The sequence below is a fragment of the Rousettus aegyptiacus genome, unplaced genomic scaffold (genome assembly GCF_014176215.1).
Source record: "Rousettus aegyptiacus isolate mRouAeg1 unplaced genomic scaffold, mRouAeg1.p scaffold_m13_p_12, whole genome shotgun sequence".
In the NCBI taxonomy this organism is placed as follows: domain Eukaryota; kingdom Metazoa; phylum Chordata; class Mammalia; order Chiroptera; family Pteropodidae; genus Rousettus; species Rousettus aegyptiacus.
In genome coordinates this window covers 37,402,314-37,546,492 of record NW_023416287.1, presented here as the reverse complement: position 1 = coordinate 37,546,492, position 144,179 = coordinate 37,402,314, and the positions used below count along the sequence as shown (strand labels likewise).

At 36.0% G+C, this 144,179-nt stretch overlaps 2 protein-coding genes and 2 pseudogenes across 3 annotated transcripts; 2 read left to right on the top strand and 2 right to left on the bottom strand.

The window, feature by feature from the left end:
- Positions 1–1,264: 1,264 nt before the first annotated feature.
- On the bottom strand, positions 1,265–1,993 carry LOC107516380 (annotated as a pseudogene).
- A 57,383-nt stretch (positions 1,994–59,376) lies between these two features.
- On the top strand, positions 59,377–61,389 carry NKX2-4 (NK2 homeobox 4). The gene is made up of 2 exons (XM_016126355.2): positions 59,377–59,948; positions 60,209–61,389. The coding sequence occupies exons 1-2, from the start codon at positions 59,498–59,500 to the stop codon at positions 60,829–60,831; spliced, it is 1,074 nt and encodes a 357-aa protein (XP_015981841.2). The 5' UTR covers positions 59,377–59,497; the 3' UTR covers positions 60,832–61,389.
- Positions 61,390–67,112: 5,723 nt separating this feature from the next.
- XRN2 (5'-3' exoribonuclease 2) lies at positions 67,113–143,086 on the bottom strand. Of its 2 annotated transcripts, XM_016126368.2 has the most exons (30): positions 142,903–143,086; positions 136,128–136,255; positions 135,935–136,046; positions 134,040–134,151; positions 132,475–132,533; positions 132,309–132,398; positions 131,484–131,556; positions 131,294–131,344; positions 130,657–130,814; positions 129,581–129,655; positions 129,361–129,494; positions 129,204–129,261; positions 129,013–129,120; positions 124,422–124,466; positions 122,797–122,928; positions 119,217–119,335; positions 117,024–117,159; positions 115,639–115,746; positions 115,463–115,552; positions 114,729–114,801; positions 113,062–113,145; positions 111,956–112,053; positions 111,249–111,328; positions 109,971–110,027; positions 100,038–100,106; positions 99,811–99,942; positions 97,500–97,627; positions 74,997–75,060; positions 70,174–70,312; positions 67,113–67,659 (listed from the first exon to the last, which is right to left on the bottom strand). In XM_016126368.2, exons 1-30 carry the CDS (start codon positions 142,975–142,977, stop codon positions 67,594–67,596), a joined length of 2,853 nt encoding a protein of 950 aa, XP_015981854.1. In that variant the 5' UTR covers positions 142,978–143,086; the 3' UTR covers positions 67,113–67,593. The 2 variants fall into 2 exon arrangements, with proteins under 2 accessions (XP_015981854.1, XP_015981856.1); XM_016126370.2 differs by lacking the exon at positions 129,013–129,120.
- On the top strand, positions 127,896–128,014 carry LOC118610401 (annotated as a pseudogene).
- Positions 143,087–144,179: the final 1,093 nt, after the last annotated feature.

Sequence of the window (144,179 nt, the reverse complement as noted above, 5' to 3'; positions counted from 1 at the left end):
ACATTGTATTATATGTTTGTTATTGCTATGTTGTTTCAGTAATTTTCCAAAATGATTGTGTTTCAGAGTGATTCATCGTCCCTGGAATTTGTGCTTCAGACTGGTGATTTCTTCATCTCATTCTTGAGAACTGCAGGTGCACATATTTGTTAATAATGAATACACGAATGCCACCAATGGATTCTTTATAGAATAGTTGAATTTATTACATCCTAAAATGAAAAAAAAATGTCTTCTCAAACAACTCTTTTAACTCTAGAAAATATGATAATGGTTCTTTATATCAGAAAACGTTCATTATATTCACTTAGAAGAAACTGCCTTCCAAATGCAGAACACTTAGCTAAACCTGAGGCAAGATTTGTAAAAATTACACAATCAACATGGCATATAAGATAGTTTTTGATTAAAAGTGTTTATAAATTTACACAACTCAATATATATGGAGCTTAATTGTAACAGAAAAATTTTCCTATGTGTTTTTTCATCTGTACTTGAATTTTCTACATAGAATATCAGCAATTGCAACTCTTTCTTGATTAAATATTTTATTGTGGTCAGTGATGTTATAAGGTTTTCAACAGTTTGCTTAAGTCCACTTCAGACACACCTCAATCAACGTCTGTATCAACTCTCTCCTTTTCCCTGAAAAAAGTGTTTTCTGAAGGATGCTCACAAGACCTTGATCACATCTCTGCTTCAGAGAAGGCTGAACATCAAGTCACTTGACCTAAGCTCAGGAGAGATGGGCACTTCATGATGGGGAGGAGTCTAATGACATATTTTTTTTTATTATTCAAAAGACTAAGCAATTCTTTTAAACAATTTCAAAGAGGCCAAGCCACACAGAACTTCTTGTGAAAGCCAAATTGATAGGCAGCTCTTCAATCAGATTGAAATTCAAAATTGTCTTTCATCATTTGCCATATTGATCAATCCCATTTCGAATATCTGTTACTAGTTTTTTGAATTTCACCTTGATAAAACTTTTTCCATTAGCATTTTTTTTCTTTTACTCCATCTTCGGCCTACAGCCTACAGCCCCTCTCTAGAATCTTTTTTTCCTAGTTAATAGCAGAATTTTGGTGATTTTTTTTGGCTAATAGATTGTTTTAATTCTCTTACTATGTGAAATTCTAGTTTTTTATTTGTAGGTGAAGGAAAGTGTAACTTCAGTAGACTGCAATGCAGAAATCTGTCATATAAACTAGTTTCTATTTAGTCAGTCAACTGTTTATAGCTGTCTCAATTGGTATAGATGCATTTACAGAACTGGTTGTCCTTGAGCCTTCTTTGCAAGCAGCTTTAGATCAGTAATGCACTTGGCAATTGTCTCCTTTTCCTACTGTGTAGAGATGCTTTGAGCCACATGCTTCTCCAACCAGCTTATCACATGCTCTTGCTTGTTTCGATGCATCATATTCTGCACAGAGGTGTGAAAATCGAGATGATTCTTTACCTCGTAGTCTACTCTGTATAGCTGTTCCCAGTAAGTAACCTCGAAGGCCATAGCCATTTTATTCCTCTGAAAATCAAAAACATAATGGCACTTTTGAACTAGTGCCTGCTGTGACTTCTCCAGATCAATTGCATTTTGGATGTTTGATAGAAGCCTGTTTCACCTCTTTTAGCTGGCCAATATTTTGCTCTTTGAGTTTATCAGCAAATTCTCCAGTAAAGACATTATATTTTTTAATTACATAGACAGTCATCCCTATCGTTGATATGGCAGAGATGGTCTCTGAAGTAATCACATGTATTTGTTTAGATAGAAAATATAAGATAAGTGAGTTCCAAGCACATAGGGTCCTCTTACACTGGTTTTAGGAGAAAAGAACTGGAAGAATTCCTCAGGGGTCAGCCCATGATGAACTTTTCCTCCACTTTCTGGAAGAAGTAGTATAGGGACAAGATTTGGCATCCCAGTGTGAAATAGTCTTATTGCTTGCAATAACTCTGGACCAAGAAGAGCTGTGTCCAAGTCTTTCCACATCCTTTTTAAAAACCTTCTTTATCCACACTGATATGAATGATGAATGAATGAATAAATGAATGAATAATGGAGTTTTCTTTCTTATAGAAATAAATCAACTAATAAATGCAGGAGGAACAAAATTTTTTAGAAAAAAACCACCACATATTGTAAACATAATAATAATTGATTCAGGCAAAAATCGCTGATGCAAACTAAAATTAGTAGGTTATTATCTAATGAGGACAGGATATTTACATAGTCTCAAAATATCTCCCCATAAATAGAAAGAAAATTGCTACTTTTACAGTGGAGAAAAATGGTATACACCGTCTCAACAAGTACCTAAGTTCATATCCCCAATAAGAAAGCAAAACATTATGTACCTCCTGATAAGATGTCCTGAGAAGGACATAACATCACTTCTGAGGTTTTCTTGAAAAAAAAAAATTAGTAACCATGATCAAATTTTGAAGAATTATCAAACTCATGTTGAGGGACATTCTACAAAATAATCAGTCTGTACTCCTCAGAAAATGTCAATGTCACAAAATACAAAGAAAAGGTTAGGAATTGTTCCAGATTCAAGGGCATGAAAGAGACATGACAACTAAATGAACTATATAATCCTTATGTGGATCCAGAATGGGAAAAAAATACCTATTATGGGCATTTATAGGTTAATTACTGAAATTTGAACAGGGAATATACTTAGATAATGGTATTATATCCATATGAAATTTCTCAGTCTAATTAATAACTGTACTGATGTTATGGAAAATAGCGGCCTTGTTCTTATGAAATACACACTAAAATACCTAGATGTAAAGGTGCCATGAAGTCTGCAACTCAAATTACTGAAAGAGAAAGAGAGGAAGGGAGGGAGGGAAGGGAGGAAGGGAGGAAGGAAGGAAGGAAGGAAGGAAGGAAGGAAGGAAGGAAGGAAGGAAGGAAGGAAGGAAGGAAGGAGACAAAATTTAACAAATAGTAAATGGTGAATCTAGGGATATGGAAGCTCTCTGTATTCTTTTTGCAACAACCTTTTTGCAAGTTTGAAATTATATCTAAATTAAAAGTCACCAAACATTCCTTAGACTTAGGCTTCACCTAAAGCTAACAATTTGTTTCTCTCTTCTCTCGGTTTTTAATTTTTATTTTTCAATTGGAGTTGACATTCAATATTATTTTTACATTAGTTTCAGGTTACAGAAAAATTGTTAAACATTTAAAGAATTTACATAGTGATCCTGCCAATTAGCCTAGTACCCAACTGGCATTCAAATAGTTATTAAAATTTTATTGACTATATTCCCCAAGCTGTATTTCACATCCTTGTGACTATTTTGTAACAACCAATTTGTACTTCTTAATCCCTTCATCATTTTCACCCAACCCTCAACTCTCCCCCACTTCATCTGGCAATCACTAGTTTGTTCTCTGTATCTATGAGTCTGTTTTCATTTTGTTAGTTCATTTATTTTGTTCCTTAGATTCCACACATAAGTGAAATCATATGGTATCTGTCTTTCTCTGTCTGACTTATTTCACTTAGCATAATACCCTCCAGGTCTATTTATGTTGTGGCAAATGATAAGATTTCATTTTTTATGGCTTAGTAATATTCCATTGTATATATGTACCACTTTATCCATTCTGAGTTTATTATTATATATAGTGTAAGAAAGTGGTCCAGTTTCATTTATTTGCATGCATCCGTCCCATTTTCTCAACACCATTTATTGAAGAGATTGTCTTTACCCCATTGTATGTTCTTGCACACTTTGTCGTAGATTAAATGACCATAAAGGACAGGTTTGTTTCTGAACTCTCTATTCTGTTCCATTGAGCTATGTATCTGTTTTTATGCCAGTTTTTATGCTGTTTTTATTACTATAACCTTGTAGTATAGTTTGATATCAGGTAGGATGATACTTCCAACTTTGTTCTTTTTTTTTTTTCTCAAGATTGCCATAGCTATTTGGGAACTTTTATGCTTCCACATATATTTTAGGAATATTTGTTCTAGTTCTCTGAAAAATGCCATTGGTATTTTGATAGGGATTGCATTGAATCTATAGATTGCTTTGGATAGTATGGACATTTTAATGTTATTCTTCCTATCCATTAACACGACATATATTTCCATTTATTTGTACCCTTGGTTAAATTTATTCCTAAGTATTTTATTTTTTCGATGCAATTATAAATGAAATTGTTTTTTAATTTCTATTTCTGATAGTTCATTATTGGTGTATAACAAAATGATTATTCATTTTGTATCCTGCTCCTTTACTGAATTCATTTATCAGTTCTAACATTTTTTTGGTTGACTCTTTAGGGTTCTCTATATATAGTATCATGTCATCTGCAAATAATGACAGTTTTGCTTCTTTCTTTTCAGTTGGCTACCTTTTATTTCTTTTCCTTGTCTGATTTCTGTGGCTAGAATGTCCACTACTATGCTGAATAAAAGTGGCGAAAGTGGACATCCTTGTCTTGTTCCTGATCTTAAGAAAAACGCTTTTAGCTTTTCCCCATTGAGGATGATGTTAGCTATAGGTTTTTCGTAAACGGCTTTTATTATGTTAAGGTATGTTCCATCTAGTCTCACTTTACTGAAAGTTTTTATCATAAATTGATGCTGGATTTTGTCAAATGCATTTTCTGCATCTACTTATATGATCTATAATTTTTATCTTTCAATTTATTAATGTGGTATATACATTAGTTGATTTGCAGATATTGAACTAACCTTGAATCCAGGAATAAATCCAAATTGATCATGATGTGTGATCTTTTGTAATGCTAAAGATCATACTGAAAGTAATGCTATTTTCAGTTTGCTAATATTTCGTTGGGGATTTTTGCATCAATATTCATCAGGGATATTGGTCTATAATTTTTTTTTGTACTGTCTTTGTCTGGTTTGGGAATTAGGATAATGGTGGCCTCGTAAAATGAGTTAGAAAGCCTTCTCTCCTCTTGAACTTTTTTTAGAATAGTTCGAGAAGCATAGGTGCTAATTCTTCGAATTTCACTTGTGAAGCCATCTGCTTTAGGACTTTTGTTTGTTGGGAGTTTTTTGATTATGGATTAGATTTCATTAGCAGCAATCTGTTCAGATTTTCTGTTTCTGCTTGACTCAGACTTGGGAGATTTCTAGGAATGTATCCTTTTCTTCCAGATTATCCAATTTGTTGGCATACACTTGCTCATAGTATTTTTTTTTTATAACCTTTTGTATTTCTGTGGAGTCATTTGTCACTTCTCCCCTTTGTTTCTGATTTTTTTTTTATTTGAGTCTCTCCTCTTTTTATTCTTGATGAGTCTGGTTAAAGGTTTATCAATTCTGTTTAACTTTTCAAAGAACCAGCTCTTAATTTCATCAATTTTTGTTTTGTTTTTCTAGACTCTATTTCATTTATTTCAGCTCATTCTTTTATTATTCCCTCCTTCTGTTCCCTTTGGGCTTTGTTTGCTGTTCTTTTCCTAGTTTCCCGAAGTGTGAGGTTAGATAGTTTATTTGAGAAATTTCTTGTTTCCTGAGGTAAGCCTGTATTGCTGTGAATTTCCCTCTTAGGACTGCTTTTGCTGTGTCATAGGTTTGGGTTTGTTGTGTTTTCATTTTCATTTGTCTTAAGATATCTTTATATTTCTTCTTTGATCTTATTGTTAGCCCAATGTTAATAATTTAATAGGAGCATGTTATGTAGCTTCAACGTGTTTGTGTATTTTTTTTTGTGATTGATTTCTAGTTTTATACCATTGTTTTAGGGAAGATGGTTGATATGATTTCAGTCTTGTTAAATTTACTGAGATTTATTTTGTGGCCCAACATGTAGTCTGTTGTGGAAAATGTTTCATGTGCACTTGAGAAGAATGTATTTCTTCTGCAGCTTTGGGCTAAAATGCTCTCTTAAAATATTAATTAAATCCATCTGGTCTAGTGTGTCATTGAAAGTCACTGTTTCCTTATTGACTTTCTGTCTGAAATATCTGTCCATTGGTGTCAATGGGGTGTTAAAGTCTCCAATTATGAATATAATACCGTCAGTCTCTCCTTTATATTGGTCAATATTTGCTTTATATATTTAGTTGCTCTTATGTTAGGTTAATAAAGATTTACTAGGGTTATACCCTCTTGCTGGATTGATTCCTTTAGCATTGTGGAATGTCCTTCTTTGTCCCTTAGTACAGCCTTCATTTTAAAGTCTATTTTGTCTGATATAAGTATTGGTACCCCAGCTTTTTTATTTCCATTTTCATTAAATATCTATGTTCATCCTTTTACTTTTAGTCTGTGCTTGTCCTTTTATCTGAGGTGGTTCTCTTGTAGACAGCATATATGGGTTTTGTTTTCTTATCCATGTAGCTACTCTATGTATTTTGATCGAAGCTTTTAATCCATTTACATTTAAAGTGATTGTTGATAAGTATATAGGTGTTGCCATTTTACTATTCTTATTTATGTTTTATTTTTCTTCCGCTTCTTCTTAAAGAAGTCCCTTCAACATTTCTTGTAATACTGGCTTGGTGGTAGTGAATTCCTTTAGGTTTTTCCTGTCTAGGAAGCTTTTTATCTCACTTAAAATTTTAATTGATAGCTTTGCTGGGTAGAGTAGTCTTGGTTGTAGATCCTTGCTTTTCATCACTTTGAATTTTCTGTCCCATTTCCTTCTGGCTTGCAAAGTTTCTTTTGAGAAATCAGCTGACAGTCCCATGGGAATACCCTTGTATATAACTAACTGCCTTTCTCTCGCTGCTTTTAGGATTCCCTCTTTGACTTTACAATTTAGCATTTTAGTTATGATGTGTCATGTTGTGGGCCTTTTTGCTTTCACCTTGTTTGGGACTCTGTGGTTCATGGGCTTATATGTCTATTTCTCCCACCAGGTTAGGGATGTTTTCCATCATTATTTCCTCATATACATCTTCAATCCCTTGCTTCTCTTTTTTACCTTCTGACACGCCTATGATGCGAATATTGTTAAGCTTGGTGCTATCCCAGAACTCCCTTAAACTATTCTTGTTTTGTTTTGTTTCGTTTGCACTGTTCTGATTGTATTCTTCATGAGATATTGTATTCTTCATTTCTCACTCATTGTTTTGTATAGTTTCTATGTCCTTTTTTATGCTTACTGTCTCTTTGTTGAAGCACTCACTGAGATCATCTATCCTTCCCCTAAGCTCATTGGTCATCCTTATCACCAGTGTTTTGAACTCTGTATCTGGTATATTGCTTGCCTCAATTTTATTTAGTTCTTTTTCTGGAGTAACTTCCTATTCTTTCACTTGGGACATATTTGTTCATTTGTTTGTTTCCATTTTGACTGCCTCTCTGTATTTATTTCTATGTATTAGGTAGATCTGCTACATCAGTCTCAGCTTGGTGACCTTATGTAGTAGGTGTCCTGTGTGGCCTAATGGTACAGTCTCCCTGACAATCTGCTTCAGGTGCTCCAGGAGTGTCCCTTGTGTGGGTTTTGTGTGCCCTCCTGTTGTAGTTAAGCTCTGATTACTGTTGGCACATCAGTGGGTGGGATTGACTCTCAGGCCGATGTGCTATGAACATTGACCATGCCCACAGTATATAAACAGTTTGTGGGGGCTTACCCTATAGGTTGGGATTCACCCCAGTGGTCTCTTGTGCCTTTTGGGACCATGGGTGTGCCACTTGTGGGGCTAACAAGGTGGAACTCTGATGAGGTCTAAAGCCAGCATCCAGGTGTATTGGTTCTGGAGCCCATTGGGAGTGCTTCCTCTTCAGGCAAAGGTCAGCTACTGCGTGTGATTGGCCCGCGGCTAACTGGTCAGAGCTACAAATCTATCTATGGTTGGTTGCTTTCTGTGTTGGACCTTGAAGTACATGAGAGAGGCCTTGCAGTGAACCAAGGCTGACTGCCACCAGTACTAAGCTTGGGGAGCTCAGCAAAAGGCCCAGGGCACCCCCAGGCCTGAGGCTGCCTGCCAGCTGTCCATAAGTTTAAGCAGCTGAAAGAACCTCAGTCAGTACACGACTTGGAAGAAGCAGGATTCCAGAGAGTCACTAGAGTAGGGAAAGTGGGTTTCTCAGGTTAGTGCAGATTCAGATTTGTTGCCAGTGATGAGCCTATGGTCACTCACGAAAGTCTCAGATCACACCAGGTGCTGCCCACCTTGAGAATGCAGACCCTCAAGATTTGTTCAAGAAATACTGCAGTTCAGGCCTGGTGTGGTTGCTCACCCCCAAAAGTATCTCCAGAGGTGTGCAAGCTGAGGCTTGTTGATTGCTGCAGAAGGAGACCCATGCCAAGAGCATGAGCCAGGGCTTTAAAATTGCCACCTGCAATTCTCAATTTGGGGGGGCAGGGTCTGCAAGTCGCCTGGTGATATCCTTCAACAGGCCAATTCAGATTCAGGTGTGGTTATGTGGGCGGAGAACTAAACACAGGGAAGATAGTGCCTGCCTGTAGGCTGCATAGGAGGATGACTCAACAAATAGACAATGGCAGCTGCCCCTCCAGCCCTTGCCCTGAAGCCATACAACTCAATCTTTCCCATGGCACATCCAAAGCAGCTGTCCCTCTGCTAGAGCCCACGGTGAGTACCTACAAGTGAGTGAGTCTCTGCACAAGCCCATTAAGAGGGTGTCTGCATTTCTAGTTGCCTTCCATCTCCCCAGTAATTTTCACAGTCATATTTTTGTGGGGATTTCTCTTTCCAGCATTGGAATTCTGGGCCAAGGAACACTAGCATGGGGCTTGGGCCGCTCATTCTTCCGGGGAGATCTCCATAGCTAAGATAGCCCTCCTGATGCTCAACTACCACACATGGATATAGGACCAATTCATTTCATGTCTCTGCGCTTCTTACCAGTCTCATTGTGGTCTCTTCTTTATATCCTTAGATATAGGACTTCTGTTCAGCTAGTCTTCAGATGGTTCTTTAGGTTGACTATTCCAAAATTCAGTTGTAATTTTAATGTGGTTTTGGGAAGAGGCATACATAGCCTTTGCTTACTCTGCCATCTTGACCAGAACTCCTATAGCCTCATTATTTTACTAACTGACTGCACTTACTCATTTTGTGTTCAAATAACTTCCAATTCTAATTACATTTTTAAAAAATTTCTCCTCTATCTTGAGTTCCTTTGAGCTTTAAAAATTGCCAACTGTCTTATAAAATCTTAAATTTCTGTGTATGCCAAAATACAACTCTCTATTATTCTTACTGTACTTTTCTCACTTTTCCTATTATGTTCATGGACTCCTCATCAGGTGGTTGTCCTCCAAGATATCTTCACTTTCTTCTCTTTCTATTTACCATTCCCTCTTTAGGCACCTCATTCATTCTCACTGCTTTCTCTCAAGCAGCTAAGCTCAGCCCTGGCTGTCTCTCAAATTCCAGAACAACATTATCAGCAGCCTAATTGTTAGCTTCTTGTGGATGTTTCCAATTTTATCAAAATTAAATTTATCATCTCTCTCCCTTTAAATCTTTCCCTGTAGTCAATATTTCAATCACTAAAATCCATAACCACTCAGTTCAGTTTGGAATTGTAAGACTGCTTTAACTCATCTGTTTCCCTTCCTCACTCTGCCACCTTATCTTCTCTCCTCCATTCTTGGCCTTCAACAGGGGCTGGGCCTGCCTGCCTACTAGAAACCTGCGAGTGGCTGGTATTAATGACACTATCCAAACTCTTACTAAATGGTGGCCCAAATTCTAGGATGAAATTCAAAGCCTTTCCCAATTCATAGGCAACCTGTCTTCTGGGTTCACCCTCTACCATTTCTGCAGCACTCATGACTGAGCTACACTCAGCTTCTCTTAGCAAACAGGCACATCATGCTATCCCATTCCTTTGCCCCTCTTCACATGCTGATCTCTCTTCTTACCTGAGCCTCCACCTGATGATCCTATTAATCTCTCAGGGCCAGAATTAAATATTATTCCATTATAAAACCTTTCCTTATCCCTACTGCCAGATTTAATTGAACAAGATTTAATTCTCTGAGCTCCCTTAGCACTTGATTTAAATTCCTTTTTTAGTGCTCTCTTCAAATTAAACTGTAGCCTAGTTAGTGGTATATATACCTGTCCTTCAACGTTTTAAGCTTCTAGAAGGCAGGGCTATGTACGATTCACTTTTGATTTCCCGCACCTCCCAAGTAGTTTCCCAACAAATGTTTAAATGAACTTTCATTTCTCGATGCTGCAATTTTGCTAGCTGCCTGAGACATTTCTAACAAAGTCTGTTGCTCTTATTCTGAAGACTTTTTTTTTTTTTTTGGTAGCCCAATCACAGCTCTTCACGTCTTTCTCTACTGCTTTATTTTGACTCTGCACATAACATCTTGGCTTCTACTTTGGTTCTTACCTCTGCCCTTTCCTGTCCTGCCCTGCCTTGCTCTGCTCTGAGTCCCGGTAAGGCATCCTGCTCTATCCTGATGTCCATCTTTCACTTTCCTTCCCTCTTCCAGAGGTGAGATTAGGCCTTGACTTGAAAGGATGGGAAGAGCATCTAGAAAGTTGAGACCTAGAGAGGTAAACAGACTTGTCTAAGGCCATCCAGGCAGTGACAGCAGACTTTTGAATCCACTTCTTTTTCCACTTTACATTACCTCTGCAAAGAGAGGTTTACATATCATCACTCAAGGTTATAAAACAGTCTCCCTATAAAAACTCATTTCACAACCTTAGCTTATCTTATTTAGTACCAGGCTGAACATATTAGATTTCTCTATGTTTGCTAAGTGGGTTTTCATGTATTGTAAATAATGCAGAAGGATAATGTCTCACATACAGGAACTGACTAACACTGGTCCTTATTTTTCTAGATAATTGTGAAATAAATAACTACCTGGGAAAACATCAGATGTACTTTTCTATACCATATTGTCTTTAATAACATTGGATGTGATTAACGTAGGAAAAAAACAAAGCTGAAATGAAAAAAATAAAGACAGTTACTTACATTCTGCTTTGTTTGTGTCCTCAAAGAAGATAATGTGGCACAATTTCAATGATTGTCACAAAATTGGTAGTTCTCAGCAGCACCTATGATTCTCCATTGATCGGATTGTTCCTGGAATTCATTATAAAAGAAAGATAAGAATAATTTTCCTGAGACTATTGTCAAGCATCTGATTTATATAAGCAACTACCATATTCAGGTGTTTTGTTAGCAGAAAATCACAACAAACTAAAAACTGAAAGCAATGATTAGAAAGAAATCCATAAAACATGACATTCAAACTTCCTTGTATGTGTCTGATTTGTTCTATCTTTTTTAGAATTCAAAAATCATAAAAGGCAGAAACTATTTATTTTTAGATTCACTTTTACTTAATAGTACCTTCCTGAAGCTTATGCAAATGCTTTTTCTACTTCTTATATCTGGCATGTATTAAATGTTTTACTTAAAAAAAAAAATGAATCTTCTAAACAATACATGAAACATTTTTGAAATAAAATGTCTTTTCCAGCACTTAAAAAAAGCATATTTAGTTACAAACAGATGTTTAATGATACCTAATATGAATTAATTATATGACCATATATATGATGATTTGTCGATGATTTGTCTCTTTCACTCAGCAGTAAGTGTCACTAAGCAAGATGTTTTGGTTTGGATTTTTCCAAAAGCAGAACCTGAAACAAGGATTTCAGTGCAAATGGTTTATTGAAAGGTTGATCCCAGGAAGCACCATCAGGAGTACAGAACTGAGCAGAGAAAAGAAGAAAGTCAATAAAGGGTGCATTATTGAGCAGATCACCACCACATGTCATTGGGCTCAACCCCGCTGGGACTTCTGGGATACTATGTAGAACATGCCTCAGAGTTATCCTACCTTGGAGATTTATATATCAACCAATCCCCATATGGCATAACTAGAGTGCTGCTAGGGTGGGGAAGCATTAACTGCTCAGTATTTCTGTCCTGAAGCTAAATAAAACCTTCAGAAAAAAAAGTCAAGATGCTGGTGGTTGGAAGCCATAGGGTCAACATACACAGGGATGATGAGTGCAAAGGAGATATGGGCAGGACACCAACAGTTTCTGCTATACTTTATTTCCATTTTAAAAATTTCTATTGCAAACCCAGTAGAAATTATACCATGTTAGTAGATGTTCACTGTGAAAGGAAGGAGGAAGGATGGAAGGAAGGAAGAAATTGCCCTTCTAAATCCAAATCTAATCTAAGCATAACACTAAAACTGACTAGTTGATGGATATGCTGGGTTTTGATGTGCTGGGTTTTGATATGTCCATGTATTCTATTTTATATATTAATATTGCTTACTGTACATCACAGCCTCCTAAAATCCTTTGAGGAAGTAAGAAATGAATTTGAAAGTTAAATATAAGCTAACCAGTTGAAGAAAACAACATAAGGAAAGGGTATGCAGCACCATTTGTAACAGCAAAAGACTGGAAATAATCTAAATTTCCATCAATAGGAGACAAGTCGAATAAATACATCCATGCAATGGAATATTATGCAGTTGTAAAAAAGAATGGAAAATATATCTATATCTCTATAGAGTGACTTATAGGATATACTTTTAAGTAAAAAAAAAGCAAAGTAAAAATAAATGATATATATTATATATTGTGTAAATAAAATATAATATTATATAGTATATATACGCATTGACTGAATAGTTCTTATTTTATGGAATTATTGCTTACTTTTATGTCTGGTAATAGTCACAGCTTTGTAGCACAGAAACCCAAGAGTGGGAACCAGTGCCAGGGTAGGAAAACCTGAAATATAACTGAAGAATTGCTGAATGCTCAGTGCAAACAACTCCAAGGAACCCAGTTATAGGGGGAGGGGCACAATATTGTGAGAGTTACCACTAGCAGTTTCAACCAGAATCCCACAGGAAATAACAAAGAAAAATTCCCCTCCTGCTCTGGCAGGAGGAGGGGGAAAGGAACTATTTTTGAAATATGCCAGAGTACCATATTCTTTCTGACAGGGCCTGCCCGCAGCAGAAACTAGTTAACCAGAACCTGATCTGCTGGGGTATTATCAGAGCCTAAGTGAACTGGGGATCAGAAATACCCAACTCTAGCTGTCTCTAGCCATCCTGTTCCAACTAAGGGAGGAGAAAAAACTGAAAAACACTTGCGAAGTTCAGAGACAAGGGGCATGAGCTCAATAAAAGAAAGCTTCTCCCCGCGCCCCCACAAACACACCTCACAACCACATTATTAAAGACCTTTTTACAGCAATTCCTTTTACCTGGTACTTCATATCTGGCTATAAAAAAAAAAAAACACACAAGGCATGCCAAAAGACAAAAAAAAAAAAAAAAAAACACAATTTGAAGAGAAAGCAAGCACCAGAAGCAGATATGGCAAGGATACCAGAATGATCAGACTGGGAATCTAAAACAACTATGATTAAGGCACTAATGAATAAAGTAGACAGCATGCAAGAACAGTGGGCAATATAAGTAGAGAGATAGAAAGCCTAAGAAAGAACCAAAAATAAATGCTAGAGATAAAAAAAAAAAAAACCCTGTAACAGAAATAAAGAATGCCTTAATGAAGTGATTAATAGACTGGACATGACTGAAGAAAGAATTTCTGATCTAGAGAAATGTCAGTAGAATACTAAGAAAAAAAAGTGAAGAGAACAAAGACTGAAAGAAAAACAAAATAAAATATTCAAGGACTGTGGGACAACTACATATGTGTAATGAGAATACAAGAAGAAAAAGAGAAAGGAATAGAACAAATACTTGAAACAATAATGACCAAGAATTTTCCCAAATTAATGTCATATTGAACAACAAATCCCAGAAGCTCAGAGAAACCAAGCAGAATAAATGACAAAAAAAAAAATCATACCTCTGCATATTATACTCAAACTGCAGAAAATCAAAGATAAAGAAAAAATCCTAAAAGGAACCAGAGGAAATAAAAACACCTTACCTACAGAGAAACAAAGATAAATATATTTGACTTCTCCTCAGAAACCATACGAGCAAAAAGAAAGTGAAGTGAAATGTTTAGTGTTGAGAGAAAAAAAAAAATACTAACCTAGAATTCTGTACACTGAAAAATTATCTTTCGAATGTGAAGAAAAAACAAAGACTTTCTCAGACAAACAAAAATGGAGGAAATTTGTTGCCAGTAGACCTGCCTTGCAAGAAATATTAAAAGAAATTTCTTAGAGAACAGGAAAATAATATAGGTCAGAAATTAATATCTACAGGAAAAAGGAAGAGCACTGAGGCACAAATAAGTGAAGATAAAATAAAATTTTGGCTTCTGGGGAAAATGGCATAGATGATAGAGGCTTTGTTCATCCCTCTTGCAATCAAATCAAAGCTGTGACAGAACACAGAGCAAACAGCAAGAAAAGTCACCTGAGATCTACACAAACAGAAGCACTACAACTAGGGAGAGAAATAATTAACCAACCTGCAATGGTAAAAGGTAGGAGGGGGCAAAGAGGTGAGGCTGCTTGGTCCCCAGTGGCTAAGTGGGACAGAGGCCATGGTGGGGGCAACTAGCAGCAGCAGATGCCTCTTAAAGGGGGCCGTGTCCATAATCAGACTTTCTCATTGACAGACCTGCACTCTCTGAGCACCAGCACCAGGTAGACTGCACAAGGAAACCAGGGACTTATAGGGGGACACTGAGTTGTCAGAGTAAGGGCTAGAGGTGAGGCTCTCACCAATGCAGAAGTGCTGGAAGTATCAACTGTTCCTCTGTTGAGCCCTACCCACTGCCCAGTGTGTGTGGATGCAGCCCCGCCATAACTGAGATGTCATCTAACTGTTTAACAGAGGTCGCTCCATCCAGAGGATTCCCTGAAACTCTGCCCCTCTCAATTCGTGGCCCTACCTAAGCCACATCCAAGTGTGTCCTCTGTGAGATTGGTGCTCCTTGCTGAGCAGCACCAAGACTCACACTGGCGGCAAGTAGCCTTGGATTCTGGCATGGTTTTGTGAGGCAACTATAAGCATAGCATCTGTGAATTGCTTGCTGAATCTTCACAGGTGGCCCAGAGGGGCACAGCCTGAGCCTAACATTGGTCTGCAGCTAAACCCCTCTCAGGACTGTGCCACTGGATGTCTACTACACAAAGCTGCATTAATTAGACTGAGAGGCTTAGGAGCTTTGCTTAGTACATAGAAACAGACATAGAAAAGCAGCCAAAATGCAAAGACAAAGAAGCAGAAAGCCTATGAGAGAACAGAACAGAGATCCAGAAATAACGGAGTCAAGCAATTTAACAAGCAGAGTTCAAAACACTGGTTATAAAGATGCTCAATGAACTTAAGGGAAGCATAGATGAATTCAGTGAGAACTTTAACAAAGAGATAGAAAACAAAATGGAAATGGAAATTATAAGAGAGAACCAGTCAGAAATGAAAAGCAATTTATTTGAGATGAAAAGTATATTATACAGAATCAATAGAGTGGATAAAGAAAAGGATAGAACCACTGATATAGAGGATGGGGAAGCCAAGGACACTCAATCAGATTAGCAAGAAAAAAGAAGCCAACACTATAATAATAATTTAAGGAGCCCATGGGACATTATTAAATGTAAAAATATCCATGTCATACATTTACCTGAATGAAAACAAGAAGTTGAAGAGCTATTTGAAGAAATAATGATGGAAAACTTCCCTAATCTGATAAAGGAAATAAGACATACAATCCCAGAAAGGTCAGAGAGTCCCAAAAAAGATGAACCCAAAGAGGCCCACACCAAGACACATTATAATTAAAATGCCAAAGATTAAATATAAAGAGAGACTCTTAAAAGCAGCAAGAAAAAACCAGTTAGTTACCCATAAGACTGGCAGCTGATTTCTCAAAAGAAACTATGCAAGACAGAAGGGCTTGGCACAAAATATTCAAAATATTCCTGTAGACCCAGAATCTACAACCAAGGATATTTTGTCCAGCAGAGTTATCATTTAGAGTTAAAGGACAGATAAAGAGCTTACCAGACAAAAATAAACTAAAGCAATTTATCAACACTAAGCCAGTATTACAAGAATTGTTGAAAGGATTCTTTTAAGAAGAAAAACATATACCAAAAGCATTAGTAAAGAATGGTAATAACTACATATTTATCAAGAAGTACTTCAAATGGAAAAGAATTAATGATCCAGCCAAAAGATAAGGTGGCTGAATGTATAAGAAAACAAGACCCCTACATATGCCGCCTTCAAGAGACTCACTTCAGATTAAAAGACAGAGAGAGACTAAAAGGAGGGGATGGAAAAAGATATTGCCTGAATGGATCTGGAAGGTCTTGCGCTGAATTAAATGAGCCAGATAGAGAAAGACAAATGTTGCATGATTTCACGTACATGTGGAATCTAAAGAACAAAATAAACAACAACAACAACAAATGGGAATAAACTCATAAATACAAAGACTATTTTGAGGGCTACTATATGGGAGTTGAGTTGGGGGTGGATGGCAAAAACAGACAAAAGGATTAAGAAGTACAAATGGATAGTTACAAAATAGGGATATACGAAGAGTAGCATCAGAAAAATAGTTAATAGTGTAATGAACATGTAAGGGGAAAGAGGAATACTAGATTTAGTGGGATGATCACTTTGTGAGTTATACAGCTCTCTAATCACTATGGTGTATAAAATAAAGCTATTATTATATGCTAACTATAATTTTAAAAACTTTAAATTGAATTGTACAATACAAATATCAGCTACTAATTGTCTATTATATTTCGATAATGCTGGAAAAAATCAAAAAACAAAATTAAATTAAAATTTCCTATTCTTAATTAAGCTAACATATAACAGTTTGTTTGGAATAATAATGGCAACAATTTATTTGATTATATGTATATGCTTTTGTATGTTTACATATTAGTAAATAAATGACAGAAGTGATACAAGTAAAGGAAGCAAGCAATTAGGTTTATTTTGTTATTGTAATGTACTCAGATGACCTGTGAATTGATATACTGTTATTTGAAAGTGGACTTGAATTAGTTGTAAGCATACATTGCAATCTCTGAAACAACTAATAAAAATTTACCAAAAAAAAAAAAAATTGGTATAATTGATATGCTAAGAAAGGTGAGAAAACAGAATCATATAAAATACTCAGTAAAAACCATGAAAGGCAGAAAAATAAAAATAGGAAAAAAGAACAAGGGCAATAAATAGAAAACAGTAAAAAATGTTGTAGATATTAATCCAACTATATCAATAATCACTTTGAATGTCGATGGTCTAAATGAACTAATTAAAAGATATTGCCAGAGTAGATTAAAAACACACCCAACTACCTGAGTTTCTATAAAAAAAAATTAAATATAAAGACATATAGATTAGTAAAAATAAGAAAATTAAATAATTAAATTGAATTAGTTAAAAAAGTAAATAAATGGTGAAAAATATACCATGGTAATATCAATTAAAAGAAAGCAGAAGTAGAGAGATTAATTTCAGACAGAGCACATTTCAAAGAAAGGAAACTTATCAGGGATTAAGAAGAGAATTACCTAATGATAAAAGAGTCAATGCTCCAAAAAGACATTACAATTCTTAACATGTATGCAACAACAGAACTTCAAATTATATGAGGCAAAACCTGATAAAACTGCAAGGAGAAATAGATGAATGCACTACCGTAGTTGAAGACTTCAACACCCTTATTTTAGAAACAGATCCAGCAGGCAGAAAACCAGTAAGGACATAGTTGAACTTAACAACATGATCAATCAACTGGATGTAATTGACATCCATAGACTTTATCCAACGACAGCAAAATAAAGGTTTTTCTCAAGTTCACTTTGAAACATTTACCAAGACAAACCACATTCTGGGCTTTTATATAAGACACTCCATAACAAATTTAAAAGATTAAAAATCATATAATGTCTGCTCTCAAACCACAGTGCAATTAAAATAAAAATCAATAACAGAAAGATCACCAAAAAAAAAAAAATCCCCAAATACCTGGAGATTAAACAACATACTTCTAAATAAAACATGGGTAAAGAAGAAATATCAAGAGTAATTTAAAAATATTTTGAACAAAATGAGAATGAAAACTTATCAAAATTTGTGAGATGCAGGGAAAGCTGTGCTTACAGGGTAATTTATAGCATTGAATGCATATATTAGAAAAGAAGAAAGATCTAAAATACATAAGTTTTTACCTTAGAAAACTAGAAAAAGGAAAGCAAATTAAATTCAAACTAAGCAGGAAAATAAAGAAATCAAAAGAATTAGGGCAGACATCAGTGAAATTGAAAACAGAAAATCAATAGAGAAAATCAACAAAACCAAAAGATGGTTCTCTGAAAAGATCAATGAAATTGATAAGCCTCTAGCCAGGCTAACTAAGAAGAAAAGAGGGAGAACACAAATTACTAATATCAGAAATGAAAGAGGGGACATCACTACAGATTCCATGGAAATTAAAAGAATAATAAAAGAATACTATAAACAACTCTTAATGCCACATGTTTGATAACCTATATGAAATGGACCAATTTGACCATCTGCCAAAAGCCACACAGGAAGAAACACATTATCTGAATAAGCCTATATATATTAAAGAAAATGAATCAATAATTAATAACATTCTAAAGCAGAAAGCACTGGGCCCAGATAGGTTCACTGGTGAATTATACCAAACATTTAAGGAAGAAATTACACCAATTCTCTATAATCTCTTTCAGAGGATAGAAGCAGTGAGAATAATTTCTAATTCAACCCACAAGACCATCATTACCCTAATACCAAACAAAGATATTACAAGATAAGAAAACTACAGATTAATATCTCTCATGAATGTGGAAGCAAAAATCCTCAACAAAATATTAGAAAATCAAATCCAAGAGTATAAAAAGAATTATACAACATGACCTAGTGGTTTCTATCCCAGGTGTGCAAGGCTGGTTCAAATTCGAAAATCAACTAATGTTTGATTACATCACATCACCAGACTAAGAAAAGAAAAATCACATGATTATTTCAACATATAACAAAAAAGAATCTGACAAAATTGAATAATTACTCAAGATAAAAAGCTTTCAGTAAATGAGAAATGTGGGAATTTTCTCAACTTGATAAAGACTATCTACAAAAAACCTACAGCAAGCATACTTAATGACAAGAAACTCAAAACCTTTCCCACTAAGATCAGACACAAGGCAAGAATGCCCCTTCTCACCAGTCTTGTTCAATATCATGCTGTAAGTCCTTGCTAATGCAATAAAGCAAAAAAAAAAAAAAGAAAAAGAAAAAGAAAAAGAAAATAGGCAAAGACCTATAGTAGCCAACACAATATAAAAGAACAAAGTTGGAAGACTGATGATACCCAACTTTGTTGAACTTAACAACATGAAAAAAATAATTGATAAGCTGGACTTTATTAAAATCAAAAAGTTATGCTTGCAAAAGCCAATGCCAAGAGAATTGGAAGACAGGGTATAAAATGGGAGAAAATATTTGCAAAAGATGTATCTGATAGAAACTACTATCCAAATTATACAAATAACTCTTACAACTAAAAAATATGAAAACAAACAACCCAATTAACAAATAGGCCAAAGACCTTAACACATACCTCACCAAAGAAGATATATGAATGGCAAGTAAGCATACAAAAAGATGTTCCATATCATATGTCATTAGGGAACTTCAAATCAAAACAATGATGAGATATGCACCTATGAGAATAACCAAAACCCAAGGCACTGAAAACATCAAATGCTAATGAGGAAGTGGAGCAACAACAACAAAAAATCTCATACATTGCTGGTGGGAATGTAAAATGGTACAACCACTTTTAAAGACAGTTTGGTGGTTTCTCCCAAAACTAAACATACTCTTATCATAAGATCATGCCCCTTGGTATTTACTCAAAGTAGTTATGTTTACACAAAAACCTTTACATGGATGTTTATAGAAACTTCATTATTGCCAAAACTTGGAAGCAACCAAGTTGTCCTTTGGTAGGTGAACAACCAAGATGTCCTTTGGTAGGTGAACTGTGGTATATCCTGACAGAGGACTATTACTCAGGGCTAAAAAGAAATGAGCTGAGTTATTTAAAAAAGAATGGAGGAAACTTAAGTGCATATTACTAAGTAAATGAAATCAATCTGAAAAGTCCACATATTGTATTATTTCAATTATATGATGTTCTTTAAAAGGCATAACTATAGAAATGGAGACAATAAAAAAGATCAGTGGTTGTCAGAGATGGGGGTAGGGGAAGATGGATAGGGGGAGCACAGAGGATTTTTAGGACAGTGAAAATGTTGTGAATGGATATATGTCATTTTACATTTGTCCAACCTCACAGAATGTACAACACCAAGAATGAATCCTAAAATAAACTATGGACTTTACGTGATCGTGATGTCAGTGCAGGTTCATCTTGGGTAAAAATGTACCATTCTGGTAAATTATGATGGAGGGGGCACTATGCATGTGTGGGGGCAGAAGATTTATGGGAAATTTCTGTATCTACCTCTCAATTTTGTTGTAAACCTCACAAAACTTCACTAAAAAAGTAAAGACATAATTTAAAGAAAAATAACAGAATTTACTATCTTCTCTAGCATTCAGGAAACATCTTCAAAATTTGATCAAATATTAGGTTACAGAAAACACATAAGGACATTACAAGCGTAGTCTTTGATGATGTTGCACTAAAATAATTAATCATAAAAGTTACAAAATAAGACAATAACTAGTTGGTAAAATTTTAAAACAGAATCTATAATAACAAAGCTAAGCTCAAGTGATAAATCAAAAAAAAAAAGTTACTATACCTATCAAACAAAAGGTGTTCATAAATCTCACTTTCACACACAAACATCAGACCAGATAGCCCTTCTGTGACTTTTTAGCCCTTCTAGATTAACCTGATTTTACCTTTAAATAGAAACATTAGAATGAAAGGGCGAGGAAAAGAGGGCATAAGGAGTGTAATTTTCTATGCACCTCAGCCCTAGCCCAATAGAAACATTCGTTTTGAAACTTAAGAGACATGTGAAACAAGGTGTTCCAAAGCATGCGGAAGGACCACGATAGAGTCAGATCTATCTTTTCAGGAAAGAGATCAATACCAGAATTTTTCTCTATATGATTTAGCACCACACTCTCACAAAAGCCATCTTTCAACTTCAGTGTGAAACAATACACAATGGGTCCCAAAACACGGAAATAATCATTCAGAAAAAAAAAAAACACAATTAAAAGTAAACAATTTCAAAAATACCCTTTAGATTAAATGAAAGGCTAAGCAGAGCTTAGAGGAAAACCACTGTGAAGGTGTTGCATATATTGGGGTTGAAGGTCTTTTATATTTTAGATTATTTATTTATTTATTTATTTATTTAAATTAGTTTCATGTATATAGTACATTGGTTAGACATCTATATAGTTCATAAAATGGTCCCTCCAATGGCTCTCTCCCTCCCCTGGCCCTCCTCTTAGCCATCATATTAATGCTAACTGCATTCCCTCTGCTGTGCTCCCCATCCCTTTGACCAACTATTAATTACTAATTTGTACTTCTTTAACCCTTCATCCCGCTCTCTCAGCCCCTCAACCCCCATCCCCTCTGTTCCTCACCAAATTGTCAACGATATTTGTCAGTCTGTTTTTGATAAGTTTGTTCTTTTTATTTCTTAGATTCCACATATAAGTGAAATCATATGGTATTTATCTTTCTCTGTCTGACTTATTTCACTCAGCATAATAACCTCTAGATTCATCTATGTCATTGCAAATGGTAGGATTTCACTTTTTTAATGGCTGAGTAATATTCCATTGTATGGATGAATCATAATTTCTTTATCCAAATATCTGTTGATGAGCATTTAGGTTGCTTCCATATCTTGGCTATTGTAAATTGTGCTGCCATGAATACTGGAGTCCATAGATCTTTATGAATTATTGTATTGGTTTTCTTTGAATAAATACCCAGAAGTGCAATTGCAGGGTCGAAAGGTATACCCATTTTTAATTTTCTTGAGAAACCTCCAGACAATTTTCCATAGTGGTTGTACCAATTTGCAATCTTACCAACAGAGTATGCGGGTTCCCTTTTCTCTGCATCCTCGTCAATACTTGTTTTTTGATTTATTGATGATAGTCATTCTGACAGGTGTGAGGTGATATCTCATTGTGGTTTTAATTTGCATTTCTCTGATGGTTAGTGACCTTGAGCATCTTTTCATATGTCTATTTGCCATCTGTATTTCCTCTTTGGAGAAGTATCTTTTCAGGTCTTCTGCCCATTTTTTAATTGAATTGTTTGTATTTTTGTTGTTGAGTTGTATGAGTTCTTTATATATTTTGGATATTAACCTCTTATCAGATGTATCATAAGCAAATATCTTCTCTCTATCAGTTGGTTGTCTTTTTGTTTCATTGATGGTTTCCTTTGCTGTACAAAAGCTTTTTATTTTGATGTAGTTGCATTTGTCTATTTTTTCTTTTGTTTCCCTTGCCCAAGGAGATATAGCCAAAAAGAAATTACTGTTAGTAATATCAGAGAGTTTACCGCCTATGTTTTCTTCTAGAAGTTTTATGGTTTCTGATCTTACATTTAAGTTTTAAATCCATTTTGAGTCTATTCTTGTATATGGTATAAGAATGAGGTCCAGTTTATTTCTTTTTTCTTTTCTTTTCTTTTTTTTTTTTTTGCATGTATCTGTCCAATTTTCCCAGCACTCTTTATTGAAGAGACAATCTTTACTCCATTGTATATTCTTGCCTCCTTTGTCATATATTAAATGAGCATATAGTCATGGATTTATTTCTGGGCTTTCTATTCTGTTCCATTGATCAATGTAACTGTTTTTATGCCAATACCATACTATTTTGATTACTGTAGCCTTATAGTATAGTTTGAAATCAGATAGTGTGATACCTCCAACTTTGTTCTTTCTCAAAGTTGTTGTGGCTATTTAAGGTCTTCCATGGCTCTATATAAATTTTAGGATTATTTGTTCTAGCTCTTAGAAAAATGCCATTGGTATTTTGATAGGGATTGCATGGAATCTATAGATTGCATTTTAACGATGTTGATTCTTCCTACCCATGAACACGGTACATGCTTTCATTTATTTGTTTCTATGATTTCTTTTTTCAATGACATAATTTTCTAAAAACAATTCTTTTACCTTCTTGGTTCATTTGATTCCCAGGTATTTTATTGTTTTCGATGCAATTGTAAATGGGATTGTTTTCTTAATTTCTCTTTCTGAAAGTTCGTCATTGGTGTATAAAAATGCCAGTGACTTCTGAATATGTATTTCATAACCTGCTACTTTACTGAATTTATTGACCAGTTCTAACAGCTTTTTGGTGGAATCTTTAGTATCATGTCATCAGTAAATAATGAGAGTGTTACTTCTTCCCTTCCAATTCGGATGCCTTTTATTTCTCTTTCTTGTCTTATTGGTGTGGCCAAGACTTCCAATAGAATGTTGAAGAGGAGTAGTGAAAGTGGGTATCTTTGTCTTGTTCCTGATCTTAAGGAAATTTTTTTTATCCTTTCCCCATTGAGTATGATGTTAGTTGTAGGTTTGTCATATATGGCCTTTATCATGTTGAGGTATGTTCCCTCTATTCCCACTTTGCTGTGAGATTTTATCATAAATGGATGCTGGATTTCGTTGAATGCTTTTCTGCATCTATTGATATGATCATATGGTTTTTTTATCTTTTGATGTGTTAATGTGGTGTATCACTTTAATTGATTTGCAGATATTGAACCAAACTTGCATCCCAGGAATGAATCCAACTTGTGCGTGGTGTATGATATTTGTAATGTATTGCTAAATTCAGTTTGCTAATATCTTATTGAGGATTTTTGCATTGACGTTCATGACAGATATTGACCTATAGCTTGTTTTTGTTTTTGTTTTGTTTTGTTTGTAATGTCTTTGTCTAGTTTTGGAATCAAGGAAATGGTGGCTTCATAAAAGGAGATAGGGAGCTTTCCCTCTTCTTGAATTTTTTAGAATAGTTTGAAAAAATAGGTGATAATTCTTCTTTGAATGTTTGGTAAAATTCACCTATGAAGACATCTGGTCCCAGACTTTTGTTTTTGGGGGAGGTTTTTGATTACTGATTCTATTTCATTGGTTGTAATTGGTTGGTTCCAATTTTCTGTTTCTTTTTGATTCAGCCTTGGGAGATTGTATGTTTCTAGAAATGTGTCCAATCTGTTGGCATATAATTTCTCATAGTATTTTCTTATCATCATTATATTTCTGTGGAGTCGGTTACTTCTCCTCTTTCATTTCTGATTTTATTTATTTGAGTCTTCTCTCTTTTTTCCTTGATGAGTCTGGCTAAGGGTCTGCCAATTTTGTTTATCCTTTCAAAGAATTAGTTCTTGGTTTCATTAATCTTTTGTATTGTTTTTCCAGACTCTATTTCGTTTATTTCCATTCTGATCTTTATTATTTCCTTCCTTCCATTTACTTTGGGCTTTGTTTGCTGTTTTTTTTTCTAGTGCTTTCAATTGTAAGGTTAGATTGTTTATTTGGGCTTTTTTTGTTTGTTTCTTGAGGTAGACCTGTGTTGCTATGGATTTCCCTCTTAGGACTGCTTTCATTGTATCTCATAAATTTTGAGTGATTGTGTTTTCATTTTCATCTGTCTCTAGGAATCTTTTGATTTCTTCATTGACTTCATTGATAACCCATTCATTGTTTAGTAGCATGTTATTTGGCCTCCATGTGCTTGTGTATTTTATCTCATGATTGATTTCTAGTTTCATACCATTGTGGTCAGAGAAGACAGCTAATATGATTTCAAACTTCTTAAATTTATTGAGACTTGTTTTGTGTCCTAACGGGTGGTCTATCCTCGAAAATGTTCCATGTGCACGTGAGAAGAATGTATATTTTGTTGCTTTCGGAAAAAATGCTCTGAAGATGTCTATTAAGTTTATCTGGTCTAGTGTGTCTTTTAGGCTCATTATTTCCTTGTTGATTCTTTGCCTGGAATATCTGTCCATTGGTGTCAATGGGGTGTTAAAGTCTCCTACTATGAGTGTATTACTATTGATCTCTCCTTTTATGTCAGTCAATAATTGCTTTATGTATGTAGGTGCTCCTCTGTTTGGTGTGTATATGTTTACTAGGGATATGTCCTCTTGATTTATCAATCCCTTTATCATTATGCAATGCCTTTTTTTTTTGTCTCTTATTATAGCCTTTGTTTTAAAGTCTATTTTATCTGATGTAAGTATTGTGACCCCAGTTTTTTCGTTTTGTTTTGTTTTCATTTTAGGTTGCTTGCCTCTCCTTCATTTAACTTATTTTCTGGAGTTTTCTCCTGTTGTTTTATTTGTGGCATGTTTCTTGGTTTTCTCATTTTATTAACCTTTCTGTGTTCATTTCTATGTGTCAGAAATATTTGTTTTGTCTCTTGACTTTAGCCAGGTGGCCTAATGTAAAAGGTGTCCTGTGTGGCCCACTGGCACACTCTACCTGATTCCTGAACTTGATCTTTGGGCTCTGTATGTGATCTTTGTGTGGGTTGTGCGTGATCTTCTATTGTCACCAAGACTTTATTATTGTTAGTAGGTCAGTGAATGAGATAAACACTCAGGCTTACTAATTGTAGGAATTGGCTGTACCCACAGGGTAAGAGTTGTTGTGTTGAGGCTGACCCCACGGAGTAGGATTTGCCCTAGCAGGCTTGTGTATTTGTTGCAACCACCTTTTGTGTGTATCACTAATGGGACTAGTCAGGAGTTGCTCCATTGTGGTCTGGTGTCAACTTTCAGATATGTTGTTTTTGCATCCCTTTTGGAGGGGCTCCCCCACAGGCCAAGGTCAGCTGCTGCTTTTGATTGCTCAGGGCTACCCAGTGAGAACTACACAGCGATCCACGGATAGTTGTTGCCTATGTTGGATCTATAAGTAAGTGGAAGAGACAATGTTATAGGCAGTGGTCAGTTATTTCCCCATCCCTGACCTATGGCAGTTTAGCAGAAGGACCAGTGTTCCCCATACAAGTTTCCACTTATAGCAAAATCGGCCGCTACCTACCTGTCAGTTGCCTGTAAGTCTCTGAAACTGGATGAGCCTCTGGGTGATATGCATGTCGGGTGGCTCAGGGACCCTGGGAGTCTCCCCGGTCTATTGAGTAAATTTCCCCCTGCCATTGCAGTGTCAGTTTATGTGCCAAAGCTGTCTCTGTGTCTCCCCATACAAGTTTCCACTTATAGCAAATTCAGCTGCTACCTACCTTGGGCCTGAATGTGCCACCCTAGGGAAGGAGCAGCTGCCTATCAACATGCAGTAGGTACTTTGTATATTGGATGAGGCAGGAGCTCAGAGAGTCAAGGGCTGTCAGGCCAATACAGACCCCTGTAATCCCCTCAAGAGATATTACAGCTTGTATAAGCAGCAGTGGTCTGTCCACAACTGTTTTCCTTGAAATATGCTCACCGTGCTAGCCAGGGTCTGTTGCCTGCACTAACTGCCCAACCCAGAGCCAAGCAGGGCACAAGAGGCTGCTTGTCAATGGGTGCAGGCACTTTGTGGCTTGGGTGAAGGGGGATCTCAGGGAGACAAGGTCTGTCTGGCCAATACAGCTTCCGTTTTGCTGCAACTTCTGTGCCTGGGCATTCCCAGCTGCAGTCTAAGACAGTCCTACAGCCCCCAGTACTCCCTGGACACAATATTGCAACTCTTGCAGGCAGCAGAGGTCTGCCTGCCGCTGATGATTTCCATGCAGTGCCCACTCAGTGCTAGCCAAAGCTTGTTGCCTGTGTGGATTGGGAGTTCATGGGAGGGGAGAGGCTAGGATGTGGCAGTTCACTGACAATGGGCTGCCTGGGACAATTTGTGGGTAGGGTGGGGCAGGGTCTCAGAGAGACAATAGCAGTCAGATCAATATAACCTCAGTCTTGTGGCAACTTTGATAACTGTTCAAGAGTTCCCGTGTAAGTCCCAGATCACAGCAAGACCAGCTGCTGTCTGGGACTGGCCCACAGGACCCTAATATCCACCCATGTTCATGTGGGCAGCAGTGATCTGCTTGACCCTATCTCAGAAATGCAACTGACCATGCCGGTCTTGGCTGGAAATGGAAATGTGGCTCATAGTACTGGCCACTGCTGGGAATGCTTGGACCTGACTCAGAGCAGGGCTAGGCAGCCATCCAGAAACAAATGCCCTGGGCAATCTGCAGGTTGGGCAGAGCAGGCTGATACCCTCTTCTGACCAGTGCTTCCTAATGGGTCTCTGGGAGAGGTCTGCACAGTCAAGCTGGCGTGGTCTATAGATTACCCTGTAGGGGGGCCGGACTAAGGCACAATGGTAGCTGCCCTTCCAGCCCACATTCTGGCACTAGGTAAAGCAGACTTTCTCAGAATGAATCCCATGCAAGCCTCTGACCCACCGCCTGTGTCCTGGGTGAGTGTCCACAGGTGTGCATGGGTCTTTCAAACAGATATCTAGGGATTCAGCCTTCTTTCATCTCACCCAGATGGCCAGAATCCACCCCCACCGCCTAGTTTCTACAGTTAGAGTTATTGGGATCACCTCTTCCTTGGGCTGGGACCCTGGGCTGGGAAGCCTCCAGATGAGACCAGGAACCCCTTCTTCAGGAGAGCCTCTGCAGCTTCACTCTCCCTCCCGGTGATCCTTCACCACCCGCGGGTGCAGATCCAGTCCCATTTGAGATTTTGCCCCTCCTACTGACTTCATTGTGGCTCCTTTGTATTATCAGATATAGGTGTTATCAGATTATTCATTTTTAAATTATCAGTTGTATTAGGGTTCTCCAGAGAAACAGAACCAATAGGATATATATATGATAGACAGATATACATGTAGAAGATATTTATGTGTGTATATATATATATATACACACACATATATGGATAGATGACAGATTAGATATAGATAGTTGAGAGAGAGAGAGAGAGAGAGAGAGAGAAGTCTAAGGAACTGGCTCACAAGACTGAGGAAACCTGGGAAGTCTGAAATCTTTAGAGCAGGCTGCAAGCTGGAGACCCAGAGAAGAGTTGATATTGTAGTCTTGAATCTGCAAGTAGTCTGGAGGCAGAATTCTCTCTCCTTCTGGAGACTTCAGTCTTTACTCTTAAGGCCTCCAATTGATTAGATGAGTCCCACCCACAATATGGAAGGTAAATGCTTAACTCAAAGTCTATTGTTTTAAATGTTAATCACATCTAAAAATACCTTTCAGCAACACCTTGACTAGTGTTTGACCAAACAATGAGCACAATAGTCTAGCCAAATAGACATGTAAAATTAACTATCACACCAGTAGAGTTTTAGAATTCTTAATATGGATTCTACATACATAGAAATATCATGCTACTCCTAATTCTAGCCTCTCCAAATACTTTACAGTTCCACAGATCACAAGCTGGAATATGATTCACTGACAAGCGGAATATGTAATTATTCACTAATTGTTCAGCAGCCTCTGAACAAGTCTCCATGGTTTATTCAGATCTCTTAAAAGAATAGGAATGTTTTGAGGTCACCTGCCCTGGGCAGGTGATAGGCTGAGCGGGTGTCCTTGGATGTGCTACATAGGTCCTGGATGGGATCGTCCTGGACACCTCCCTGGCACTGCCCGCTGGGCCCGAGGGGCCGAAGCTGGCCCCCCTCAGGCCCAAGTCCCATCCCATGTTCTCTGGACCCTCCTGCAGCCCCGGTGGCGGGCCTGAGTGGACCTCACAGTATGGAGATGCTCCAGGAACTTCTGGGAATGGAGTAATTTTTCAGAAATGTGCAGTGGTGTCTGGGCAGAGCACAGCTTAGACGGCTCAGGTGTATCTGCTGGTGAACAACATCCAGACGTCGGAGGCAGCCAAACTCTCAGACGCGTTCTTGCTGGATAACGTCGCTGGCCTCACCGTCAGGGCATCGCCTGGAAACAAGACTTCGGCAGGATTCCAGGCTTCAGAAAGAAGTTCCTGCAAGCCGGAGATGGTTTCTCAGTCAGTTACACAGCCCTACTCGAGTCCAGAGACATTGGAAGTGGAGAGACCCTGCTGCTTCCTACCCTGCTCACCTTTCGGAGTTCATCATTGTTACCTTGATTTCTGTCTTGTCACTGCCCAGCGAGGGAGGTTATTTTACTTGTTACTCTTGTCAGGCACCTGTCTGTCTGTCATATCGATGCCGCCCCTTCCCCCACCCCAGTAACCCTCAACATCCTCACTAGAATGTCAACTCCATGAGACCAGGGACCTCATCGGTCCTATTCCCAGTTGTCTTCCCGGTGCCCAAAACAGACCCTTGCACATAGTAGGCACTCAGTCACCATTCATTGAATAAATGAACAAACCAATGGGAGGGGGGAAAAAAGAACATTTTCATAGTGAATGATTTCACATTGTCATTCTACCTAATGAATTTAGGCATAAATAAGAACATTAAATAGTAATGTTGGAGGATAATCATGTTGTATTAATGTTTAACATTTTAGACAACTTTTCTTAGAAGCTATTTCTGATAACATGATTATATTTTTATAGCATTATTTTGACATCAAATTAGTAGTACACTTATTTTTATAGGGAACAATATAGTTATCTTTCAATAATTAATGTATACATATGTTGAATATAACACTTTTTACATTTACCAAATATGTCTAATATAGAAATCCCTCAACTCCATGAACTTTATTTAAGTGTGAAATTCCTGTTAACCTCTCAGAAATCTCTGGTTTGAAATTTTAACAAGAAGAAAAATAGAATTAAAAAGGTTTATGTAGTAAAAAGCACTTGAGTAATATCTTGAAAAAAGAAAGCAAACTACTTGTACATACAATATAAACCTATGGAAGAAGAATGAATCAAAGTATTAAAAAAGACATATCACAATACAAAAGGGTAGATTAGACCTCTCTAAAAACAAATAACTACAAATGGAATTTATGACTCAGGAGCCTGGTGTATGATAACTTTTATAGAACACAAAATTTAATCGCATAGCATAGCATTAAGTGGTGAAAAATAAGTAGTGAAAAAATAAGTCATGTTTGATTTTTTCAGTTTTTCCAACCAATCACTCAAGCCTTTAAAATTAGTATTGACCATGAAGACCAAGTTCTCTTAGAACTAAATATGTTCACAAAGATATATGTAATTAATCTAAGTCGAAGAACCCACTGAAATCAAATGGCCATTTATACTCTCAACAAAAGCAGAGTTATCTAAAAACTAACTGTTCCACTATGTCAGTTTGTACTCTTGAAAGTGGTTACAGAAAATCTGGAAAGCGAGCAGTCAAGGGCAGTAACTGCTGCCTAAAGAGAGAGAATAAAATTACAGACGATGATGGAATTTCAGAAGGAAACAAGAAAATCATTTATTGACAAACAGAATTTTCATAAAAGAAAATAGTCACAGTTTACCTAAGCTTTGATACTCAGTATTCTAGAAATGTCAGCACTGCTGACATTTGATTCATAGAACATTAGTAACTAACTCACCATGTAATGGAAAAACTCAGGACTGAGATGTTATTGTTGGTAGAGGATAAGGTCATACATGGCAATGTGGCTGCAGAAGCCATTTAATATCTATCTCAAAATAAATGTCTGGGCTATCAAGGAGCCTCAGGTTAGGTGTGTTCAACACTCACATCAAATATTTTTATTTTTATAGGATGTTTGGTTGGTTGTCTCTAGCTATTAGCAGCAGCCTAAACACCTTTGGGTATAAACGAGCATATTGGGGGAGTGAATACTACAATATCATGGGTGCTCCCACCTTTCAACACTTCCAGGACCCTGAGGATATGCAAATATGACTGTTCAATGATTGACAGTTATAATAAGGAATCTGACAGCTATCACCTGGTAAGCCATATCCTTCCCTCTGTCCCTGTTCTCCACATCTGGGTAGGTTGATAAGGAAGTCTGGGTGTACCTTCCTCTGACACCAGAGGAAGATTCAAGCTAGGTAAGAATGTGCCCACACACAGGAACCCTCGCCCAAGATGCAACCTAGGCACAATAAAAATTCATCTTTTTCTTACTCTCTCAAGCCACTTAGAACTTCCTTGGATGCCTGCTCTGCTCTCCCCAGAGACTTCTAGTATGTACATAATTATTCTTTTCATACTCTCTTGGTGTGTATGTGGTATCATCAATCTCAACACCTGAAAAAAATTTTTAGAGGGTGTCCAAAGTGTTTCGTAGAGTGGCTACAGCAGTAATTAATAACATATTTCTTACTCAGCCTTCTTTCTCCTTACACAGAAAACTCTAGGTCAACTGGTTAGTGGCCTAAAAATTATAAAGCTGGTATATATTTGGTCAAGGTTGGAAACAAAAGATTTATTCAACTTAATAACAACTGAATCATACATTCTACATTTCATTGACATATGAAATATTTGTGGCAATTGTATAAACAACAGTGTAGACACAACTAACATTATCAGACTGGGCTCTTGGTTCTACTCAACTTGTATGGTACTCATAAAATTCTTTTTCACCAGAGCCATCAAGAAATGATTTCGTATTACCTTTCTCCATTCAGCATGAAAGTCATCCTACAATATTCCTTCTCTTAACAAAATAGATTCTCCATGCTTAGGAGATTCGAAACAATCATTAGAAGCAATAAATATTTTTAAATATTTTCATAATCTTTGAATGGGAAAAGAGTGAAAAACCAGAAGCCACGAAGAAAAATACCAACACATTTGACTACATAAAAATTTTAAAGTCCATTTGGCAAAAGATGCTAGAATCAAAATTTAAAAAACAGAGGGAAATATCTGCAATATACACATAAGACAAAGAGTTAATATCTTTACTATATAAAGAACTCTTATCAATCAATGTGGAAAATATGAACACTACACTAGAAAAAAGATACAAACAAGCAATTTATAGAAAAATCAAGATGGCTATTAAGCATATGAAATCATACTCAACCCCACTAATAATCAAAGAAATACAAATTTAAACAATAAAATATTGTTTCCCTTAATATGGGTATGTCTGAGATAGATGGAAAAAAAACCAATGCTAGTGAAAGTGTAGGGAAAAGGTGATCCTTACATACTGCTGGTGGGATCATAAATAGTGCTGCTTTCCTAAAGGACAGTGTGTATCAAAATATAAACTCCATAGATTCTAATTCTAAAGATACATCCTAAGTAAATTATTGTTCAGGTGGACAAAGATGTACAAATACAGATGTTCATGGGACTGTTCAAAATATCTGAAAACTGGAGCAACATGAATATTAATAAGGATCTGATGAAGTAAACCATGTTATAACTATACAATGGAATTTCATGCAGCTGAGAACATGGAAAATTCCATCTACAGAGGAGAAAATAAAGAAGACAGTCTGTGTACATCACCCCATTTATATTTTTTTAAATGTATAAAATAATCTAGAAAACTACATATCAAATTTTTAAATAGCTGACTCTGGGAGTCACACCTTAGAAAAGAGAGCAAAGGGAGGCATGACCAAAGAGATTATTTGCACAAGTGCCTCCACAAAAGACTGAAATTTGGAAAGGAAAATGGAGTGATAAAATCTGCAGGTAAAAACAGCTTCTCCTATGGTCCCACCTGGATGCTGCTTCAATGGTTGGGTCATTATGGGTACCAGAGATGTCCTCCAATTATAGTCCCTATAAATAAGATACTATGAGAATAATGAGGGTGGGTGGCTCAATCAGTAGGTTTAGAATACATTATCATGTAGCACCACCAAGCTACATGAAAGGGCTGTAATGCCCTTAAGAAAAGGAAGATGAAAGGATTCATTGTAACTCTGGAGAAGGTTGGGTTGGGATGGGAAGTGTTGCAAAGTGCTGAGGAACTCTGTAACCCCTGAAGCCTGGCTTAATGAGTTTTCCTCTGACCTAGGCAAAGGGGATGGTAAGGAGAACTACTCACTTTATTGGAGAGGGAGGAAAATGACATCAAGAAGGGGCTATAACTTGCCTTCTGGGAGCTGTCAAAGCATGTTGGGGCAGAGGCACTTCAGAGGCACACTCTGCAAGCCGTCAATTGGAAAAGAGGGAGCCAGGGCTTTGGAAAGCAGAAAACACTACCATGTAGTAAAGGCAACCTAGTGCAACCTTTAGTAGATGCAGTGAATGTCCCTATCTGTAGGCTCAGCTGCAACTTTCTGGAATCTGGTGTTCAGTCATGTGCATGGTAAAAAGTGAGAGGTAGCTGTTGTCTCTGAGTGATGATGCTCATATAGTGAACATTTCTAAGGCTACAAAAAGCCAACCCAGTTGTAGTTAGAGAAAAAATATATATCACTGGGGAAGAGAACAGAACTGATCAAGGTTCTCTGGGTCACAGTAAAAAAAAAACTTCCCCTCTCATTCCTGTCCTTCCACAACCATGGCTGTCCCCAGTAGTAAGTGACTGACTTAGAAGTGAATACCTTGGAGGTGTAGGGCCTAGAGGTGTAGGGAGGAGCACAGTTTTTAGTGGTTGGTGCTCCATCCCCTGCCACAACCCCACCAATAGAGACAAAATATACCTACAGCTAAATTTTGCCTTGGAGATAGAACACTTTAGAAATAGAACATCTAGTGGAATACGGCTCTTCCAAAGGAACAAAAGAAATCTTGTGTTGGATGTACGCAATGGAGAAGCTGAGGTTCCCCCAGTCTTGATGTATACTCTGCAATTCAAACTCAGGCCAACCAGGATGAACTTAGACAAAAACAAAGAGATTTTTACTAGGAGTTAAGGGAAGGAAATACCTCAACTTTCTTAGTAATGTTTTATTCAAGTAATTTTAATATTGAAACAGATTTTCTAGAAAATAGAAAATAATTATGGAACCAGAGACAACCAGGATGGCATAAATGGTCTTATCATGATATCTGAAATTTTTTCACATGACAGGTTTAAAACTGTTAACATTTTCTTTTCATTATACTGGCAACATAATTAGTTTCAGAATATAAGTAGCAAAGGTGTTGATCCAAATGTAATCTCTATTTTATCTCTGAAATATAAATGTAATGAATTACAGTTGCCTAAGACATTTTTAAATGTAAAAAAAATGTTACATACACACATAAAATTTGTGAGAATTATAGACATATGTATCAATGAAATAGGAGAGCTTAGAAATTTTAGATATACACATATACACATATATGGTGAATTGATTTCCCATAAAAACAAAAAGATAATTCAATAATTGGTTCTAGAATAAATGGATATTCGTTTGCAAATGGAATGAGGGAGGCCAGTAGGGGAGGGAGAGAGACAGAGAAAGAGAGGAGAAGGAGGAGGGGTGGGGGGGAGAGAAAAGGAAGACATGAAGGGAGAGGGATGAAGGGAGAGAGAAGTAGGAAAAGGAATTTTAAAAAGGTAAAATAGAATTAGAAAGTAAAATAACTAAATCCTTATTTTCTCACATCCTCACAAAATTTGAATGAAAGTGGATCATAGACTTAAAAGTAAAATCCAAAACTTTAAAAGGCACAATTGAATATTTTAGATTAATGAAAATATTCCATATTTTGATTTTGGTAGTGGTTACATTACAGTATGCATTTCTCAAAGCTCACAGAACTGAATGATAAAAAGGGTGAACTTTAATGCATGTAAATTATACCTTAATTTAAATTTTTAAAAAATGAATGTTAAGAAAGGATCACTTTACATAAAACCTATCAACTCTGCCACTAACCATCATATGTGACTTGGGCAAAAAACTAAATTTTCTGAGTTCAGGTCTTTAATAAGTATATTGAAGTCAGTATAAGTGGTTCCTGGGACACATATAAATAAATTCATAGAGATGGGGGAAAATGTCATAGATGATAGAAGCTTTGTTCATCCCTTTAGCGACCTAATCAAAGTAGTGACAGAAACACAAAGCAAACAGCAAGGAAAGTCACCTGGAACTTAGAGAAACAGAAGCACTGCAACTAGAGAGAGAAATAATTAATCAACCTGCAACAGTAGAAGGTAGGAGGGGGTGAAAATGAGAAGCTGCCCTGTCTGGAGTGACTGAGTGTGACAAAGGCTGTGGGCAGCAGCTGGCAGCTGCAGCTGCCTCTTAAAGGGGCCTTTGCAGTGATAAACCTGCTTACTCTGAGCACCAGCACCAGGTCGGCTGCATGGAGGGGTGGGGATTATGGATTATGGGGTTGTCAGAGTTAAGGCCAAAGGCTAGGCTCCCTTCAGGGCAGAAGTGCCAGAGGTATCCACTATTCCTCTGTAGAGCCTTGCCCTCCTCCGAGTCTCCAGATACAGTGCCCTCATAGCTGAGATGTTATCGAACTGGATAACAGAGGTTGCTTGGCCCAGAGGATTTCCTGAAACTCTGCCTCCCCCATCTCATGGCCCCACCCAAGCCACATCCAGTTGTATCCTCAGCGAGTTCTGCCTGTGCCACTTGCTGAGCAGAACCAAGATTCACACTGGTGGCAGCTGGCCTCAGTTTCTAGCATGGCTTCTTGAAGCAATTATGAGCAGAGCATCTGTGGATTGTTTTCTGAATCTTAACAGGTGGTTGTGGAGGGGACATACAATGGGCCTAAAGTTGCCCTGCAGCTGAAACCCTCTCCGGACTACGCCACTGGACACCTACTACACAAAGCCATATTAATAAGATCAAGAGATTTAGGAGCTTTGCTTAGTACATAGAAACAGACATAGAAAAGCAGCCAAAATGCAAAGACAAAGAAGCAGAAACCATACGAGGGAACAAAACAGAGATCCAGGAATAATGGAGTCAAGCAATCTAATAGATGCAGTATTCAAAACACTGGTTATAAAGATGCCCAATGAACTTACGGTAACTGTAGATTAATTCAGTGAGAACTTTAACAAAGAGATAAAAAAACATAAAAAATGGAAATGGAAATTATAAAAGGGAACCAGTCAAAATGAAGAACACATTATCTGAGGTGAAGAGTATATTAGGGGGAATCAACAGAGTGAATAAAGAAGATGATCGAAGCACAGATACAGAGGGTGGGGAAGCCAAGGACACGCAATTAGATTGGCAAGAAAAAAGAAGCCAAGACTATAGTAATAATTTAAGGAGCCTATGGAACACAATTAAATGTAAAAATATCCATGTCATAGGGATACCTGAAAGAAAACAAGAAGATGAAGAGCTATTTGAAGAAATAATCATGGAAAACTTCCCTAATCTGGTGAAGGAAATGGACATACAATCCCAGGAAGCTCAGAGAGTCCCAAAAAAGATGCACCTAAAGAGGCCCACACCAAGACACATCATAATTAAAATGCCAAAGGTTACATACAAAGAGAGAATCTTAAAAGCAGCAAGAGAAAAGCAAGGGAGCACCCATGAGACTTGCAGCTGATTTCTTAAAAGAAACTATACAGGAAAGAAGGACCTGGCACAAAATATTCAATGTGATGAAGACCCATGATCTACAATCAAGAATTCTTTATCCAGCAAAGCTATCATTTAGAGTCAAAGGACAGATAAAGAACTTCCAGACAAAAATAAGCTAAAGGAATTTATCAACACCAAGCCAGTATTACAGGAAATGTTGGAGGGACTTCTTTAAGAAGAAAAAACATGTATCAAAAATATGAATAAAGAATGGTAATAACTATGTATTTATCAACAAGTACTTCAAATGGAAAAGAATTAAGTGATCCAACCAAAATACAGGGTGGTTGAATAGATAAGAAAACAAGACCATTGCATAAGCTGCCTACAAGAGACTCACTTCAGATTAAAAGACATACACAGACTAAAGGAAAGAAGATGGAAAAAGGTATTACCTTGATGGACCTAGAAGGTATTGAGCTGAATGAAATAAGTCAGATAGAGAAAGACAAATATTGCATGATTTCATGTACACGTGGAATCAAAAAATAAAATAAACAACAACAATGAGAATAAACTCATACAGAGAATATTTTGAGGGCTACTATATGAGAGGGGGATTGGGGAGATGGCAAAAACAGACAAAGGGATTAAGTACGAATAGATAGTTACAAAATAGACATGGAGGTATAAAGTGTAGCATAAGGAAAATAGTTAATAAAGTTGAAATAAATATGTAAGGGTAAGAGGAGTACTATATTTAGTGGGGTGATCACTTTGTGAGTTATATAGATCTCTAATTATTATGCTGTACAACTGAAATTATTATTTTGCCAACTATAATTGAAAGAAACTCATTGAATTGTACAACTATAATTGAAAGAAACTCATTGAATTCAAACTCATTGAATGTTAGTACGAGCAATTTATTGTCTATTATATTTCAATAAAGCCAAGAAAAAATAAATAAATTCATAAATACATCTTGAGTGCATCAGAGAAGGAAAAAAAACCAATAAATTATGTGGAGTTCAGAAATCATGAATTATAAAATGCAGTAACATTATTTCAAAATATTTCTTATCTCTTGAAAATAACTTTTTACAATAGTTGGTTGATTTTTTAACCCTTGGGAACGTAAATGTTTCTTCAAAATAAAACGGTAAGATAGAAAACAACCAACCAAGGTCTTTCCTTATTTTATCATTAGCAATAAAGACTTTAGTGTAAAAGCAATACAAAGTAGCCATACCACACACAAGCTTTATATTTTCACCAAGCTTGCTATATAGAGCAGTTTATATTTAGGAGATAAATCCTAAAACATCTTGAGCCAATCTCTTCCCTGCACACAAGTTCCTGCAGAAAGAGGAAGTCAGTTCACGGGAGCTTTGTGCACAAGGCAAGTTCTCTTTTCTGCCTCACACACACACTTGTGAGCAACTGTCACAATGGCCCATCATTACACATACATGAAAATTTGCCCACTGGGGTCTCATTTAGGTGCATGGCTATGGGGTGGGCTGGGCTGGTAACTCACACACAATCAGCTTCAGAGAAGCTCTGTGCCTAATACTTAGCTGCAAACCTGCAACGGGGTTCAAGACATCAGTTTCCTCAAGGACCTCATTAAGTATAATGGATTTAAACTCTATTTAGACAAAAGTTTGGAAGAGCAGTGGACTTTTTCTTCTTTAGGAGATTTAAAGGGCACATTGTCAGAAAATCAAAAACTTTCCACATTGGAAGTTAGATAGTGCCACCTCTCAGTCAAAGATAGCTTATTCTTTACCATAAGTACCCAAGAAGTTGTCACTTAGCTTCTTTCATATACTCACCTAGGGGAGTAGGGAAAACTTAGTGGCATTCCCAAGTCAATTCACAATTAGAAATGGATTTTTAAATTCATAAACCATCACCTTTATGTCCAACACTGTTGAATAATTTTGCTAGATTTTTAATGAATTAAAATCTTAAGATCTACCTATATACATGAAATTTCTAATAGATCTTTAGATGCCATCAAGAACATATCTAATCTCTCTTCACATTACAACTTTCTAAGTATTTAAAGATGGCCTTAATTTTCCATTTAAGTGTTTTTATATAAGCTGGCAATTCCAAAAACAAAAGAAAAATGAAGTTCTTTTTTATCTTTAAATTTTTATTATTATTTTTTGACTTGAATACTTTTCTCTTTTTAAAATGTATTTATTTTAATTAGTTTCAAGTATACAATTTATTGGTTTGACATTGGTTAGTTCATAAAATGATCCCCCCAATTGCTCCTTCCCTCCCCTGACCCTTCCTCTAGTCAACCGATAAATGCTAACTGCATTCCCTATGCCATGCTTCCTATCCCCGTGACCATCCACCAGCTACTAATTTGTACTTTTTTAATCCTTCAGTCCATTCTCCCAGCCCCAACACCCTCTTCCCTCTGTCAGTCACCAAATTTTCCATTGTATTTGTGAGTCTGTTTTTGATTAGTTTATTCTTTTTATTCCTTAGATTCTGCATAAAAGTGAAATCATATAGTGTTTATCTTTCTTTGTCTGACTTAAATACCTTCTAGGTCCATCAAAGCAATACCTTTTTCCATCCCCTTCCTTTTAATCTCTGTATATCTTTCAATCTGAAGTAAGTATCTTGTAGGCAGCATGTAGGGGTCTTGTGTTCTTATCCATTCATTCACTCTATCTTTTAGTTGGAGCACTTAATTCTTTTCCATTTGAGGTACCTATTGGTAGGAATGTAGTTGTTACCATTCTTTATTCCCGTTCTTGATATAGGTTTTTTTCTTCTTAAAAAAATCCCTCCATTTTCTGTAATACTGGCTTGGTGTTGATAAATTCCTTTAGATTATTTTTGTCTGGGAAGCTCTTTATCTGTCCTTTGACTCTAAATGATAGCTTTGCTGGATAAAGTATTCTTGGTTGTAGATCACGTCTTCATCACGTTGAATATTTTGTGCAAAGCCATTCTGTCCTGCATAGTTTTTTTTTGAGAAATCAGCTGCCGGTCTTATGGGTGTTCCCTTATAGGTAACTATTTGCTTTTCTCTTGCCGCTTTTAAGATTCTTTGTATTAATCTTTGGCATTTTAATTATGATGTGTCTTGGTGTGGGCCTCTTTGGGTTCATTTCTTGGGGGACTCTGAGCTCCTGGGATTGTATGTCCATTTCCTTCACCAGTTTAGGGAAGTTTTCCATCATTATTTCTTCAAATAGGTCTTCAACATCTTGTTTTCCTTCAGGTATGCTGATGAAATAGATATTTTGACCTTTAATAGTGTCCCATATGATCCTTAAATTATTTTTATAGTCTTGGCATTTTTTTTTTTTTTTGCCATTCTGATTGAGTGTCCTTAGCTTTTCCATCCTCTAGATAGGTCATTTGATCCTCTTCTTTATTCACTTTGTTTATTCCTATGTTTATTCCATTTAATATACTTCTCATCTCAGATGTGTTCTTCATTTCAAACTGGTTCTCTTTTATAATTTCCATTTCCATTTTTATTTTTTTATCTCTTTGTTGAAGTTTTCACTCAATTTATCTACAGTTTCTTTACGTTCATTGAGCATCTTTATAACCAGTGTTTTATACTCTGTATCGGTTAGATTGCTTGACTCCATTATTCCTGGATCTCTATTCTGTTCTCTCTTATGGTTTCTGCTTCATTGTCTTCTTATTTTGGCAGGCTTTTATATATCTGTTTCTATGTACTAAGCAAAGCTCCTAAGCCTCCCGGTCTTATTAGTGTGGATTTGTAAAATAGGTGTCCAGTGGCGCAGTCCTGAGAGGGGTTCAGCTGCAGGCCAAACTTAGCTCTCCGGGGCCACTCATTAAGATTCAGCAAGCAATCCACAGATGCTGTGCTTAAGTTGCCTCAAAAGGTCACCAGAAACCCATGGCAGCTGTCTCTAGTGTGAGTCTAGGTGGTCCTCAGCACCACCTGACTCGTTGAGGATACACCTGGATGTGGCTTGGGCTTGGCCACAAGTTAGGGGAAGCAGAGTTTCAGAGAATCCCCTGGGCAGAGCAACCTCTGTTATCCAGTTTGTTGACGTCTTGGCTATGGTGACACTGTGTCCACTTACTGGGAGGGGTGAGGGCTCAACAAGGAACAATGGATACTGCCAGCACTTCCGTAGAGAGCAAGTCTCGCCTTGGCCTTCACTCCAACAATGTCTCCCTGTAAGTCCCTGATGCCCCCTGTGCACAGCCGAATCGGCACTGGTGCTCAGAGCGAGTAGGTCCATCACTGCAAAAATCCACTCACGGACATGGCCTCTTTAAGCAGTGTCTGCTGCTACAGCAGCCTCCGTCCCACTCAGCCCCTTGAGACCAGGCAGCCCTGCGTCTTCATCCCATCCTACTTTCTGTCATTGCAGGGTGGTTTTTTGGATTTCTCCCTAGTTGTATGACTAGTTCATCTAGATCCCAGGTAATTTTTTCCTTGCTCTTTGCTCCTTGTTTCCATCACAACTTTGATTTGGTCGCCAGAGGGATGAACAGAGTTTCTATCGTCTATGTCATTTTTTTCCTCCTGCCTGATTTGCAGACTTTTTTTTTTAAAGAAAAGTCAAGTTCTTAAACAAATAGACAACATTCTGCTGTCTAACAAGCAGTTTATTTAGTAGCTACTAAGTGCTCGGCACATCTCATCGCCAACATGTAAAGAGCTTGAATGTCGTCACTCTCCTCTTTATAAGAGAAACTTTATTAGAAAACTGAGAATGCAAGGCTATCTGCCACCTTAAAATCTATCAAGATGGGAGAGCCTAGAGAGTCACAGTTGAGATGGGCCTACATGAACAGAAATGCTAGAGTCATAAACTGGTAGGGACACGTAAGTGGTAAATTGGATGACTTTCTGGAGGCTGAGGGTGTACTCACTTGAGGGCTACAGTCTTAGGGGGATTCATATGTTTGTAGGTTTACCTCCAGGAAACCCCGCCCCCACCCCAGGTTCTTATGGTAAAAAGCCAAGAAAGATCCCCTCAGGGCTCTAACAGGGGGAAGGAGAAAGAAACTTTTGTGAAGTAAACTCAGAAAATTCCTCTACAAATTTTCACTCTGCAGAGGGAAGGACTTTACCAGAGATTATCCAACCTGGGGGGAGGGCTTTTTTCTAACCCCAGCCCTCTCTAGCTTTCTTGCTTCACTAAATGGTAAGGGGGGGAACTAATAGATACTTGTGAAGGTCATATCCAGGAACACAGGTCTGCTAAAAGACTGATTTGATCATAATATTATAGAACACTTTCCTTTCCTCACACTTTATGATCACACAATCAGGGCTCTAGCATAATAACAGTGGATTACTGTGAAAAGAGCTGCAAAACGCAGTTAAGAAATAGTTCTTAGTGAAGTTCAAAAACAACAGGAGACCAAAGCAAGAACATTAGAGAAATGTGAAGCCTCTGGCACCTACAGCTATAGAAAACATTAAACACAACCCACCTCCTAGACAGATTAACACTGAAACCTCACACTAAAAGCCTATTTATCATAGTTCCTATTACCTGATGCATAATATTTGTCTTTCAACCAAAAAATATGAGGCATGTTAAAAAGCAATAAAAAGACAGTCTAAAGAGACAAAGCAAGCATCAGAACCAAACTCAGATATGGGGAAGATTTTGGAATTATCAGAAAATGATTTTAAAAAATAAAATAATGTGATTAATATGTTAAGAGCTGTAATGGGAGAAAATAAACAAGCTTGGGTACTGTAAGCACAGAGGTGGAAACTCTAAAAAAGACCCCAAAGAAAACGTAGAATGAAAGCCATGCAGTGGGCATACAGGATGTCAACAAAAACTTCTAAAATTGAAATATGAAGAGAAAAGAGAATGAAAAAGAACTGTGGGACAATTTCAAAATTGGAATGCCAAAGGGAGAAGAAAGAGAGAACAGAGGAGAAATATTTGAAGTAATAATGGCCAAAAAATGTTCCAAAATTAATGACAAACACCAAACTAAAGATCCAGGATATAGAGAACACAAGTAGTATAAAAACCTACACTTGGACATATAATATTTGGACAGTAGAAAACCAAAGACAAAGAGAAAATCTTGAAAGAAGTCAGTGGGGGTGGTTGGGGTACAAGAGGGGTTATGGGGAGAATCTTACTATAAAGGATTAGGACAAAAATTACAGCAGAAACCATGAAAGCAAGAAGAGAGTGGAATCAAGTATTTAAATGATCAGTGTTGTGATGAGTGCTATGAGAAAGAGATAACATTATCCACAGCCAAAAGTTAACTAATTGGGGAGACAAGATTCAATATCAAAAACAGATAATCCTAGCAATCACAGCCATGTTTAAAAAGTGAAAATTCCTCCCTTCACTTCCCTCTATTCCTGCTCCCTAGGGGTAAATCTTAGTAACTGTTTGATGTGACCCCTTTTAAATAATTTTCTTGATACATAAACAGATTTATGAAGTTTTTTAAATAACATCTTTATTTTTCAATTATAGTTTGCATAAATATTAGATTAATTTCATGTGTACAACATAGTGATTAGACATCAATATATCTCACAAAGTAAACACCCCAATAAATCAAGTACCCATCTGATACCATATATAGTTATTATAATAATATTGACTACATTTCTTATGCTACCGTTTATATCTCCATGCCTATTTTGTAATTATAATTTTGTACATCTTAATCCTTTCCCCATTTTTCACCAACCCTCCAACCCCCTCCCATCTGATAACTCTCAAAATGTTCTCTGTATTTATAAGTTTGTTTCCAGATTTTTTTAAATTTTGTTCTTCAGATTCTACATGTTTGTGAAATCACATGGCATTTCTTTTTCTCTGTCTGACTTACTCCACTCAGCACACTACTCTCTAAAGCCACCATGAAATATCTTTTTCTATACCTTTACTTCTAGTCTGGTGTATCTTTTAATCTGAAGTCTCTTATAGAGTCTATGTAACGGTCTTGTTTTCTTATCCATTCAGTCATACTATCTTTTGATTGGAGCATTTATTCTTTTTCATTTGAATTACTTATTGATAGATATGTAATTATTGCCATTCTTTATTCATATTTTTGTGACATATATTTTCCTCTTATTAAAGAAGTACTTCCAACATTTCCTGTAATACTGGTTTGGTGACCATAAATTCCTTTAGCTTTTTCTTGTCTGGGAAGCTCTTTATCTGTTCTTCAATTCTAAATGATAGCTTTGTTGAGTAAAGCAATCTTGGTTGTAAGCCCTGGCTTTTCAACACTTTGAAAATTTAGTGTCAAGCTCTTCTGGCCTGCAAAGTTTCTGTTAAGAAATTAGCTGACTCTCTTATAAGAGCTCCCTTGTAGGTAACTAATTGCTTTTCTCTTGCTGCTTTTAAGATTCTCTCTTTGTCTTTCTCTTTTGGGATTTTAATTATGTTGTGCCTTGGTGCGGGCCTCTTTGTTCATCTTGTTTGGGACATTCTGTGCTTCCTTGGCTTATATGTCTATTTCCTTCACCAGGTTAGGGAAGTTTTCAGTCATTATTTCTTGAAATACATTTTCAATTCCTTGCTCTCTATCTCTCTCTCTTTTTTCTGGTACCCCTATTATGCAAACATTGTCGCATTTGATGTTGTCACAGAGGCCCCTTAAACCATTCTCTTTTGGGGGGGATTCTTTTTTCGTGTTGCTGTTCTAATTGAGTATCCTCTGATACCCCATCCTCTAAATCTCTGATTTGATCCTCTGCTTCATCCAATCTGTTGATTCCCTCTAATGACTCTTCATCTCAGATATTGTATTCTTTATTTCTGACTGGTTCCCTTTTATATTTTCCATCTCCATTTTTATGTTTGCTATCTCTTTGTTAAAGTTCTCACTGAGTTCATCTACTCTTCCTCTAAGTTTATTGAGCATCCTTATAACCAGTGTTTGGAACTCTGCATCTGGTAGATTGCTTGTCTCCTCTTTCTTTTTCTGGAGCTTTATTCTGTTCTTTAATGTGGAGCATGTATTTTTGTCTCCCCATTTTGGCTGCTTCCATGTGTCTGTTTCTATGTATTAGGTAGGGCTCCTAAGTCTCCTGAACTTAGTAGATGTCTTTATGTATTAGGTGTCCTGTAGATGGAGCCCAGTGGCACAGTATCCCCTGGTCAACTGAGTGAGATGTTCATGGTGTGTCTCTTGTGTGGGTTGTGTGTGCCCTCTTGATGTAGATGAGCCTTGGTTGCTGTTTGCACATCAGTGGGAGGGATTGATCTTTGAGCTGATTTGTTGTAAGGATTGGCCAGTGAGGAGCTGACCCTACAGAGAAGGATAGGATTCACTTTAGCAGGGCTCTGGTGCCTGCCCAGTCTGCCCTTCCGTAGTGTCCTCCTCAGATGCAGCCTTGGGTGGTGCTCTGGTTCTGTTGCTAGTCAAAGTAGGTCATTGGGTCTTGCAGCCTAAAGGCCTCCTGGGATGGGTCCTGCTTCAGGCCAAGTTCAGCTGCAGCCTATGCACTTCCGGGCCTCCTGGTAAACAATCTGCAGATGGCTGCCACCCATGTTGGACTTATAAGTACCTTGAAAGGCCAAGCCAGGAACCAAGACTGGCTGTTGCTAGTGCCAGGCTTGGTATTGCTCAGCAGGAGGTATGGATCATGCTGAGGCCAGTTGCTGGTTCTTTGGGTATTGTGAGCCTTTGAGAGATTTTTAGGAAAGTCTGCACCATGAGCTAAGACAAGCCATTTGTATGGGATAAATCAATGGAGGCAGCTTGGGTGGGCCCACAAGTTGGGAGAGGTGAAGTCTTAGAGAATCCGATGGGCAGAGCAACCTGTGTTATCCAGATTGGTGGAGACTCAGATATGGCGGCTGCCTGCGTCCACATGCTGGGAGCGGGGAGGGCTCAACAAATGAATAACAGATACTGTCAGCGCTTCTGTCCTGGATAAAGCCACCCCTCCAACTCTCGCCTTGAAGTATGAGAACTTAGTGTCTCCCCACATGTTTCTGGTGCTCCTCAAGCACCTATCCTAGTACTATTGCTCAGAGCGAACAAGTCCATTGGTCAGTCCATCAGTGAGTAAGTCCAGGCATGGGCCCTTTAAGAAGGAGGTCTGCAACTGCTACATACCTCTGTCTCACTTAGCCACAATCTCTGATGGTTTTCACAGCCAGAGGGGTTGGGAGCTTCTCTTCCCGGCACTGGAAACCTGGGCTACAGAGCCCAGTGAGAAGCCAGGACCCCTTGATCCTCAGCAGGGAGAAGGAGTTCTGCAACCAAGAAAACTCTTTCAATTCTAGACTGCCACATGCTGTTATAAGACTGGCCATTTCTCATCTCTGCCCCTCCTACCAGCCTCTTCTTATTTATGTCCCCAAGTTCTGTTCAGCCAGACCTCAGGTGACTCCCAGTTATGGTTGCTTTGTAGTTTTGTTACAGTTTTGGTGTTAGCAAGACTAGGCATGCACAGCATCTAGCTTCTACACCATCTTGGCCAGTCTCGATGAAGTTTTTAAGTATATATTTAAATACATGATACTTTCTCTTTTTTTACAAAATGAGATCACATTGTGTGGTTTTGCAACTTGAAAAATCATTGATATCTGTTCATGGCCATGAATGCAGCTAAATGTAGCGCTCTCTCTCTCTCTCTCTCTCTCTCTCTCTCTCTCTCTCTCTTTTCAGTGACTACTTAGATTTTACTATTGATGACAATTCAGATTATTTATAATATTACAAATTATGCTGCTGGCAGGAATAAATAAATAAATCTATATATTCTTGTCCCAGTATTTTTGCAGGATACAGTTCTGGAGATGAATTTGATAGATCAAAGAGTGTGTACATTTAACATTTTCAGGCCAAAAAAAGCTATATTGTTTTATACTCTCATCAATGTGCCCTTGAGGTCCTATGTTCTCCAACTTTAGACAGAAAGTAAATCTTTCTGGGGTAGAGGAATAGCTTCTCACAGCTGTTTTAATTTGCAAGTTCCTAATATTAGGGGAATGAACATCTTTACAAGTGGTTATTAGCCATTTGTCTTGTTTATTCTGTGAATTGTCCACTTTGTTGGCTTATTTGTTTGAAGGGCCTTTTATAATAGCAATATTAGTCCTTTATATACATGTTCACACATTTTTCTCAGTCATGTGTCTTTTAGCCTTGTTCATGAGGCATTTTGCTTCACAAGATTTTGAATTTCAATGGACTCAACTCTATAACATTTTCATTTATTTTCTAGAACTAAGTCAGTTCCCTTCATTCTATAAATGCGGAAACCAACTCAAAGAAGTTAAGTCACTTGTCCAATTTTATACTCTTAACTAATATTAGGGCCAGCATTAGAATCTAGCTCTTTCCACATAATCCTCACCAACAATGACAAAATAACAACCAAATGAAATTGAAACATGTAATCATTTACTAGACAGAGATCAAAAGGGCTGGAGTAACTGGAAAAATATTTATGGAATAGAGAATTTAAGCTGAGGTTTGATGCTTGAATAGTATAAAAATTGTTTAGAGAAATACAGGAACAAAAGCAGAAGGTAGGACTATAGTTGGAGTGTTCATGGGATAAGATCAGCCCGACTAGGTCACAACATGTATTCTGGAAGCAGAATGGTTAGGAAATAGTCTTCCACAGAGAGAGGTTACTGAAGTCATAAAAACAATGGATTTTTTGGAATGTAAAGGAAGGGAATAGAGTTTTTCTGTGAAAGATTGGCTCTTTACTTCCCTTAACCCATGAGAGCAACAGAGATATGAGCTGGTGGTAAAGCGTCCAGTGGAATCTGGAAGAGAAGTGGCATAGCCAACTTCCTCTCTCTGCTGGATATTCAGGAAAAGTGAAGAGAGGGGAACGTTGTGGCAACAACCAGCTTGAGATCTACCAATCAAAATTTGAGACATACTGCTGATCAGAATAGCAAAAACTGAGTTTTGAATACCATTAACTGTGAGGGGCAAGAAGAGGAAGGGAAGGCATATTGAAATCACTTTATAAGCTTGAGATCAGAGGAGAAGCAGTAATAGAAACTATAGAAGAAGTTTTCCAGAAGGCAAAATGGTCAGTAGCATCACTTGTGGCACAGAAGTCAAAGAAAAGGTAATGGATGAAATATATTGGATTTGATGAGTTTTAGTGGCTATGTTTTATTTTCTCCATCCTTCCCCTCCCTCCAATTGAGAGATATTCTCTATCTACCTCTTCTCAAACACACCCATATCTTGAACCCAGTGGTGGCTCTCTATTATAGAACTGTGGCCACAGTGGATGCCTCAGTCAGTCCTTTTTAGGATTAGAGTAGAAGTTACTCTCTAAGAAGGGAACCACAGAATGAGAGACCCAAAAGCTGTTGGCCATTTCTTGCCACATAAAGGAAATTAATTTGCAGTAGAAGAAACACCGCCAACATGCAGACAAATGTCAGGAGATAGGTGTCCTGATGACATTTGAGTTTCTGGTTTCATTTTTCCCTGATACCTAGCTACATGCCTATTTTTCTCTGGTCTATAAGACAAACTCCAATATCACTTAAATAAATCCCCCTATCCCCACAAGCTACTTCAAGTTACATTCCTGTAATCTGCAACCAAAAATATAATACAATATAGGTTTAAATGTAAAATAGTGGCTTAAATTTCTACATAAGGCTGTATATATAACTTATTAATAGGACTAAAATTTCTAAAGGGAAATAAGAGAGAGAGAGTCATAATGATAACTCCTAGATTTCTAGACCTATCTATTCCACCTCTTGAATATCTCTCATATCTGTCCTCCATTTCTATGGCTGCCACTTTAGTTCAAACCCTCATTCTTGCTTGTATTTGTATAATGGCCTCCTAATTGGGTGCTTTGCCACCACTATTAGTATTCCTGAATTCATTCTCTATACTGATGCTAGTTTGCCTCTCCAAAACAAAAATTTAGTCTTGTTCTCTATGTATAAAATCCAAATCACTTAATATAGCATACAAGACTCAATGTTCTGAGTCCTGCCAAACTTTCTGGTCCCACCATCCACTAATTTCTAATTAGTATCTTATGTTCCAGTCATACGTAGCCACTTGTCATTCCCTGCACACTCCATGCTTTCTTGGGCTGGGCACATGGTAGACATTCACTAAAGGTTCATTGACTTAAATTGCTTCTATGTTTTTGAACATGCTTTTCCATCTGGAAACTATTTCCACCTTTTAACTTCCTGATCTATAAAATTCCTCCTACATATTACTTCAGCTAGGTCACCTTCCTTGATCCTCCACCATCCACTGTCTCTCCTCATACTGGGTTAGGGGCCCCTCCTTTGTACTTCCATAGCCCCTACTATAACACTTTTTAAAATAAATTGTAAATGTTGCCTCACTTATTTCCCTTTCCCCCTTCCTTTCTCCCACCATGGGGAGAAGGAGACTATTGAGGACAAAGCCTGTCCTGTCTTTTACTCTATATCTATACCTTGGCATGTGGTGGGCAGTCCACAAATTCTTACTGGGTGAGAGTTGAGTGGATAGAGCATATATTCATGTAGGTGTTCTCTCCAAGGGCTACAAGCCACTTACTCCATCTCTAGATACAGATTCCACAGTTGTTAGTTTAGCAGCCAAACAATACTGGAATTAATTTATATGCAAAATACGGAGCTAGTTATAGGGGTGTCCTTCAGTAGCATACAATATGTTAAATATTAAAGAATCCCCAAGACATAACCTTCAAGATGTTTCTATCTTAGCAGAGAATTTTCCAAAAGGGAATTATCTGCATAATAAACTTTTCTGTTTGATTGATTCCAGAATTATCCAACTGATTTTCTTCCAGAAGGAAAGAGAAAGTTACTTCCTCTATGCCCAAAGATTCATGTTTTCCCAAAAGGGAGGATAGTATTATTCAAGATTTTGGTAATAGAATGTCATGGGACAAGAGGAGATTCAGTGAAGGGGATGTGTTAGGAGATGATGAGAAGACTCAGTCCTCAAAGGAATAAATCTTTCTCTCCACAAGATCCATTACTATATTAACATTACTTCTCAGCTATCTCTTTTGATATCATGAGTCTCCAACCTCTGCAATAAAACATGGCACTTTAGGAAATACGTTGTTCTCAGAAAGAATGCAGTGAGAGAGCAAAAGAAAGGAAGCAATAAAAAAAGCAAACATTTTATGAGACAGCAATGATAGGCAACTTCATCTATTACTTAAACCTATTTAACCCTCACATTTTTAAAGATGAGAAAACAGATTCTGAAAAGTTAAATAAAATTTGCCACCAAATTTTACACTTTGGTAAGGTAGGATTCAACTGAAGTCTTAATTTTAAGTCATAATTGCTTTTTACTATGCCACATTTATCTAAAAGAAAAGTAAAAAAGATGAAAATGCAAATATATTAGAGGCCTAAGCTAAAATTTCTAGCTTGAATACTTATTTAAGTGGTTATATTTCTTGGTTAATTTTATTTTCTTTTTGTTTTTTGTTTTTTTAAACAAGCAATAGTACTTTAGTAAATAGAAGAATGTTAAAGAGATACTAAAGTATGTATGTCGAACTGAAATAGACTGGTAAAAAAAAAATTAATGATTATCTAGTGTTGGTTGAGACCTGTGGGGAGAAAAGGGTACATTATACACTCCTGACATGTAAATTGATAGTCTAATTTTAGAGGGTAATTTTGCAACCTCTATCAAAATGTATAATAAACTTATCCTTTGATCCAATTTTATTTCTACAAATCTTTTACAAAAAACAGTAATATGTGTACCAGCACATAAAAATTAGTATGTATGTTTACCTGTAGCACTGCTTATACTAGATAAAGGGAGAGAGAGAAAGAGAGAGGAAGAGAGAAAAGAAAGGGAAGGGTAAAGAAGGAAAAGGAAGAGAAGGCCTATATTCATTAATAGGGGACTGATTAAATAAGATGTAGTAAAATGGTATCATGGAATATAATGCAATCATTAGAAAGATGATGAACATCTATGCATACTTATTAGTACATTTGTATTAATAAGGATCATATGCATTGGCACTGATGTAGAAATTGATATATAGTTAAGAAAGAAAATCAGTATATGTAATAATGCCATTATATCTTTTTAAAGTGTGAATATGTGTTCTAGATAAAGAGATAGAGCTATAGAATATATCTATATATATGAACATATATAGAAAAACAGATCTGGAAAAACACAGAAAACACTTAATAGTGATTACTTCTAGAGACAGATGTGCTATTGAATATTTGTGAAGGTTGCTTTCACTTTTATTGTAGCACAGGTTGACCAACAAAGGGTCTGCAAGTAAATATTTTAGGCTTCTGAGCCATATGGTCTCTGTTGGAACTACTCAGCTCTGCCACTGAGGAAGGAGTGTGGCTATGTTCAATAAAATTTTATTTATGAACACTGAAATTTGAATTTCACATAATCTTCCCATCACAAAACATTATTCATTTGATTTTTCTCAATCACTTGAAATTGTAAAAACTTTTCTTAGCTTCCTGGGCTCTACAAAAAAAGGTGCCAGGTTCAGTTTGAACTAGAGGCTACAGTTTTCTGATCCCTGATCCAGAGCTACGCTGAAAAATTCCACAGCCATGAGCTGCACACCATCCCTAAGCACTTGAAATGTAGCTAGTCCAAATTAAGAAGTGGAGTAAGTATAAAATTACAGAGGTTGAGTACAAAAGAAAAAAGAAAGTTCCTTAATAATTTTTATGTTGGTTATATATTGAAATACTTGAATATATTGCGTTAAATAAAATATATTACAAATAAAATATATTCTTGCCTTTTTAAACTTTGTTTAATGTAGTTACTAGAAAAGTTTAAATTGTATATATGGCTCACATTGTATTTCTATTGAAAAACATTGCTCTATATACTTCCATATAATTTTGAATTGTTTTGCAATAAGCTTCTATTTATTAAAGAATTTTAATATTGAGCTAATACCAATAACGCCTATGATCTAGAAATAACAGTATTTATAATTCATTATAACCTGAGAAATTATAGTTAGTTTTCCTAAGGAAGTTATTTTACTATTGTAGTAACTATAAGAAACACCTTTTATCACTGCTCCATTAAGTCTACTTATAGCCACTTGAAACTTCCAAACTTTCTGGTGTCTTTATAAAGAAAATGTATGCAAAACAAATATCCAATTGAATAGTAAGTTTGTAAACTTTGTCTAGATAGCCATCAAAATAGTCTGAATGTAAGAATAGTCTCATTAACAATAACTACTCAAATATCACTTAAGTCCTGATCTATCAACCTTGTAGAGATGCAAGAAAGATGTACACATAAACAATTCCGAGCTTTCTTTCCCACTCCTTTTCATAATAGTTTTCACATGAATTCACTGTTAATGTTGATCACATTTTTAAGTTCTCTTCTATTGTAACTATTACATGAGATAAACACCTAAAGTTCATGAATGTACTTAATACATGAGTGAAAGATTAATAAATGTTAGTGGGTCTTAGGATTTTAGCCTTATCTTCACTTTACAAATGGGATATGTTCTAAAAAGTTCATTAGTAGATCTATTATTTAGAATCTGGCATGTATTTGCTCTAGATGATGATAGATAGATGATGGATAGATAGATAGATAGATAGATAGATAGATAGATAGATAGATAGATAGATAGATAGATAGATAGATAGTCAGATGTAAAAAGAAATATTCATATACATTCACATGCATAAACATATATATACATATGTATATATGATTTTAAATACTACATAAAGTAATACACATATATATAATTTAAAAGTACTGTTTTGAGATAAGGAAAAGAATACCAAGAATAAATTTATTTTCTCTGGTATCACTGAGGCTCCCTCCCCAATTTTCTAAAGTACTTAGGACACTCTTAAGCATAAAACAATCACTTGATAAATTCTTGGTTCATAGAATTATATATGATCATTCTAGATCTTTTCACTCCGAAGGACTTTTTTTGCATGAAAAAGAGAAAATATAAGTAGGATAATATGATACTAATATATCTTCTTTTTTTAGTTTGGCATCAAAGGACTGAACAAGGACTGAAAATTACAGTGCCATATTTAGCCTCAGCATAAGAACTTTCTAATAACTAGACTGTAGAATAATGTGGTCTTTACGAAATATTCTTTGAAATGTATGCAGTTTATTCCTGGAATATCGGAATGCTATGTACTCCCACCCCTCAGAGTTACCTTCATTGAGCTGATTAGGTGTTGAGGTCTCAAATTTTTGAGGAATGGCAACTATTATGAGCCAACTTTAGGAAATAAATTCATCTGCTATAGAACTATTAAGAAGTTTACATTTAGTGCTCACAATGAGAACCCCACCACCAACCCCATGAGAAATTTCTTTTACAATCAAATGTTAGGAAATGCTTCTTTCCCTGAGGAATCAGAGATTTTTTGCTTCCTAAAAATAAGGAAAGTGTAACTGTCTTTTTCAACTGACCATTAGGCAGCTTAGAGCCAAGTTTGAGGTTCGACTATAGGAACTTAGCAGGCCTTGTTGTCTTACTGTATTGTTGAGGTTATTCTCACCCATATCTTAACTTCCTACTCTTCTATAAAATCCTTTTTTATAAGGACCTGATTCTTACTAAGTGTTTAAAGTACACAAATACCTTTATTTATAAACTGCCGCATATACTTTTGAACCAAGGTAGAGAAAGAATAAGTGTATAATTAAGCTTTTCTTTTTGGTTTCATATAATTAACTCCTCGTAAGTCTCTACTAAAAACTATGTGAGAGATACAACTTGTTTGAACACATGAAAATGTGGCAATCTATAATGTAGAAAGCTAAGGACAATTCACGATTAGACTTTCTTGGGTATCAAAAGTATCCACCTATATTCACTTATGGCCTATGTAGTTCACTGCAACCACATATGAATACTGAATATTCAGAACATTCTCCACTTCTCTTTTTGAAACAGGTATACAATAGACACTCCGATCTGTTCATTTAAGATCCATCACCAAATAACCTCTTTATGCCACATAATTTTTTTTTCATAAGCAAAGCACTTAACACTTACTAAACCTGAGTTTTATGTGAAAATGATTTCAGAGGGCACTGGAAACCCCAGATTTCTTTTCACTTCTCCAGTGTCGTTAGTAAGCAATTCCTAAACCACCACTTCCACCACCCTTTAATCTCTGCAAATTGTTGGTAAGAGCTGCATCAAGGCAGTCTGCCATCACTTACGTCTGCAATGGTAGATCAATCATATATCCAACCATCATTGATTATCCTAAAGAAATTCTACATTTAAGAGAATCAATTGTAAACCACTATACATACCAGACTATTTATAGAAAAATAAAACTTCATATATATAATAGTTTTCAGTCAGATCTTTCAGAGTACTTTATATGTTTGTAATAGTAAGCATATAAAGTATATAAAGGACATATTACAGATTATCTAGTAAAATATTCCATTACCTAGTTACTAAAACAACTTTTGAACAACGTGCAACCTTAATATATGCTTCACAGTTCAAGATTCATCTCATTAAAAAGTGAACTTGAAACAATTGTAAATTCAATTTTAAATCTCCTTTTTTAACCACATAATTTTAAAAAAATCTTTTACTCATTCAGGTTTGCCACTTAACTTATTTTGGATATATATATGCTTTTCATTTTGTAAGAGATGATCTCCTAATGGTATATATATTTTTTCTATTAGATAATTATATATTTCTAAAGACACTTAAAACAATGATAAGCTGCTTTCATTCAAGCTGGTATTGATTTTCTCAAGCAATTTTTATTTCTCTGGCTTGGCATTTTTGGCTCAATTCTAATAGTTTGTGACACTTTTATGAGATTTCCATTATTTCTAAAAGCAAACAAAAAGAAACAGTTTGAATCACCTTTTCAGTATGACCCTTACATAATTCTCTATACACTGACAAGATCAAACTTCATTTTTAAGAACGTAGTAAGTGCTACATTTACTGACGAGTCAGATATCATTATTAGTTTACAAATTGTATATTTGAGGAGATAATTAGTAATTTTCAAGTGCATCTGAGAGATTTGTTGTGGTTTAAGACTCTTTAGGTTCTGTTTTTGTCTTTTTGTTTAAGGAAACCTTCTGAGGTAACATTTATCAGTTGAGTTCTCCTTTTGATACTCAAGGTATAAAGTAGACAAATGAAGCTTTTTAATGCAAAATGTTGAATCAATGATTAAATTGTTTATAATTTACCGAAACCGATATCAATTTATGAGGCGAACTGTTTTAAGCACAATTTGCAACCTGAAATACATATGAATATCTGTCAAATATCTCAACAACACAGAAGAATAAAGAACAAAATTGGGAAAATAATTATATTATTGTCATAGTTATTTCTTTTTAAATGTATCTAGTAAAACTTTATTAATAAATGCAACAAGTGATCTATTATTCAAAATGTCAAAAATTGGAGTTTCTCTTTCAAATAAGTAATGATTATAAATAACCTAATTACCTGACTCAGGTGTAAAGACTGATACCTCCTTGATAATTACAAATCAATTAAAGATGTAAGGTGGTACATCTTTAATGGGACGTGTAAGAGAGCAAGAGACTTTACATTTTAACTGAACCTCTCATATTTGGAAAAACTTATAAAAATATGTTTTTTTAATAAAGCTATATGCATTCACTCTAATCAAGTATGTGTAGATATGTAGTAGAACCTTTAGAATATGTAGCTTATCACACAAAATAAGAAATAGAAATATGGTTTTGCTTAAAATGTAAAGGATTCTTTTTTCCTATAAAAGAGCCATTAGTGACATTCCAAAACATGTAAAACATGTCAGAAATGTTGCTCACTGGAAATGCCATTATATTCTAAAAAGTTTAAATTTTTCTGTGTAAACAAGATATAGAAACTTGTTATTCAGGAATAAAAATAAATATTTCAATATTACCATTGTTTTCCCATGTTATGTATTTTATTACTCTAAAAAGTAATTTTAAAAACAGAAAAATTAAATTTATAGCTCAAGCTCACAATCCTAGGGTGAGAGCATTATAACATACTAGGCAATTTTCATCTTTTTACACTCCTAGTATAGCCGAATGTTATCCTCTACCATGATTATAAAAACTAGTATTACAGCTTGACCCTAGAAGAGAGGCTTCGAGTTGTTGTTTTTTATAGGAATCATTTAATTAGACCTCATTATTATGATGGCTTCAACAATGATGTTTTTAATACCTACCATTCACTCCCCCATTGTACTAATAACCATGTTAATTTAAAATAAATTAATTGGTCAAAATCCAGAAAACTATTTTCAATCTAAAATATTGGAATGTCGGGAAAGGATGACTCAAGATTTTTTAAAATAGTAGTTAAATTACAAGGACAGAATTGTACTTTGGAAGAAAAATATGAAAGAATAACTCACATAGAAGTAACAAAATCATATCAATACAAGTGTAATATTATCATAAGAATCAAAAATAATTGAAGTGAATGTTTAAAACAAAATGTCTTTAGGAAAACTAAACAGAGATGAGAACCAGATTTTAGAAACTGGTAAAATTAGCAAAAATTTTAAAAATAAACTTTCATCTCTGTGACAATTTGTTTCTTCTTTATAACCTTAAAATTTGCTACAAAACACTACTATCCTGACATATTTCTTTATTCTTTCCCAACTGCAAAGATATTTTAAAGCTATTTCCAGAAAAGGAGGATTTTATTAATCAAATTACACAACTATTTTAAACTAATCACAAATGTGTCAAGTTTCTCATTTCTAAAAGGTATGTATTTGCTTGATTATCCAGCAGAAAGTTATATTTTCGAACACAATTTCTCTTTATAAACAACTTCGTTACACATTAGAAATCTGTTTGCCACCCTAGAAAAACAACATTTCCCATTAAGTACTGGCCGGCTATGTCAGAAGATTTCTCAATATCTCTCAGGCCCCTTTCTCTGAGTTTCTGTCTCACAACAGCAAATCTCAAATCTAGGGAAGGCTTCAACTTCAAAATTTTTTGCCAAACATTTTTGGCCTTAAGGTTAACACAGAAATTTTCAACAAACCCCATATTTTTGTCAGACAGTCAAGAGATACTACTGAATCTTTTTGTCTATATCTGTCACAGTCCATTTAATTAAGTTTTCAAAGCTAAATGTGCTGTGTAAAACCACAAAAACCTAAACTATGAAAAAAGCAAGGTACCAAATCATCTAAAACATGCTACCTCTTCTGTGCAAAATGGCAGTATACTTCCAGATGTATAGCCCATCCCAGAAGAAACAAGCAATGGAATCTCTTTCCACTGTATTTCCTTGGTAGTATTTGCTTTTTTTTTTTTTTTCCCAAGTGGCAGCATTGCTTTCAAGGAAAGAAAACATTCCTTAGAAATATATCTGCTGTGAAATCCAATTTAGTCAATAATATTTAAGAATCTACTGAGTATAAATTTCCATATATAACTTAGGCATACAATAGTGTGGTGAAATGAATTTAATGAAAAGCTTTAATGGAATATCTATTGGATTATTTTAATTTTTATTTGTATATAAATGCACATATTCATCCTCCAGACTACATCTATTTTCAGAATCATCTGCACATATCCAAATAGTGTTTCCAGCATGCAAGTATATATTTTCTAGAATGAGACACAAATGATTGATAGGGAAAAATACTGAGAATTGTGGATTTTTTTTCTTTCAGAACTGCTCACCTCCAGTGAAGGAGTACTATTTAGGGTATTAAGTTCCCAAGGAGACAGAAAGTGACTCTGCAGAGGGCCTCCAGATATGATAAAGTGCTTTTTTATTCAAAGGTGAGAGCCTTCCAGATGTAAATGCACCTATAGAAAGACCCAATGCAGTTGAAAAACAAAATAAGCAACCACTTGATGTGAACTGCTATCCCGAAGTTCTAAAAAAAAAAAAAAAATACATGAGATGAAATGTATAGCCTGAAAACACAGTAAATAATAATAATAGTTGGGGGGGGGGACTAATTGTAAACATGTTTTCAATTGGATAATTAATAAACATGAAGATTATGAGAATGGATTCCATTTCTGAAATGTGTTTGAACTTGAAAAATAGTAAAGTTTGCAAATGACTTTTATATCCACAGATGTTATAACAACTATTTTAACCTACCCTGTTGTCTCTGAGGAACATTTGAAATGAAAGATTTTCTAGTATTCTTTAATTCAAACTAACACAAGTAAACAATACAATTTGAATTAAACCAAAACTTAAAAGCCAAACTATAGTTTTCAGGATTCCAGCAACCACTTAAATACATACATAAATGCCTCTTTGTGTATCACTAATTTGAAAAAAAAAAAAAGTAAGTAGGTAATTCCTGTACACGTGAGAATGAAGAACTAGCCCAAGTATCTCAAGTTCAGGAAAGATCTATAAAAGTAGCATAATGTTAAAATTATAGCAATACAGATCTTGCTAAGTCAATAACTGATATCTGCAAACAATTCATGTAAACTTGTGTTTTGTTCTTTTAGTATTTTAAAATAATACTCTACACACTTGCCTTGTTGATACTTTCTTCCCATAGGTGACCATACTAGTCCCACCCCACCCCCCACACTCCAAGGGCAGATTCTTTGCAAAAATATACTGAAACGAACAAAACAGTGATTAAAACAATGAGTAAAATCACAGAGGACATTCCAATCAAAGGGCTGATACCAAAGAGGAAAAGGAATAGGTAATACTGTCCTGCCTTCAAGACAAGTACTGTTAGGTTAAACTGAAATGGTTTGCACTCATTCTTTTCTCCTTTTTAAACAATAAAAGCTTGCTTTAGAAAGCAGTTTCTTTGTTTTTCTTCTACTGTTGCTGTCTCCAGAGAAACTTAAAAATTATATCTTTTTCTCTTTTTCATTGTTTAATTGCAAGATTGTTTAAAAATTTTGGTCAGCATGATTTACGCACTTCTTTTGTTTTATTCATTGTCGTGTTCGGCATTTGGTAGAGAGTTCACAATGTCTAAATTCTTTGCTGTGCAGGTAAATTTCCAAATCAAAGGATGATAACGTTTTTAAAAATCAGTTTATCTATGGTTTTGTATTTTTCAAGAGAAATACCATTTTCACCAGATTTCTGCATCCATTTCACAGTCCTTCCTTGAACAGGTTATATTTTTCCGAGAGCAAAAAATAAGGATCCATTTTGAACAGCTAGAAATATTTGTATTTTCCTTTTTTTTTCTTTCTCTTTGATCATGGTAGTGACAGAAGAATAATCCCTAGGTTGGCTATGGGGTCGTGGGGGAGGAAGAAGGGGAAAAAGCAAAGGGAAAGAAAGCTGTAAAGAATTTTACAGGTGCAAACTGAACATGTAACATTCTAGCAAATAAAAATTACCCTCATTCCCTTAATAACCTCCATCCCCACAGAGTAAAAACAGAATACTTACAAGTTAGCATCGTGTATTTGTGTCTCCCTGTGTGTATTTTCTATCTTCTTTGGATTTATCTACTTTGAACTAATTTGGAATACCCGTTTGGTTGGCCACAAAATGATGCTTAGGGGTCTAAAGATGCATAAATTAGAAGCCCTACAATGGCAGAGGACGGTCATTGTACCTCTTCTCTTTATGCGCTCTTATGGTGGGACCAAAGAGCCCCCCCCCCCCTTTAACACTTTAGATGATTGCGCGAGTGAAGGTCTGGTAGCTGGAGAGGACGAAGTGAGTCCTGCACTACCCCACCCCACCCAATCTAGCACCACATCTCTCCCTCACAATTATACTGGACTTTGCTACGAAGTCACTTTAGGAGAACGAGAGTCTGGATGGGGAGAAGCTCGGAGTCCCTCACTTCAAGCCTAGACGCGGGCCTTGTAGTTTCTATTTCTGGTGCTCCAGGGCTGGGGTAACTGCGGGGGACAGAGGCGGGAAGGATGGAGAAAGCAAAGGGGGGTGATCTTTTAAAGAAACATCCGACTGCCCCCTTTACCGTTTTTGCCTCCGTTATGAGGACGGGGGTGGGGGGGGGAGAAAAAGATGTCAATGACCATTGTTTGGGATGTTGCTCCGCCCCCCGAGTCTGTCGTAAACCTGGCGCCGGACTAAAATAAACCCCAGGTCCCCAGCTCCGGGGGCCCGCGGCGCCTCCGAGTCCTCCTCACAGGCGCTGTGGCCGCTGCCGAGGTGGCGCCGACGAGCGGCCGCCGCGTCCAGCCTGCGCCCGGCCCGGGCCCCCCTACCTGGCGGTCCGCCGAGCCATGTCGTTGAGCCCCAAGCACACGACGCCCTTCTCCGTGTCCGACATCCTGAGCCCCATCGAGGAGACCTACAAGAAGTTCGGCGGCGCCATGGACGGCGCGCCGCCCGGCCTGGGGGCGCCCTTGGGGGCCGCCGCCTACCGCGCGCCGCCGCCGGGCCCCGCGCCGCAGGGGGCGGCCGTGGCGGGCATGCAGCCGCCGCACGCCATGGCAGGGCACAACGCGGCGGCGGCGGCCGCGGCGGCGGCCGCGGCGGCGGCCGCGGCGGCCGCCACCTACCACATGCCGCCCGGCGTCTCGCAGTTCCCGCACAGCGCCATGGGCGGCTACTGCAACGGCGGCCTGGGCAACATGGGCGAGCTGCCCGCCTACACGGACGGCATGCGGGGCGGCGCGGCCGCCGCGGCCACCGGCTGGTACGGCGCCAACGCGGACCCGCGCTACTCCTCAAGTGAGCGGGGCCGAGAGCGCGGGACTGCGGGCAGGCGACAGCGCGGTTCTTCCCGCCCCCGCGCCGGGCGAAGGGGGTGCGGGGTCCCGTCACGAGCCGCGCGCGAGGGGGCCTGGGACCCGGCCGGGGCCTGCGGGGGGCGCGGCGCCGAGACCGGGCCGGGGTCCTGCCGGCGTCGCGGTCGCGGTCGCCGCGCTGTGAGGCGAGCGGGCTCCCGCAGGCAGGGCGTTCACCGGCTTCCCCCTTGGACCCCTCCCCAGTTTCCAGGTTCATGGGGCCGTCGGCGGGCGTGAACGTGGCCGGCATGGGGTCGCTGACGGGCATCGCGGACGCCGCCAAGTCGCTGGCGCCGTTGCACGCGGCGGCGGCGGCGGCGGCGGCGGCGCCGCGAAGAAAGCGCCGCGTGCTCTTTTCGCAAGCGCAGGTCTACGAGCTGGAGAGGCGCTTCAAGCAGCAGAAGTACTTGTCGGCGCCGGAACGCGAGCACCTGGCCAGCATGATCCACCTGACGCCCACGCAGGTCAAGATCTGGTTCCAGAACCACCGCTACAAGATGAAGCGGCAGGCCAAGGACAAGGCGGCGCAACAGCTGCAGCAGGAGGGCGGCCTGGCTCCTCCGCCGCCGCCGTCCCCGCGCCGCGTGGCGGTGCCCGTGCTGGTCAAGGACGGCAAGCCCTGCCAGAACGGCGCGGGCACGCCGACGCCCGGCCAGGCCGGGCCGCAGCCGCCGGCCCCGACGCCTGCGCCGGAGCTCGAGGAGCTGTCGCCCAGCCCGCCCGCGCTGCACGGCCCGGGGGGTGGCCTCGCGGCCCTGGACGCGGCCGCGGGGGACTACGGCGGCGGCGTGCTCGGCGCCAACCTGCTCTATGGCAGGACGTGGTGACCTCGTGGGTGCCCCGGGGCGGGGTCCTGCCTGCCGCCCCAAGGGTTTGCAAGAAACGGCGAGAACGGATGGGTGAAATGTACTCAAACCGACTCCTGTGTATACGGCGATCAAAACGAACGAACGGGTCGTAGAGAAGGGCAGGCTCGGAACCTCTTTGCTAGGGGCGAGAGACAGCAACAGCCCCAGGAACAAATACTGTAACACCACGCCCGGCTTTGAGACGGTGATTTCCTCCTTCCAGAAGTTCCGAATTACGCAGGGAAAGCTGGCCGAGTCCACATCCACCACGTTCCTAGCCAAAACTCTCAGAGTTTTAAATGTTGGAAACTTTGTTGGTGTTTGTAGCTCTGAAAATCAGTCCAGCTTTAACAATGAATCCTTTTGAGAATGGAACTTATATTGGGAGATGATTAATTTTCGAAGAGGCCCCCTTAAGTGCAATTCCATTAATGTTTGATTGAAAGTAAATTGATTTGTAGCTGAAGGTGGATCATGCACATAACAACATTACTGCAGAGGAATTATTGCCATTTAGGAGGAACGGAATCAAAACAATGAAAATACTGCTTATATAGATTGGTATAGCTTTTTAAATTTAATGCTGATTTTTAAATGTTTTGATTATTATTTGGTAAATGAGCATTTGTATATTATCTTAAAAGAGGATTCCCCCATCACAGCACCACCATGCAGTTCATCATGAGAAGTCTTGTAAACTACTTTTTAAATGGAATCTGGTCTCCCCAAATCAACCGATAAGATAAATGCACCCCATATTTCTGTAGACATGTTATTTGGTCTAAGGTATTGGCTTGTCTAATTTTGAATACCTTGATAATATACTAGAACAAGCTAGCAAAATTGCTAAAATCGACGTTAATCTATTTCAAAGCATGTCAAAAAGAAGAAAGAGAAAAAGGTGATTTATTGAATTGTAATCAGGTTGTAAAGAGTAACTGAAATATTTATAATTTTTCCATCATATTGACAACTTAATGGGGGTTGCACACCGATTTTGTTGGTGTTTTATTGTACAAATAATGTATTTACTCTTTAATATGCCGATTTATATTTCCTGTTTCAAATGGGTATTTAAACATAACTTAAAAGAAACAAGTACTTTTTTTTGTGAAAGTCAAGTGGTCGTTTATTTTCCAACTAAGATATATAGGCTTTGTTTTGGTGTGTTGTGACAACACAGCTTAGTTTACTCATGATTTAAACAACTGGTGTTGGAGTAAAAATACTAAAAGAAAGCTAAAGAACATGAACTTATAAAATTAATGGAAATTAACAACATAACATGGATAAAGTGTGATTTATAAATGATTAGTTACCAAACACCCTAAACCTCTTCTCCTTTTGAAAGTTTTAAAAGTACAGTTTGAGGCTGAAACATTTTTTATTTCACTTCATTTCGAGGGGGTGTTTTTCTGAATGTGCAAAGTGAATCCTTAGGAAGTTGTTTGAGAAATTAAATTTAACTTGTACTTTCTCTAAGCTTTTTATATAGTAAGTAATAATAAACTCCAGGTATTTTCACAGAGGAAAAAATAATGAAAAAGGGAATCAGCCTTTGTCAAGGGGCTGTGAATGCATTTTTGGAAAATGAGAACTAATTTTTTAAACATTTTGCATAAATCATTTGACCAGAAAAATTAGTAAGAAATGGTGCAATACACCTCCAGAAAATCCTCCCAGTTTGGTAATTTTATATATATATATGGAATTATCTTTCAAAATGTTAACCAAGCAGACATAACTATTACTGATGTGCCAAATTTCAAAATGCTTGTTTATATTGATTTGATTCCTTTATAGTACCAGTAGCACCAGAATTCTAAAATTTTACTTCTAGAAAACATATTCCAAAAATCCACGTGAATATAGACATTTATTATACATGTTATATGTAGAATATGTATATATTATTTTAACAACACTCAAGAGCCATAGCTTATGGACTGAGGGCTCTGAGTAACATATTTAAAGAAAATAAATCTTCATGGACAGTTTTTCTTTATAACTTATTTCCAGAACAAAGAATTCCTTAGACTAAGTGAACTCTATCAAAAAGATCAATAAGAAGAAACAGCCTTCTTTATACAATATTTTCTGAAAGTTTTTTCAGTATAGGCTTATTTTTTTCCTTTCAGCGTTATTTTAACTAGTAAAGGACCCAAGCCAGAAGTAATTGCTGCAGAAGGCTTAACATTCTACCCCTAGAAATTACTGAGTTTATGTTTGTACATCCTAAAATAAGGGTGAGGTTTGATTCTTGAAACATGAAAATAAAAAATGTTTTTACTATGGAATTCTACATTCTGATTAATGCAAAACAAGAACTTGTTTCTTTTTTTGCAATTAGTGTTTTGCAGATCTTTTGTAAAAACACAAACGGCCAGACTAGGTGAAACTCATTAACTGAAGAGGAGGATAAGTGTCTTCACAACCAAGAGAGCTGGCGCAGGGTCTGAGTGGAACAAAGCCCCCTCAAAGTTTAGCACAGGCCACAGCCAAACTCTGTTTCAGAAATGCTAACTGCAGATGTGACATTTTCCTCAATGTTTTGGGTTTTTACAACAATGTAATTTATCTTTTCCAACTGAGACACAGAAACCAAAACCCAGAATCAAAATTGCAGAGGGGAATGGCAGGGATTTTGTAATCTGTGTTGGGGTGTAAATTAAAGTGTTGCATGTGTGAGAATGTGTGCGATGTTGAATGACACAGGAAGGGTGTTCTGTATATGGAAGGCTGGGAGTATAACCCAGTTGTCTTCTATTTAAAGCTTAGAACTAAAACCTAGTGGTAAGAACAAATATTCAGACTTTTATCAACAGATGTTGTAGCCAAACTTCATTCTGATAACGACTGTTTACTTTCAATTTAAAACAAATCAGAGATTCAATCCTGTTCACTAAATACAAGCATTTTCCAAAGACTTGCTTTGTTAGCTGCATTGAATACTGATGATTTACAAAGACACTTAGAATAAATTTGTGAACCATAATCACACAAAGACCCATCGATTGCATTTTTAGATATGAATTTGTGCATAAGAAAACAATGAAATGGTGATAATATAAATTTCAGATGTAGTTCTAAGCATGAATGGAATTGCCCAACTGTTTAACATAACACTAACATGTGTGGATAAAAACTTGTATGTTAATTATTTCAGTCCAATTAAAATTTTATATGTATAGTTACTTGCCATGCCCAAACCCTATAAGACAGGGAACTAGGAAACACTTTATTAAAAAAATAAATAAATAGCCTTTTACTGCTCCTGAGAATTGATGAGCTTATGGAGAAGATTCAAAGGGAACTGTATCCATATCTGGTCAGGTACTCGTTCTCTCCAGTAAGTCTTGAGCTAACTTTGTAATTTCAAGATCATTTTTATGTTATTTTTAAGTTAAGGGGCAATGGAAGCTTCTGCGAGAGGGTTTTTGTTTGTTTCATTTGTTTTTGCTTTAAGTTTACTTGCAATTAAATGAAATGCTTTCAATTTTATTTTAAATTCCATGTAATCTCATTTCAGTAATTGACTTCTAAAAAGAGTTTAAACACTAATTTGGCTAACTCTAAGTTGTGCAAACTATTTTGCAGTAGTGAATAGCATCATTCCCATTCCACACACCCCAAACTAAAGCATGTTCTCGGCCCTCGTTCCATAAAGACGGTACTGGGAAGCAAGCAGCACAAGCATTCAACTTGACCCTGAGTGGAGGGAGAATTCGTGAGAATGGGACACTTGTTAATTTATTAGTTCGTTGACTTTTTTTCTTGGTTAGAATTAGTAGAGCAGTCGAGGAATAGTCTGGCGGGATCTCAGCCCCACGACGCCCTGAAGCGAGTTGGAAGAGGCGTCCGACAAGCGCAGTGGAGCTAGGCAACCGCTCTGCCGGCTGGGAATGGGAAATCTTAGTGTACTCTCCAGAGAACGTCTACATTTCAGATCTTTACGCATAACCAAACTCTGTTACGTTCAGACGTAGAAGTTAAAACAGCAGCCTCGGAAGGTAGAACATTTCCGTTCTTCCTTTACAGGTTCTGTGCGTTCGTGTACCGAATTGAGATGATGAAACTGGGCAGGTTTAGAAGTTGCGGCACCGCGGCAGGGGAACCGGGGAATGGTGCTGCAGGGTTCCGACTTGCACACGACCACCCCAAGAGTTCGAGATTTGAGCGTTCCTGCGCCCACCCTGCTCCACGCCGGCAGCTCTCAGGGCTCCGGGGTGGTCAAGCGGCGGGAGCTGCGGCGGGACGCGCGTGGCGCCGGACCCGCGGGGCAACGAATGCGCTAGGAGCGAGAGCCGCGGCGCAGCGTATACGCCCCACGTGAGCTGAGGGCCTAACGCTTCCGGTCCCCGCCAGGAGGGCGACTGGGCCTGCAGCCCCGGGACCTCGTCTCTGGAGTAGTATGCCTGTCCCTGCCGCGCCAGGCTTGCGACTCCCGGGCGCTGTCATCACCCACCCCCGCTGCGAAATCGCGGCGCCCGACCTCCAACGCTCCCCACAGAACACGCGAGCTCAAGACCTCCGGCCGCCCAGTCTGCTCACGACATCCGCGTCATAGCACGAAAGTTAACCTACCGGTCATTACACTCAATTTGCCTTTGTAATGCTAAATGGCAATCTAATAGTCAATCGTAGATGGCTTTGTACTTTAATGTGCATTACCTCATTTGATCTTTAAAGGAAAGACAACAGCTCATTAAGGGCCCTTAGTGCCACAATAAAGATCTACCATTTCCAGGTTCTAAGATTTTAAAGAATCTTTAATAGACCCTGAAAAACTTTGCCCCACTTAAAGATAACATAATGGAATACAGTTAATTATTTTAAATTGCCCCATAACTTTATTTACATCCGAATATGGAGGGGATATTTATAGCTTTAAATTGCATTTAAAGTTCTAAAAAGCTTTCTTTTGGCTTATTGAAATAACAGGACATTTTTCTAGTACATTCAAACATGGGGTCGAGTTGTAAAGAGATGGAGGCAGTATAAGGAGAAAAGCAAGCAAGGGTTGAAGGAATGGAGGCGACCAGGAAGTAAGGGTTCAGCTAGCTGGCAGATGTCCTTCAAAGGCACACCACCTGTTTAAGAGGGAATCCAGTCCCCTTCATTTTTTTCATCAGGCTTTTTGTTTAGGCGTCTTCAAAACACCACTTTAAACATTAATCTTCAACTTTGTTTTGAAAGGTAACATGTAATTGTGAAAAAATCCTAATCAAAACAATTATTTTAGACACACATGATAGCTTGAAACAAAACTAAAGTAAATCAGAACTAAAAATCTGAGAAAATATAGGTTCTGTAGAAGTGTGGGCTTTGGGTGCCTAGAAGCTATACATAGTAAGACATTTATATGGGCTTCTGTGGAATATGCAATATTTGATTCAAGTGGCTACACATTTTTAATATTTGGAAGATAGAGAAATTTAACAGAAGACATTATCATTTTAATGTATTATGAAGGTAATATATAATGGTTGTGTTGTTAATCCCCAGTGGAGAGACTCTTTTTCTCAATAATAAAGGATTCTGGTCTATTTACCCATCCCCAGCAACAAAATGAATAGTTTCAAAATACCTTCCTATTAAGGTTAAGGTGGTATTTTTTTTCCACATAGACGAAGATTAACAAGTGTGCCTTAGCTGAATATTAAAACAAATGTTCTAAGTCAGAAGGTCAAAGAAAAATTTTATAGTCTTGGGATAGAATGGAAAGAAGGAAACAAAGCAACAGTCTTTACATGTGTCTAAATTTGTTGGGGCAATCAAATGAAAATGCATATGAAAGTGCCATTGTGTGAACTCCAGGTATAAATTTAAGGAGATATAGTATGCTTAGTAGCAACAACAACAATAAAAATGAGTACAAATTGGAATCTATTATGAAGCAATGCAAAATATATGCTAAGGAACATAGATCATTTAGCTATGAATTGAACCTTTCACTTTCCTTAAAGATTTTTAAGTCTTTAAAGTTGGAGTCTACATGAAACTTGTAAAATGTAAATAATGTATTCTCATAAAGATTGTATAGTTGCCAAACCAGTAGCTGACAGACATACTAATAATATATGGGTTAGTTGAGTTGTTTTGTTGAGCGTATCTTTTTAACATCACTGATTTTTCTTTTGACATCAAATTATAGAAATGAATTGTTTTCTGAAAAATTGATGAAAAAAAAGCAACATGCTTGGCCAAGATTTTCAAAGTTGAAATATTGTAAATAAATAAGAACACAAGAGACCAGACTGTTAAACTTTTTTTTTTTTTTTACTAAAGTCCAGAAATTTCCATAAGACAGTACATTAGTGAAATGTTTCCAAAGAAATACTGAACAATATATACTCTGGTTGGCTGAGGGTTATAGCTCAAGAGTTCATACCTAATTCTTGTGCATTAAAAATCAGCATGGATCTTAGATGATCTAGAATACATTACGTTTTGAAATCCACAGCTGGTTTGATTTTTAACCATAATGCAAAACCAGTATTCCTATTCCATCAAAGTGATTTATAAGCAATAATAAATTCAGATCCACCATATTATGCAATACACATCTTTGGAAAGCAACATTAAACAGTGAGATCAGATTAGTAGAAATATACACAGTTAAAAGAAATACACAAAGTACTGTAGTTTTCTTAAAAAAAACTACTACTTGAGAAAAAAATCTTTCCGCAAATAGCATAAAACTGTAGAATGATGAAAGGATCTGGGAAAGCTTTACAAAACCTAATTCCAACTGTATCTTCCTGAGGGTGGTGGCAAAGGGTATTTTCTTCCTTCTCTGGGATATCCCTGGGGAAAAAAAATTCAAGAGTTTAGTTTCTGGATTAACACTCCTGCTAAGAAATTAATTTTACACCTCAATGGAAAAACACACCATCAAGAAGGTAAATACGTCTTAAAGGTGCATCACATGGAAAGCCTCTATAAATACATAGGTGCTTTTGGTCCACAGCTTTATACAAAGCTTGCTACAAAGTGGGACACTGGCACAAATGCTGTTACTGACAACTAACCAAATAAACCTTAACAGGCAATTAAGAAGTTGCTTAAAATACACACAAATGAACTATAGTTACAATGTTTTGTGTAAAAACACTTGTGGTTCTCAATATTCCCTACCACCCCTAGCAAGCCATATTGCAGTAAGGTGCTTACATCATCTTTAGACACATCACACGAGGAAAGTCAGTTTGCTTAATCGAGGTGTGAGCTTGCTGAGTCAGTTAAGGCCTGATGAGCTATTATTTTTAGATTTTTTTTTTTGTTTCGCTAAAAACACTAGAGCATTAAGTAACACACAGGTTATTACATAATCAATTACTGGTGACATTCATTACGTAACCTAGTGTGCTTACAAATAATATTTATGTACAACATAAGAGAAATTTGACACCTCTTCCATCACAATTCCCTTTCTAGGCTTCCAGGATTCTAAAATGGACCCTGCCTCAGGTTGTCTCTCAGAGTACTTCAGTAGTTTAAATCAGTGGTCCCCAACCTTTTCGGCACCAGAGACTGGTGCTCCTATGAGAATCTAATGTCTGATGATCTGAGGTGGAGCTGAGGTGGTGGTGTGAGCGTGCTGGGGAGCAGCTGCAACTATAGATGAAGCTTCACTAGCTCACCTGCTGCTCATCTCCTGCAGCGCAGCCCGGTTCCTAACAGGACATACACTGAGGTGTAGGGAGTGGGGGAGTGGAGAGGTGTGTTAGGGGACCTCTGGTTTAAATTATGATATGATTGTGTACAGGCCCTTCAAAGATACAATTTAGGCTAAGGCCTTGTTTAGTTATATAAACCACTAGAAGTATAGTGAAGTCATAATTATATTTTTAACAATGAATTGTTACAATTTAACGGTGCTTCAAAAACTGATTTCATAAAAATCAGTGGAAAAAGAGACTGAAAAAAAGAAATATATTTCCAAAAGGTCCTAGAAGAATTATAAATTTACAATTGGTTTTTATCTCCTATGAGACTAAGAATGTCACCTTTTTTAATAGCAGAGAGCTCCTTTAAAGGAAAGATCTCTGAAGGAGACAGGAAAGACAATAAACTGGGCCAGAAGTACAGATGCCCCCATCTCTGCAGCCAAACTGCAAGTGTTTTAGGGTTTTAGTTCCTAACTGGGGAAATAAGATGACTGAACTAAACATTCTCCAAGGTGTCTTCTGGTTATAAGTATGTCCTCATTTCAATAATACTCATTATTTATATTGCCTAGTATCATCGACTTTACTAGTATAAACAGTCTCAATCTATGATATGATACCTAGAGGTCTTGGGCTGACAGTATTCAAAGTAAAATTTTATGAACTGATTCTAATGAACTGTAACAAAAACTTCTCAGAAGACAAGATGATTATTTTCTTGTGAAGTGAACAGAGACTTGGATGACTAAAAAAAGTGTAAAAAATGTTTTTCTTAGCTATCAGAAGATTTTTCTTATTTTTCTTAGCTGTCAGAACAAGAGGTTATATAGCAAGTACCTGAGTTACAAAATTAATATATGAAGCACTGAAAAGGCCTGTAGGCCAACACCAGGTAAGCAATTTAAAACTACTTCACATCACTGCAGGTGCCAAACTCCATGAACACCACACACTCTGAATTCAGAATTCCAATCCTGTTCTCTGGCAAGGATTTGATTAAAGAGTATGTAAATACTGGATAGAGTGTCAAATGACTAGGGGACAAAGAGAATGAAGCAAATAAACCACAGTCTTAAATATTGCTAAAAAGGAAAGCTATAAAGAGAAAGATGAAGCTTACATCTAACTAAATCTGTCTAGGAGTTATTATACTCATTAAATATATAGGTGTTTAAATTTGGTAGAAAATTATATGGACTTTTTTTTTATGAAGGAGAGATTTCTTCCCATGAGGAGAGATACATGAATCAAGACAGGAAATGAATATAGCTAACAACTGAAAAGGTTGATTCCTGCTTTCGGCTTCTAGGAATTTATCATCTATTACCAGAGATCTCTTTTGTATTAAAGCAAAAAGCAGTATCTTTAAAGGATAAACAATTTCTTTTGGTGACTGCTAAACATCGCTAACTGCTATGATTAAAAGGGCTTTTTGTCTGGAAATTCTTCAGCATCTTCAAGATATAACCTATTTAGTGAAGCAGATACTCACCACCCTATATACATTTTTAATGAGGGACCCAAGTTCAGCTGAGCTACTCTACTAATATCTTATCCAAAAATATTTTTAAGAAAATAAGGAGTCCTGAGAGGCATGGCTAAGTACAAAGTGAGCTGTACGCTTTTCATTCCATAGCCCACATTGTATCACCTGTCTTCCTCCACGATCATCACGTCTGGGTGGATATCCGCCAGGTCCAGCTAGCATCTGGTACTGGTTTGGCTGGAACGCTGCATTTTGGGTTTGGAGCATACGGTTCCATGGCAGCAGAGGTTCGGCGACAACGCCTCTGTGGAAAAACATCATGTATGCATTAGAAGTCAGGCATGTTATATAGTCCAAAGCCTAAAACCAACAGGTCTCATCTCAATTTTAAGATAATCCAATTTTGCTGCATTTGTCATATGAGATATATAGTATCAGAGTAGCTTTTAGGTGCCGCATATCCAGTGTAGTCTAATATGTTTCATGAGGTGGCAGCATTTATTCAAAAGGATGTTTAACACTCAATTTAGAAAGGTCTGACTTTAAAAAAATATTTTGCTCATTTTCAATTGTGAAATTTCCTTTTAGTCACGTAAAGATTTGGACCCAAGATCTCCAAGTTGGCTACATTTAAGATGCTATCCAAAGAGTAAATATGTACAAGACAGGAGAATGAGGCTTTATTTTAAAAAATGTCCAGACTCATTCTTGGAGTCCATTCTTTCTAGTTAATTGCAGGTTGCAAATGAATTCTTACTGCTGAGTATTTTGAATCTAGGGTAGGGGACTTGGCTATTTTTTTTCCCCATCCATTATTCTGCTCAATATGTCAGAAGGTCTGATCGGGAGGAAACCTTTTCAAGTTCTATTGATGCAGCTTTGAATTGACCACGGTGACCTAGCAACATGAGCACTAATTGGCATGGACTGACTGGCATTTGGTGTACAGTTTACATGAGAACACAGATTCAACAGCTATTATAACCCAGTTTGCCATCCCAGATTACTAGTAAAAAGAAATGTTTTAATTGTCTTCAAGCACTTATTTTAACTTTGCAGATACAAAGCAACAGGTATGAGCTATGAAATCATAATTTAAAACTGTCACATAAACAATGTAGCAAAGACACCTAAAGGCAATCACCATTTAAGACATAAGTTTCTCCTTGAGGCATTTCTTCAACTTCAATTTTATAAAACAGTTACCACAAATAATAAACAGAAGCAAAATTCTCCAGTATATTTTAACATTAGAAGCTTTGGGGCCATTAAAGATGTTAGGAGGAATTACAATAAAACAAAGTTTGCTAAAGCACTGACTAGCTGGTATTAGCTTTTACTGTATCAGTGTATGAATTTCACTCCCTAGATCTTAGCGGGGAAAAGCCCAAAGTTGGGCTCATTGGGTAATATATTCTTCTCATAGGTATTCAAGCCTGAGTCCATCCTCTAGACACCCCCACTCTCTTCCCTTCACTTGGAGCTTGGCTTTTTTTAAAACAAAAACAAAAACAAAAAACAAAAAACAAAACCCAAAGATGATTATTTTTGTGTGATGGCTTAAAGAATAGCTCTCTGAAGAACTCTAGAAAAGCAATGTTATTCTTCACAGTTATTGTTGAAACCTGACCTCTAAAATATAATTTGCTGTTAGAGAATCAAAATAAAATAAATCTGTATTTCAGAAAGAATACATTCAGACCTCTTATTTTCCAGGTTCATTATTAGTACAAATATATTTTAGCAAGAATGTCTCATCTGTTTAGCAATGACAACTCTGTGTGCTGAGATAGGGATGGTCTCTTCTGGTTTCTCTCTGCAGGAGTGAGGGTTAAGATTTGTGCTGTACCAAAAAGACTCAACAAAACTAGGCCATTAACACAAAAACCACTGGCCAAAAATGAACTCACACATTGTATTAATAACTGTGATCAATTTTTCTTTTCAATTTTACAATAATAAAATCCACTCAACTGAGTTACAGGAAAATCTGCTGGCATAGATAATATACATTATAAATGTAATTTTACATTATTTTATGTTCTAAAAATAGGTCAGAAACAAAGCCACTGTTTAAAACACAAAGTGCTCCTTTTTGTTTGAAATGATTGCTTTAAATGTTTTCGACAAAGATAATTTTTATAAAATAATTTAAATTAAACAGAAAGAACAAAGTAAGAGGGACATGTACTTCCCCCCCCGTTCTTTATAGGCAGAAAGGCCTGAATATTCCACAACTTTATCATATTTCTATATTAATTATATTAATTTGTAAATACTTACAAAATGAAAATTGCCTTGGAAAATACATTTTAAATCTGGGATGGAAGCACCGAGGTCAATACATTTTAACTTTTTTAAATTAGCAGCTATCAACTGAGGCAACTTATTTGAGGCATTTGGCATCATGGATAGCAACAATATTAAGTTTCTAAATTACTGTTTTTGAAAGCAGCTAGCAATATGAACTACTACCAATTTGGGTCTTTAATTTATTCATATGGCAAATTAGTTTTTAAGATTTTTCAAAATTAACTGAGCTTAAGTTAAAAACTAAAGAGCCACCCTGAATATGCCAGGAAAAAGAAACCCTCAATTGGCAAGAACACAAATAATGGGGCAGAACTCAAGTGATATAGAGGATTCAAATGATGAACATCTATGCATAACATTAACACTATTAACACTAGGTTGTCTTTGTGTGGGGAAGCAAGGGGAAGGATGTTCCTGTTGTATTTTTAAGTGAAATGAATATATGAATTATAATTACTATTTCAAAATAGGAAACATTTCAAAAAACAGTACAGTTTAGAAAAAAAGAATATTCAAAATTTTCTTTTTTATGAGGTTCTCAACCAAAAATTCAAAATAGTGCAGTAGAAAAGTACTGAACTTAGAATTAACAATACCTGGTTCTAGTAGGAATTTTACTACTTACTAGTTGTGACATCTCAGCAAAGTCACAGTGACTGAGTTTATATTTTCTCCTCTATGTCTTACAAGGTCGGAATAGTTAGAATGACAAGTACTACAGAAATGAGTGATGTACTGTATTTGTTAACAGGCTAATGGAGAAATTTAGAATAGCCAGTTTAATGAATAAATCATGTATTTCTTAAATGACCATGATTTTAAGACATAAGACAGAATTTTATTATGCTCACATTGAACTTTTAAGGCATGATTTTAAGTTTCTGACTAAAACTAAACCAAAAATGTCCCACAAAACTTGTCCTTAATTGCCTGGGTTCACAAAGTCAGTCAGGATAATACCAATACTTGGCTAGGACAGAACAAAAGTCAGGACAATGGTGATGATCTTAGAAAAACTTTTAATGTGCGAAGGAAAGGAAAGCTATTGGGAAAAAATCCTTTGTAGATCCTTTACATCCTTTGAAGTCCCTATGGCTTTACCATAATGTTATTTTCCAAGTAAGTATTCTGATGAGTTTTGTTCAAGTGAAAAGCTTCTTAGTAGTAAGAATGGTACTGATAAGCTACTAAACGTCTGTGTGCCTTAGTTTCCTCATCTGTAAAAATAACATCTACTTTAAAGGTTGCTAGGAGGAATAAACAAAGTTATGTTTCTAAAAGCATGTTATACATAGTGTTGACACTCTGTAAGCAGATGATCAATGTTAGCAATTATTAATAATTAAGGAGAAAGCAACCAAGTGGGAAACCAAGTCTTAAAATCAAATTTGACAAAAGTAACGTGGACAGTTATTTAAAATATCAGCTCTAATGTGATAATACACAAATTAGAAAAAAATTACCCTTTACCCATTTAATTTCTGTTTGGAAATGGTGCTAATCTGGGGATGCTGAAGTAGTACATATGATGTGCTTTGAGCACTTATATTGAAACAAAACAAACACAGGCATTATCAGTTGTCTTAAGTTTAAAATGCAGCTTACACTAAATAGTTGATACTATTAATAAACAATTGAATAAAATAATTTCGTTTATCTTTTTGAAGAAAATAATGACGTTTTGGAGTCTCTAAAGAAAGTTTTCTTAAAATAGGAGCATCATTTAAAACCCTGTACATAACAACACTTTGTTCATTTCAAATGTGAACAGTTCAGACTGCTAAAATGCTAGAGAGGGAAACAAAACAGATTAGAACTGGAAAGGCAAAAAAGGAAACCTTACATGATGGGCTTAATTCATTTTATCACTAACTAAAGGCTGGCAAAACCAGCATAAAATGATAGATTTTAAAGCTGTCTCTTAAAAAAATCATTCTACAGATGTTAATATAATTATTCATAGCATGCCTAGCTGTCTTGTGCAGAGACCACCTGACTTAGAAGCACACAACTTATCAATGAAAGAACACATGTCAAACATCTCTTGTTATTAAACCATGTCACATCCTTCCTAGTCCGTGGTACTTATTAGACTGCAGATCCCATAATCCTCTACTGAGTCCCCTCTGCATTTAATTCAGTTCAGTCTTAAGTAGTTAAAGAAACTGTTTTCACTGGCAACTAATAACTACTGACCTACAGTGACACTGCCCTACAATAGGCTTGTCAGTCCTGAAAAAGTTGTACCAAAGAAGCTGATTAGGACTTCAAGAGGTTTGCAGCAAGAATCAATGGTTGGTCTGTACTAATGCTGTGTTGCTAGCACAGAAATGATAAAAGTGGAACACCATTAGTTATGCCTCATTAAGCTGCACAACTCTTCTAAAAAGAAATTTGTTTAGCCTTACCAAAACCTAATACAATTTTAAGCTCTCTGTGTTGCATTTTTCAGGGCACCTCAAAAGCTTCAATAAAATAAAGGCCAAGAACCAAGAAAAGCATAAGAGTATATAAACACGAGCCTTTTACTTCAAGGTGTTAACCATCTATTTTCCTAAAGAACAGGCACAAGAGAAACTGTTTAGGGGGAAGGAAGTATATTTCAAACGATGGAAAAAGCCCAAACCTCAAATGTTGATGTGGAAAAGTATTTAAAAGTGATGTTTGCTTATTACCTGTCAAATCTTTGCTGCTGGAAAAGAGGAGGAGGACCTCGCCAGGAATCCTGGGGCCTCATATCTGGAAAACAAACAAGGAAGAGTTAAACAGAGGAGTTTTTAAAAGTAGTTAATATTGAGTTACCCACATATTTTGTAATAAAAAATTTTTGAAAAAAATTGAGACAATATAAACTAAATAAACTAACATAATTACCCACAATGGAAATGTAAAAAGATACAAAAACAACAGGGTCAGTAAATTTGTTCATTTTGTTATTTTTCTTTTCGTAATAAAACACTTTTAGTAACTGTGGTCATTAAAAACACACATTTCTCTCTCTTTTGCCATGTATGTGTGTGTGTGTATATATGTATATAAAGGTATATGTATATATTTTACATTTATATTTTAAATGCTGTGTAAAAGGAAGGGATTTAGGTTTTTTTCTATCAACACAAAGTAACATATAGTAACTTTAAAAGAAACCCTGACATTTTCTCCTTAAATGTGTAAACTGGAAAAGAACACTGACTTACCTAGCTAGCATAACAAAAAGCAGAAGCACACAATCTCTCCAACACAGGCCAGGAAGATGTAGTAATAAAGGGACCATCCACTTTTTTATTGTTTTCTGATAGTCAAACCTCTTCCCTTAACACAAAACTGAAATAGCAACATCTAACTGTAAGAAACAAATAATTAAATGGCGGCTAGTCCTCTACGTAAGCAGGATTAAAGGAACAACCCACAACACCAGTCAGCAGGGGTGGTTAGGAGCTTAGTAGGTTGGTATCAATCAACCGTCAGGTCTCCAGTATTGTAGTCACCTCAGCCACCCTTCAGCAGGGTCTGTGTGTGACCTAAATAAAACAGCTGGTTCCAGGAGTTGTCTAATGAGTTCACTGTGTGAGGACAGTAACCCCCTCCAGACTAGTGAGACCCAAGAACAACAAGGCTTACCATAATGTATTCAGGCTCACATTTTAATGGAAACACAAACTAGAAACATGCTTTTCAAAATTACTCTCTTAAAGGAAAGAAGAAATGAAAGCTTATCTGGTTAGACCAAAAAAAAAAAAAAATGCAATCTGGGTTTACATTAAAAAAAAAATTGTTCTTTAAAAAGCTCCCACGAAAGAGAATATGGAACGGGTAAAGTACCTAGCTGCTCATAATTATTCCAGAGTGAAACAACTAGCTACTTCTGCCCCAGGGCTTCCTCGTACCTTGACACAGCTGACAATGCCAGGCGGAAGGAGAAGTTTCCTAAATGGACAAACTACCCCTTGGGGAAGCAGCCACGGAGAGTGGCATCTGCAGCTAGTACAGCCCGCTGCTCCTTGATCAGTGGCAGCCAAACTCATGAGATACCTCTCTTAGAAAGGTAAGGGAGGAAGCCTTCATCACAGTTATTTCTGAGAAGAATCTCGTTTTGAATTGAAAGAAAGGTGACATCTCTAATTGATCTGAATTAAGTCTCCTTTTTATCTCTTAAAAACCAAACTAGCAGCAGTCAAACTGAGGAACAATGCTGAAGAGGTTTCATGGTGGTCATTAGATATTTAAACCGGAATGGAAACTCAGGAAGCTAATCACCACAGACTCCACAGAAAACAGGGAAGAAGGATCACTATTCTAGGCCCAGAATAACTTCTGAATCACTACTACAGACTGTACACTATCAGAAAATCATAATGAGAGGAGATAAAACCAGAAATTCTTAGAAGACAGTCATCATTTCATCTGTGTGGCTTATTTCTATGAAAAAACTCAAGATACACTTACCTAACCACATTATATGATTTTCGGTAAGCTACCATTTATGAGAAAGCAATATGATAAAAAAGTGAAATTGATATTTGGGCTACTTTTCATATCACTACTTTGTTAAACTTGAAGTCCATTGGTCTATTTAAATATCAGGTTAGTGAAAATTGGTTAAAATGTTACAGAAGTATTTTGTTTTAGTGTTTTATGTATATAAAATTAGCTAATATAATAAAAGTCAAAGAAATACAATGAATTTCATTCAGACTCCTGTCTAGCTCTATACTTCACATGTCCCAGAATCACTCTGTCAGCCCTGAAACATTCTTTTATCATTAAGATTTAATTCTATGATTCTGGTTCTATAGTATCTCTTTATATGTGTTACCATTAAAGAATACATACTCCCCATGTGGAAGCACTTACAGAGGCTTCCATACAGGATCCCTAATAAATTTAAAATTGAATGAAGATAATAAAAAAAGACACATCTGCATTAAGAAAGCCTCCCTCAGTACTTATCTTAATATTTTATGAAAAACAAAAGCAGAAAAAAAAGCTTGTATATTTTCTCCTAGGAACTGTACAAGTACAGGGAATCATTAAGAATACCTATTCATTAGATTCAAATATACTACACGTTAGATTAAACATACCAATACTTCTAAGTACAATTGGAATGTAAAGTTAACTAAGTATAAATGTTTTTTTTTGGAGAGGGGGCACCTTTCAACTGTCTACCTATACACCTATAAGTACCTAGAAAAATGGTACAAGTTCCTATTCTATCACTTCTAGTATGCTAGGTACTTCCCGCTCTATTTTACTTTTACCATTTCTCACATCCAGAACAATTTTTTCACATAAACAGACTTAGTACATGTGAATACTGTAGTTCTTTGTTAAAATCTAGTCTTCTTGCAAGACTTAAAAAAAATTGTATTACATAATTATTAAAACGTCTCTTGCTTTCAATCCAAAAAAAAAAAAAATCAAAGACAAACTTCAAGGCTACCTTTAAACAAATCTCTTCATGTGGCTCTGAGCAAAACATATATAGCTCTTAAGCATTCATAAAGCAGAAATATTTCCTGGCTGATAAGTAATGAAGTAGAAGGTAAAACAAACTTATTATCATTCATTTGTATGGCTCTAACAGAAGATCCATTTGAGAGGGAGAAAAAAAATTCTGAGATAGTAAATTGCACTTCAGAAAGGTACAGGCGAGAGAGGAAAAATGAGTTAATTTTTCCTTTGGTCTTATAAACTTATCCCTTTTCTAGAGCTCTAAGGCCACACAAACCAAGGCTTCTCTAATAACGCAAGTGACAATTTACCTCATCAGTGTGGCAATCACAGAAAAGACTCCATGTTTACTGATTGCACTAATCAAAAATCATTTTTCGAATGCGGCTAACTGACAAGTTTATTGGCTGAAATGAAAAGAAGTGACATTCTGGTTCTTTGAGTTGTAGAAACAAAATGCTTTATTCACACTGAGTACTTGTTTGCACTTGACTCCAAGAAGTTATCAGTAACCGGACAATTACTCATCAGCCAAACACTGACACATCAAAGACAAATAACAGAGTTTGTAGTTTGACCAAATGTCCTTTCTTAAGTGTAATTTTGTACCATATAAAGAAAATAGCTATGATACTAAAAATATTTCAATAGATTGTTTAAATGGTTTAGATATCAATTTTACTAAAACTATTTCTGACCAAATTTTAAAATTCAAAATTCTATAAAAAGGGAGCCAGATCTTTTATCACTTGTGTAAGATTTTCATGGTATTGACTATGTGTCAAGGACTGTTTCAAGTGCTTAATAACTTAAAACTCATTTACTGTGAATATTTTATGAGATGGGTATTCTTTGTACCATTTTAAAAGTGAGAAAATGGCAGTAATGACAAGAACCTGCCTGAGATCACAAGGCTATTGAGGGGCAGGATAAGCTTTCTTAACCACTCCCCACTACATCCTTCTCCAAATTTCACATGCACTTGTGCTGTGGGTTGAGGTAACTCTTCACTCTTTCAGAAGGACCAGAGGAGAACCATTTCCTCTGGTTCAGAAGGCTCTCAACCAAAAGGCTCAAGAGCTTAGGATTTTTCAAAAAGGCAGGATTAAGGATTAGAAAACTTTCAACATTTTGAAAGTTTAGAATTAATATACACATCTAATTAAGACAGGAAGAAACAATAAACATGCTTAACACTTGCATTTTGGTAGTTAAGTATCTTGACAAATACGGAAAAATAAGAAAAGGTCTTGGTTAAAATATCTGAAATCACTGTCCTCTTTAAAAGGATAATATTATCCTAAAAGATTCAGTATTCAGAAAGTATATAAATATAAGGGATCAGATAAAAATTACAACAGGATATAGAGAAGAGAGATGGATGGATGGACTTGACAGTTATGCGGGGATTAATTCTGTTGGCACAAATATAAAATTCAGAGGTCACAAAAGACCATGAAATAAATGTGCCAGAAAATGGCACACTTAATGACAGTAAACTAAAATAAAACAGAAGGCAAATCATATGTTGAATTATGTATAAAGATTGTTGGGGAAAACATCACAAAAAATATGATTTCTTTTCTTGACAGTTGAGAGCATTTGTCTGGGCTTATTACACAACTGTGATCGTTTACTATCCAGCAATAATCATTCTACATTAGGCCAATTATTTATCTAACATATCTCTTACAAAGGTTATCAGTGAATAATTTGTGATATGACATGGCTGACTTCGAGGAGGTCTAACCTCACAACTCTAAACTTTTCTAGGTTCTCTTATAACCAACAGCAATTAAAATTCATTAACCTATCCAAATCCTTCCTGAACTTTTACATTTCTGGCATATGTGCAGATAATTCCCAATTTTCTCTATTTTCTCTCTTGAGCAAGTATTAGATCCATATTACTAACTTCTGGCAGATGACTCCAACATATTCAGCACTTCGACCTCCACAAAAATCAGACTTATATTCTTCCATATTATGTCAGCTTCCTGGATTTCCAAATTCTATTAAAGGACTAATTAACCCCCCAGGTGCCCACAGTACACTCATGATCCTCATCTTGTATCTTCTCTTTCCCTCATCACATTCAATTATATAGTCCTTCAGTTTCTCTTCTCCCATTTTCTCCCCTTTGAAACTACTTTGCCACAGATCACTTCTGACCTTCTTTATTTCTCCCTAACTAGAACCACCACCAAGTCTTTTCCACAGCCAAGAGAGTCCTGATTCTAGAAAGATGTGACTATGTAATCTTCTGCTTAAAAAGAGCTTTAAAAAGCTCTTATAAATAAAGAAGAAGACTTGCACACAAATTAATAAATTAGCTAGGGACAAAAACAGACTATGAAAGAAAACTGGTCAGTAAAAATGTGATTGAAGCAGCAATTTAAAAAAACCATAGCTTAAAACAAAGATCCATTCTTCCTTATCAAATTAGCAAAAACATTTAAAAACTGATAACCCCTGGTATTGATGGGAGTTGAGATAACAGAAATTCTCATCCGCTGTTACGTAACATGTAAACCTCTTACTTCGAGATTAATATGGTGATTTTAACCAAAAGTCCAGAAATTCAACAGACCTTCTCATCCAGCAATACCCTTTGTAGAAATTTAGTTTACAATTAAATTACGAAAAAAAATCTATTTTAAAAGATTAGAAGTGTATATATCCTTAAAAATTAAGGAATATACTCCTAAATTATCTATGAGTGTATAATTTTAAAGATAGAAATCAGAAAATATTAACTGAATGATGATAAATATAGGACACAAAACAAAAGAAATATATGACAGAGTTAAGTGATTACAGGGAAATTTATAGCACTCAAGTGCATATGTTAGATAAAAAATACTAAAAATAAATTATATGTCGCCATCTCCAGAAATTAGAAAAAGAACAGCAATTTAATTCCAAAGAAACTAGAAGAGAATAATGAAAACAAATATACAATGGGGGTGGGGGGGGCCAAAAAGCTAAAAGTTAGTTTAATAAAAAAAAAAAAGGAAAACTAAACCAATTAAAATTAAATAAGCCCTAGCAACACTAATTGAGAAGAGGAACAGAATACATTATCAATACCAGGAATTAATTTTAAAGTCTTTTAGTCATTAAAAAATATTAAGAATAATATATCATGAGACAAAGGAGGCAGGAATATACAATGGGAGAAAATGCAGTCTCTTCAATAAATGGTGCTGGGAAAGTGGGCAAATATATGCAAAAAAAATGCATCTAGACCACTTTCCTATATCATATACAAAAATAAACTCAAAATAAATTAAAAACTTAAACGTAAGAACTGAAACCATAAAACTCCTAGAAGAAAACATAGGCAATAAACTCTCTGACATCAGTCTTAGCAATATTTTTTTGGATATGTCTCCTCAGGCAAGGGAAACAAAAGAAAAAAGCAATGAAACATCATCAAACTAAGCTTTTACATAGTGAAGGAAACCATCAACAAAATGAAAAGACGACCTATTAAATGGGAGAAAATATCTTCCAATGATACATATGGTAAGAGATTAGTATCCAAAATACATAAGGAACTCACACTGGTCAACATCAAAAACACAAACTGTCCAATTAAATCATGGGCAGAAGACCTGAATAGACATTTCTCCAAAGAGGACATACAAATGGCCAACAGACACATGAAAAGGTGCTCAAAGTCATTAATCATCAGAGAAATGCAAAAGCACAATGAACTATTACCTCACACCTGTCAGAATGGCTATCATCAATAAATCAACAAAAAAACAAGTGCTGGCAAGGATATAGAGAAAATGGAACCCTTATGCATTGTTCCAAAATGGTGCAGTCATTATGGAAAATTATATGCAAGTTCCTCAAAACATTTAAAAAAGAATTACCAAATGACCCAGGAATTGCACTTCTGGGTATTTATCCAAAGAAAACTAAAACACTAATGCGAAAAGATATATACATCCCTATGTTCACTGCAACTGTACTTAAAACAACTAGGATATGAACATTACTGAAGTGTCCATAAATAAACAGTTGGATAAAATTTATGTGTGTGTGTGTGTGTGTGTATAAAATAGAATATTACTAGGCCATAAAAAATGAAATCATTCCACTTGCGACAATATGGATGGACCTAGAGGGTATTATACTAAGTGAAATAAGTCAGACAGAAAAAGAAATACCATATGATTTTACTTTTATGTGGAACTTAAAAAAAAAAAAACAAAGTAAATGAACAAACAGTACAGAAATCAACCCACAGATTAGAATTAACTAATGGTTGCCAGATGGGAGTGGGGTTGGAAGGGTGACTGAAAAAGGTGAAGGGATTAAGAAGTACAAATTGGCAGTTACAAAATAGTCAAGGGAATATGAAGTACAACATAGGGAATATAGTCGATAATATGGTTAATAACTATGTATGGTGTCAGATGGGTACTAGATCAATGGGGAGAATCACTTCATTAATTATATAAATGTCTAACAACTATGTTATTAACAATCTGAAATTAAATAAATACTGAATGTCAATTGTAATTGAAAAAAATCGAAAAAACCCAAAAAACTAATTCAAAAAGACTTATACACCCTGATGTTTGCTGTAGTATGGACGCAACCTAAGTGTCCATCAATAGATGAGTGGATAAGGAAAATATGGTACATATATACAGTGGAATATTACTCATATTACAGAATATTACTCAAAAAAAGAACAAAATCTTGCTATCTGAGACAACATGGATGGGCATAGAAGGTATTACGCTATGTGGAAAAAAAATAAACAAACAAACAAAACAGAAACAAACTTAGATACAGAGAACAAACTGATGGTTGCCAGAAGAGAGGGGGGTTGGGCAGTGGATGAAAAACGTGAAAGGGATTAAGTACAAATTGCCAGTTTTAAAAATAGTTACGGGGATGTCAAGTACAGCAATAGGGAATATAGTCAATAACACTATAATAAGTATGTATGGTGTCAGCTGCGTTTTAGACTAAACGAGGTGATCATTTCATAAGGTATATAAATATCTAATCACCATGTTGTAAACCTGAAACTAATATAATTGTATGTCAACTGTAATTGAACAATACATTTTAAAGAAATGCAAAGTAAAAATACATAAATAAAAATAAATCAAGCATCAATAAAAAGTATATCATGACCAATGTTTGGCAATATATCTGAAATTTTAGAATAGCACATTCATACAAAAAACGGGGGGCTTACCAAAACCAACACAAGAAGTAACAACAACAACAAAAAAATCAGAATAACCTGTATCTACTTGAGAATTTGAATCTATAGTTAAAAAACCTTTTCATGAAAAAATTGCTAGGCCCAAATGGCTTCACCATTGAATACTTCTAAGCATAAATACATGACAACAATCTCACAGTAACTCTTATAGAAAACAGAAATGTAGGATACACTTTCTAACTTATTTTATGAGGCCAGAATGTGTGAAAAAGGAAAGTTATAAACTGATCTCTCTCATATTACACAGATGAAAAGTACCCCACAATACACTGACACACAGAAGTTAGTGACATATAAAAAAGAATGATACATCACACTAAATTAGGATTATCCCAGTAATGTGAGGTTGGTTTAATAGTCAAAAATCAATTCATGTATTTCATAACAGAAGATAAAAAAAAAATCCATTACCATCTCAAAGGGAAAGCATTTGATAAAATTTATTATCCACTAGAGACAAATAGAAGGAAAATTTCTCAATATAATAAAGGTTGTCTACGAAAAAAACCATGACAAACATCATATTTAATGGTAAAATATTACCTATATTCCCCCTTAAGATTGAGAATAAAACAAGGATGCTCAATTATACTAGAGATCCTAGCCAGTGCAATAAAGCAAAAGACCAAAAGCCATTAAGATTATAAAATGATTAATAAAACTGTCACTGCTTGTAGATGACATGACTGAGTAGGCAAAAAAAAATCTATAAGAACATACAGACAAAATTCAGAATAAATTTAGTAAGGCTGTAGATATAGTCAATATTAAAAAATCATCTTTATTTGTATATTCAAGCAAGCAATTAGAAACAGAATTTAAAAGATAATATTACTTACAAAAACACCAAACTACATCAAATATCTAGGAATGTTTATTTTTATCCTCGCTTTTTAATTGTGATGATTTCAAGACTTACAGAAAAGCTAAAAGAAGAGCACAAAGAATTCCCGCATGCCCCTCACCCACATTCCCCAAATGTTGGCATAAACTTCTGTTCATCACATGACACCAATTACAGTGAAAAGTTAGGCTACCAAGTGGAAAAAGTATTTCCAATACAAAAAAAAAAAAAAATTTCGTAAGCAGAATGTAAAAGAACTACAAAACAAAAAGAGAAAAAACCCGAAAAATGGACAAAAGACTGAAACAGGACTCTCTCTCTGTCTCTCTCCCTCTATCCCTTCCTACCCTCCTATCCTCCCTCTCCTCTCCCTCGCTCACACACACACAAGTGGTTGATAAACATGAAAAGTGCTCAACTAAGTAATTAGATAATCGAGAAGATGCTAATCAAAACATCAGTGAGATACCATTACCCCCTAATAGAATGGATGAAAATGAAAAGACAATATCGAAAGCTGGTAAGAATGTGGAGCAACTAGAATTTTACTATACTATACTGTCATAGAAATGTATTGTTATAAGCTGAATGAAATTTGGTAATCATGCGTAGCATTCTCACAACTGTAACCTTGCAATTCTACTGCTAGGTATGTACCTATGAGAAATGTTTATACATATGCACCAAAGACACAAGAATTTCACAGCAGTACTATTCCAGGAGCCCCAAACTGAGAATCAATCCATTGGATGGATAAATGGTGACAGTCATATGATGAAATACTGTAAGCAATGAGAATGAACAAACTATTGCTGGAAGTAATGACATGGATAAACCCAAGAAACAAAATAACTGAACAAAAGAGCAAATTTTAAAGAGGGTAACAGTATAAGACTCCATTAGATAACAAAACAAAACAAAACAAAACAAAACAAAACAAAACAAAACAAAACAAAACAAAACAAAACTAAACTGTAGTACTGAAGTCAGGATAATGCTTACCCTTATTGGGCTGAGATTAGTACCTGGGAGAGGACACAACGGGGAACTTCTTGGGTATTGGTAATTTTGTATTTTTTGGAGTGGTGGTTACTTGAGTATGTTCATCTCATAAAAGCTAATCAAACTGTACAGTTATGATTTGTCATTTACATATGTTACAGTTCATTAAAAAGCATATGCAAATAATGTATAATAACTAAATTTTCCAAAATTGCATATATGAACAATAATGAAAGGAATGCTTATTTCAGGGTTCATGGAATTATAGGTGACTTTCTTTTTAAAGTTTTACTGTTATATGCCACATTTTGCTTAATTAACATGTACTACAGTTAATACACATTTTAAATGTCGCTAAAAATACGAAAAAAAATCTGCCTCCCCATGTTTATAATCTGTTCCAATATACATCCCCAGACTAATTTTCTATCAGTTAATCTAAGCTTAATACCATCTGACTACTTGCCCTGTACACCAACCTCATTTTCTCTCAGCCCAGAGCATCCTTTGTATGTTCAATTTAAATATCGCATTCTCACTGATTCTATGTTTTTACTCCTCCCACGCACACTTCAATTGAAAAGATGTTCAACATAATAAGAGTACCAACACTAATCGTCAGGCGGCTCAGTGTTTACAAGTCACCAAGCAGAGAGGGCCACTTGCTTTAAGTCAATCCCTACTTTAGCGAATATAATTCCTATTTTAATGACATAGTTAAAATAAAGAGATTCTAAATGAACTACTGTTAAAGCAGGATTCCACAGGCTAGAAGGAGACCTTGAATGGAGGAGTATTTGGATTTACATGGACCCCACACTGAGAGATTTTCTTGGAAAATCACTGGCTTTTACAGATTCTCATGAGTCTAAGATTTCCTAAAAGTTAAGAACCACCGATCTAGACAATGTTTCCTAAGGTGTGGTATGCATACCACAGGTGGTACTCAAGATTTATTTTCTGGGGGCCCATGAAACATGCGATCATGAAAATTATCTTCATAGTTATATTTATTTTTATGTATATTAGAAAACAAACAAACATCAAACTCATGTCATAGTACTGATATAACTTATTAATTTAAAACTCTAATTTAAGTTAAAAAAAACTTTAAAGGATTTAAGTAAGTAGCTATCTAGATGGTATCTAGATAAACCATGGTGACAGCGGTACTAGCTACTAGCAAACACGAGATGAAAGGAATCTGCTTAACGGAGAGCACATGCTTTCTTTCGTATTTGTTACTCAAATTGCTTTTTAGACCTCTGAAAGTTTACTCAGTGCAATAACTTCAGAAATTCCTCATAATCATCATCTAGAAAAATACTGGCTAACCTAATCCACAGAAATTTTACCTGGCTCTAGCACTCTGCATCTCAATTTTTCCTATGTGGAAGCTGTGATACCATTATAAATAGAAGTAAATGTCAAAGAGCCATAAGAAAAAAAGAACTGATAAGAATGTGTCATAAACAGCTAGCTTTAGGGATGGCTCCACAGAGTAGTGGTTAGGATGTCTGCTTTACACACAGAAGGTTTGTGCACCAGTGGAGCCATGTCCCATACCCAGTGCACACCAGGCCCCCTGGGTGCGCCAGGCCCTGGGTGTGCACTGTGAACGTGTGGGAGGAGACACCCCGCCTTCAGAGATCCAGTTCTTAAGGAGAGATGGCAACATCTGTAGGCCAGGGGTGGAAATAGGGGAAGGGGAAATTCAAAAAAACTAAAATAAATAAAAAATAAAGAGCCAGCTTTAACAATAACACAGAAATGCTTTCACCATTTACTAGTAAAATCTCAGAGCATAGATAGTTCTTTCAAAGTGATGTATGTACGATATATGAAGTACACACACACACACACACACACACACACACACACACACACAAATACTCAGAAATGTTTGCTAAACTTGGAGGAAAAGCAGATAAGTAAACTGCTCCAAGCAGTTCCTCAAGAGGCCCATTAAATTCTATGCCCCTTCTGTGCTGCACTAAATAGAATAAAACAATAGAAGGCCATAGATGTCATGATGGAGTCTAACAACGCTTCATTCGATGTCATTAAGCCAGGTTCCAGTTCAAGACTGCAGTGTAGGTCTTGCTGCTGGATTCCCCACACCTTGCAACTGTTCAAGATACAGTTCCAACCTATCTATCAAGGATGCTTTAACGTAGCTTGCCCACAGGACTCTCCACAGCCTGGGTCAACTCGAACTATAGCTCCAACTGGCCTGCCAAGGTGGTCCTGGCACAGCCCTGAGGTTTCCCTGTGGCCCATGCCCATTCCAGTTCCAACTCCAACTCCGGCTCCAGGTGCAGTTGGCCTGCCAAAGATACTCAGTATGCACAATCTACAAAGAGGAAGTTCCTATACAAGGCTAATCCTTCAAGACCAGGAGAAGTGGCTGTTTCAAGTAATTCATAGAAACAAATACAGCAAAAGGCAAAATGCAGAGACACAAAAATATGTTCCCAGCAAAAGAACAGGTAAAAATCCCAGAAAAAGAACTAAATGAAACAAAGACAAGCAATACCCAATGACAACTTTATAACAACAGTTATAACGATGCTCAATGAACTCAGGAGAAGAAAAGGTGAATTCCAGAACTTCAAAAAGAAAAGATATAAAAAGAAAAAATTAGAACTGAAGAATACAATAACTGAAATATATAAACAAACACACACAAATACAAGGAAATCAGTATCAGATAAGATGAAATAGAACAATGAGTCATAAAGCTGGAAGACAAAGTAATAGAAATCATACAATCTGAACAGCAAAAAAAAAAAAAAAAAAAAATTCAAGAAAATGAGGATAGTTTAAGGGGCCTCTGGGATAATATCAAGCAAACAAACATCATAGGGGTCCTAGAAGGAGAAGATGAAGAGAAAGGGACAGAAAACCTATTTCAAAAAATAATATCTGAAAACCTCTCTAATCTGGTGAAGAAAATAGACATTCAAGTATAGGAAGCACAGGAAGTCCCAAACAAGATAAACTCAAAAGAGGTCCACACCAAGACACATCATAATGAATATGCCAAAAGTTAAAGATAGATTTAAAAGCATCAAGAGAAAAAGAGCTAGTTACATGATGACAGGAGAAACAGGTAGCCAAGAATACTCTATCTAGTAAAGTTATCATTAAGAACTGAAGTAGGGGCAGTAGGGAGGAGTTGGCATGTGCCTTTACAATGGCCCTGACCCTGTTTGGGGAAGAAGGAAAATTGATGTGTGTTAAGTGTATCAATGTTAGATAATTCTCATAAGCACCTGGTGAAGGAAAGAGCTGGAAAGAATTTCCTTTAAAAAGAAAACCAGAGTCTGGATTTGGTGGTAACACAGCGGAGTGAGAGATGTCCCTAGATCTCTCCCCTTGAAACAACAATAAGCTGAACATCTAAAACTCAACAAAACACACCCAAACTACACACCAGCACATCTGAGCGAGGGATCTGCACATAAGAGCTACCACAGGTCAGAATCCCTGGTGTGGGACGGGGGACCGGGAGTAATAAAGAAGCTGCCTCTCACAGCTGCCCGAGCTCCTTGTAGGAGGAGGGGTAGGGGTGAAGGTGTGACAACTTTCCTGATCAGCTCTGACTGGAAGTGCCCGTGCTTGTATGCAGCTGACTGGAGGGCCCAGTCATCAGGCCAGGAAGCAGAGAAGCGGGGTGGGACCGCAGAGAAACAACAGCTGATTTTTACTGGCCTGGTGCAAAACCAACGCTGAGCCGCAGCCTCCACCCCCAACCCAGAGGGCCCCTCCCCCCATACCCTACGAGAACCATCACCGGAGACCCGAGACCCATCATCACAGAGTCCCAAGGGTATCTGACCAAATGCTACCTAAACTGCTAGGGATCCAAGAGGCTTAGATGCCAAGTACTGGAAACCAAAAGAAGAGCGCCTTCTTTGCAGCAGGCTAGAGAGACCTTTATTTAATAAATCTTCTTTCTGGAAAAACAACAGAATACACATCCATTAATGCCCAGGTAAAGAAATAGTCCATTAAACACCATGAACAACAAAGGTGACAAGGCATCTCAGAAAGACAGAAAAATCTCCAAAAAATAAGCTTACAGATGTAGAGATATGTGACTTAAATGACAGACTTCAGGATGCTGCTTCTGAAAAACTCAATGAGACCCAAAACAAATCATGTCAACAACTTCAAGAATTGAAAAAACAACTAGATGAGCAGAGCAAGGAGAGTGAAACCCTCAAGAAGAACAGAAGAGATATTCTATAGATGCAGAACACACTGTAAAAGTTGAAAAATGAAATAGCAAGCCTTGGAAATAGAGTCGACCAAATGGAGGAAAGAATCAGTGATATCAAAGACAGAAATCTAGAAATAAATCAGAAGGAAGAAGAGAGAAACCAAAAAATGAAAACTAATAGAAGAGAAACACAAGAACAAGCTGATACCATTGGGAGAGGAAACATAAGAATAATGGGCATTACCAAAGGCTAGGAAAAGGAACAGGGTTTAGAAAGCATTTTCAGACAAATAGTGGACGAGAATTTCCCAAATCTAAGGAATGAGTTGGAGCTTGGAATTCAAGAAGTCAACAGAACACCCAATTATCTCAACCCAAAAAGGCTTTCACCAAGACATACCGTATTAAAGTTAACAAAATGCACCGACAAAGATAGAGTTCTCAAGGCAGCTAGGGAGAAGAAAATGGTAATGTATAAAGGAAAACCCATTAGATTATCATTGGACTTCTTAGCACAGACCTTACAAGCCAGAAAGGAATGAAACCAAATATTTAAACTATTAAGTGAAAGGAACTAACAGCTAGAATAATGTATCTAGCTAAGCTCTCCGTCAGATATGAAGGAGAAATCAAGACCTTTCCAGACATACAAAAATTGAGGAATTCTTCACTACGAGGCCTGCACTACAGGAAATACTGAAAGGAGTTACCTCACCTAAAACAGAATAACAACAACAAAAATACATAATTAGGAGTAAAGTGACTATTAGGTAAATAGAAACGGAGGAGTGCGACCCTTATTAAAAGTAGGGCATTACAGCTTAAATGATAAGAAGTGAATTGTTATAACAAGATATTACTGAACGTTCGGCATACATAGGGACAAATTGAGACAACAATGACTGAAAAGGGGAGGATTCAAAGATCCAAATTCCCAAAGGACAAGGGAGATAAGGCACGTGCAGAAGAAAACAGACTGTACATATATAACTGTGGAAGTAGCAGTACTAATATCAGATGAAATAGACTTCAAAATAAAAATACTGAGGGACACTTCATAATGATCAAGGGAATCATGCACCAAGAAGAAATAACACTTATTAACATCTATAACACTTATTAATATCTATGTTCCCAATCAGGGAGCCCCAAAATATGCAAAGCAATCACTAACAGAAGGAGAAAACAGACCAAAACACCATCATAGTTGGGCATCTAAATATCCCACTGTCGATAAGGACAGAACATCCAAACAGAAAATCAATAAGAAAATAACATCCCTAAATGACACTTTAGTCCAACTGGACATAACTGACATTTACAGAGCCTTCCATCTCAGAACAGCTGCTGATACATTCTTCTCTAGTGCACATGGAACATTCAAGAATTGACCACATACTGGGACACAGAAATAACCTCACGAATAAATATAAGCGAGTTGAAATCATACCACCTATATTTTCATAAAGCTTTGAAACTAGAGATCAACTGCAAAAAGAAATCAGGAAGAACCACAAATTCATGGAGATTAAACAACATGCTACTGAAGAATAACTGGGTCAGAGAAGAAATAAAAAGAGAGATCGAGAAATACATAGCAAATAATAATAATGATAGTTCAACATATCAAAACTTTTGGAACACGGCAAAAGTGGTCATGAGAGGAAAGTTCATATCATTATAGGCCTACCTCCAAAAACAAGAACGAGCCCAAATAAATAACCTAATACTTCATCTTAAAAAACTAGAAAAAGAAGAACAAATGAAGCCTAAAGTCAGCAGAAGGAAAGAAATCATCAAAATTAGAGCAGAAATAAAATCGAAAAAAAAAAGAATAGGAAAAATAAATGCGACAAACCCCTGGCTAGGCTAACTAAAGAAAAAAGAAAAAGAACACAAATAAACAAAAACAGGAATGAAAGGGGGGAAATTATGACTGATATCACAGAAATACAAAAGATCATACAAGAATACTATAAAAAAGCATATAACATCAAATTTAATAACCTAGAAGAATAGAACAGTATTTAGAAAAATACAGCCTTCCTAGACTGAATAAAGTAGAAATGAAAAAATCTAAATAGACCGATCAGCAGTATGGAAACTGTAACAAAAACCTACCAAAAAGTAAAAGTCCAGCATCAGATGGCTTTACCAGTCAATTCTACTAAACATTCAAAGATTTAATACCTATTCTCCTCAAACTCTTCCAAATAATCAAAGAGGAAGCAATACTTCAGAACTCATTTTAAGAGGCCAATATTACTGATACCAAAACCTGGTAAAGATAACACACACACAAAAGAAAACTACAGGCCAATATCTCTCATGAACATAGATTTAAAAATCCTAAATAAGATACTAGTGAAGCAAATACAGCAACATATTAAAGAAGATTATATACCATGTTCAAGTGGGCTTCACCCCAGGGGCACAGAGATGGTTCAAAATACACAAATCGGTTAATGTAATGCACCACATTAAAAAATGAAAAAATAATCATATGATCATATCAATAGATGTAGAACATGCCTTCGACAAGATATAGCATCCATTTATGATCAAAATACTTAACAAAATCGGTATAGAAGGAAAGTACCTTAACATAATAAAGGCCATCTATGACAAACCCTCAGCCAATATTATACTTAAAGGTGAAAAACTAAAAATCTTCCAAGATCAGCAACAAGGCAAGGCTGCTGTCCACTATTGCCACTGCTATTCAATATAACATTGGAGGTCCTAGCAAGTACAATCAGGCAAGAGAAAGATATAAAAGGCATTCAAATAGGAAATGAAGAAGTCAAATTGTCATATTTGCAGATGACATGATTCTCTATATAGAAAACCCTAAAGACTCCACAAGAACACTACTAGAAACAATAAACAAATATAGTAAAGTCTCTGGATACAAAATCAACGTTCAAAAATCCATAGCTTTCCTGTACTCTAATAATGAAGCATTAGAAAAAGAAGTAGAAAAAAAATTCCTTTTGCAATTGTAACAAAAAGAATAAAATACCTAGGAATAAATTTAACGAAACAGGTGAAGGACTTATATAAAGAAAACTCTAAGACCCTATTAAAAGAAAGCAAAGAAGATACAAAGAAATGGAAAGATATTCCGTATTCTTGGATTGGAAGAATCAACATAGTTAAAATGACCATATTACCTAAAGCATTATATAGATTTAATGTAATCTCCATTAAATGCTATCGGCATTTTTACAGAAACAGAAGAAAAAAATCATCAGATTTGTATGGAAACACAAAAGACCCTGAATCACTCTGCCCGACTTCAAATTATACTACAGACTTCAAATTATACTACAAAGCGACAGTTATCAAAACAGCATGGTATTGGCAGCAAAACCACATGAACCAGTGGAACAGAACTGAGGGTCCAGAAGTAAACCTATATTTAAACGAGCAAATAATTTTCGACAAAAAAGCCTAAAACATACAGCGGAGAAAGGAAAGCCTGTGCTGGGAAAATTGGAAAGCCACCTGCAAAAGAATGAAACTAGGCTGTTTATCACCACACACCAAAATTAACACAAAATGGATTAAGGACCTGACTATATGACCTGAAACAACAAAATGCATAGAAGAAAACATAGGAACAATACTCAAGGACCTTGGACTTAAAGAGGATTTTATGAATTTGACCTCAAAGGCAAGAAGACTAAAAGCAAAAATAAACGAATGGGACTACATCAAACTAAAAAGCTTCTCCTTAGCAAAAAAAAATTGTCAACAATGTAAAGAGATAACCATCTCAACGGGAAAATATATTTGTGAGCAACATCTCCAATAAAGGCCTAATATCCAAAATATACAAAGAACTCATATGACTCAATAACAATAACAACAAAAAAAATGATCCAATCAAAAATGGGCAGAGGACCTAAACAGACTTCTCCCTAGAAGACATACAAATGCCCTACGAATATATGAAAAGATGCTCAACATCGCTAGCTATTAGGGAAATGCAAATCAAAACCACAATTAGATACCATCTCACACCTGTAAGAACAGCTATAATTAACAGGACGAGTAATAACAAATGTTGGAGAGGATGTGGAGAAAAAGGAACCCTCATACATTATTGGTGGGACTGCAAATTGGTACAGCCACTATGGAAAACAGTATGGAGGTTCCTCAAAAAACTAAGAATTGATCTACCAAATGATCCGGCAATCCTACTATTGGGTATTTACCCCAAAGACTTGAAAACCCATATCCGAAAAGATATTTGCACACCGATGTTCATAGCAGTGTTATTCACAGTGGCCAGGACATGGAAGCAACCGAAGTGTCCTATGATGATGATTGGCTGAAGAAGCTGTGGCACATATATACAATGGAATATTACTGAGCCATAAGAAGAGATGAAATACTGCCATTTGTGACAACATGGATAGACCTTGAGATAATCATGCTAAGTGAAATAAGCCAGACTGAAAAAGTAGAAAATCACATGCTATCACTTACAAGTGGGATATAAACCTAAAAGCAACAAATGAACAGGACAAACAAACAGAGACTCATGGAAATGGACAATGGACTAGGGTTACCAGAGGGTAGGAGGTAGGGAGGAGGAGAGAGGTAGACAGGGTAAATGGAGTTAAATGTAGGTGGACATGGGGAAGATGAAGAGGGTAAATGGGATTAAATATATGGTAGCTGAAGGAACCTGGACTTTGGGTGGTAATCACACAGTAGAATACATAGATGTCAAATTATAATATACACCTGAAAACTATATAATTGTATTAACCCATGTTACCCCAATAAACTTAATAAAAAAAAAATTAAAAAAAAAGAACTGAAGTAGAAAGTTTCCCAGACAAGCAAAAGGTAAAGTTCTCGCCAGTAAATATGCATTACAGAAATGTTAAAGAGACTGCTTTAAGCAGAAAAGGGCAAAACTAAAAATGGAAAATATAGGACCGTAAAAACAATAAAGTAATAAAAGCAAAACAGAAAAAATGATTAAGGCAAACACTTAGAAAATGTAGTGGATCAACCAATTATAAAGCTAGTACGAAGGTTAAGAGAGAAAAATAATAAGAACATGCATAACTACAGTAATAAATTAAGGGACACATATACACACACAAAAGATGTAAAAATTATGTCAAAAACAAATATGGTAAGAAGGGTGAGTAAGAAATGTAGTGCTTTTAGAACATGTTAAAACTTAAGTGACCATTAACTTAAAATAGATTGCTATAAACATATGAATCTCATAGTAACCACAACCCAAAAACCTTTTTACAGATACATAAAAAATAAAAAGTATCTCAAACAAATCACTAAGGAAAGTCATCAATGTACAAGAGAGCAAGAGAAGAAGGAACAAAGAACCACAAAACAACCAGAAAACGATAAAATGGCAACAAGTACACACCAATCTGTAATTACATTAAATGTAAGTGTATTAAATGCTCCAATAGAAGACATAGGGTGGCTGGCTAAACAAACATAAAACACAAGATCTGTGTATATGTGGCCTACAAGAGGCTCACTTGATATTGAGAGTCACACAGAGACTGAAAGTGAAAGTATAAAAAAAGAGATTTCATGCAAATGAAAAGAAAGCTGGGGTAGCAATATTTATATCAGACAAAACAGACTTTGAAACAAAGACTGTAAATAACAAGAGACAAAGAAGGGCATTATGTAGTAATAAAGGGATCGATCTAACAAGAGGATATAATACTTGCCAACATCTACACACCCAACATGGGAGCACCTAAATGCATAAAACAACTACTAGGAAACATGAAGGGAGAAAAAACGGTAATATAATAATAGGGGACTTTGAGACCCCATTTATATCAACAGATAGATCATCCAGACAGAAAATCAACAAGGAAACAGTAGCCTTGAAATTTACAGAAACGTTCTATCCCAAAACAGCAAAATACATTTTTTCAAGTACATATGAAACATTTTCCAGGATAGACCACATATTAACACACGAAGTCTCAGTAATTTTAAGACTGAAATCATATCACCCATCTTCTCGGATCACAACAGTATGAAACAGTATCAATTACAATAAGGAAAACTGGAAAAAAACACAAACAAGAAAGCTAAACAACATGCTTCTAAACAATCAACGGATTAATGAAGAAATCAAGGAGGAAATCAAAAAATACCTGACATAAATGAAAATGGAAACACAGTAATCCAAAATCTTTGGGACACAGCAAAAGCAGTTCTAAGAGGGAAATTCATAGCAATAAAAGTCTATTGCAAGAAACATGAAAAATCTTAACTAAAACAATCTAAACTTACATCTAAAGGAACTAGAAAAACAAAGCCCAAAGTGAGTAGAAAGAAGGAAATAATAAAGATCAAAGCAAAAATAAATAAAAGAGACAAAAAATAGAAAAGATCAACAAAACTAACAGCTGGTTCTTTGAAAGATAAACAACATAGATACACCTTGAGCCAGACTCATCGAGAAAAAGAGAGGGCCCAAATAAATAAAATCAGAAATGAAAGTGACAACCAAAACCACACAAAGGATTATAAAAGAATATTGAGAACAACTGTATGACAACAAATTGGACAAGCCAGAAGAAATGGATAAATTCCTGGAAACATACACTTTTCCAAGACTGAATCAAGAAGAAACAGAAAATTTGAAGACTGATTACTAATAACAAAATTCAATCAATAATCCAAAAACTCCCGAAAACAAAAGTCTAGGATCAGGTAGCTTCACAGGTGATCTGTCAAACATTTGAAGAAGATTTATCACCTACCCTTGGAAAACAGCATGGTGATTCCTTAAAAGATTAAAAATAAAGCAACTGTATACCCAGCATTTCTACTTTTGGGTATTTATCTGAAGAAAATGAAAACAATAATTTGAAAAGATGTATGTACCCGTAAGTTCATTACAGCATTGTTTATAATAGCTAAGGTATAAAAGCAACCTAGATCCATCAACAGAGGAATAAATAAAGAAGATATGATATATACTCAGCCATAAAAAAAAAAAAAATGAAATCTCGCCATTTCTAACAACATGGATGGATTCTGAGAGTATTATGCTAAGTGACATAAGTCAGACAAAGGAAGACAAACATTATATGATTTCACTTGCATGTGGAATCTAAAAAACAAGACAAATGAATAAATGAAACACAAACTCAAAGATACAGAAAACAATTTGATGGTTGCCAGAGAAGAGGGAGGTGAGAGATGGGCAGGAAAGGAGAAGGGATCAGGACATATAAACTTCCAGTTATAAAATAAGTCATAAGGATATAATATACAGCAGAGGGAAGAGAGTCTTTAAAAAATTTTTTATTATTATTTATTATTACTTATGCCTACAGCACCTGGTTGTCCTGGGTGGTCTCCCATCCAAGTACTAACCAGGCCTGACTCTTCTTAGCTTCCAAGATCAGACATCAGGCTTGTTCAGGGGGGCATGGCCCTAGACTGTGGACTGTGGCTCTACTGGGGTGTGAACCCAGGGCCTTCTGTGTATAAAGCAGATGTGCTAACCGCTACACTATGAAACCACATCCTAAAAAATTTTTTATAAAATATTTCAAACATTCAGACAAATATTGAAATCATATGACACTTATATTTAACAAATGTTAGAATTTTGCCACACTCTCTTGTCCTGTCATTCTAATGTTGCCTGGCTGGATAATAACCGGACAACCAGGAATGAAGAAGCAAGGGCTTCATGAAGAAAGTAGTTTTGAAAACCTGGCACATGACTTAGACTTTCTTGATAAATGAGCATGGCCATAGAGCTCAAAAATAACATTAAATTGGGATACAATTTAAAATTATTGTAAATCTATGAAGCCTGAAACATTCGACTATCTTCTCCCTTTTCCATAGCAATTCAAATGTTATGTAATTATTTCCATGACTAACATTTCTGAACCACTTCTGTCTATAAAACAAATCATAAGGGGTAAGGAAAAGGCCAAAGTCTTCACAGAACCACAGGTTCCTACCTAAAGCAATGCCTGGCTTCATCTTAGGTGGTACTGAGATACAATTTGTTCAAAAAAGGGATATTGCTATCTCTCAATTAAGTGGTTGTTATTCCATATTTACTGCATGTAATTTAATTGCCCCAATACAAACAGCAAGCGTTCCACATATCTTTTTGCACATGTTCACTCAAAAGATTTAAAAATGAAAATAAGAAATCCAATTCAGATATTCAATTAACTGTAGACAGTAAAAATGTCTGAAGACTGTATGAAGTAGTGTCTTATAATTCTAAATTGTTTTTAAGTCCCCTATCTCTGCACTGATACAATATAGCTGTTTAGCAATGAAGATTAGAAACCAATCTTTGTTGTAATTTATTTAGCATGTAAAATAACTAATTAGTAAAAGCTTACTTGACATGAGTTTTGGAATCTGGGCTTGTCCTCTCAACAGCGGCCTGTATAAGTTTCCCTGATAAGTCATAGGTGGTGGTGCAGCATTACTGTAAACTCCAGTTCCTGAGCCTCTCGGCATAACATGGCTGTAAAGGGAGCAATCCAAATGCCATGTAATTATTTTTCATGATTAACATTTCTGAACCACTTCTATCCACAAAACAAATTATAAAGGGTAAGGAAAATGCCAAGTTCTTCACAGAACCACATGTTCCTACCTAAAGAAATGCCTCGTTTCATCTTAGGTGGTACTGAGATACAACCAGAAAAAAAATTACATCTAGATATATCCATCACATCACAACTGACACAAATTAAACAAGCGCTAGTAGCCATCTTCTTACTACTAGATCTGATTAAGATAATGCAAATTTAAAAGATTAACAAAATTTAAATAAAACAGTACCTGATATTAATGGTGATAGCAAATGTTCATTTGTCACACCAAGATTCTTAATGGATAATCATTTAAATATATATTACTTTAAGCAAAAAAAAAAAAAAAGTACTTTTCTTTTTTTGCATTACATTTCAGTTTTTTCTATTACTGTACAGTTGTCTCTCGATATCTGTGGGGGCTTGGTTCCAGGACTATTTGGGGATATCAAAATCTGAGCAGTCCCTTAGGTAAAATGGTGTAGTATCTGCATGTAACCCATACTTGCATATAAGTTACAGCAGGGTATGTCTACACATCACTTCATTCATGTGGATTCAGTGTAGTACTCAGCACAAGTCAAATTCAAGTTTTGCTTTTTGGAACTGTCAGAGATTTTCCCCCCAATATTTTCGATCCATAGTTGGTTGAATCTGCAGATGTAAAACTTAGGGACATAGAGGGCCAACTGTCTACACTAATACTCTGTATCTTGCTATTTTCAATTTACTAAACTATATCAAACATTTCCCTATATTTTTCATAGTCTTCATAACGATAATGTGCATGGAATACTTTACCATGTTGATGTCTCATATTTTACTAAATCACTCCTCTAGTTTTAGTGGTAGTATTATAGGTAACAATGGACTAAAGATATTTGGGCATATAACTTTGTGCTCCTCTAAAATTATTTTTCAGGATATATTCCAAGAAAGAATGTGGATCAAAGTTAAAAGTATCTTCAGAAATTGGAACTCTATTTAGAGGTACTTCTATGTTGCTTTCCAAAACAGTTGAAATAATGTAAAGTTTCTTAAGAATATTTTAAATTTGCAATTTTTTTTTATTATTATTAGGAATAAAGACTTCCCAAACAACCTACCACAATAATAGATAACATTTCCATAGGGCTGAGGAACTATTCTAAGCACTTGATAAATATTAACTCACTTTATCCTCACAACAACTTCATGAGGTAGGTGAAATTATTACTCTAATTTTACACACAGGAAACAGGGGCATAGGGCAGTTTAGTAACTTGTAGAAAAATATCTAGTGGTAGAAAGGCATCTGAATCCAGACATTTAGGATACCAAGCCCATGCTCTTAACTGCTATGCCACACTGTCCTTTACAATTCACTTTATAATACATGCTGATGGCAATTCAATGCCTAAATCCCATTTTGAATCTTAAGGTTTTCCTATGAGTTGGAAATATCTATATATGAGTTATCATTATTAATTAATAAATAACTCATCCATATTTCTCCCAGCCTGTTGCTCTTTTTATCCCAGCTTTTAGTCTATTGTTCTAAAGTCCCCTCTCTATAAATAGTTCTGTGTAACCAGGAACAAGGCAATTCAATAGCTAATAAGGGCAAAGGCAAAAATCAGAAATTCATAGAAAAAGAAATACAAATTATCAACAGACAAATTAAAAGAGATTCAATCTAACTGACAGGCAAAGAAATGAAAAATTCAAGCAACAACAGAAATCACTGTTTGAATACTGGTTAAGCAAAAATCTAGGAGACTGGTGGCTCTCTGTACCAATGTACTGGCTAACACTTTAAACAGATTCTGTCACACACTAATTCGGCTAAAACTTTCTTGAGGGTAAAGAAAATGTATTCTTTTGAAATAACTGTCAGAAAGATAGCAAAATCTCCTGAGAAAATAGTGGAATTCTCAAGCAACACATAAAGCAATATGTAAAACAAAGAAACAAGTGAATTTTAAAAACTGAAAAGCAGAAAAGTCATTAAAATATCTGCAAAAAAGTTGTATTTAATATTATCTTAAATATCAATGGCATAAATACTGACTCAATACTTCGTGGATGATTCAGAAAAAGCAAAATATACAAAGGATAGAAACCTACCACTCACCCCAAAGTCCTGAATGCTGCCTGATCCAGGTGGACAGGCCGCCGGTCCCGGTTAAAGCCAAGCTGGGGCTTCCACTGCCGTCCATTGCTGGATTTTTCCCAGTCACTAGGTTTCAGTACCGGTGCTGGTTTTCTGATCATCAGAAAATAAAAGAGAAAACTGGGATGAACATTGTTCAGACAAAATAGATCTAGATAGCTTATATTTTGTAATTGCATTATTATTACCTTGCTCCTGGAAGCATTACAGCTTTAAAAATGTAATCTTCAGCAAATTGTGGGTCTTTAAAATTAATACTAGAAGAGAACAATACACAATTTAATGATTTTATTGCATTAGCCTGGCTTAACTGTCATGTAAACTGAGGTAATAATCCTGTATAACAATAAAATTCAAAAGTCTTCTCCAAAAATTATTTGTCAATAATTTTGCCAAATGTCTAAATATTCTTAACCAAACTGCCACTAATTCTTACTACATAGCCTTCATGTAACTCTGTGAGAAGAGACATGTTCTAGCTGTGGATGATCATAGAGAAACAGTAGACATTGCCTCAACACTCGAGAAATTCTAATAATATTAGAGATAGGCTGAAGAGATCTACAACAATAACAAAAAACACCTCTGATTCCATTCCAGGCCCTGGCAAAGACTCTCCCACTAGCATTTTAGGGAAGACCAGCTCTTGCTAAAATAAGGCAAAGATGCAAACAACAAAAGAAAAATTTGTAAAATCAAAAAATAAACACAAATAATCCGTAGGGAAAAAAACACTAAACTTCCCAGTTGTAAATTTGTATCCTGCTCTACTAATGTGTGTTTCTTTAACAATAAAACAAGTCACAATTTTAGAAGGCTGTACATTCATCCTTTGAGTATAATAACACGGGTCAAACTTCTTTTCTGGTGATATGTGTATGTGTCTATGTCAAAGATTGGTAGGTGTACAAGTCTTTCTTCTGACACAGCAAAGCCTCTCTGGAACTCTGGATATATGTCTGATTTATACAGAAGGATGCTTATAACATCAGTATTCATAATACGGAAAAACTATAAAACCTAAGTATATGAATAATAATGGAATGGTTAAAGAAACTACGGTTCTACATTAAATTGGAATACTCAGTTGATATTTTAAACATTTTCGTAACAGAACAATGATATAAGAAAATATATACACAACAGACGAGGCACATATTTACCCAAGGGTTATCAATGATATTCTCTGTATAATCAAACATCTCCTTTGTACTTTATGTTTTCTAAAATTCCTCCAATGAATACAAATGACAGCTGCAATCAGTTAAAAAGGGTTTAATTGGACTGTTTTGATATTTTAGAGAGCTAACTTTTTTCCTCTTCAAATAGTGCCACTTTAGATTAGGGCTCATCTGTTATTGAGAAATTTTATTGCAGCAGGATTTTACTGTATATTTTAAGTACACAAAAATAGCTTCATTTATAATAAAAATGCTATGAGTTCAAGAACATCTGAGCAACACTTCATTTACTCAATCTGTTCCTCTTACAACTCATTTTTCACTAGAAACTATTTGTACCTCACATGTTTTCTATTGAGCAAGGTGGCTTTGGCAGGGCAAATCAAGACAGGCAGTGTTAAGAGTTTAAGGGGGTGACAGAGAAAACAGAAGTTATTTGGGCTTATGAGGGCCCATACAAAGTAAAGAGAGAAAATTGGTAACAAAGCAAGACTTGCAACTAAAGTGTCTCAAAGTAGTTCTCTCTGTGTTAGCAGGGCTCTCAGCAGTTTACTAAACAAACTTTTAGAGTGCCCAGTGCATATATCAGAGATCCCCAGTCCCTGGGCTGCGGACTGGTACGGGGTCCGTGGCCTATTACAAACCGGGCCACACAGTAGGAAGTGAGTGATGGGCGAGCAGAGTGAAACTTCATCTCTGTATGTGCAGATAGATGCTCCCCAGTGCTAGCTTCTTTGTCTTGGCTCCCTCCACCTCAGATCATCAAGCATTAGGTTCTCAGAAGAGCACCAGTTCCTGATGCCAAAAAGGTTAGTGACCACTGACATACATGGTCTCATGGTGGCAATAGAGGTATAAACACATCTAGCTTGCCTCCCCTTCTAATAAAGGGCAAAGGAAATGTTTAATAACAGTTTTATAAGGAAGAAAGTGGAAAAGGCAATAACAGGCATAGAAAAGATGCTGACTCAAATCATGTGTGTGCGCATGCCTTGCACACCAAGCCTCTGTGTGGGCTAAAAGCATGTGTATATGGGCGAAGAGGGAGGGGATTATCTCACCTGGGACCAAGGAAAATATCATCCAAAAGACTGTGGTTTAAGGTGGGACAGAACTGGTTACAGGAATGCAGAAGAAATAAATGGAACAAAGACATGGAAAAGGGCCCAAGAACCAAGGAGTAGCTCAGTTTAATTGGAACAGCCTTCTTGATGGGAATATGAGAGAGAAATAAGCCTTTATAAAATGATTTGAGTGACTACATTCTCAATTCTCCCAAGGAGGATACTAGTATCACTGAATAGATATCACAGAATGATAACTACTATCATTCTAAAGGCACAGGACAGAAACCGATTCATTACATGTAACAAATGTCAGATTTAATTCTCAGGTGGTACCCCAGTTGAGAAGGGCTAGATTGGGGTACAAAAGTATGTGAAAAGAAGACAGACTGCTTGAACTGAGATAATGTTGTAAAGGGTTTGTTATGACCACAACATGAAGCCACCTCAAGTCAATAAGAGAGTAAAAGCAATCAAAGATGCAACTCAGAAAGAATCACCCAGCAGTAGTGTGTAAGGGGGAGAGGATCAAAAGGAGTCTTCAACATGTGCATGAGGTGGAAAAGCTGGGCAAACAAAAGTAATGGCAGGGCTAGAAATGGAATGAAGAACATATTCAGGTGAGGACTCAAGATAAAAATCTGCAAGTCATACACAGAAAAAGCTAAAACTAAGAAAATGAAGAAATGGCCAAAGTAGGATGCTCCAAGGGAAAAAGTGAGAATTCTGGGGTACAGAGATAATCTCTCTTGAAGGACAATGGTTATAACAAGAGATTTAATAAGAGAGCTGAAACTAATGTGTGAGAAGACAAATCCACTTATTCATCAAAAATGTACACTTTATGTCAATTATTCCTCAATAAAATTGTTTTAAAAATTCCACTATTCATGCTCATGCTCTAAAAGGAAAAAAATTTCCAAGCTAATGGGAAAATAATCTTCAAGATCTTCCTTCCTTACTCTCAGAGCCGCACTCAACAAAGTGATATATATGGTAGAAACCATTAGGAGACAGGAAAGAAGTATCCAAAAATAAGTTTGGAGGACAAGGGACACTATAATCTCAAAAATTAAAGCATTCTTTTCTGTAGATCTTTGAGAACAATTCGAGACTTACTCTCTCCTAAAATGAGTTAAGCTTTCACTGGTTGAGAGATTTTTGGTATTTTAATTTGCTCCCAAAAATATATACTAAGAACTATTATTTTCAGAAATAACAAAAGCTGAAGCACAACTCAACCGTACTTTTCCAATGTGCTAATAGAAGCCACAACTTAAACAAACCTTCTAAAAGTGAAACAGATAAACTAGACAGGAACCCATTAGGAAAATATCAAAGGGTAACTTTCATCTGGATCCAAACTTCATAAGTTTTTTCGTTTTCTTCAGATTTATATAATTCAATTTCTTTCAGGGAGAGTACTAAATACAATGGAAATAATTTTATTACAGGAAATAATTTTATTATAATAAAATATAGCAGTACAAATACTGGGAATGATAAAGGTAAAAAATTCAGATTATTCATTGACAAATTCTCACCACCAGAGAAACAAAAAGGGTTAATTGTAGAGAGTTTATCAGGGGAAAGAAAGCAGTGCACTGACAAGAAACCACCACTTTCAGGGAGGAAATGAGTTAATAGAACAGCCGATGGACTCAAAAGGCTGCCTAGCTGAGGTAAGAAAATTGTATTTTGATTTATATTAAGTTAAATGTAATTTGGTAATCGGAAGTGTTTTTAATCACTTCTTCCCGGTGGAACAGTGCTTACTTGTCCAGTATAAGCTTCTATCAGATGAGATCAGCTCTGACCCAGGAATAATACAATGGATCCCTTGACAGGCAACCTCCGTATTATTTTTTTACCTGATTGTCTTAAAAAACACACTAAGGACAAAATAAATAAAAAATTAAAACCTAAACATTGTTCAAAGTAAGGAAACTAAACAGTGCTTTTATTTGTATCATAAGTAGCACTTTAAAACTATTTGTAAGAAGACAATACTATAGCAAAGTTTCAATTAAGGAATAGAATGTACAACACTTTTTTTTGAATCAATTCACTTTAAGAATTATCCTTAGAAATGCCATTTTAAGTACTATTATTGTTTGAGAGTGCTATGACACTTGACAAAGAAAGCAGAAAACTCCAAATATCATGTCTTATTTTTATTCTACCTTACCCTGACACATTCCATAATTAATGCTAAATCAGCATACCAGTGTAAACTGTTCTTACAGTGAAAATTTCATGATTCGTATACTTGACATTTTAAAACAAAGAGTTTACAGGACTTGAGATGTCTTTTCTGACATTCTAGCAGAAGAGGTTAACTGGTTCAGTGTCTTGTTAAGTATTATAGGCAGTGAAAGTTAAACCTTTCTGAGTTTCCAGCCATTAAGCTTGTGTACTGACTGCATGTCTCCACTTCCTTTCAGGCGTTGGATTTTGACTTATCTGCTTGCCAACCACAAGTCTTACAATCACTGAAGTAATGATTACATTTTAAAAAATCCATCTTCACATATATCTATTTTTAAAAAAAATCTCCTTGAAGAGGTAAAACATTCTATCCCTTCCCTGATACACCCAAAAGTGAATACAGAAAGTTTGAGAAACACTCCTCTAAAGAAATAAGTTTGGGCTCTTAAGAGGCTTTGGTAAACACTAGTTCTAATACTACGAGCAACTGAGCTTTTACATTAAGTTTAGAACAATGTTGGGTGCTATGAGAAAAACTGACAATGCTACTGATGAAAAGAATATATGTAAAGATTATATAAATTGAGAACCAGGCAAAATGGCATAGATAGAAGAAGCTTCACTCATCCCCTCTTGCGACCACAACAAAGTTGAGACAGAAACACAGAGCAAATAGCAAGCAGAGTCGCCTGGGGGTCTAGATGAACAGAAGCACTACAACTAGGGAGAGAAATAAGAAATCATGCTAAAATGGTTGCAGGGAGGATGAGGCAAAGCCACAAGGCTGCCCAATCCCAAGCGGCTGAGTGGGACAGAGGCTATGGCAGTGGCAACCAGCAGCAGCAGACGCCTCTTAAGGGGGCAGTGTCCATCAGTGAACTTTTGCAGTGATAGACCTGCTCAAGTTGAGCACCAGCACCAGGTCAGTTGCTCGGGGGTCACCAGGGACTTACAAGGGAACACTGAGTTGTCTGAGCGAGGACCAGAGGCAAGGCTATTTCCCAGGCAGAAGTGCCAAAGGTATCCATTGTTCCTCTGTGGAGCTTTCCCCTCCTCCCAGTGAGTGGATACAGTGCTGCCATAGCTGAGACGTCCTCTAACTGGATAACAGAGGTTGTTCCACCCAGAAGATTCCCTGAAACTCTGCCTTCCCCAACTCATGACACCACCCAAGCCACATCCAGGTGTGTCGTTAGGGAGTCCTGTGCCATTTACTGAGTAGTCCCAAGACTCACACTGGTGGCAGCTGATCTTGGTTTCTGGCATGGCCCCTTGATGTAACTGTAAGCAAAGCACTGTGAATTGCTTGCTGAATCTTAACAGGTGGCCCTAAAGGGGCACAGACTGGGGCTAAATTTGGCCTGCAGCTGAAGCCCTCTCAGGACTGTGCCACTGGACACCTAATACACAAAGCTATGCTAATAAGACCAGGAGACTTGGGAGTTTTGCTTAGTACATAGAAACAGACACAGAAAGGCAGCCGAAATGGGAAGACAAAGCAGCATATGAGAGAGCATAACATAGACCAAGAAAAAATGGAGTGAAGTAATCTTAACAGATGCAGAGTTCAAAACAGTGGTCATAAATATGCTCAATGAACTTAGGGGAAGTGTAGATGAACTCGGTAAAAACTTTAACAAAGAGATTTAAAAAACACAAAAATGGAAATGAATACATTATCTGAAATGAAGAGTATAGAAGAGGGAATCAACAAAGTGGAAGAAGAAGAGGACTGAAATACCAATATAGAGAGAGAATGGGAAAGCCAACGACACCCAACCGGAAAAACAAGAAAAAAATAACCAAGAATATAATAATAATTTAAGGAGCCTATGGGACAAAATTCAGGGTATCAATATCCATGTCACAGGGGTACCTGAAGAGGGGAAACAAGAAGTTAAATATATATTTGAGGAAATAATGAATGAAACTTCCCTAACCTGGTGAAAGAAATAAGACATACAACCCCAGGAAACTTAGAGAGTCCCCCAAGAAATGAACCCAAAGAGGATCACACCAAGGTTAATGCCAAAGGTTAAATACAGAGAGAATTTTAAAAGTAACAAGAGGAAAGCAATTAGTTAACTATAAGGGAGCACCCATAAGACTGGCAGCTGATCTGATTCAAAAGAAACTATGCAGGACAGAAAGGCTTGGCACAAAATATTCAAAGTGTTGAAAATCCAGGATTTACAACCAAGAATACATTACCTGGCAAACCTATCATTTAGAGTCGAAGGACAGATTAAGAGCTTCCCAGACAAAAAAAAAAAGCTAAAGGAATTAATCAACACTTAGCCAGTATTTGAGGAAATGTTGAAGAGACTTCTTTAAGAAGAAAAACTTGTATCAAAAAACATGAATAAAGAATGGTAATAACTACATACTTATCAATAAGTAATAACTACATACCTATCAAATGGAAAAGAATTTAGTGCTGCAACCAAAAGATAGGAAAAATGAATGGATAAGAAAACAAGGCACTTATATATGGTGCCTACAAGAGACTCACTTAAGCTTAAAAGATATGGACTAAAAGGGGATAGAAAAAGATTGTTTTGATGGACCTAGAGTATTGCGCTGAATGAAGTAAGTCAGAGAAAGTCAAATACCACATGATTTCACACATATGTGGAATCTAAAGAACAAAATAAACAACAAAAACAGAAACAAACTTGTAGATACAGAGAATATTTTAAGGGCTACTAGACAGGAGGAAGTTTGAGGGGACGATGAAAAATGGCGAAGGGATTAAGAAGTACAAATGGATAGAAAATAGTCATGGAAATATGAAGTGTAGCATAAGGAACATAATAAAAAATGTTGTAAAAATATGTAAGGAGAAAGAGGGGTACTTAATTTAGTGGGGTGACCACTTCATGAGTTATATGGATCTCTAATCACTATGCTGCACAACTGAATCTAATATATTATTGTATGCCAAGTATAATTGAAAAAAAAAAAAACTCATTGAATTGTACAATGTAAATATGAGCAATTAATTGTCTATTATCCTTTAATACAACTGGGGGAAAAAGATTATAAATTATAGATTACCTTTTAGAATAGAAGAAAAGTAATGAAGGGTAGCTTACAAAGGGAAGAGCATTCCAAACAATGAATGGAAGGCACAGAAGGAACCAGCCCGGTTAAGGAGGAGGTGTTCCTGAGGAACTATGGTGATTCAGGCATAGAATTACAGCTTTTCCAAATTATGACAGGCCTTGAAAAAGCAAAGGAGTGTAATTTTACAGGCATTACAGAGTAACCAAAGATTTATGAGGGGTGGCAATGTTTAAGAAAGATAAGCCTTACATCACAGGCTAATATATTCAGTGGGAAGGATAGTGGAATAAATCATCTGGGAGATCACTACAGTAATCCAGGAGAAGAAAATACAAAACAGGCTCACTGGGAAAAGCCTGATATAAAAAAATAATTGGAAAGAAAAAAATGTTCCAGAATAACAGTGCAGACATTGGGAGTAATGTTAAGTGAGAAGCCAAAGCATATAATGGGCTCTTAAGTCTCGGCAACTGGGGAAACAAGAAGTCCAGGGACAAAAAGGAGAGATCAGCAAGAAGAACTGGTGAGGGCCATGGAACAAAGAAGTCAGCTTGGAACACTGAGTCTGAGGTAAAACAAAGGTGTGTATGTGTGTATCTACTCTAGATAAGTACAAAATCGTGCTGCCACACCAGGAAAATGACTTTCTGCAATTTAAAATCATACACAGGATTTATATATTTAAAAGTTGAGAAAGGATTACTCTAAAAATAAATACTATGTCTAAGCAAATTACAATGGTGGAGAAAGAGCAGAATTAGTTAAATTAAGGGAGACAGTTCAATAACCTCTATAATATACTTTCTCAATGCTGCAGATAAGACCTAATGGGATGGTAAGAACCAACCTAAAACTCAACTTGAGGAAATGACTTTTCAAATACGGAATAGAACAGTAAATGAATCTAAATAGAGAAAGGGAAGAAATGCTAGGAGTCAAAATAGTGAGAAAAAACTGACAACTAGCACTGCAAGCTGTATTTTCAAATTTTCATTTATAAAGCAAAAATAACACTGGATACGAAACAAGCCCTGAAGCAAACACACAAAAACTGCAGTAAACTGAATCTCGGTCTCAAAAGAAATGCTGAAAATTATCTTATAAGGTAATTAACTACAGTCTTTCATGAATCCCTAGGATATTAACTCAAGTCAATTTTATTTGGAGGTTATTTCAACATATACCTGAATGAGCACCTGGATATGAATTTTGTTTTATAAATTTAATGATCTTGTGAACACAGTTTATACCAAATAATATCAACGGCACTTTCAGGATCAGAAACATCCAACTAAAAACAGCATCATACAAAACAAAAATTTCAGGATTTATCAATTTTTTAACTCTTCCCTTGGGCAAGACTATCCTAGTTACAAAGTTAAGTAGAATGAACTATTTCTAGAGAACTGGACAGGAAGACCCTTGAAAACATGCAAAAAATTGAGGACAAGCAAACATGTGACAATCCAAAGAGAAAACTAGAGGGATTAACAGGTCTGAAGTACTGAGGCAAGCCAGCGACCTCGAAGGTTAAAACGCAGTGTCCACATGGGATCTATGGGAGCCAGACTGCTTTTGATGGGCAGAGGAGCATGGCTTACAATTTTGAAATCCACCTTTAACAAAAGAGCCCGGAGACAAAGAGCCAGGAAAAACTATGTGTAAAGATAAATAAAAGCAACTAATCTAGGAAGACTTTCCAGATTCATAATGGTTTTATTAAATAAAAGTCTTTCTAGAATGGCAGTTGCTAGCTAAAGCCATTAAAGATAGGAAAATAAACATGCTTATACTTCACAATAAGAAATCTATGTAAAATCTAAACTATTTCCTGAGAGTAAGAGCAATAATAAAAATGAGTAGCTTTTATGAAATCCTTGAAATGACTAGGGTGTGTTTGCCTTATTCTTGTCTAAAGACTGAAGAAAGGGACGACATAAACTCTGCCATGGAGATTACTAATTATATACAATAATTATAAAAATAAGTAAGTTTGATTTTTATTCTAAACAGTCATATTACATTTCACATTATTTTTACTCAATAGAAAACACAATCAACATTGAAAAAATGAGGTATAAATAAGTTTTCCAGATAGTAGAAATTAGTCCTTTAAGTTTATAATAACTGCTGATTGGAATTACCACAAATTCATTTATTTCATCTTAACCAAAATAAAGTATTCAACGGTTTTGTTTTTAAACTCTGCAGGGCCACAATTATAACTATAATTAAGATAATCTGTTAATTTATAGTGAAGCTGTATGGGCCTCTGGTATGTTGAGCTCTGTTTGCTCCCATATAGCAAATCATTCCTAGAAACTCCGATTTTCTACTGCCCACTTTCCTTAATCTGGGAAGAATCAGAGGTTGTCAAGGGAAACCAAAAAACAGAGAAGAAAGCTTGTTAAATCAGTAACCTTAACAATATACATAATTTAAAGTCAAGAGGCTCTGCTCTGAGGTATGCTACACAGCGACTTCTCCAAACTAAAAAGGATTGATGGAATAATAGCTATTTCCTTGTGAATCACAAGTTTTCTTAAACTTATTTGCAAATTCAGAGTTGTGTTCTGAATGACATGAATTTTGGAAAGCTTACCTGATCGCAGCGTTCTGTGTCAGATCTCGTAACATGGGAACAGGAGAACATACTATTCTAAAGAGAAAAAAGAGAAGCAGCATCTAGTTGTAAAGTATAACCTTTTAGCTAAGTAGAAGTAAGATGGTGCTGTTTGTTAGGCTTTAGGAAAGAGAAATCATTAAACTACACCAACTAAAACAATATAATTGTTTCTATCTTTAGGACCCTATCTCCCTTGTTTGTAATCTCATTAACAGAAAACAATTATGGGCAAAGGGCTTAAATTGGAATTTGTAAACAATACCTACAAACCAATAAGGGAGGATAGAAGGGACAAATAAATGAATAGAAACATAGAACAAGTATTTTATAAATGAAGAAAATCAAATAAATATGGCTTTATTCTCATTAGTAATCAGAGAAATGCAATTATAAACTACAATAAAGTGCCAATAAGCATCCATCAAATTGACAAAAATTAAGGTTATGACAATTCCAAGGCTTTGCAAGAACTGAGAGTAACAAGATATCTCATAAACTGCCACTGAGATTATAAAACTGTCATCACTTTTGAAAACGAGATTTTTATCTAAAAAAAAGAAGACACACATACCTAACATATGAGCAGCAATTATATTCCTAGATAGACACCCTTGAAATGCAGTTCTCAAATTCTGATCTCAGAATCCCTTTACACTCTTAAAAACTGAGAAGCCCAGAGTTTTTGTTTATGTGGATTATATCAATCAATATTTGCCTATTAAAAATTAAAACTAAGAAATTTAAAAATATTAAATATATCAGTAATAAACCCATTATCTGTTTAAATAACATTTTTTATGAAACAATTATTTTACATAGCAAAACAAAAATAAGTGAGAAGAACATTACTGTTTTACATTTTTGAAAATTTATCTTAATAGCTGGATTCTCTTATCTGCTTCTGATTCAATTTCTTGAGGTATCTCACTACATTTAGTCTCTGGAAAACTCCACCATACGGTCAAGAGAGAAAAAGAGTGACAAAAGCAAATAACATCTTAGTATTAGTATGAAAATAGTTTTAACTTTGTGTATCTTCTGAAAAAGTCTTAGGGACTCCCTAGGCTCCCTGCACAAAGTGATATAGCTATTATTATGTTATACAGCTTTGCCTTGTCTTTTTTAGTACAACAGGTTTGTTGTTGTTGTTTTGTTTTCTCACTATTACTAGAAAATAAAACATTTAGGCAACAAGGTAAAAATGCTAACTAAACTTTGTCCCAGTCACCTCAATTATTACAAATGAACACTTACTGATCTGGAAGAATGGCTTCTTCATCCAAGGAAAACTTTCCTTGAATCCCATGACATAGTTCAGGTGGTACATCCATTGGCTATGGAAAAACGTATTCCTGATTACACACCCAAAAGAATGGAAATCAGTAACTCAAACATACACTTGTACACCAATGCTCACAGTAGCATTATTCTTAATAGCCAAAGATGGAAACAACATAAGTTCTCATCAATAGATGAGTAGATAAACAAAACATAGTATGTACATACAATGGAATATTATTCAGCCATAAAAAAGTGACATTCTGACACATGCTACAATTAGATAAACCCTGAAAACATGCTAAGTGAAATGAGCCAGAAACAAAAGGACAAATATTATATGATTCCATTTATGTGAGGTATCAAAAATTCGTAAATTTATAAAGACAAAGAGTAAAAAAAAGGTTACCAGAAGCTGGGGGAGGGAAAAAAGCGAGATATTGTTTAATATTGTTTAACAGGTATAGAGTGTCTGGTTGGAAAATGAAAAAGTTCTGGAGATGAACAATGGTGATGGCTTCACAATACTGTGTATGGTCTTAATACCACAGAATTATACAATTAAAAATGGTTAAAATGGTAAATTTTTTATATTTTACCAAAATTAAAAAAATGTATTTCTGATGAGTTAACCAAATAACCATACTGTTTAAAATCACTTTATCATTGAAAAGAGACTATACCTCTGTGGAACCTGTCTGATATAGCTGTAAAATGAAGTCATGGAGTAGGTGATGTTTCCCCACAAATAAGACATCGCCTCCAAGACTGTTTCTTCTAGCTGGGGGGAAAATAAGAAAAGAATAAAGATAAAACAATTATATCTGGAAGAGCAATTTTTATGAGAATAAAATAAGCATCTAAATTTTAAAAACTTAATTATAAAGCTTACAAAAAACAACTTAAAAGTGATAGACCTGCATGTATGATGTGTCTCCGTAGAAGGAAAAAACATTTGATAACAAAGTTTCGAAGATCAATGACTATCATAAAAAAATTATCATTAAAATATACTTGAATATAGTATTATGAGACAAAGTTTCTTACTTATACAGAACTCAATTTCTTACTATAAGAAATAAATAAACATTCCTTGAGGAAACACCAATTGTATCATCTAATAACAAAGATTATTCTAAGGATGGTCAATAGAAAAATTATTTCTATAGGTTTATTATACTAGTATTGAATAAATTTTCCAACAGAGCCAAAATTTGCATTTTCCCTATACTTTTAACTGTCAGTAGTAATGACAAAATACCACTTTTTATGCAAAAGAACATTTCAAAGTTAGCACTCTGAGGACAAATGCTTATTTCAACCTAACCTTTCAAGCAAAGTTATTGTTATTTGAGGGAGACAATGGGAAGAAGGGAGAGGGAGTAAATTAATAATACCTTACCAAGGCAAAACTACTTTTATGTGTGTATGTCATGTAAGAATCAAAAAGTTTAAGGATGTTCTTGAAGTGTTGCTTTCTTATAAATTTAACTACTTTTGTATGTGTATGTCATGTAAGAATCAAAAAGTTAAAGGATGTTCTTGAAGTATTGCTTTCTTATAAATTTAACAGACATTGTAATTCAAAAATTTTCATTTAATTACTATTCAATTTATGAATAATAAGTTTTAAGAAGCAAAGATAACATTTGTTACAAAGAAGTATAATTAATGATTTATGTCCTTCATGGGAAATTTGACAAATAAAAAAAAGGTCGAAGTTTATAAGAAAATGTAAACTCTATATTACAGAGATTCAATGGTGACCAAGGGGAAGTATAATTCTTACTTTCTTCTGGGGTGAGGTCTGGGTACACCTCTTCTAGGGCAGCTCGTAGTCTTCGCTCATCCACAAATGGCAACAGAGCAACACCTGGGGAAACAAATGCACACCACACACCTTGGCTATTAGGATCACCTAAATTCCAACTTATCATTGGTCCAAATAAACATTGCTAGTAGAGTATCCCTGCTAATATCAAAACATTTTGGAAGTGAACTCTGTTTAGCCAAAATTGAAGTGTGAATACTTTCTACGTAGTAGTAGAAGAAAAATTCTGTGTTTTCCATCCTTAAAATGGCTCATATGGAAAATCACGTTTGCTGAATTGTTAACTCTCTGATGATAAAACTGTTGATTTAAATCAACAAATTGCCCCCTGGACATCGGTCTGTGTTCTGGACTTACTAGGATGCCCTTGGGCAGGCTAGTAAATCTTCCAAGTGTGTGAGATATCCTTTTTTGTTTTTCTAAGACTTGGTTTCTTCTTTTGTAAAAAGAGATCACACAACTAAAATACTCAGAAGGTCTGTTTAACTAGAATACTTGGGATGTCTTTTCCAGCTCTAAAACTGCATAGTATTCTTTTTACATTTTAAAACCTAATAATTTTTATGCAAAAAAATTTTTAGAGACTTGCTTAAATAACTGGGGGTGGGGGTAGAGAGAGAATAACAGATGTTCATTTTCAGGCTGAAAATTGTCCTTTGAGGTATGCTAGAATTAAAGTCATTGTTTTACCTGCACATACAGGCATAATTTTCAAAGAAGCACACCAGTAATATAGCATCTAGTACTAGAAAAATATACAAAATGATTAAAGCTAAATATATTCTGCTTCTATATATACTAGAATATATAGTATTTTGGCTAAATAAAAATTTTAAGTAGCAAAGAGAAATGGTAAATAGGGCTAAATTACTTTGAAACTACTGCCACTCAAAACTGTTGTATTTGTGATTATTGCCCTTACTGGTCATCTAAACCATAGGGAATAATCAAGGAAAAAGAGTGAAAGCATGATTTTAACAAATGTGCTTATTTTCCTAGAAAATCTATGGCGGAAGAAAAGGTTAAAATGATTTGCTGAAAGAAGCTATGGTGCAAAACAATCCTTGGCTTATTGAATGAGAGACTCTTTATTGTGTTTTACAATCAATCATCATCACACACTTGTCAAGTGGTAAATAGCTCCTTGAATTTAATAATAATTTTATATTGTCAATCTTACAAAATTGTAAACAGAAGGAATGAGAAAATAATAAATACACAAAGATAAACTTTAAGTAATAATTAATGTCAAGTATTTAAACTAAATTTCTAATACACTTTTCAACAGTTTCCATGGAGTAAAAGTCAGGCTCCACACAGACACTATCATGTTTCGACATCTCTCAGGATCCTAACAAGGTTTCAATGAGTGCTAGATGGAAGGAGCAAGTCTCCTCTCATGCATTAATCACAAAGGAAACAAAAGATACAATAATAAATCTATTTCAACCCAAAGTTACTATTAAAATTACTCTCAATCATTGCTAAATAGCAAATTTTCACATGTAATTCTTAAAATACTTATCTTTTACAGAAATACTTTCATCCCATAAATCATATTTGCTCACATTTTTACCAAAAAGAGAAAATCAGTTTAATGAAAAGAAATAATATTTAAATTTTACCTTGCCATGCATATTTTTTCCCATTCAAATCAATGGCAAAATCTTCAGGATAGAAGTCAATTATACTAGAATCCTATGTCAGGGAGAAAAGTAAAGATTCAAAACAGAAGTCACATGTTTCTGTTAAACATAATTTGATACAACTTTCACTCAAGTTATCAAGCCTGATGAAAAAATGAGGTTTCATTCCTTTTAAAATCTGTTATAAGGTCATTAATCCCAAGTCTAGTAAAACAAAATTAACAATTTTATTTGAAATGATGAAAAAAAAAACCCATTACTATAGAATTGTAAAGCTGACAACTGTGGGCCAAAGACAGAGAGTGAAGAGTTTATTGATTGTAATAATCTCTACTTCCTGGGTGGATCTCACTCTTTCTAGCTAGCTAGCACACAGAACAGGCTTAGACGTGATTTCAGAAAGACCAGTCTTTTGAGCTCTGACAGTCACTTCACAGGGCTGGAACAAGTTAAAATAATGACAGGTAGGCTGAGAACAAAACGACTGTCATACAAATTTCCCCAAAACACAGTTTTATTTACTAGGTAGAGTACTAATGACAAGGTAAGCAGGGTGAAAAAAGTAGTGAAAAATATACAGAAGAACTTAAATATTTTTACTTTATTTCTGAATTTCACTGTCTCAACTGAGATGCAAAAGCAACTGTGACTAATGTTAGTAAAACATATGAAAACACCCCAGTTACCAAGACACTCAAAATACTAAGACTTACAGGATCACTCATGAGCTTCCGCCATGATGGAGGTAGAAAGTTACCACTTGCAGCTGGAAAAACTCCCATCAGTTGTTCCAGTGGTTTAAACTTCAAGGAAGAAAAAAAGGCTTGAAGACACAATTTTTATCTAAGCCTGAATTCTACGAATTTTATGCTCTAATAATCAAGCTTACCGGTTTAGTGCCCTTCTCAAAATCAGAAGGCATGTCTGCAATACCTTCAAAGTCTGAAGCAAATGGTGCATAATGGAATGGATAATACCACTTCCAGGAAGCACAGCCCTATAATCATTAGAAACAACAAAAACAAAAATCTATGTTAATGACAGTTACATTACAAAAACAAACAAAAATTAGAACATTAACTTACAATACACTGTTTGTAAAATACATGACTTCTAGTATATATTCCATATATAAATTTTTTTCCAAGAAGTCCTAGGTTATTTTGATTAAATCTGAACTTTTTACTTTATATCAATAGATCCTTCATTTAAGAAATACTGCAAAGCATCTTTTATAATCAGTTAACACCAAACTTTATATTTACAGACATAAATTGGTCAAAATTTTTATCCTTAAAATGTTTGTTGACATTTTTCTTCAATTCTAGAGTTGTCATTATCAAATAAAATGAAGAGAAGTTGCAGCTGACATTTACTAAACCTACAAGTGGTAAGGGACATTACTGAAAGTGACTAAGAGTAAAACAGCCAAAAGTTTCATTTTACAATTTTCTCTTGTATTTTCATTTCAAGCAAACCCATCAGCAAGATAACAAAAGCAAGTTATACCCATAGAAAAGAGAAGTCTTCCTGATGTGTGTTTTGACTATGCCTAAGGAATTAAAATCTTGATTTTAGGAATAAAACATGAATTTAGAGTATTTTACAATTAATACCATATTGCAGGCTTAGTGTGTTACATTACTTTCTACTTACCAACAAACTTCATCTATTCCCAGATCATACCAAACTAACTTAACTTGCTCTTTGAGCACAAAATTAGGTTTATCTAAAGGTATTACATCCCCTATATGTCTACTTAATTTCTTACCAGTCTGTTATCTCAATTATCAAAGACTTTTAAGTCAGATAGAGATTACTCCAATTAAAATACACTTCATTTAACATCACTACAATACAAGGAGGAAACAGTACCATTCAAATTCCTTTCAAATTCTTACCAGCATTTTCCAGGGTTTGTCCTTCGTCTTTCAAATTCTTACCAGCATTTTCCAGGGTTTGTCCTTCGTTCGGTCACTTAGTTACTCAGTTATTTTGTTATTCCAATTAAAAAACACTAAACTTTAATCATTTGAAAGACAAAGTACACTCAACCACACTACCTGATGCTGAAATCTTTTAGCAAAACAAAAATTAGCTTTGTTTATATATTAACATCTAAGGAGCTTTACAAACAAATATCATTTAAGGTAATGAACTTCTAAATAGGAAGCATTAAGAAAGTGAATCTGGGTTTAATTTCCAAATATAGCTCAAATTACTATCTTCCTAAAATGATTAGCTAGAGATTGCAAGAAAATATTCTTTCTGTACCTGGTAATAATATCGAAGAACCCAGCAGAGCCCTTCAACGTAAGATTGTACAACTTTACGACGAAATTTCTCGTCAGCTGCATCAACATCAAATTTGTTTTTATAGTAACGTTGCTTCCAACCAGCTTCCCACAGCCTAAAAACCAGACAAAGCCAGTTTATGTTTAATAAATACACTTTCAGTAACTGTCTACTGATTTAGCACCCAAATCAATTTATATTTAATATCCAGGTGAAATGTAAATGAGTTAAACGGTAATGCTAACACAATTTCATTTAATTATTTCTAAAAAGTCCACTTTCACAGGATTTATTATCAACTTGACAGTTAAACATCATAAACCCAAACACTGATTTTAGGAAGACCATTATAAAACTACACTTAAAAGAGGAAAAAAATAACCATTTATTAAAGTAGATATAGAACACTTATTTGCTCGAATTTTCTTACTGCTTTATATGTTTTTGATTGTGGAACAATTCTTAAACTCAAATACTGAAAGTATTTATTTTATATACATCAAGTTCCTCAATTTGTTAAAATACATTTAAACTATACAAAGAAAGTCAAATTACTGTTAAAAAATGACTTGCATAAATGGTAAAAAAAAAAAAATGATTTATAAAAGAATAATCTAGGAACCACACAGAAATTTTGTGTATACCTACTCTCCATATCCTTGGGCCTTATCCCTCTTTCAGATAACAGCTGTTGGCTTAATAGAAGGACACACAGATGTATGTATGTTCTGCTAAAACTGAGAAGCAAGTCAATCAATCCACTAAATCATTACTAATCACTGAAAATACAATATGAAGAACCACATTTTCACCCAAGGTATATATTTTTTAGTACTCATTTCTCATTCTCTAAAAGATTAAACATTTTATTGAAGGAACACAAAGAAGCCAAAGAACACTACAGAATAGATCAAGAACATCAAGATGGTTATCCATTAAACAGCTATTTTCTACCAAGCACCAGATCTTACCAATTAATTGCAGTCATGTTTCAGAATAGACCACAGCAATTTTAATTCACCACACACAAGGGATTTATAAACATCGAGGAGAAAATATCAATGAAATAAATGCTTAGAGACCTCCAAACATTCCTTGATAGAAGCATTTCTACCTTGATTATCAACAGCAACAGGATTAAACAATCAAGTATTAAATAAATCAAGTTAGCTATTAAGCTGGTATTGACTATGATGGCTACGCAGTAAAACAAAAACACTCTAAGAGAAAAGTCTAGAGTTATGAAAGCAGAAAATAAAATCTCAGATGAGGTAAATGTCCAATCACAAGTCACCACAGATCTCAGAATCTGACATCAAAGAATGTTAGAAATGGAGACTATACATGACATTTGTGAAGTTTCTAATCATAAATATAAACTAAACACACCATCCACATCCTACAAAAGTAGCATGAGCTGTGGATCACTATTGTTCAACTTTGAAATATATCATTTTGCCAAATTCTTAATGAATTATAATTGAGTGTGGCCTTTTGTACTTGTAGCCCAGGCTTCAAACCTCGATTTAATTACACAAGAGGCTGTTAATCTTATTTAATATCCTCAAACTTCTGGGTAAATTAAAGAATTGAAGTTTCCTACTGTAAATATTAAATGTACAGCTAAAGGAAAACTTCTCTGCCAAGAAACATAATGCAAGATAATGCAAATGAAATGCATATGCAAGTTTGTGGTTTTTAAAAAATATACATATTTATCTCTTAACCAAAGGACTTTTGCATTATCTCATTTTGATGAATAACCTTTTCAACTGAGAAGATTAAGTAAACTATATTAAGTATCCAAGTATAAATGAACTTTCTAGGTTAAGTAGCTTGAAAATTTAATCTTGAAACAGTAGCATTCACATCACACAGTCAGAGCTAAACACCTCATGCCTAGCAGATCTAGTGCCTGGTCTCAGAGGGAAAAGTGGTTTGGAGGACAAAAACCTGCATGCATACTAATCTGGATACTTAGGTTTAACAGCTATAGCTTACATATCTCACTGGAATTTACTGACTATTCCAACCCTCCACATTAATTATCAGTGGATAAAAAGATCACAGGCAAGCATCTGAAGGCACTGCTGCTCTAAGCTAAATAACATTAATTAAATTGCATCTATTTCAGCAATTTGTTAACAAAGTGCTACCAAAAAATGGCTTCACCTGACGTTATCCTCTGGCTCAGGTTCACTGTCACTGTCTTCTGCTTTTCGCTTAATTCCTCCTAATGGAGACGGGGAGCCATCAGAAGTGAAACTCGTATTAGGAGATACTGAAGGACTCTGCAAACAATCACAACATTACAGAGGAAGGATTTAAGTATGCATTTCACATAAGAAGTTACATCCAACTGCCATTACCACCATGCTTCACAAAAACTTTTCTTAAAGCTATCAAATAGATATGGTAAATATATTTAGAAAGTACAAAGACTGATCTTGGCCTACTGCACCTACCACCCCAAAAGAGTAATATGGAGTACCAAGATTCCTATGCTTAATATAAAAAAAATTTGAATATTTTCAGGGTAAAAACTGCTTCAGAAGAAAAAAAAATTTTTAATTTTACAGACTTTTAAAATAATAGGAGGTGAATACTTTTTCCTTTGGTGGTTCCCTTGTGTTATAAATTCATGATCACTTTCCCAAAATAACAAAGTTATAAATGGAAAAACATATATAAATATAGATACACACATAAATAATGTATAAATAATATATTAAAAAGTCAGTGCTCAGAGTCGGGCCTGATTAGTACTTGGATGGGAGGCTACCTAGGAAGATGAGGTGCTGTAGGCATCAGAAATAAAAAAATAAGGGATTGTAGGTTGACAAGGTCCTTGCAATCTGTGAGGTCAACTAAAGGTTGCCTCGCCTAAAATAAAAAAAAGAAAAATTTTTAAAAAAGTCAATGCTGGTAAAAATGAAATTAAATGGTAAGTGTTCAACTTAATACAACCACTCTAGAAAGCAACAGTTTAATGAGACTCTGCTGGATAACTGTTAAATTATATTATACATATTGTTCTAAAATTCATGGAATAAATAAAAATATATTAGTCATCTTTTAAAAATGCATATTTTATTATTTCAGATTTTGATATCAGTTTGAAGTATCTTTAAATATTATCAGTATTATCTTCCCTTTGTATTTTAACTCATGAACATAGCAGCACTGTAAAGTATTTTAATATTTAATATTTAATTTCAAAAATTACAACCTTCTGTAACTTCAGTTTATGTTAAATGACCAAAAATGTAAATGGCAGAAAAGGTTTTCACAGCAAAGTTTTCTTGTTATTCACAATATATTAGATATTTCAAGTAAAGTGAATTAATTTTAAGTTGAGAGCTGAGAAGGCTCTTTTAATGATACTATAACTAAAAACCTTAGCATAAACATAGCTCATACCATAGACCAAGTAAAGTTACAACACAGTGAAATTATATTTCACAGAGCTTATGACACTTTCCTTTTTAAAATGTATATCAATTTTATTCATCATACTATATGGCCAACACTGTCAAAAAATAAAATAAATAAATATAGGAAGGCATTGTTGTACTTGGAAAATGAAATGTGGATTGTTAGCCATTCAGATCCAAGTTTGAAAAACCAAGTCCAACCTTTACTGGCTATATGGTCTTGGACAATTTATTTAACCTGTCAGCCATGACTTCACATAAGGATAATGCTCTATCTCTTTACAGGTTATTGCAAAGATTAAATAAAATGTGTGAAAGATCAATAACATACTGCCTGCCTGGTACATGGTGGTTAACCATTCGATAAATCATTATTATTATAATCCATGCAAATCAAATTATGAGAGTGACATTCCTATCCATTGTCTAAGGACACAAAAGTTGTTGTATCAAGCAAATTTTCCCAACAAGATATAAATTGTCTTCTGATAACAAAGATAATACATCTTCAAGAAAATAAAAGGTGTTTGCTCTTTAATACTAAATTTCCACTGCTCTCCTTTCTGCTGTCAGTACCAACAAAATATTCTTTCTTGAACATAGCCAATTCATACCAATTCAAATTTCTTTATAAAAAGCCGTTTTTGCAATCAAATTTTATTCAACTGAGAATGGCCACAGATATAATGAAACTATATTTCAGAATGTAACATTTAAAAATAAATATTTATGAGGAAACAAAAGCTATCTAATAGAATGTTAACAGTACTGACCATCAGTAGAAACTAGTCAACTACTGGAGATTATTACTACACTCAAACTTTAAGAAAAAATAAAACGTAACCTTAAAGGCTCCCTATAAATGAATTGATAATTTGGCTTCATGATTTCCTTAAATTTGAAACATTCTAGATGAAAACCCCTTCATGCAAAGCCTCCAACAGAAATAACTGTGTCAAGAGGAATTAGAAAGGATCAAATAAGCAACCCATTCACCAATCTCCCTACTTCTATTCCCATGGCAGACATTATTAATCAACAGTGAGTCTAGTCTTGTGGAGCCTGCATATAACAATAGAATCCCCCTCAAAGCAACACAGCTGGCAAAGTTTAAACCCACCAGCCTCCCAGGGATTAAGAGAAAAGTACAGGTATCCTATTATCGACACAGTGTTTGAGAATACCAGTCACAGTCACTCTCAGTTCTACTCTGAGGAGACTGCAGTCACCATAATCTTAAATGATGGACATCAGTTTTTTTTCCTATTCTATCCAAGGGTCGCACTGTATAATCCCTTTCACTGACCCTGCACATCTCACTCTTTTAACAGTACAAGAAAAACAAAAATCAAACAACAAAAACCACACCAGAAACCCAGGTTGCTTCTCTCAAGAGGAGCAAAATCTCAATTCACAAATTCTAAATATAAGGTCCTAAAACTTCTAGGTGTGAATTTATAATACAAATCCAATCAGTCTCCCGATATGGCAAAAACTCTGCAATATAGGATTGTCCGGTAATAGGGATTTGAGCATCAATAACATAACTATTAGAATAAATTTTAAATAACAAAAATGTTTAAAAACTTATGCAATTTCCTTGGATATATCACAGCAATAGTTTGCATAAGATACCAAACCTTACATAATATCTACCTCCCTCTACAACATTCTCTCTCAATGCCTACTAGCCCAAAATAAGCAATAACTTTTATCAGTCTGCAAATATTAGTTGATGGTCTGTTCCCTTACCCCTGCTGCTGCCCTGCCGTGTGCCCAGACTTCGAGATCTGTTGCCACTATTACAGAAAGCTGAGTTGGACAGTGAGCGTTTAGGCAGTAAAGAGTACCTGTATTTGACAGACTGAGGAATACTATTCTATAAAATGACTTTGACTGATACCTGGAAGGAAGGAGGGAAACAGGCAGCGAAACCCACCCTCTTCTTTTGCCCCAGCAAAAATGTGGATGAAAAATCCAATGAAAAATTTGGATGTCCTTCACGCTTCTAATACTATCACTACCCAGTACCTTTGGGGGAAGAGTAAAACACTGTGGCCCATTTGCATTACAGAATGACTGCAACTACTTAGCTGTCTATATTTACATGCATTTTCTTTTATATCATTCAGATATTTTTATGTTGATAAAAATGAATTTAACACAATTAAAAACATCTCAAGGCAAAAGAAATTGAAAAAAATATAACACAAAACGACTACACAAAACGACTCCAGGCTAAGTGATAAAATTCACCCACAACTACCAGTATCTGACAGTCACCACTCTTCAATGTTAAATAAAAGTGAGTCACTTACAGAATTATTCTGCATCCTCATTTCATAGGCTGCTTGTCTTGGATTACTTGCTACTTGAGAACCTGGTGAATTTCTTGAACCCAAGGCATGAGGGGTTAATATTCCACCAGGAGTGAAAGCTGGTTGATCTCTCTAACATAAATGGAAATGAATGTAGAAATTAAAATTAAATCACAACAAAGTTAAATGACAGGAAGAAAAGGGGCAATGAAATAGAGTCCCCACTGTAAGCACTTAAAAAATGTAATAGGTTTCTATGAACATTACAGGGTTGTCAACACTTTGATTTAATGATAACTTACCCTATAAACAATAGTCTGTAATATTTAATACCTCAACTCTAAAAGTACATATAACTCACTGTTCTGATATATATAGAAAATTCAAGTCCCATTAGGCTATTCTATTATGTTTACGTACCAATTTCAGAACACATTCGAGACAAAATTTTAGGCAAATAAATATAATTAGTAGGGTAAAAAATAAATCAAGAGTTTGTTTTATACTTAGGAATATGACTTTTATTTACCTTTCGCCTTGCTAAAATTTAACTCTCTCTAATTAATCAGAGCTATGAGTAAAGATATTAACAAGAGACAGTCATGACTAAATGATAAAAGTTATTTTTGAAAGATATTAACTAAAAACAATAATTATATATAAGGCAGAAAACAAATATGCTCCTCTCTAAGTGGTTTTGAACCTACCTGCAAAAATAAACAACTCTACTTTTCTCTCTTACAGGTTCCTGAATTGCTCAATTCCAATAAAATATAATAAAAGGCAGTCCCTAAACTCCATAAGTTTAAAATCTAGTAAAGAAGACAAGAAAAACAAGAACTACTAAGTTAAGCGACCATAAAGCATGCAATTAAGGAAACATATCACAGCAAGAAGCACCAGAATTAAAAGAAAGGACTCTTATTAAAAAAAAAAAAAAAAAAAAAGACTTTTGGATTAAGAGCAGAAGCAACAGGGAGGCCTTGTGGAAAAGGTAGACATAAGGGAGTCATAAAGTCAAAAACCCATTTGCAAGCACTAAGTAAATAAAGGCAATGCTCTGAGTCTGGAGGGACAGACGTGGTATGTTTAGAAGACAGTGGAAAAGCTGGGCGGCTAGATTTCGACTGGATTATAGTGCATTCTGCATACCAGACTAAAACAGAACTGGATTCTGAGGAGACTAATTACTGGTGATTTCTAAGCAGAGAAACAACAAAGTTTCGAGTGTCATGTTCTGGGAAGACTAACCTGACAAAGATGTAGACAGAATGTAGTAGCAACTTTTGAGAGGACACAAAGGGTTAACTCTTTTTATTACAAAAACAATACCTAATTAGTGCAAAAAAAAAAAAAAGTCAAAAAAAAAAAAAAAGTCAAATAGCTAAGTGCCACCAGTCACTCCTGCCCATCAAGTATATCCCTTCAGGCTCCAAAGCTGAGAAAGGACTTATTTAAAACAGACATTAGCATTCTTTCTCCAGTTAGAAGGCAGCTGAGTGAACATTATGTCTCTAACTAACTCCTACTGGGTAAGAAATAAAAAGCTATTGTCATGAACATCTTCCTCCAAAATTGTAAACTTAAATGCTATTGCCAATCTTACAAAGTTAGTTAAAACTCACCTTCATTCTCTTTCTTTTTTCTTTCTGTCGTCTTCTAAAACTGTCCTAAAAGTATAAAATCCACATATTCTGTCAAATAATTACACAAAGATGTAAGAGTTAAACATTACCAGGAATGATTCAGGAGACAATTAAAGTTTTAAAGGAAGACCCCAGAAACCTAGGTACAGAATAATTAAACTAGGCAATGGATTATATGTTTAAAGTGCTGATTATCAGACCTTTAGATGGACAGAAAGCATTTCATATTGACTTTAAAAATACAATTTAATTGTTCCTCTTAATTTTTTTCAGATAGTTTTTGATATCATTTCAGGAAACAATGCAAGTGTCATGACAACAAGCCTCTTACCTAAAAAGGGCTTGACAGTTCCTAACTCTGTAACATGTATGGCACAAGTGTGTAAAGATGGAAGTGGGCTCTATGGAAACACTACTCTCATCCCCAGGTTCCAAAAAGTCAATCTAATGAGAGGAAGAATTTCAGAAGTCTGCTTCTTATTCTGGGCTAAACTCACAGAAAAGGGTCCACTGTGCATCGATTCTTCCCCTCCACTCATTTTCAAAATGTAGATATGGTTTACATTTTGGGGTTGATTTTGCTCCTCAATAACTGTTTGGGCCATTAAAGGCCTCCTTTATCCCAGAAAGTACTCCTTCCATGCTCAAGTTTCTGTGACTATGGAGCCACTGAAATGACAGCTCAGGTGGCTGTGGCTGTGACTGGGCTGTACTCTAAAACAGGGACCAGCTGGTACTATACTGACCATCATCCTATTAGTTGCACTTCTATCTCTTCCAAGTCAGTAGAGCTAACTACAATATAATGTTGTAACCAAATTTGAAATTTGCGCTTTCTATCAGGATAGGGACTAAATGCTATATATACAGTGACTATCGTAAAACCTCCTAAGATATGAAAACCGCCAATTTCTTTAATCAAGCTTTTATCCCCACCTTTAAGGAAACTTTTCTTATCTAAGTCAACAATGACCTAAAGACTGAAATTACTCAGTTTTCAGTCTTTATCTGACCATGATCCTTCCCTTCTTGAATCATGCTCTTCATTTGACTTCCAGGACACTACACTCACCTGGTTCTCTTCTTTCACTCTTGTTGCTTGCCTCGACTCCCCAACCTCTTAATGTTGGTGTTCCTCTGGGCCCAATACTTGGACCTCTCCACTTCTCTACTCTCATAGGAGTAATCATCTAGTCTCATGGCTTTAAACACTATCTATATGCTTATAATGTCCAACCAGGATCTCTCTCCACTCAACATTTCTTAGGTGACGCAAACTTCATATATCCAAAATGGAATCCCCACCCTCAGCTTTATACCTCTCAGGACTCCTCAACACATAGCTGCTCAGACCTGTTTTCAACTGATCAGACAAAATGCCTTGAAGTCATTCTTGATACCACTCTTTCACGTCTAGCATTTAATCTATTAGCCAACCTCATTGGTTCTATCTTCAAAACATTCAGAATCCAACTACCCCAACCTCATTGGTTCTATCTTCAAAACATTCAGAATCCAACTACCCCAACCTCATTGGTTCTATCTTCAAAACATTCAGAATCCAACTACCCTTCAAAACATTCAGAATCCAATCATCTCTACTACAACTATACTGGTTCCCTTGAATTGAGCTCACTACTTCTATCTTTGCCTCCATACAGGTAGTCTCAACATGGCAGTTAGAGTCACCCATATAATGTGTCAGAGCTTGTCACTCTTATAATAATCAAAACCCTCCAGAATGAAAGCTAAAGTCCTTATAAGGTCCTAGTGATCTGGTCCTCCATCAGCTTCCTGATCCCTCCTACCACCTTCCCATTGTTGCCTCTATTGTTCTCTAAACATTCTGGGTAAGCTCCTGCCCCAGAGCCTTTGTACTGGCTATTCCCTCTGTCTGAAATACCCTTCCTGCAAACATCTGCATCATGTATTCCCTCACATCCTTTAGGTCTTTATCTAAAGTCATCTGTTGGTACAGATGACTCTCATCACCTTTTCTAGAATTACAAACTCACCATCTCCACCTTCTCAGCTATTTCCTCATCTGCTTTAATTTTCATTACGGCCCTTACCACTAATACATTATATAATTTACTTAGTTTTTGTGTTTATCATCCATCTCCCAAAGAGTATCAGCTTTGAAAGATCATGAATTTTTTGTCTGTTTTGTTTTGTTGTATTAGTAACACTCAGAATACTATCTGGTACATGATAAACAATAAATATTTTTGAATAGATGAACATTTGCAAGGTAAGAGGCAAACATCAAAGCTCATAAAATAAAAAGCATCACTTTTCTGACCTAACTGCTCAGTTTTAATATCAAATACTAATGTATTCCTTTTCTATTATCTATTCTAGTCTGTTAAATATCTACTTCTAAGGGTGTTAGTCACACATAAACAGAATAGGTTCATCTGGGTGGAACTTACTGATGGCTTTAGAAATCTGTTGAAAGTAGACATATTTCCCAGGAGAACACTCACCCACCATGTACTTCTATATTAAATTTTTGAGGGTTCATAAATACAACGCCCAACCATGCTGATGAACACTGTTATGATGTCGAGGACACCAAAAAGGATCCAGAGTTTTAAAATGCCCTCTCTGCCAGGCTAGCTGGAAACCATATTACCTAAATCTGAAGCACTCTGGTATCTATCAAACCTCATACATCCTGCTCTAATGCCAAATATTACCAATATTTCATAGTACTGCTAAAGCCAGTACTATGAGGTCTTCATACCAAGTAGTATATAGCATATACAGGGTTTCTTTTTTACGTATAAATGGCAGCAGGTCAAGTGGAGCCACTGTAATTACTGAAGACTTAGTTAAAAATGGGTGTTCTGGTAGACATTTGATATCCCAAAGTTCTGTTATTTGAATTTTACATGTGTAAAATTCTTGCATTCACAGAAGATTACCAAGTACCAAAGGCTTTAGAAAGAATGCTTACAGTCCACTCATTGTTTTACTTAAAATGGTACCCAAAGTTCTAAAATAAGAGATCGCTAACTACAATATACAAAGTTGAAGAAAATACGCAATCTTGTCAGATACAATGACATGTTTTCATTTGCTAGATCATTAAGCAATGTAGCAACATTATTATGTTATTTGCTCAAAACAGCCACATGACTTTTTATAAAATCAGTTTCTAAAAGGATTTCCTTCCTACTACTATCTGCTCATTTTACCCACTGCTTGCCTCCCTTGCCACTCCCCCACAATCACCCTCCAATCCACTAACTCCCCGGGGCCTCTGAACCCCTAGCCAAGGACTAGGGGTTTGTATATCTTACTCTGACTCCTCAGGCAGTAGCAATAGTTTTTCTTCTCTTCAAGGATTTCCTCCCATTTCTCTAGAACTGGCTCCTCTTCCTCCTAAAATGGCCACGATTCTCAAGGTTTCTGTTGAAGGCACTTTCACTCCATACAAACTCCCAGGGGCTCTACGGCCATGCTACCCTGAACAAGCCCGACCCCATCTAATCTCGGAAGCTAAGCAGGGTCGCGCCTGGTTAGTACTTGGATGGGAGACCATCTAGGAAGACCAGGTGCTATAGGCCATTAAGAAATAAAAAAATAAAGAGATTGTAAGCTGACAAGGTCCTTGCAATCTGTGAGGTCAATGAAGGATGGCCTCACCTAATAAAAATAAAATAAGCTAATAAAATAAAAATATATATATTAAAAAAAAAAAAAAAGCTCCCAAGGATTTCAAGTTCACACTCATCATGACTTGAAGTACCTCCCAACTGCTTAACAATTATAAAATCTCCTTTCAAAAGACTTCTGCCCTGAGCTTTATTCATATCTGTCAAATTGCCTTATTAGGTATCCTGAGTGCCTTAGGTATACTTCAGACACAGTTATCTCCAAAATGAAACTCGATTTCTACCTTGTCATCACCCTAATCTGCTCTACCCTCAGGACTTGCTATCTCAGTGAATGGCACCAGCAAACTCCCAAATGCCCAAGCCAGAGTCCCAGACTTGTCACCTAAGCTCCCCATTCTATCAGAGTCCCGGACTTGTCACCTAAGCTCCCCACTCTATCACGAATTATTAATTTCCAAGCACTCTGTTATTTTATCTCCTTCTTTTATGTTTAAATTTCTTACTCAAAGCTGCAATCTTCTGCCTTGGCTGACATAACCCAACCCAGACTCTTTACATTCTACAACCAAAGTACAGATTTCTTAACTCTTAACTTGTCTATCATAGCATAAATATTTCCTGTTAACATGGAAGCCACTAGTTCAATCCCAGCATTCTTGTAGTCTTGGAACCCTCATTTCATATTCTATTGATTAGACAGGTATTTGGAATTAAGATTATAAAGAGAGAAAAAATTACAATGCAATTCACAGTGTCCAATACATAGCTTCGCACAGCAAACATTATAACCTTCATAACAAAAGTACTGACCACTCATGATTACATTGGCATTTGATACACTATAATGATATAATAATACACTCAAAGAGGTTAAAAGTACAATCATAGGATCATCATAGCCTATTAGAGACAGGAGCAATTTAGCTACTGCAATAGAAACACTTTACCTCATCATCCTTTCTCTTTTTAAAAATGCTATCCTCAACTTCACCAACTGCTAACATGATCATCTGTACTCTTTGCAGATTGACATAACCACTTTCTGTAAGGTAACCCTGTAAGTGATAAAATACATGTAAAATGATCTTCTTAAAAAAGCAAATACTTCTGTTTTGAAATTATTCAAGAGTGAACTTACCCCAGTTTTGTGTACCACATTTTTGTATATGTTAACCAAACGGTCAATTGCACCTTCCCTGCCACCAGGAAATAAACATTATGCATTAGGACCAGTATACACCGTAAAGACAAGAAGACTAAAGTAGTAGTTTGAAAACCCACAGAAACACACATACCTAATCTCTAATGATGGCAGGTGAGGAAGGAAGTCATTTCCCACAAAAAAGCACATGAAGACCCAGTCATCAATGCTCCTCTCAACATCAAATGTGAATGGTAGGCTGGCCATGGTGAGCTCTCTTTCCAAATACTATAAACAAAAAGGAATGCTGCCATTAAAGCTGTCAAAAGGTACCCTGTTTTAGAGTGCTGACTGCAATCATCACTGCTACATACCTCACGAAGAACATTAAGACGAAGGAAGATAAACTCTCCCTCTGCACAAGGAAGACTATCTGCAAGTTCATCGTGCTACAAGAAATGGAGTAAAGATCAAATAAGTCTATTCTAAATCCTGTACATTTTTTCACCCAAATATATTTGGCTGGTTCTAAAGCAATATTCAGTTTAATTTACAATTATTAAACTCACCAAACTATTTTAAAAATAAATATTACCCACAATCCCAATCCCCTACACCAGGGATCAGCAAATGTTTTCAACAAAAGGTCAGAGAGTAAATAGCTCAGCCCGTAGGGGTTACATATGATCTCTGCCCCATAATGTTTTATTTTGTTTTTATAACTCTTTAAATATATAAAAAATCATTCTTAGCTCATAAGCTAAATATGGAGGGTTACAGTTTGCCAATTCCTGACCCATATCCAATCAATAATAACATTTTGATGTAAATGCCCCTAGATCCTTCTCTGTGAACATTTAGTATATTTCTTACCTGCTTTTTTCATTCAATATTTCTTTTAAAAACGTATTGCAATATTAAAAGATAGAAACCTCTTTAAAGGAGACTGGATATAACCAAAATACATACAAACTAGGAGTAACTTAAAAGTTATTATGTTTAATATTAACTTTAATATTTAAAATAAAAATTTAATATATGCGATTAGTTCCTTTTAAGAAGAATCACCATTTAAACAAATAACTTCTACAAACAAATCTTGTGTAGGCGGCATCATTACTATGAGATCTAAGCCTCATGCAGACATGTTAGAAAAAAGTAGAAAATAGAAAGGATGAGTGTGTGCATGCTTTTGAATGTCTATTTACTTTAAAGAGCTTTAAAAGATACATCTCTGTAAAGGGTAACAGCAGTAGGTTAAAATCTAATCAACCAATCTTCCCTGTATCCATTTTTAAAATGAAGTAACCTAAAGATACTTATTACCATTGAATTACACACTTAAAAAAAAGTTAAAACTGTATATTTGTTATGTATATTTTATCGCAATAAAAAATAAAATTAAAAATAAAAATTTTAAATGAGGCAAATATCATCTCAAAGTTCTTACCTTTCCCTTCTTTTCTCTTGGCAAACCCTCACAGTCCTTGACCTCATGTCCAAACTGATTACAAAGACCACACGGTTTGGGTTTGTTTGGTTTGAATTCTTCTCTAATAATGGTAAAATTGGGTTCGTGTGTAGCAAGACCGAGCATGATGAGATCAGCTATCAATCAACAATGACAAAATAATGAATACTGAGCATTTTGAGAAAATCCTTACCATAACCAAAGCACAGGACATTACCACAACATGAGACATCAGGACAAAGAAAGGTCCAAAGGCATACACAGAGATGGCAAAGCCAAAAATCCTAATACTTTCAAGCAGTTCTCAGCCAACAAGATGTCCTCCAGATACATGGGCTTAGAGTTTTGACTTCAACTCGTGAGTTTATTCTTGGAAAATTTTTCTTTTTAAAGGTATGTGTAGCAATATTAAAAGGTTTTAATGTAAAAAAAAAATTAAAGATAGGTGAATTAATTATAGATTAAACAACACCGCAATACTAGTTTCCTCTCAAACATAAAATAAACAAGACATTTTAGAATTTCCAGGCAACCACGGGTAATCCATTACTATACACTAATCACTGACTTGCTATGGGTTAACTCAAGAGAATCAAATCCCCAAAAAGAAACTTACCATCTGCTCCACATAAGCAATGATGAGTGTTTGGGTCATGGTTAGGCTGAGCTAAAGAGAGGGAAAACATATATTTACATAAATATATTTTACCTCATAGGAATATCACATTTTACCAAATATTTTCTATATAATGGCTTATTTTCTTTTCAATAGGATATACAATCAAATATTTACAAGTGAGTTTTACCTCTTTGTCTTCTAATGTAATCCATGATTTTATGTTCTCCTTCACCAGGAGCACTAGCATCAGATAAAATAACCTACAAAAAAGTTTTTAAAACTTTCAGTTCATCCCCAATTTTCTAGCACAAAAATCAACAGAATTGAATATCTTAAAATAAAGGGTATGTGTGCTAAACACCCAAACTGTTTCATTAACTTACTACATGGAATAGGAAAAAATGAACTATCTGGGTCAAACTTAGCCAGTAGAAAACCTGATCAGTTCACAAGTTTCTACCACTCTCACAACTGTAGAAGGATGTAGCACTGAACCATATTAGCTCTGGGAGTAACTGATAAAAGAAACCCATTAAATACAATATGCTATATCTAATTAATAGAAAAAAAAAGTTTATAAACCTAAAATTACACAAAAGCGCATTTCAATGTTACTTACTTAGGAGAACATAGCCATTTTTTAAAGGCAGACCCACAACTTTAATCTTGCTGTAAGTTAATTTCTAATAAAAAAAAATTTCACTTAAAAATAACTTTCATGTATAGGTACATATACACATATATTTTTTAAAATCCTAAGTCCCATTTTACATATTCATAGTGATAGTAAGAGAACAAAACTGGAATTGAGAGAAAATTCAGCTGTCTAAAACTTGACCATCAAGGCATTCGATTTCTAATAACCTTAGAAACTTCTCTTTCCTCTGATAGTCAACCAGTATTTTTGGGGGAGGCGGGGGAGTGGATGGAGGACACATAATATTAGTCATTCCAAAGTATAGCCTTATATGATTACCTTAATTCTCTTGAAGTACCAAAATGTGAAACTTACTGTCAAATTTTTCCACCCGGGGTCATTATTTAAACGATCAGCTATGTAATAGCGAAGGCATTTAGCAAGATTGTCCATGAACTCAGTTCCCTAAAATGATAGAATAAAATAAATTAACCTATAATTTAAGAGTTACAAATAGCTAGCAACGTATGAGACTACTTACTGGTGTAATACAGTTGCTATCGAATCTTTCTTTTATTTCTTCTGGAGGAAGAAAGCCACCTAGAGAAAAAGAGGCAATGTTTTGTTCTACCCATAAAAAATAAGGTAAATTACTCAATATTAAGCCAGAACAACAAAAATTTCAGATACAAAAGAAAGGAATGTTGTCACTTGAGAAACAATGTTCTCCCTTTGGGGAAGAAAATAAGAGTCCTCCCCTCTAATTTAAATCAATCTTTAACATGACTGTCAAACAACATGATACAGAAAAGGTATGATATTGTTATATAAAATAGAAAAATTATGACACGGTTCCTAATACTCTCTGCAGCCAAATACACACACGGTGTGCGTGCACGCAGTTAGGAGTTCTAATTTTGTTAAGTTCTTAAGATAAAGGTGCCTTAGAAAAACAAAATTAAAATGCTGAGTTTATCACACCTTTATATGATGAGAAATAAAACTGTCACCTAGACGGCAATATCTTTTTTTTCCTCTCTGTCATGGATTAGCTTCTTCTCAAGATACAAATATATTTCATAACGTAACATCTTCAAGAAAAGACATCTTTAAAATCAAAGACTATTTGTTATAGATACAAACAGGTTTTAGAGTATTAATTACAAGCTGCAAGTAAATAACTATATACTTGCAGGCTTCCAGCAAATTAAAATAACATAATTGCAGGCCTGAGCTGACTACACTATGGTATCTTTTTTTTCAACTGCCAGTGCAATATCTTCAACCAATAAATTATGGCTTTCCTGGTCTAGCATATTGCCTTGTGTAACAAAACACTAAACAAATCACCCCGCTATAATCACACTCCATCTCACTCATGGGTATCCTGGGATAGTGCCAGTGGGCATCAGGATCCTTGACCTTACCTCCTGAGCCTTAGTCAGCTCCTACCTAAGTACCAATCAGGAATTTCAAGGCTCTGGGGAACCGCTTACCCCAACCCCCCAAAAATGGGAAAACCCTGGGTACCTCATTGCCTCAGGACCTGCTACATCAAACTATATTCAAAGTGTGTATGACTTGATGAAAGCCTATAAATATGGATCACACCATCTCACACCTCCTCATACAGACTTCTGAGTTCTACAGGAAAGCAATAAGCAAGTCATCAAGACTGATATGAAGAAAATGTTTATGGAAATGTAGCTTTCTAATAGCCCCCACAGAAAAAAGCAGCAGCATTATTAATGTATTTGTGTTTTACAAATACATTATATAAAAGTTAGCTGAAGAGTTGCACTCACCAAACAAAGGAACAGAGCAAAAACAAAATGAAAGGCATTGACAATGTGCCCTCCCTACCAGAATTCCCTCCTTTAATTCCTAAGTTTCCCTATGACTAGTGCATGGAAACGAACAAGCTTATTAATGGGAGTGAAGGGTTCCATTAACTACTTTTCCTCAACAGTGGACATAAATTATCCTTGGATATTCTGGGATCCTAATTAAATAAAAACTTTGCATATTTATAAGAGAAAGCTGCAATCCTATTCCCTTCTCCATACATCTTATAAAAAGTCCAACTTCAAGAAGCATATTCTTTACCTTTTGCCAGTATTTCTTCCCTGACTCGCTGCTTCTCTACTGCTGCTTCCATTCCTTCTTTTGATGCTCTGAACCTCCTCGAACGCTGTTGGTTCATTTTAGCCCGTGGTGCCTGAAAACATGTATTTCATATTCAAATACTATTCAAAATATTCACAACTAAATCTGTAATTATTTTGAATCAGCTGCTCTTATACAAATAGTAAACTAAGATGGAAAAGATAAGCAATATGCCTAATAATTTTTTTGTCACAGATATTAGATCCTGTGAACTAAATTCGAACCAAAAACCTAAAAGCTGAGCTTAGTCGGGTGAGTGAGTGACATGTCAAATCGACAGACGTCCTATGAAGCCACAGCACTTAACATTGCAGGGCCTACAACCTAACACCAGTTCCACTGGGTTATGGTTTCCCAATGAGAAAAGCTCATTCTACTCATCATGCAATGAGTAGCTTCTACAGAACCAGGATTAGGAAGATCTTCCCTATGTCCAAACCTAAAAAAAAGGATGCTCTCCAAATGCACTTCACAATGCCCCATTAAAGCAATGGAAAATATATTTCTTCATCTATAAGACCTCATGGCACTTCCATTTTGTACTTCCCACAATGGGGTTCATAATTATTATTGTCTCTACAGTAAGGCACAACAGTTAAAAAGGAAACAAGATTTTAACCAGAAGTACTTTTAAATCACTCTAACCAAATATAAATTCTATCACTGGATAAGCTTGAACGAAGCAAATTGGACTGTAAGGTTTGAAATACTGAACTTGATCTACATTTATATTTTATACATCTATAACACGAAAAAATGTGTTGTAGGTATGTGCATATATATACACATATAACTATGCACATATTTTACACTTGATCTAGCAGTAAGGGTACATTTGAATAAAGTTAAAGATTTTCTTCGAGAAATTTAGCTGAATGTGAATTGGAATATGACACATTCCTTTTCCCTTTATTCTTTTATCCCACTTTAACTACAACGTAACAAGTTACCAGGTAGCTAAGATTTTTCACTGAGTAAATAGAACCTCACAGAAAAGTTAATCTTGGACCCAAAGCTTTCTGGATTTTCAAAATCATTCCATTAGGGTTACTAAATCTAAAAGAAAAAATCTATTTGCATATGACTAAATAAATTTAGGGTTATAATTTAACTTAATTCTTCTTGAACCCTGATATGTAGTTTGTTGGTCATTTATAACTACTAGTATTGTTATAGATCAGTAATTATTTGCCTCTTTAATCATTTTGATAACTACTCACCACTGCCCATAGGATATAATCCAAATTTCTCATTGTGGCAGGTGAGGCTTTCTTAAGCCACTGTTTTACTTCCCTTTCCAACCTAAACACCTGCAATTGCCCAAATGTGTCAGCGTGGTCGAAGACATGGAAATGTTTGCCAGGCACATCTGAGAAATCTGGAAGGTCCTCCTTCCCCATATCTGTCCCATCCATTCCCCTCCACTGCCCATCAATCTCCAAATATTCTTTATCCTTCAAAAATGGGACAAGTCATCTCTTCTCTATCTCCTAACTTCCCGAATAGCACTACCTCTTCCCTCAACACTCTGCATGTGTTATCTAGTACCTATAAAGCCCATTAATTAGTAACTAACCTCACTCATTTACTTATGTCTGTCCCTTTAGTGCTAAGCCCTTTAAAACCAAGGGCAGTCACCAATATCCCTAGCATCTCACGGTATCTGGCACAAAACAGACACAAAAAATGTATGAATGAAGGACTGAAGGATGCGGTTTTCTTTCTCGAATTCACCACTGTCAACATTTTTCACTATTTAGCTGACTTTTATTCTAGACACTAAGAACACATCAAAAACAAAAAAGGTTTCTAAGTTAAATTATTTAAGCACTTACCACTCCATCTATTGCCATGTAGAGAAGTCGTCTTGGCCTTACAATATTGAAAAGTCTGTCAATGTACTCAAAAATTGCAACCATCATTTCATCCTCATTTTTTGGTGCTGGTCTATAATGACAAGCAAACAATGTAATATAATATAGTACTCCTCTGTAACTTGTGATATCAGTGACAAAAATGGGTACGTACTTGTCTTCAGGATGAGTACAGGGATGGATGATTCCATTCATATCCAAATACAGATTATCAAACTCCACATCATTTGGATTAGGTTTACTGGCATCAACAGGAATCTTTACACCATTGCATTCTTTTGGCTATGAGGAAGTGATAATTAATAGTAGTTTGATTGTTCAAGTCTAAAATTGACACATCCCAGATTCAGTAATGAACCTATGTTTCATTTCTGAATGGGATTATAAAATGTTATTCTACTCCTTAAAGCAAACTGAAGCAGATATTTCATTTACAGAAAGTGGTAGCTTCCAACCCAACAAATTAATCTTAATTATGTAGGGAATATTTATCAAATTCTTAAATCACTCAGTTGTCAAAACCATGGGAATTATCTTAGAATTCTTTTCCCTCACCACCCATTATAAGTTGTCAATATAATCCAAAAAATGCCTCTCAACTTCATCTCCTCTCATTCCCACTACCATTATCAACATCAAGGTATCATATCTCACTTTAAAGATTAGAACAGTCTTCATACAGACTGCCTCACCTCTAGACACTCCTGACTCCACCCCACCCTCAATGCTGTCAGTTTTCTTTCTAAAATATGAACGTGGCTGTGTCTTAATCTTGCCTTATTTTTCCAATGATTCCCATAGCAGGTGTACACCAATTACCCTGGACCCTTACTAGTCTCCTGTCCTGCCACAATATTGATCTGCCCACCCTAACTCTGCTGAGTTTCTGGAAAATGCACTTTCATCTCTCTCAATGGCTTCACACACTGCTTCTCCTTCCTCCCTGCCAACACCCACTTTCGGAAATCTTACTAACTTTCCAAGGTCTATACTGAGATCAAACGTCACTCACTTTCTAACACTTTATTGGGTATATATATACCTAGGAGTGAAATTGCTTGGTTACATGATAACTTTATGTTTAATTATTTGAGGAATTGCCAGACTATTTTCCAAAGTGGCTGCAACATTTTACATTCACACCAGCAGTGTTTGTACATTCTAGTTTTTCCAAGTAATTGTTAATACTTGTTATCTGACTTTTTTATTTTAGCCATCCTAGTGTGTGTAAAGTGGTATCACTGTGGTTTTGATTTCCATTCTCCTATGGTTAATGATACTGAGTGTTAAAAGATGCTTATTGGCCATTTTTATATCTTCTTTGGAGAAATGTCTTCTTTGCCTATTTATAAATTAGGTTGTCTTTTTATTGTTGAATTTTAAGAGGTTTTTTTATTTTAATTGTAGAGTTTTTAATATATACGTGTTCGAATACAAGTCCTTTATTAGATATATTATTTGCAGATTTTTTTTTTTTGGTTGTCTTTCCCCTTCCTTGACTCTGTCTTTTGAAGAATAAAATTTCTTAATTTTGATGATGAAATCTATTTTTTGTTGCTTATGTTTTTGGTGTCATAAGTAAGAATCCATTGCTAAATTTATGCCTGTGTTTTATTCAAAAGGTTTTACAGGTTAAGTTCTTAAATTTAGGCGTATGATCTATTTTGAATAACATTAAATGTAAGTGTTCTAAATGCTCCAGTTGTAAGGCAGAGACTGGCAAAATGATTTGGCAGTTCCTCAAAAAAGTTAACACGGAATTAACAATGATCCAGCAATTCCATTCATAGGTATATACTCCCAAAATCAAAAGAAAGGACCAGTCATATGTACATACCCAAAGCACTGATCTGGTGTTCATAGTGGCATTATTCACAATAGCCAAAAAGTAAAAATCACTCAGGGGTCCAAACAAAATGTAATATATACACACAATGGGATATTATGCAGCCCTAAAAAGGAATGAAACTCTGAAACATGCTAAACATGGATGAATCTTAAAAAAATTATGCTAAGTGAAAAAGCCGGACCAAAATGATAAATATTATATGATTCTGCTTACTTAGGCAAAGTCATAACACAGAAAGGGTGGGGGGGAGAGAGTACTACGAATTACTGTTTAATGGGTATAGAGTTTCTATTTGAGATGAATGAAAAAGTACTAGAAATGAATAACGGTGATGTTTTCACATATTGTGAATGTACTCAACGCCACTGAATTCTACATTTAAAAATGGTTAAAATGGCAAATTTTGTTATGTATATTTTGCTACATTTACAAAAAGGGCAGAGATTATCAAACTGTATGTTAAAAAAAATCAAAACCCAACTATATGTTAACTACAAAAAAAACCTTTAAATATAAAGACACAAACTGGCTAAAAATAAAAGGATGGAAATAGACCATGCTAACACTAATCCACAGACCTGGCTGTACTAATATCATACAAAGTGAATTTCAGAGCAAAGCAGATTACCTGGAGTAAAGTCATTTTATAATGATAAAGGAGTATAACCATCAAGAAAACATAATACTTCTAAGAGTTTATGCACCTAATAATAAAGCTTCCAAGTGCAAGGAACAAAAACCAACAGAACTGAAAGAAATAGACAAATCCAAAAAATTATAGATTTCCACACCCCCATCAATAACCGACAGAACAAGGAGACAGAAAATCAGTAAGCATTGTTCAAGTCTTCTATGTCCTATCGGCCAGCGTAATGATATTTACAGACCACTCCACCCAACAACAGCAGAACTGTATCTTTTTCAAGTCAAAATGAGACATTTACCAAGACCATATTCTGGGCCATGAAACAAATTAGATAGGCCTTAAAATGATTCAAATTATGCTAAGTATGTTTTATGACAAGGGAACTAAATTAGATATCAATCATAGAAAAAAATGTCTGAAATTCCCCTAAATCTTTGTAAATTAAGTAACCCTCTTTTAAATAACCAATGGGCCAAAGAAGAAGTCAAAGGGAATATTAGTATTTGTTATTGAGTGAAAATGAAAACACAATATGTCAATATTTGTGGAATGTAGCTGAAACAGTACCTAGAAAGCAGCTTATGGCACAAATAAACTAATTCTACACAAACTCTTTCAGAAGACTGAAGAGGGTATATATCTCAAAACTCAAACTGAGGCCAACATTACTCTAATAACAAAACTAGACAAAGATATTACAAAAAAAAAAAAATCTATTGGAACATAAATGTGAAAATCCTCAAGAAAACTACCAAATTGAATCCAACAGTATATAAAAATAATACACAATGACCAAGGTATACAAGGTGGGTTTGACATTTAAAAATCTATGTAATTTACAATATTAAAAAACTAAAAACAGAAACCATAGTAGGATGAATTTAAACCATAAAACATCTCTTAAGAAAACACAAAAGAAAATCTTAATGACCCTAGCTTTGGCAAGATGTCTTAAACACAACATAGAAAGCAGGAATATAAAAGAAAAATAAATCAGACAATTAAAAACTTCCGCTCTTCTTTGCACAAAGACAAAAGGCAAACTACGGATTAAGAGAAAATATTTGAAAAAGACATATCAGCATGTAAGAAACTCTAATTCAATAAAATCCAACTTAAAAATAGGCTAAAGGCCTAAAAGGATGCCTCACTCAAGATATATATGGAAAGCAAAAAAGCACCCGAAAAGATCCTCAACATCATTTATCACTAGGAAAATGCAAATTAAAACTGCGACACTACTCTGGAATGGCTAAACTAAAAAGACTAACCATACTAAGTGTTGGCAGAAAATGGAGCAACTAGAACTCTCATACACTGCTGGTGACAATGTAAAATGGCACAATCACTTTGGAAAACAATCTGGCAAGTTTTTCTTTTTAAATAATCACACACCTACAATACAATTCAACCATTTCACTCTTAAGTATTTTCTCTAAAAAAATCAGACGTACACCAATGTTTATAGATGATTTTTTTAATAGCCGAACACTGGAAAACAATCCAAATATTCATCAATCTGGTGAATGAATAAACAAAATGTGATATATGTGCAACATAGAATATTATTTAAAAAATAGAAAGAAATAAACTATTGATACATGTAACAACACGTATAAATTTCAAAATAATTATTCTGAATGAAAGTGACCCGTTTTTTTAAAAAAAGAGTAGATACTGTATAATTTCATCTATATAAAATTGTAGAAAATGAAAACTTACCTATAGAGTCAGAAATAAGTCAGTGGTTGAGTAAAAACAGGTAGTAGGGAAGGGTGATAGAAAGGAATAACAAAGGTACAAGAAGAATGTTTTAGAAGTGATGCTCATTATCTTGATTGTGGTGATGGTTTCATGAATATACACATGTCAAATGTAGTAAACTGTACACTTTAAATATGTGCAGTTTATTGTAGGTCAATTATACCTCAATAAAGCTGCAAAAGGGGAGGTATTGAGAGAATTGAGAGAGAAGAGAAAAATAAATCAATCTAGGAAGACCAATACCCCCAATACCCATAGTTCAGAGAGGGCAGAGAAAAAAAGATGTAAAATACATATATATAAAATAATCAAAGAGCATTCTCTAGAACTGAAGAACACAGGTCTCCAAACTCAGAGTTTGATCACAATGAATTTAAATTTAAAAAATCTACCCTAAAGTACGAAATCAGGAAAGGTTAAACTACCAAAGATAAAGATCTTTTTAAAATTCAGAAAGAGAAATAGACCAACTGCAAAAGAATAAAATCAGAACACAGAAATTAAGAGCATGTTCTTTCTGGTTTTGACACTAGCTCTGACATATATTAGTGGAGTGATCATGAATACATTACTTAACCCCTCTGTGGTTCAGTTTTCTCATTAAAAATAAAAAGAAGTATGTAGTAGTAGTCACATAGTTGTTTTAAGAAATTAATAAATTAATTTGTAAAGTACCTAGAACAGTACGTGGTAAACACTACATAAGTGTTGGTTAAATATATAAGTCGCATTAACATTGAACTTTTCATAAACAATACTGGATAACAATAGCAAAAAAAAAAATGCTTTCAAAGTTTTGAGGGAAACTAATTTTCAAACTCAAATTCCATGCCTAGCTAATGATCATTCATGTGTACAAGGGTAGGATGGACTCATATAACTCACATCCCACACATCGTTTCTTGAGAATTCAATTGAGAATAAAAACTGAGGAATGATGTAAGCCCAAAAAGATGATGATCAGAAAACAGTACTTCCAAATGCAGAAAGAAATTTTTTAAAATCTCAAGCAGCTTTCCAGCAAGCCTAAATAACCAGGAGTGACAGCAAAAGAAATAAAGACCTCACAAAGGAGTCTCTAAGAAGATTTGATAAAAATACAGTTTGGAGGGGAAGCCACGTAAAGAGGAGAAGAGAAGGGCAGCAAGAAAAAGACAAAAGTAGTACAAGAAAAGAAACAGAATCACAGTACATAACCTGAATCTTCACAATGAAAATAATCAACAATACTATTTGATTTTTCAGCTTCTAAAACAAACCTGTATAGCCAAAGCCCTGACAATACCGGATGCCAATAGGGCAAAAGTACCACTGACAAGCTTGAAGTGAAAAGTAAGGGCAGCAAGGATAGCAAAAGTAATACCTCACCTCAGTGAAAATTCAAGAGACGCTTTATATAGGAAACAATTTTTAAAAAGCATATTAAAGTTATAAAATTTACCAACAGAAGAAATAATGATGTGATTTGCTATTATCTGGAGGATTGGAGTGTGAGTGTGTGGGGGGGGGGGGGGCGAACGGACGGTGAGGAGCTACATAAGTGACCAAAACTACCATAGCTACAATTCAAGACTTAAAACCAATGAATCAGGTACATTCAGCGATAGAACCAGAACAATTCAAAGTGGTTTTCACTGGAGAGTAAAATGCGATGAGAAGCAAGTAAAGTGTTAATAAAGTTTGATAAAACAAATAAAACGGGCACTAAGCTGAATAGTTTCTCTTTGAGAAAAACTTAAGGAATACTGAGAATGTCGTCAAAACAAGGTTTTCGGTTCCTCCTTGGATAGGAGCTAAACAAAATTCATATCACCACCGTAAGCAAAAGAAATCATATTTAGTAACGGACAGGCACTCTCTTCAAAAACGAAGGAGGTGGGGAACATGATGTACCCGACCTTTCCCAATCCATAAATTCTAATTAAGAGTACAAAATTGAACTAGGACAGAATCACAGAAACGATAAATACAAAACTCAAACATAGCCAAGTCTACATATACATTAACAAACTAACAACAAAAAGTGTATCGTTCAAGTGCATCCAGGAATTCTGAAAATTTCAAGGAACATGCTGTCCAGCAGTCGGGGTACCTAAACGACCGGACACTTATCAGACTTCTATCTTGCCCTAGACGTCTTAAGGTGCTGCTTTTACCGTAGGATCTAACAACAGCAACAAACAAGTCCCTCACTCTACGAAAAAACCTTTCACGTATGGCTGGTAAACAACAAAAAGCTCGCCACTGGGGATCACTTTAGAAGGGTGTTAAAGGCTAGGATCAGCATCGGCGCATCTAGGTAACTCAGTGGACCAGTGCAGCGTAGCCCGAAAACTGCCGAACCTTTTTCGAAACCCAAACTGAGCGGTGAGGCGAGGCAACAAAGCCGTGGGCGGGGCCTTCCGGTCCGAGAAAACGCGGGCAGGGGAGGAGCGCCCTCGGGCGAGTTCACAGCCTGCACAGACGTCGCCCCGCCCAGGTCACTCTGGGAACCCCGAACGCGAGTGCCGGCGCCCAACTGCGTGTTGGGCTGTGGCTGCCCGCGGGGCCGACAGGGCGGCACGGACCCCGGCACGGAGCCCCAGGAACTGGCAGCTGGCCCCAAGGGCCGCGGCCTAGGAACGCTGGGGCTCTCGGTTCTAGCGTGGCAGTCGCCAGGCTCCCACTCACCTTCTCTTCCACGCAGTTGACAATGATGGACGGGTACTTGCGGCTGAGCCAGCGAAAGAACGCCGGGACTCCCATAGCGGCGGCCCAGCTGGAGGCAGCGGCCTGGCCCGCGGACGAACGTAACGGAGAGACAGGAAGGAGCAGCGGTCGCGGGTACTGGCACTTCCTCCCACGTGCGCACCAGTGACGGGAAGTGATGTCACGGCTGCGCCGCCGGGGAAGCCGGGAAGGAGGCTCCAGTGGGCAAAAGAGGTTCCGGACGCTGCAGTACGCGGTCGGCGGTGGCGGAGCTAGTTGTTAGAGATGGTCTTCGTCGGCGTTGCCAGGCGCGTTTGGCGTGCTCGCTCTTGGTGGGGCCATCCCAGAGCCCGAGGTTGAGCGCATGTTCGCCGCGTCCACCGCGGCATCTCGCTTTCTCTGTCCTCCCGCTCCCCTGGAGCGGAATCCGCGCTCTCAGGTCTCCGGGGAGCTCTTCCTTGTGTGTTTGGTCACCACCTCTTTCTTACCCATCTCAATTCTAAGTAGAATCAAGGCATCTAAACTTGTTATTTCTGCTACCTGTTTTCTCCTAGTTTTGTGCTACAGCACATACATAGACTATCAAAAGGAGTCTTTTTAAGTATTTTGCACTGATAATGACTTGTTTACGTAACTCACTTTAAATAAGTATTGGATGGAATCTAGCAGACCTCTAATTCAACCTTCCAGCTACATTTGTGAGTATAAAGTAATTGCTGATTTCAATCTCCAGTATTTATTTGAGTGCTTACAATGTGCTAAAGCATTAACTAATAGATTATCTCATTTAATCATCACTTGAGCCTTTTGAGGGGCTGGTATCATCACATGACAGATGAGAAAACAACTTGTAGAGGGGTTAAGTCACTTCCTTATACAGCTTGTGGTTCAGTCCAAGTAAAGATCATTTAATACTCTGCTTTTTCACTAACAGTATACGTTTATCCTCTTTTCTGATAGCTTCAAATACATCTTTTCAGCATATAAAAAGAGAAGTCTGGAAAAGGAGGTATTTATGTCCATTTGCTCAAGCCTAGAAGTCTCCTCTCTCCCTGGAATCCCCTCTTGGCTTGACAAATCACACTCAATCCTAAGGGCTCTCTTCAAGAGGCCTCTGTAGAAGTATTTCTCCTGTCTACCTGGCATGCAATATTCATTGCCCCCCTCCTCTGCGGTATGATGCCACTCTTTTAAATTGCTGGTGTGGAAATTAGAGAAATGGTTAGCCCATGTTTTACTTAAGGACAGTGAAAACTATT

Excerpts from the sequence above, each read along its gene's own strand:
- NKX2-4 (XM_016126355.2), top strand. The coding sequence starts at position 59,498 with ATGTCGTTGAGCCCCAAGCACACGACGCCCTTCTCCGTGTCCGACATC. Across the intron at positions 59,949-60,208 it reads GGACCCGCGCTACTCCTCAA|TTTCCAGGTTCATGGGGCCG; the intron begins GTGAGCGGGGCC and ends ACCCCTCCCCAG.
- XRN2 (XM_016126368.2), bottom strand. The coding sequence starts at position 142,977 with ATGGGAGTCCCGGCGTTCTTTCGCTGGCTCAGCCGCAAGTACCCGTCC. Across the intron at positions 136,256-142,902 it reads TCAACTGCGTGGAAGAGAAG|CCAAAAGAATGCAATGGTGT; the intron begins GTGAGTGGGAGC and ends ACTTCCTCATAG. Across the intron at positions 132,534-134,039 it reads GGAAGAAATACTGGCAAAAG|GTGGCTTTCTTCCTCCAGAA; the intron begins GTAAAGAATATG and ends CTTTTTCTCTAG.